General features: G+C 42.8%; 2 protein-coding genes and 1 long non-coding RNA gene across 10 annotated transcripts in view; 2 read left to right on the top strand and 1 right to left on the bottom strand.

The window, feature by feature from the left end:
• The first annotated feature begins 51,036 nt into the window (after window positions 1-51,036).
• COL8A1 (collagen type VIII alpha 1 chain) lies at window positions 51,037-55,102 on the top strand. Of its 2 annotated transcripts, none has more exons than XM_009487733.2 (2): window positions 51,037-51,349; window positions 53,196-55,102. In XM_009487733.2, exons 1-2 carry the CDS (start codon window positions 51,037-51,039, stop codon window positions 55,100-55,102), a joined length of 2,220 nt encoding a protein of 739 aa, XP_009486008.2. The 2 variants fall into 2 exon arrangements, with proteins under 2 accessions (XP_009486008.2, XP_075577430.1); XM_075721315.1 differs by having other exon boundaries at window positions 51,037-51,358.
• A 5,907-nt stretch (window positions 55,103-61,009) lies between these two features.
• On the bottom strand, window positions 61,010-111,442 carry ST3GAL6 (ST3 beta-galactoside alpha-2,3-sialyltransferase 6). 6 transcript variants are annotated; one of them, XM_075714538.1, is made up of 12 exons: window positions 111,358-111,442; window positions 110,824-111,234; window positions 86,537-86,636; window positions 85,673-85,741; window positions 83,332-83,409; window positions 80,648-80,751; window positions 79,367-79,430; window positions 72,560-72,655; window positions 70,167-70,353; window positions 68,931-69,068; window positions 64,494-64,646; window positions 61,010-62,794 (listed from the first exon to the last, which is right to left on the bottom strand). In XM_075714538.1, exons 3-12 carry the CDS (start codon window positions 86,623-86,625, stop codon window positions 62,714-62,716), a joined length of 1,059 nt encoding a protein of 352 aa, XP_075570653.1. In that variant the 5' UTR covers window positions 86,626-86,636; window positions 110,824-111,234; window positions 111,358-111,442; the 3' UTR covers window positions 61,010-62,713. The 6 variants fall into 6 exon arrangements, with proteins under 6 accessions (XP_075570653.1, XP_075570648.1, XP_075570666.1 ...); XM_075714533.1 differs by having other exon boundaries at window positions 111,070-111,234; XM_075714551.1 differs by lacking the exon at window positions 85,673-85,741 and having other exon boundaries at window positions 111,070-111,234.
• A 10,839-nt stretch (window positions 111,443-122,281) lies between these two features.
• Window positions 122,282-144,179, top strand: part of LOC142594496 (uncharacterized) — a 25,068-nt gene continuing 3,170 nt past the window's right edge. Inside the window, exons 1-3 of one of the 2 annotated variants that reach the window (XR_012831449.1) lie at window positions 122,282-122,313; window positions 132,953-133,408; window positions 136,109-136,243. This is a non-coding gene — a long non-coding RNA (uncharacterized LOC142594496). Of the gene's footprint in view, window positions 122,314-128,802; window positions 129,341-132,952; window positions 133,409-136,108; window positions 136,244-144,179 lie in introns of those variants that run through there. The other variant, XR_012831450.1, reaches the window with a different exon arrangement.

The following is a 144,179-nucleotide window of genomic DNA, read 5'->3' as shown; positions in this document are numbered from 1 at the left end:
TTTCTGCAGTACACATACTAGCACCTGGTCCTTCCACTGCTCACTCATCTTCAGCAATGAGATTAAGCTCGTTTTTCATTCACAAAGTCCTTTGAATATTGTCCCCATCCTCACCATAGCAGATCAGGGACACATGTTGCCTGGGTACAGGTCCAATGTTAAGACAAAAACAGAAATTGTGGAAGGAGGACAGCCTGATATTTTGCCTTTTTAAAAGCAGAATGAGTCCTTTCCACTGCTCATTTGGGTTTCTTCCTGCACAACCTTCAGTTTAGTAACACATTGTAATCTGCAAGACAACTTAAAGCACTTTGGATTTGGAATGAACCAGATGACAGAAAACCAACCATCATTCTGGGCTACACATATCCCACTGAAAGGAAAATAGATGCCAGTATCATGCTATTGTCCAGCAAGATGACTGTGTACTAAATTTACTTGAAAGAACAGGTGAAGGAATCACCGCTCTGTTGCCAAGGAAAGACTTGCCAGAAAAGTGCTGTACAGGTAGTAGAAACCTGAAAGTTTATCATACAATCTACTACATTTACTACTATTAAAATACCAGATTCTACGACTTTTTTATTATTATTCAGTTCCACTCATACATATTAGGGATTATGCAAAATGAGTTAGTAACACCTTATAAAACAGTAAAACATTCTTTAAAATGTTAAAGTCCACAAATTTGGAAATAAACAAATAATTGCCAGAGAGTTTAACCAGACTGCAGGAAAAAGATGAAGTGGCCTTCAAACTGTCATAAGCAGTATTGCCTCTTACAGCAATTTGTACCTTTTAACACAATGTCAGAGTCCCTTCTATCTTACCTTTGTGGCTTAGAATTTAAACTACAGCCACTTGCAGACATATTTCAGGCTTCTAATTTTCAAGCATTTGTATTAAGTCCTTACGCTTTTACTAAAATATGAAAACTATCCACATAGGGCCCAGTTTACCACATTGCCTTCAGATAACACTCCTACTTACTTAAAAAAGGAGCTTTGCTTAAAATCAACAGTCAGATACAGACACCTTTCACAGTATCCACAAGTGCTTTCCCACCTGAGGTTATTTTCAAGAACATGATCTCAGCCTATACAACAATATTAAGAGGATGAAAAACAGAAACAGGGAACTGTGCTCTTTAAACTAACTCTTCAAAAACAGAGACATCATAATTACGAATGTTTTATTCCTCATCACAGTGTATGTTGTTATTAAACCCAAATGGTAAAAGGAAGCGGGTAGGTAGCATCAAATCAGGGCATTTCAAGAGTCTTTGGTGCAATGTGGCTCTTCATGTTTTGTAAATCCACCTCTACAGCCCAGAAAAACACGGGGAACATCAGGTTCAGACCTTGCCCATAGGTCGGCAAAAGAGATCCCCTGGTGTAGGAACATAAGCTACTTTTCTTCCCAGCCCTGGGAGGAGACAGACATAGCAAGTAAGCACAATAGGTTTAGCTCCCTGTGCTCCATCTTCTACAGTCAGCTGCCGAGGTGACACTAGTGATGTTTGTGAAGTTGATATGTCATCAAAATTTATAAAGCTGTTGATCATTTTCAAAGCTATTGTTTTAACCTCTTAAAAAACTATTGCATTTGGGTTACATTTAGTTCATATTTTTCGGGTTTATTTCAAGCCTTCCTGAAATATGAGGGTCATAAGCAGATTTACTAAATAAGATCATGTAAAATTCTAATGTAATCCTCCAATTCCAGGAGATGGGGAGCTAAGTAATACCTTTGTAACATCTCTGCCTTCATTTTATTAACAGATACAGGGTGGGGAAGAAGTGTATGTATGTATGCATGCATGTATGCCTGCATGGTATAGTGAACAGGAAAGTTGGCAAATGAATTAAGAAACGGTTAAATGCTCTCCCTGCCCCCCCCTCCAAAAAAAATCCACCCAAACCCAAAACCCAGAACTTTTTAGGGACCTAAAGGTACAGAAAAAGCAGTGAGTTTTACCTATCAACACTTTTAAAAGCAAAAAATAATTTCAGATAACTCTGAAGACATTTTTAAACTAAAGCAAATAAATTTGATTTTTCATTCCCTTTTATTCATACACATCTAAGTCCCTAGTAACTAAAGAAGTACATTTCATAGGCACAGAGATACAGTATATATCTCTAAGTATTAAAAGAAAATCTTTTCTCAGTTAGTGTTTTTTTCCAAACCGTGGCAAGGCAGAAAATGTTGTCAACATAAATCTTTAAACCCTTTTTTTATATATATATATGCACTCATTATTAATTTCCCCCCAGAAGAATTGCACTTAAACAACAAATACAAACCCACTTCAAAAGCCTGAGCATTTCTTCTGGTTCAGAAATTCATATTTCCATTCTCACTGTCTCCTTGAAAGTGGCAGAGGAAAAAAAAAGGTATAAAAAAATATAGCAGGGATCAAGAGCACTTACCACTTGGAAGAAGGAGGTGTAGCAAGATGCAGCCAGTTCCAAAATGGCCCCTCTAGGGCTGTAGCTGCTTGGCTTTGCCAATAATGAAAAGAAAGCCACAAAAAAAAGCATAGCAAGGGAGAAAAAAAAGTTCTTGTTACAGTCTTGCCAATTTTTAGATATGGTATTTTTCATTAAGAGCTAGATATCCTCAAGAGACTATATGATTTTTGAATTTAGAAACAGAAAAGAAGCAAAAACAAACAAAAAGAGCCCACATCTTTTAGATTAAAACACATTTACATAGAAATGCAAGCACAAAGTATCAGACAATCCTCCTGCATCAGGCTTCTGAATCCCTTTAACAACAGGGAGATGGCAATAACCTACCATAAAAAATCAGCTGTGGGAAGGGTTGAGACCAGGTGTACCTCATTACAAAGGCTTAGGCTTGCACTGAAAGAGTTAGCAAGTGTTTTTTGTCACCACAATACTATGTTTCTTCCTGTATCTTTGTTTTTCATGGGCTGTTTTTGTTATTACACTCAGTATCAAGAACAACTTCTTAGTGTTTTTCAAATGCTGTACAAGTTCCAAATCATTAAATACTTTTAAAGCTAGTTAATAACTAAACAAGCTTCTATAAACTCTTGGAAAATGGCTGAAAATTATCTGTTAAGACAAAACTGAGTGAAGTTAGGCCTAATTCCATGCAGGAGTCAGGGCACTTGCACATAGAAGAGTGACTGGCAGGTCAGCTAGAAAATGAACTTCCAGTGCTTTGGCTAGTTTGTGGTATCTGCCCATACACAAACACTGTAGTAAACATAAGATGCTTTCTCTCTCAGCAAAAATAAGGAATAATTACCTGTGATTTTATTTTTGGAAGATAGGAGTATATAAATGTATTTGCATGGGCATTGTGAATAAAAGTCTCAGGTTCTCTTACAAAAAGTTGTTCATTTGCCTGTCAGAGAATAAAATAAGGCTTAGCTGCAACATGCACACTTTTGACTGAAACGGCAATCCTGAAAACCACCACTGAGCTGCTACCTAAGCATGGGAGGACCTAAACTTCATAGATGTCTTACTTCTAGAACTTTTTCCTGTGATGGGACCACTTGACTGGTAGAACTTGAAAGACAAATTTATTAGGAGACCAGTGACGCTTGAAGTTTGAAGTTGAATGAAAATAAGAACCTATGAAAGTAAGAACCTGTGTCTCTAGAAAGGCTGTTCCAAGGTGCTTATTCCTACTTTGTGCCTTTGAGAGGATGTTCCTTTTAGGTAATACAAGTAAGACAAATTTGCAGGAAAATAGCAAAAAATAAATCAAAACCTGTCCAAGAAGAGAGGCAAACTTTGAAATCTGAATGAAATAAAATTTTGTAATGGACATTTTCCCATCCTTATACTCCTATGCTAAAAATGTGCTTGAATCCTGGAAGTTAGTCACACTTATATGAACTCTACATTTCTCACATTGAAAAATCCTGACCTCTGATGGCTTCTGACATGAAATCTGAAGTCCAGCCTTCCCTTCCACTTAGCATCACTTCTTCCATAATGACTCAACAGCGAAGGTTGTTGCTTAATGTTGTTCCATAAAACAGTTAATCCAGAACTGACCTTATAAAAACTGACCCCTCTACATCCTACTTCTGGCACAGTTTGATTGGTGAAGAGCTGATCCCACGCACATATGAGTATTAATGATTTGCTTTGCGTTTCCATGGCATCACTGCAGACTGGGATTTTTTTTTTTTTCATTAGCCAGCCAAGGGAGAGTAAGGTGAAAAAATCAAATAACTCTCATGCTGATCCCTGCCCCAATGTCATTCACACAATAGCTGTGGTCCTAAAACAAGAACTCTTCCAAGTCAGTGGGCTAGGGCAGGGGCACTGCCAGTGACTCCTTCTGCCACCATGAATGAACTCATGTATGGAGGACTCATGTCCTTATGCATGAACTCATTCCATTCCATGGGTCAAATATCCAAAGTCCTTTATAACATACCTCAGGGCTCAAATAATGCATTTTCCAACATGATAGGCAGCACTGTGAATAATGGAAGAAGTTTTAGAAGAATTGTTAGAAAAGCAAAAGGCCCAGACACCCTAACTGTACCCTGTTTACTTCAGATTTGACCCTTCTCTTTTTCTTTTGCAGCAAATGGTCCTTTCCTTCTAAAATTTTTTAGGCATCATTCTGGCAAAAGCAGAGATATCCCTTTACCCATCATAGCTTTCACTAGTTTTTTAACTCAAGACAGTATTTTTCTATTGGCTAATCTCCATAATTCATGACCATTTGCCACAATCTTGGTAACAGTGATAATAAAACTGATTGCATTTGTTAAACACAGAAGTATGTTTACAGAATTCCTTAACAATCTTTTCTTTAGGTTGGTTTCAGATCTCAGATTGCAACTTATTTTTCATTTGAACAATCAGTGATAATTTATAGAACTGATTTCCATTTTTGTTCTTGCAATCAGTCATTCATACTTTGTGGGCACATATTTGGCTGCTTCAAATTCCACACATATCAGATGACTGGAATACACATTCAAAGGAGAGAGTGATTTTGGATATTTGGCTTTCCAAGTGCCCAACTAGAGACAGCACAGCAAGGCCAAACTTCACCAATGGCTGACCACCCATTTCTGAGAACAGGATTGCCTTAAAGTGTCTCAAATTGAGGATTAGACACTTTTCAAAACTTAGGCATGTTGTCATCATTTGTATCAGGTGTAATACTAGACTTAGTGTTAAGAAAACAGTAAGGAAGGTTAGACATAAATGTTCATGCTTTTAAAACCAGGTTGCAATTTTCTGTTTGTGACAGCATCATTGATTGCTCTGGAAGTTACAGTACTCTAGAGCCACTAACAAAATAAAAGACTGAAATCTTAATCAGACAAAACACTTTTTTGCCTGCTGATTTAAGCTGGAGAAAGAGGAATATAACATGAGCAAAATTATCTCTAAATAGAGTGTTTAAAAATGTTTCCATCAGGCACCAGCAGATGGGTCTTTAAATGAAAGCCAAGTATTAAAATGGCATCTATTTTAAGTCTTGCATTCCAAGAGATAAAATATGAGCCAGATAAGTTAGTCTGTGTTGACATGTAAAGTACATCACTCCCATTAGAAGGGCTGATGTGGATCTAAATGACCCGGAAGATGCTGTGTGGCTCAACTGAATACCAGAGAATGGAAGCATAAATGAATTTGAACATTGGTAATTCAACTGTAGTCATTACACCTCTATATTAGCCTGTATGTAAACTTCCACTAGACAGAAAACACCTGGAAAGGCTCTGCTAAGAGGGCTTTATTCTTTGACAGCGTTGGATGACAGCCTACATAAACAGAGAGGCAAGAGAGAGAGACATTGTCTTTTTTTTTTCACTACAGCATTGTTTTTATGATCACTTCCAAAAGCCAAAATGTACAATTACAGCGTCCTTTCTACAAGCACAGCATATAATTACATGCTTGGTGTTTTCAATATATGCTTGATATTTTCAGCACTCTTCACTCCAACTCATGCTGGTTTTCTTTCCGTGTCTATACCTCATTCTACCCTAAAAGCTCTAAAATTAAAAATTTTTGTACACACAAAAACTTCACTCCTCAGCTATTAATCTCATGTATGATATCACTTCCTTTTGTTGTTTATAAGCAAGAAGATTGTTCAGAAATATCCTGGATTTGTGTAATCTAAGTGAATTTAAAAAAATAATTTAATCTTTATTTAGACAAAATAATTAGAAAATCAACATGATGTCAAGCTGAGACTGATTTCAGTAGTAATGACAATAACTGATTAACTTCAGTCTGCTTAACAACACTCTTTACATTCTTCCTGCCTCTCCTTAAAGTCGATTATTTCAAAACTCAAGGGATTTCTCTTATGCACATCTGCAAAATCAATGTCAGTTCCAGATTCACATTTTGGTGGTGAATCAAGCTGGCCTCAGTTCACCTAATGAGAGGCCAGTTTTTACCAGACAAACAAATTGAGGTGACTTAATACTTATGGGGTTTAACTGACATATTTACTTGCTTTCACCATCCTTTTTTTGACTTCTAATGAATCAAACTTATTACTACACACTGTTGACAAATTGAAGATGATAGGAGAGAGCAGATGAGATAGACATTAACAACTTTAAGCCAAGGATGCCCGGCTTAACTCCCTAATATCTGACACCACCAGCTCTTCAAAGGAAGGCTTTCATTTTTTTGAAAGGATTGGGAAAGAGAACTAAGGTTTAAGGATTTTCTTTTAATTTAAACTAAATTCATGGGAAATTAGGTATAGTATAAATATTCCAAATTACTGCACCTTCAAAATTATATGTCTCAGTAGCATACATATCATTACTTAATGATACAGGTTATCTATAGGTATTCTCTTTATATGAACATTGGCAATGAAAGACTGATCAGCATATCAGCAAATAAGGAATTTACTCAAATTCTTGGAAAATGAAAAAGCTGAGACCTTTTTGCATGTATGCTAATCTGATACATATACGCAGTTGTTTACCCACACTTTATATTAAACATAAAGTTGGAGTCAGCTTTTTAGTACAAAATTGAACGATACCAGAAAAAAGATAATTTATGACCTAGTGTCTAGTTGTGACCTAAGCCAAGTTACGAAATCAAATATGAATTGACATGAACTGGACTTTTTCCACTGAGTGGGAATGAGATTGGGCTGCTAGCATCTCTGTGCAAAGAAATACTTGCCTCTACACATAGCTGAGCAACAAGTCATGAGACCTAAAGCTTGGCGCTGCCAGTGACTTGCTGGGAGCCTTCAGGCAAACGAGTCTTTCCATTTTCCTTTGTTTTCCTAACTCTCAAATGGTAGTAACAAAATTTATTCATACTTACCCTAGAAGGTCTTGTGGCTGTAAGCTAATGGTTCCTCAGCTCTAAACATCATTAGTACAAAACTGGCTGTGATAGGCACTTCATTTTGCTGAGAATAGAGACATCATTTCATTTTCTCCAGCTGTGGTACCTCAGCATGCTCCCAAATGAAGCAATACCTACCTCCAACTGTTTTTAAACCCTGAGTGGAAAACAGCAGTCTTACCTGCTAATGCTCCTTTCAAATGGGCTACTTCCACCTTTACATACATTTGTTGTTATACTATCGGTTCACAGGCTTTTCCACCAACTGAGAAGGAATGAGATTGGGCTGCTAATATCTCTGAGCAAAGAGATACTTGTTTCCACACAGAGCTGAGCAATAACAACTCATGAGACCTAAAGACTGATCTTGTGCCTCTTGCTCGCACTGGGTTGTACTGATCACTCCTCAAGTTCTTTCAAGAGAGGCACTGAGATTAATTAATAATCAAAGAATTGCTCAGGCTGAGAGAAGCGACAGCATCCACGTGTAGGATACAGAAATGCAAAACACTAAGCAGATCACTTAGGCCAAACAGGGATAATCTCCCCGTGTCACTTTCTAATACTTTTTGCAGAAATGGCTCTTGTTACCTTCAGGGATGAGGCTTCCAATTTTTTCCTTGAGAGATTCCAAATTCTGTCTTCTTGCCCCATCACTCTATCCCTTTCTTTTCTTTTTGTTTTAGGCTGGTGCAGATGTTTTTTGCAGCATTCTTCTCTACATTGCTTCTTAGCCAACTGTGTCCTTTAGCTTCTATGATAATCTTTTGGCTTGGTAAGTGTCCTTCTTGTTCATCTTTGACTGCCTGTGGACCTACCTTCACTTCCATTGCATAGGCCACAGAATCCTAGATATGTTCTTACCTTTACTACCTTTACAAAGACCATATTGCCCTTTTCCTTCGTGATCTGACACCTTGTTGTTGCAACGTAACAAGATGCTGGAGAGAGATGGGAGAAAAGACCGTGTCAAATTACCCTACAGGACAGTTGTCTTGCATGCTGTGAAATACACTGCACACCCTTTGAGTCTCCCAACCAAATGTCTTGAAGGTGTGTTTTTGTAAAATTGCATTGTCACTGGTACCAAGAGTGAATGCCATGGCATGTCAGTTCAAAGAAATATCTCAGAAGATTAGAAATAGATGCTGGGAGCTCTAATCCCAAGAATTATCATAGCATGGGAAAATCAATAGATTTTTTCAATAGCTTCCTAAAAGATGGCTGAAATGAGATGGCTGGTTTGTCTCTTCTAAAAGCCCTCTTTACCAAAGATTTTCAACTTAGTAGGCTACACTTCAGTGTAAGTCCCAGTATCTGCCATAAAAATACAGTGTAAGCAATACTGACAGCTTTCCGCTGTAAAGAGAGACTTACTTAAAATATTGTAGAATGCTTTCTTGGTCATGTAGAGCACAGAGTTTTCTGCTGATATTTTATACAGTGAAAAAAGTCAGAGGCCTAGTTCAAACTGAATCACAAGTATTTCTGCTGAGAAAGCAACAACTGCCTCAGAGCCATTGAACAATGAGGTCTGCTTTGAAGAGCTAATGCAAGTTTATTTGCTCTGCAACAGAGCAAACCTTCAGTTCTGATTTTTTTTAAACATTCTTTCAATAGTTTAGCCTGGGTTTTGCACAACCTTTTCAGAATTAAGCACCCTACCAGACTGCTGCCAACAAAGGTTGCTTAATTCCTCAGTAAAGGGGGAGTCTTGTTATTTAAATAAAGTAGCTACTGTAGTAGATTTGCAGATATGTTAAGAGTATTACAGGATCTAGAGGTAGATTTAGGAAGAAAATACTATAAAGCAGGAAAAAATTAAACAGTGTACTTATTAAAACTTAAAAGACATTATGACATGTGATGTGATTGCATCAAATAAGAGCAGGTGGAACTGTGTTACCTGTACATGCAATGTAATGCGTGTTGCAAAATGACACTTGATTATATTTACACTTTCCTTTAAAACACAGTCACCTTTTGAAACCTGACTGTCCACCACCACCAATTACATTAAGGGAAGAAAACAGAAGCCACAGGGTTCTTCTGTCCCTTTTTATGGACTGCAAAACACCATACTATGTTTTCCTAAGCACCAGTAGATCACCCACAACCTTTTCTCTGAAACTGGACTGGTGAATTCATCTGCCATACATTCACTGTGATGGAACAGCAGCTGCTGCATTTCCTGAGGAATCACAGCAACACAGATTATCTAGTCTAGTGCCTTCGTTGTGGTGATGGGATCACTTTACAACAGTCATTCTGGAAGAGATTTTCAGTCAACTCAGTTTCCATTCCTCATGTGAATACAAGCTTTCATTCTGCTTTAGTCACCAAAATGGAAGCACCTTGTAAGTGCTATGGTATTGCCTGGTCACTGTGGGTTCCTCTAAAACCAATTTTAGTAGAAGTAGAGCAGATACTGTAGTTTCTCTAGCATCTCTCCATCTTCAACCAGAAAGGAAGAGAAAACCTAAAGGCCATAGTCATGCACAGAAGGTATTGACAGTTTGAACTTAGTCCTGAAGCACGAGGAAGGGGGATCCTTGCTGCTGACCCTTCTGCAGGAAGGGAGTTGCATGACTCTTCCACCTGAACCCTTCAGGCTTGTATTCTCAAGGGCAGACAATTATATTTTGCCAGGGTGTAAGTTACAGCACACCAAAGCAACCAGACACGCTTCTGCAAGGAGCATAAGTAGGAAGAGCTCCAATAGTGCTTTCTCGTTGGTTTTCTTGTCTGTGGTCCACAGTATTTTATAGCGGATTGGCTGCCTCTTGCTGCAGGTTAACAGCTGACTGTGCATGGTCTGAAACATGGTGTCAGGCTCTTGTCCAGGCTTTGCATAAAAGCCTCACGCGTGTCTGTGCGTTGAGCTAGCGATATATACACTGGAAGCACACAACCAGTCTAAACTTTTTCAGCTTGTGAAAGTTCATCTGTCAGACCAGCCTTTTGAACGTGCATTCTGGGATCTTACTGGAAAAAATTACTTTAACAGAAACATTCTCTCGGCATACTCAAAAACCTGCATGCAAATTTGTTCCCTTTAGAGAATAAGCAGGGGTGTTTTAGCAGACTCAGCTGCAGAGGTTTTATTGGCAGATTATTAAAAGCTTCACATTTTTTTATATAATTTCAAGAAAAAAATGTAGACACTTACAGGAGACTGATGATACTAAAATACAGAGGAAGAAAGAGACACTGGGCAAAATACGCAGGCAAAAACCAGAGCTGGTTCTCCTCACAGCTTGCTTTGGATAAATTATTTCTGATCTCCATCAAAGGCTATGGATATGCATAAATTTAAAGAGTCAGGCAATTTATTTACTGCATAAAGTGAATGCACAGGAATTCTTTCTACTCCACAGATTCTTGGACAGTGTCCTGCCACTAGAGGTTACAAACCATCTAAGCATTGAAAAGTGCTTTTCACCAACCACCAATGCTACTGAATGGTCTGGTTTATGACCTGTGTGTGGGATGATATCAAACTCTGGAATCAATCAATTTTTAAAGCAAGGTGTGATCTATCTTTTTTTTTCCGCTAGGTATTTAATATGCTAATTATATTCCTTTGGTATCTCAGCATCCCCATTATTTGACATGGACATCTGGCTGTGTAGAAAAGTTTCATAAACTACCCATAACCTTGTAGATACACATATAAATCACTAATCATTGTAAGAGAAATTCTGGCATGTTTGAAGTCAATGGCAAAACTTCCCTTGACTTCAACAAGATCAGATTTCACCTCTCCCCCCGCAATGTGTCTAGGAGGTGCCATTGTCTTTAATGCCAGCTGTCAGCAGGTGTCTTTGCTAGTAGTTCCAAATAACAGCATTTGCCTTATTATCCAGCATATTAAAAATTTATTTTCTGCTGGCTCACACTGAGCTTTCAGTCCAAGGTGGAGGTTGTGACATCTGCCCAAATGAGATTGCATGCTGCTGGAATGAGTTCCCGGCTCCATTCCAGACTCTAGCTCTCTGTTCCTTAGTGGCTTTGGAGCTAATAGAATCATAAATCGAAGCTGATTTGTATTATGTATGGCCAAAGAGTTGTAATAAAGCCTTCATATGGGTGGATCTTCCAAAGCACCCTGCCAATTAGAACTATTGTTTATGCCGTTGAGCATCTCATTTGGTGAACTGTCCAATACTGTGTTGCATCCAGTACGTTTCTATGCTGGCGTGTTGCAAACATGTGAGCAAATCATCTGGGTATAGAAATAATAATATTAACAAATATTTTGGACCTCTAGTGCAGCTTTCAACCCAAGAGCTTTAAATAACTACACATGTTAATTAAGCTCTTCTAGCTCCCACTATGAGGTAGGTAAATGTTAATATAATCGCTTTGCAGATGGAGAGACATTAGCACAGAGCTGTTAAAAGACTTGCCTGCTAGCTGATATGACTTCTGTGGAAGGTGGATCCTTTATCTAACACAAATGTTTTCCATGTGCTCTTAAGCTGCCGAAGATAATCTGACTACATATTCTTTACATGTTCTGCCCAATTTACCCCTATCTTTTTTTTTCAGTCTCAGAATAGGATCTACCATGTAGGTGATACGAGGATTCTTAAAACCATCACATTTCACATCCTATGCTAGAGACATTTATGTTCACTAAACTGGTGACCTCTGCAAGAATTCATACATCTAATTAACGAAGATTCCATCTTCGGGAAAAGCAAGCCACAAGGATATATTTCTATCTTTCTTCAAATAAGTGCTCATTTTAGAAGAATGAAAGATTCATTTTGTCCTTGTTGGGAGCCAAAGCATATCTAATTTTGCCCATCCTTTGTCAGAGTCATCCCATTATACACAGAAATTTTATGCTTCTTTCCCCAATAAAAATTCACCTGGAAATAGTGGTATAAAAATAGGATGTTAATAGCTGTGGAATTCTAGTTGCTAGTTTTGATCTCTAACACAGTTATATCTATCTAATGTTTAAGTCCCTAGGAATTCCCCATTTCCCTATGACTTGGACACCAGTGAAGGTATTTAAGTCTGTTAAATTCTTGACGGTTTAAGCCATGGAAACAGAGGACAGATTTGTTTTCTACCACACGTAACATCTAAATTATCTACAGGTAATGGCAGATCCATCTTGGAAGTTACAACTCTATAGAACACTTTGACTGTGGTGTCACTCTGATGTCATCTGGAAGAAAGGTGGAACTTACCTAGAAAATGGTTTTATAACTGACATAGCATATGATTTCAAATTAATTCAGATTAAAATACCAGGGATAAAAGAAAGAGGGGTTAACTCCTGGAGTTGTTCTCCCATATGCAAGCAAATTTGATTTTAGTACTAACTGCAGTGTGAACTCCAGAACAGAGAAGTTCTATTGCCACGTTCAGATAGCTGCACTATGGAGAAGAGTTTGGGTGTTGCCAATCCATCTGACTCTATCAAAATCCTTCTTGCCACCTCCAGAAAAGGCTGACATTAGACTCAAGTCTACATTTATGAAAATGTAAAATGAAATCAATGAACTAACATCATTATGAACTTGTTCTTAATTAATCTAAAGTGATACATCTGATTTATACTTGAGAAGATTATTTCCAATCTACTGGCCAGAACGTTGCCATTGTCTTTCTACACACCTTCATAATTTCAGAAGTTTTAGGGTTATGATTAGAAATATTCTTATCACCAAAATCTTTCTGTCCAAATCAGAACAGGTATCTTTCCTTAGAATTAGCATTAGTACATCTTTTTATTCTTTATAGAATGGTCTCATTAATTCATCAAAGCCTGAACTCCTGTGTATTTTTATAGCTGAATTATTTCCAAAATCTCCTCTTAGTTATATTTCCATCCAAATAATCTTTCTGTTTCTAGACTATCTGTAGGACTTCAACTAAGTCAAAGTACTTACTGTATTTTGCAGTGCTTGTCCTGTCTCTTACTGTGTAAATTTGAGATCTTTAAATACTTCTTTTAAAGTCATTAGTAAATGTTCTCATTTTTACCAGCCCATTTTATTAATTAAATATATTCAATGGTATTTGAAATGCTTATTTCATTACTTATACGTGATATCTGAGCATCATTTCTGACTTATCACACACCTCACCTTATAACTGCTCTCTCTTTAAAGCCTTTAATTTGTATAGCAGTACAGCTGGGAGTCTAGTACAGTCACATGTATAAATACCACCTATATAATCACATCAAGTGATGAAGTTTTGGAACAGAAATTCCAAGCATGGTAGAAACACAATGTTTACTGTAAGTTTTAATTAGCTAATGAGATTCATAAGATAAAAATAATTCAGTGCTTGGAAAAGTGCAGGTTATGCTTTTTGGGGTTAGGGAGGCAAGGAGCAGGGGAACACGAGATCTGGCTGAGATCACAGGACATATCCTAAGTGAAACACAATTTAAGAGGTGGGATGTGTGATAATTTCTTCAAACACACAAGCAATGTTTGTACTGCTGGTCCTGGATAAGGCTTCATATTCCTGTAGAAAGGAAGGCTGACCCACTGACTAAGGCACTACCCTGAGGCAGGCAATACCTCCTTCCTGTGCCCCTCATCTCTTGCACACCTCCTGACGAACCTTGGGGAGAGGATTTAGCCTCGTTCCAGCCACAGAATGGGAGCAGTACCTCTTCCCTACCTCACAAGGTGCTGTGAAGATAAATATGTGAATATTTAGGTACTACTGTAATGATGACCAAATAAGCCACTGGCATAAGCTTATCGGGTACTATATTAGCATGGAGAGGAATTCTCCCACTTGCCTGTAATGGGAAACTCCTAAAATCTTGCCTTAAAAGGAATGGACAACAAACAGCATGAATCCCTGAGGGGGATGAAGGGGAGGTCATACTTTACAGTCCACAGAGGCATTTTACTTCCAAGGGTGGCATTTTGAACATATTCTCAGTACTTTGCCCTCTGTAAACCTGAAAGCATTTTACTTTATGATGACATATACAAATATGACAGTTCTACTTTTTGATTAATAATAGTAGACCATGTTCCTTTTCATTTCCTCATCCCAACCGGAGTTGTTTTCTGTAATTGATATTTTGCTGTCTGCTAAGTGTGGGGGCATTTCCACCGGTTTAATTTAAGCCCCTGATTCAGCAAAGAAACTAATCATGTACATAACTCAATGTGTAACACTTAATTACTCTCAAAAATAAATGAGATATATATTTAATTACTTTATCAACTCAGTACTCTAGAGACATGAACAGAAACGTTTTGTCTTTATGATGTGAGATTCTATAACGCTAACATAGAAACTGTTTGGCAATTTCATCTCCTTTCAGCTTTTTCCATTTGTGAAAGATCAAAGATGTAGAGTGCCCAATATTCAGTTATCTGGGTATCAGCAATGGAGGACAGAATTTACTTTTGTTTGTTTGTTTGTTTGTGCTCATGCAGAATATGCAGATGACAGTCAAGGTTGTTCTCTGCTTTGATATTTCATCATGATTATATCTATGGTGTTTAGAACAGTTCTTTCAAATATATTATCCAGAAGTTAGCATAGTCCTTACGGCTATCACTTAGCTTTTTAAGGTAAATTACATAAAAGGATGTGGTGTGGTGCAGGGAGTTTAGCCAAACAAATAAACAAAGCAGCAAAAATTGGCTGGTACCAATCAGGTTAAGGAACACTACCTATACTTGTGGTAAATAGAGCACATTGGTCACTGCACACTATATTAGCAAGTTATGTGTTCTGCCTTTTTATTAGATTATATAAAAAATGTGCATTTCACTTCATTTTTCCTTATAACATGAGACTAAGCTGATAAAAATTCCAGGATGGATAAAGAATTGGTTTGTTGAGATTGGCAGCAGTAAGGAACTGGAAAGTTTACTTTTCTATTTTTTTGGGGGGGGGGGGTTAAGAGGCATGCATAAATAACCGGACTAAAATTACACCATGCCCTTTATACCTACTGCTTCCTTTTACAAGTGCCTCTCCCAGAAATAGCTAGTCTTGGCTGGCATTAGCAAATCTTTGTATGTATTAGTTAGAATCAGGAAAAATTTCAGGACAGAAATTCAGTAGTCTTAACAGAGCTTAGATTTCATCACAAATTTGAAATTCTGTCCAAGTTCATGGTGTAGAAACATACCACAGAGAAACATGCAGTGATACATAATTCTGTCCTGAAGGCCTGGCAAAATTTCTGTCTGGACCAATAATACCTCCCTATAATCTTCTTGGCACTCAGAGGCCTACTCTTTAATTGCAGTTCAGTGTGCTCCTATGAACCTTTTCTGGGGAGGTGGTTTTGTAGGAATTGCTTTGGCTGAAAAGCCTGAGAAGGTTATCACAGTTATAAGCCACTATTAACAAGAAACACATCTTGTGATAGTTCCAGTATCACTAAAGAAATGGCTTGCTGTCACCCAGTGTCTACGTTTACCTCAAGGCAAGTATCTCACACATTGCCTGGGAAACAAGAACTAAATCACTAATTTTCATGGACTAAACAAAGTGCAACAGCTACACCTATTTGCAAACAAGTTGCAGTCACACCCCAATAGTCTCCAATAGCCTAATCATAAAGAATCAAGTTATTGACATTCAGTGAATGATAGGGAATGTGTTTTATGCCTATAGAACAAGTCCAAAGATTGCACAAATTAGGAAGGTAGAAAAATTCCTCAAGCTTGATGAGGCAAATTAAAAATGGAGAAAAAGGAGAACTTGGTTTTATTGGCTTAAAGGAACACCTTTACAGCTAGATATTCAAAGCATTGTGCTGGTTCCTAATTATTTAGAGATGTATTTCTCTGAATAAAGTCCACAGGAATTGTCTGGTTAAGACCACCTATTTAGTTCTTAAATTTTCATCCTTAATCTTTCATGTTGATTTTCCATAAATTGTCTGTTCACTTTCCATGTTCAAACTCTCCTACACAGCATGAAAAAGTGGCATAAAACCAGCCCAGCACGGTACGCACTGTGAACAGCTACTTTTGTTATCGTATGAGGAAATGACAGATTTCGATGGGGAGTGGGTAGGAGCAGGGCCCCTGCTAGTAGCTGGAAGAACAAACAAGTGGCGTTAAGCAGAACTAATACTTACCTACCTAATTCACTCTCATGATGAGAAACACAGCTCAATTCCAATCCTATAGAGTAATTGTACAGAGTTTACAGCAAACATACAGTTACGCTGAAGTTACAGTCGTGGAAATACATGTCTCCATGTGCGTGCTTAAATCCCTCCCCACTTAGGTATTTTGCTGAATTGGGGCCTGGCAGGCTACAGTGTCTGTAAGGTCCATATTGAAGCACCCATTGTGCAGCCAGGGAAGAACTCCCATAGTGCGTTTTGACAGAGGTCCCTGCCTGCCTCCATCGGGTACCAAAAGGAGCCCAACCTTTCCCAAGGCTTGAGGGTGCTGATGAGCTTGTGTAAGATGCTCACCACCTTGCTGACTTGAGCTCTCCATTGGATACTAGGTCAAGAAGAGAAAAAAGAGAATACTTAGGTCTTAGGAAACAAAAGACCTAGCTCACCCAACAGTGACCCAAATGACAGACAATATTACCTGATCACATCAGAGGGAGTGATTAATGTTTCTTCTTGAGTCTAATAGTGAGTAGTAACCTACTGAGAACTTAACCAATCCTATTTAGTGTCCTTTACATAGGAAGCAAGACAATGCTTCATATCCAGACTAAGTTAGCTACATGCACTGAAATAGTAAAATACCTGTAAAAGGCAATCAGAATAATTATTTTCAAAGACAGAATATACAAGATTTTTTTTAGCAGCACAGAAATCTGATAAAGCTAACAGGAGTACTATCTGAATGATTCTGAATTGACTATGCCGGAAAAAAGAAAAAAGGTGAGAGGATGTCATGACATCCCTCCCTTCTGCTTTTATTACCAGTCACTGGTAGAAACTTGGCACACCATTTCTGAAGCAACTGTGATAAACTCTTTTTTTTTTCTTTTTTTTTTTCCCCTTTGAAGGAATATAAAAATGCTTTTACCTCAGCCTTGCTTAGTTTTGGTTATGATTCAAGCATCTCAAAATATTGAGAATAATTGCAACATTGTGTGCTGCCAGCATTTGCAGTACAAAACTCTTTGTGTTTTTCTCACACTTTATTTGAAAAAAGAACATTTTGCACCTCAACAGATAGTTGTGGTTTTGGATCATAAAGCACTAAGGGTTTTGATCTGTTCTGATTCCTACCCCTTGTGTCTCATTTTTCTCATGGCTTAGAACAAAATATTAATGTGACTCATCTGTCATAAGTAATTTTCATATCCTCTACCCTCTATTTTGGTGTCTGACTAGAGGAAAGCTGTAGTTACGTAAAAGTATTTGTGTATTTTGTATAAGGGAGGGTGGGAATCATAGGTACTTTAAGCAAAAAAAGAACAATGTCAGGAGAAGAGTGAATTTTAAATGAAAGCAACTTATATATATTGTAATTAAATGTAATAAATACTTTAAAACATGCTATTTCAATTTACTATTTCTTAGCTTTAAATATCACAGCTGTCATCCCTGGAACATTGGAAAAGGAAATAATAAATGGGAAAAAAAAAACTTAGAGTTTATGGACTGGCTTGTCCAAAATGAGTCCCAAATTTGATACTGAAACATTTACAAGGACACTAATTATGCTTGGAAAGCTGGTATTTGAAATTGCAAATGTCAAATGTCCAGGATGTCAATGTTTTCTGGTACAGTTTAGGAAATGCTATGTAGCGTGCTATTTTCAAAAGATGTAATTATGTGTACACATTCCTGTGACTTTTCTCCAGACCAGCCTTCTATTCCACAGTAGTTCTCTCTCACAAAAATTTTAAAAACTCCCTAGAAACTAGCACAAACAATGAGTACGGCAGCGATTTTGCTACAGAGGCATTTGCAGCAATTGACCAGATTCCTCTTTTCTCCCTCAAGCACCAGATTGGAATATTCTACTAAGTAGCTCCAGTTCAATGCAAACCTCATTCCACAACAGTAATTTGCATTTGGGCTGAATATTGAATCAGCAGGACTTAAGTATATGCTTAAAATAGAAGTTATATTTATGTGACTACTTAAATTAACCAGGGGTCATGCTGTTTCTATGTTGAGAGAGAATACAGTGATTTTCTGCCTTTCTGATTTTGCCTTTCTGCCCTTGAATTTCAAACACAAAATGTTGTTTTCCCCGCCCAGTTAATACCTGCAGGCAGCAGAGTGGGAGGGAGAGGAGACTGCATGCCACCTGACTATATTTGAAGATTTAGTACACAGAAAATAAGATCTCCCCTCTCAGCTACAGCTTTGCACTAAGTAATTCTTAAAAGCAGAGCAATGAAATGAAACTCTACCAATCAGGAAATCTAATGCTTAAGTTTCCTCTTAGGAATGATTTCTCTCATTCTCCTCTCTCTTTCATATTCACTTCCTCCCTTGCTTCTCCAGGAAGCCTTCTTGGGACTTATTTTCTCCATAACAAAGACGACTGCCTTGTGTTGCCTCATGTTCCCCAACATTATGGATTTAGACTTGGAACTTCTCCAAATGGTCCTAATATATATCTATCGGATCTCCATGTAATTAAATAACACAGGGGAGACGGGGATTGCATCACTAGGAAATCTTTCATGAGATTATTTTTCAGATTAAAAAAAAAATATTGCACCATTGTAGGTTTTCAGTTCTGAAAGTAAAGTGGAAGAATGCACATGAAGTGGTCGGTCTCAGGACATGAAGAGCTGGATAATAATAGTAATAGTAGTAGTAGTAGTAGTAATAATAGTAATAATAGTAATAATAATAATAATAATAATAATAATAATAATACATGAGTTTTAAAGAGAACAACTTCTCAAAGTGGACAGGAGTTCCTCTCAGAAAAATCAGTGGGAGCCTGTTGAGTGATTTACTGGAGCCAGAATTTGGCTTTTTATTGGTTACACTGTGTAGCAAAACCAAACCCTCAGCACTGGCCAAGGGCATCCTTGGAACCAGGCAAGGCAGGCAAGGGTAGTGGTGGTGTTGTGGGATGGGAAAGGCACGTGACAGGGAAAGGTGGGGACTGTGTCAGTGATGTTGTGGGGGCTTTTTGAGGACTGAGGGGACTGTGTGTGGGGAGGTTGCGAGGGGAAAGGGCACTTCTGCTCCTACAGTTGTCTCTTCTCCTTGGGACCACTTCTTTTCCTTCCTTCCCTTTCTCCCCAGAGGCAAGACCCCAAAGACCTTCCCTTCACTTCCACTGTCTCCACCATCACCATCTACACATTTTTCTATACCTTTTTGACTGTCAAGGAGGGGCCGGTCCTGGTTTGGAGGGACAGGAACTAGGACAGGACCAGGGCAGAAAGCCAGAGAAATCCTGCTGCTGCTGGAGGTAGAAGGGCAGATGGGATTGCTGCTGCTGCTGCTGTACTGGGGCCCTCTGGTACATGCTGGCACTCCTTTACCCTCTCTAATCCCACAAAGGCAGTAACAGCAGCATGGATGGTACAAACAGGAGGCAGGAATGAGCTGCTTGGCTGAAAGGCCTAATCCCGCTCTCCTCAGGCACAGGCAAAGTAGCTTGCCATCCCCTTCAGTCTGGCAGCTCTCCATTTTGCTAGCTATTCAAAGCTACCTCTGACTTTGTGACTTTCCTTCATCCCCACAAGAAGCTGAGCCAAAGCTCCAAACCTAAACACCTGCAAGCTGCAGAGAAGTTTGTATCCAGAGTTGAACTGTGGAGCCCAGAGCTGTCTCTGAAAGTGCTGAACGGGTATAGATGTGTTCTGAATTATTGACTCATTGTTTGAAGGAGAAGGCCTGTTTGGCAGGATAAACAATAAAAAGCTACTCTTCACAAAACTAGGAAGCAAATGGCAACAAGGTTGTGCATAACGCATTGGCAATTTCTGCTCTCCAGGCTTTAGAGTCCTCTCAGAAAGGTGCCAAATGCACATTGCTTTGTACAGCTGTCGTGGTTTAACCCCAGCCAGCAACTCAGCACCACGCAGCCACTTGCTCGCTCCCCCTACCCCAAGGGGATGGGGGAGAGAATCGGAAGAGTAAGAGTGAGAAACACTCCTGGGCTGAGATAGGAACAGTTTAATAATTGAAATAAAATAAAGTAAAATAATAGTAGTAATAATAACAATATAATAATAGTAATAATAATATACAAAGCAAGTGATGCACACTGCAATTGCTCACCACCCGCCGACCGATACCCTGCCAGTTCCCAAGCAGCGATCACTGCCCCCCGGCCACCTCCCTGCAGTTTATATACTGGGCATGACATCATATGGTATGGAATAGCCCTTGGGTCAGTTTGGGTCAGCTGTCCTGGCTGTGCCCCCTCCCAGTTTTCTTGTGCACCCGGCAGAGCATGGGATGCTGCAAAGTCCTTGACTAGCATAAGCAGTCCTTAGCAACAACTAAACCATCAGTGTGTTATCAACATTCTTCTCATCCTAAATCCAAAACACAGCACTATGCCAGCTACTAGGAAGAAAATTAACTCTCTCCCAGCCAAAACAAGGACAACAGCTCAGATGAATTGGATTAAACCAGTTGCAAATAATCCCCAGTACTTGGGCACTATCTCCTATCAGTTCCCCAGCTGGCAGCGCATCTGCTAAACAGCACCACAAACGGAGCAGGCGTCCGCTTGCGAGAGGCAGAGGGAGTCAAGAGAAAATCACCATGGATTATCTACCAAAGCAGGGGCGGATCGGGGGCCAGTGCTAGATCTGGTACTGCCAGAGAACTGAGCTGGCAATCATTACAGAGATTTTTTTTAAATAAATTTGACACCAGAGGCCAGAAAGCTTTGTCCTGACTAATCTAATCCCTAATCTAAACCAAAGGGCCTGGAAAGCAGGCAGTTACTTCCTGTAAGGGCTCTGGGCTTCGTGAGGAAGGCACCCACCTGGCTGCCATCACGCAGCAGCTCTCAGAGCCCGTGCTGGGGCTGGGTTTCAGCCAGCAGATTCCAGCCAGCGACCAGAAACTCAAGGGCTGGTTGGCAACAAGGTACTCTGGATGTACCTGGGCTGATGTTTTGAGATCTCCTTTCTGGCAGAAAATGCTCCTCTGTCTATAAGATTCAAGCTTCTTTTGTGAAAATGTACTGTTTTGAGCAAAATTTAATTAATTCTTTTGTCAGATTTGAAAGAGAGAGACCTTACAATAGCCCAGGTGTGGCATTCAGATGAAACAGGGGGTAGCAGGCAGGTTTCAAATGGGCTGGAATAAATCTGAGGTAGAACAGTCAAGCTACCCGCAGGTTTCCCTTGTGAAATCAGTAGTCCTTTTTGGCTCTCCTCCCTCTCCAAATGCTTCCTCCCTCTAAGGTTAGCATAGTCTGGTGGCTGCTGGGCCACCCAGGCCACAGCTCCCCGGTGCCCACTGGGTCCTGGGGTACACGGCACTGCTGAAGCTCAGCTGTGCAGAAGTTAGGAGCCACTAATCTTGAGTTTTCATTTTGCCCTGGCCAATAAAATGCTTAAACTAAATGGCGAGATACCTTCAGGTGTGTTTGGCTCTCTTGAGTTACTCTGACTGCTGGGAAACCAGTGGCTCAGGAGAGAAAAAACACAGGCAAGGAAGATCTTCAGCCAAATATCTCAATTGTCAACCACAAAGCCAATCAGCCCATGAAGAGCATCAACCTGCTTATCAAAGAGTGGTTTTTCTAGTAGACCGTGGGTTCATGCAGGATGGACACTGAGCAGCAAAAGGAGCATGTTGTCAGCAGCTGAGGGCAAGGGCTATGCAGAGAGGTGCTGGGTCCTCCCTAGGTCTAATCCAGCAAAGCACTCAAGTATGTGCTCACACTCCAGCTGGAGCACAGGTCTCCAGAATTCACCATCCAGGACTTTATCACACTTGAACCCTAAATACCTTGATGGCAGCTGAGCCCACCATATCACAGAGACTCTTCCCAGTCACTGCAGTGGGCTTTGGGTGAGGCAAAGCACATATGACTTGGTAGCAGCTGCATGAGAGTGATTAGCCTGTAAAATAGATAAGCATATTTTATATTCATATAGGACATTAGCATTGCCTGTGGCTCCCCTTGTTAGCATCCTCACATTGTGAGTGCAGTCACGCTTGGGATGTTGTATGGTGGTTCCAAGCACATTGTATCAATCCAAGCCTCTTGGGAACTAATGTTGCACATTGCACAAAATGGTTTGCATGTACATTTTAATGGGGGCAACACACATGGAGAAAGATAAGATTAAGTAAAATTTTTTCAGCTGTCTTTCAAACTGATAATTTTATGCCTAGTAATCTGAAAAAGCCAGTGTCTCTGCAGAAGGGTGGGGACAAGGCTCAAGGCACTTTTCTTGAAATCCAAGCCCATGTTTTGATTTACAGCATAATTATTACAGGATTGCCAAGAAAAATACCAAACATTAGGATTTTTAGTCCATATTCAAACTGCTACATTAGTTTTCACAAGCACTGAGTAACTAAAAAGGCTGCTCAGAGTGAATGAGTTGCCAGGTTTTCAGACTTCTGAACAGTAGACCTTGAATAAGGAGCCTGAATATGGAGTTAAAAGACTATGTTAAGCCACTATGTTTGAAAATCTTGGACAATATTTCTTAATATTTCTGCAGAATAGTGTGCTCATACATTTCTTATAAGCTTTCTTTTCCCCCTAGGGGCCAACTTAAAATCAACAAAGTAACAACGGGGCTAACACAATCAGGAAATCTAAGTCTCTTAAAGTGAAAAGCAAGCAACGTGTCCTTCTGCCCTTTCCCGAAATCTAAATGTAAGTATATCCAGCTTTGAAATCCTACATGAGTTATACAAAGTGCAAAGGCTTAAAACTGAAGTTGTCTTAAAGCTACCACCTAGACTGGATTTGATAAGTTATTCAAGTGTTTGCTATATACCAAAGCTTTTGAATTTTGAGTAGAAAAATGCATGGTACATAAATTTTGGTGCAGCATCCACAGCAGCATTTTTTTTCCTGGATAATTAAAGAAATCTACCCTTTCAGTCATTCTCCATTGTTTAATAGGAGAGAACATGTAATTTTGGCATTTCATGCTTGTTTAAAGAATCTTGGTTTATATCTATTTTTATGGTCAGGAAAGAGTAAGGACAGGTTTCATCAAAAAAGAAATGTCAAAAAACATTCAATCCTGGGCATAGAGGGAACCATGCTATTGATGTGCTTTTGATATCCAAAATGCATATGTACACGTGTCTGCTTCCATATGTATGCACATGTAAAAATAAACAGCAGTAACATTCATTGGGAAATCCATGTTTAATACAATGTTTAGTTTAGCTCAATAATGGGAAGAATATGTTAAACATCAGTTCAAGCCTTAATGGAAAAGTTTCTGACAACTAGACATTAGCTCATAGTATCCACAGTCATCTTATGCTTATGACTATTGTTTGTTATCAAGTGTGACTTTTGGAAGAAAAAATGCATTATTGCTTAACAAGCTGCATTGCAATAGTGTCCTGCACTCTGTTTTGGTTTCTAGGTAGCTAATTAAAAGAATCCACATGTTAAGAATTAATCATGTAAATTCCTCAGCCTTTCTGAACATCTTTTAAGGAGGATGAGCACCACATTCGATCGTGTTTCTCTCTTGTGGAGAAATCCTACACAATTTGTCGGAAACGAAACCAGTAGAGTCACATAAACATGACTCTACAGACACGCGGCTCTAGAGCGTCAGCCCTGGCAAAGACCCTGCTCTGTGAACCCACTGAAATTCTCCAGGCACCAGGGTGGACTGGCGCAGCGCCAGGGTATTAGGATCTCTGGCAGTGTCCGCCGTCGGAGCTGTCCCTGGTAACCGTTTCACCCGGCATCAGCTGCTGTGACCCGCCCTACGTCGGGTGCTATAAAAGTCTAACAAGAGAGAAAAAAAAAAAAAAAAAGAAACAAAGGGGGGGAAAAAAAAAAAGAAATTGTATAGCCCAAGGCTCCAGCCCACAAAATATTAATAGAGAATAAAACACTTCCCAGCTAGTATTTACATTCTCCCAGAGCATCCATAAGAAAGTTTTAGAGCCCAATCCACCTCGCAATAAAACATCCATCCAAGAACGGCAATGGACTCTGATAACTCAGCTGCAAAGTTTCTATAGCAGTTGATGAAAAGGCTGTATAAGAACATTGCTTTTTCTATTAGTAATTTCTTCAAATCTTTTGATAAAGATCTTCTGGCGTTACATAATAATATAGATCACTTTTTAGTGATAGATCACATGTTCAGTATTTTAGGGTCCTTTACCTACAGCAGGTGAAACAGTAATACGAGCTGTTGAATATACTTACTAGACAGAAAAAAACAATGGTTAGGCAAGCATGACAAATTAGCACCTGCTACTTTCCATGCATGGCAAAATTGCTTTGAGAAAAACAAATACTGTCCTCAACAATTCACAGATATCAAGGAACAGACAATTAAGGGGGAAAAAGCCTTAAGAAAGGGTTGAAAGTTCTGGAAAATGTTATTACTTCTTTTTTTTTTTAATCTATTCCAGTGAATAGAGAAGAATTTCAGCAAAACATTCAGATCTGGATAGAAATATCCCTCAAATTAAAAGGAAACAAAGCCCTTTATCTGTAGCAAGAATACAGAAAATTTTCAGACTTGAGCATCAACTGGCAGATCGACTTGAAAGGCATTTGGGTCCAATAGAAGTCCTGAGCTGCTACCAAAATCAACAGTCTAATTGTCTCAGCTGAAACTGGGGCTTAGCTTTTGGGTTTCCTGTAACTAAATCTTGCCGCAAACAGCTCTGCTAAGTTTTTCCTCTAACAAAATAAAATACAGCAAAATTAAGATAAATACAAGAGACAATGAAGATGTGTATATAGTTCCCACCATAAGGCGGGGAGCAGATGTTAGAGAAAACTCGTGAAGACAGTTCTAAGTGGTTGATATGACAGTTCTTTAAAAATAAACAATCAAACATCTGAAAGTAATTGCTAGACTAAGGGATTTAAGTTTATTTTATTTCAGCAATAAGGTATTTTAAAAATGTACTCAGAATGTCTAGCTTGTTTCAAATTGCTTTGGTTTTCCACACAGTGTCATGGTAGTCACTACCCACCCAAATGTGTATTTTAGTAATATTTTTAAACTGAAAAACGACAACTGAAATGAAGAAAGCGAAACTATTCAGAAAGGTTACCAGAATGCACAGTTTAACTTCAGACACCTTCTAAACTGATCAGGAAGCAGAATGAAAAAAATTTATTGTGCTGAATTCAGAGGCACTGAGTCAGGTGATAAAGGTATACAATTTTATGTGGGTTTACTGAGGTCATACCTCAAAATCAAAAGAAAACCTAAGCGACTGAAAGTAATGTTTCAGTTCATATAGTTAGATATTCTGTCTATCCTTTTTCCTGTTGAACTGCCTTTTACACCTCTCAGTGTATAAACTTCTTGAACATAGTTGTCGTTGTCCTCAGTTTCCTCCTCATTTTCTCATGCTTTATGTTCTTCCATTCAATCCTTGCTTATCTGATAATAAGGATTAGTTTACCGGTCTGCCTTTTCCCTGTCTGACCTGGGGAGCTGGAAGCACTGGATGATTTTTTAGTGGAACTTAAACCTCAAATTACTCATGTGTTTATGGAAAAGTTACCTTACATTTCCAGGACCATTCATTTTAAACAGGAGTCAGTTGCTGGATTCCTTTAGTCACTCATGAAAACCTAGCTTCAGATTCCTCTCAGCAGCTCTGGATGGGAGGAAATTAAAGAGGAATTACAAAAGAAAAATCTTTTCCAAACATAGCAGTTATTCAATAGCTTAGAAATTTACTTCTCTTTTCCTGTTGGTGAATGTGGTTTCTTTAACTAATCCAAGCATTATTGTGAATAAACCCAATGGTTGCTTTTGTCTGTGTTTTGAAGAAGAGGGGCTTGTTTAGGGCTTTAGTAGCGATAATTGACATATAAAGCTCTAGTACAGAAGAACACGCAAAAATAACGAGATGAACTTGCCTCCACAAATCATTAGGATTGGGATATTCCACCGATACCTCCTGCTTGCTGTTAGTAACCATGATGACAAGTTTACAATCCCAGGCTGTGCAAAGCAGAGACCTGAAGGACCTACTGCTCGTTAAATTCCCTGCTTCTCTAGTCCCCTGCTCCCCAGACAACCTCACATGCGCACACATGTACACGCTTACTTCTGGTCTTTGGCCACAAGTTCATTGGTAGTACCTTGGTGATACACAGCGACTGCCCCTTTGCAAAGTGAGGAGAAGCAGCTAACTCACCGGTGCTCAGGCTGAAAAGGGACTTCAAGCCAGTAGGCAGCAAATTTTTATACTGGTAACAGGAAGTTCATGGAAGGCTACAGCAATGTGCCTGTCTGATTTGGGAAACAGTTGTACCAAACCGTAAGTCTTTTTATGGGTTCTGTGTTGAGCATAAATCCTCCTGGTTATGTGCCGAAGCATCTGGTTTGCTAACAGATAGCTCATGAACAGCAACACATAGAGCATACAGCTGCAGTCATCACTTTGCAAATGTTTTCCACACATTCAGGGAAAAGTAGCACTAAGTGAACAGTCTTCTTTCAAAAGCCACATTGACATAATTTATCAATGTAATGATTCCTTGTGAACTCACTGAGTTTCCTTAGGAAACACCAATGTATTTTCTATGTAGGAGTCTCTGGAAATGTCGCCTTTTAAGACAGTTTTCTAGACCCCAGAGAGCTCAGACACAGAACTCTATTAATACCTTTGTCTTGTAAAGTTCAGGGAATGCTACCACAGAATGAAATTAAATTTGAAATACAGTCAGAAGAATTACCCAGCTAATAATGATAGTTCAGCTAAAATTTTTGTTATATAATTCAACCTTCTATTTAGTTTCAAAGGAGTTCAATGTAGTTGTTCGGTTTATTTAAGTAACAGGTTAAGGATATCCTTTTTCAATTGCAAAAGTTATGCAAATACTGTCAAATATTACAGTTCATAGTAGTCTTGCATAGGAATAATCTCACAGAACGGTTGAGGTTGGCAGGCACCTCTGGAGGTCATCTTGTCCAACCCCTCTGTTGAAGCAGAGACACCTAGACCAGTTGCCCAGGACCATGTCCATATGGCTTTTAAATTATCTCCAAGGATAGAGACTCCATAACCTCCCTGGGCAACCCAGGCCAGTGCTCAGTCACCCTCACTCTTCTACTCACTCCACTCACGCTCTCAATTTCTGCTTTATACATCTGAAATTTCCCCTGTAGTTGTTCACTGCAGCAGTCTAGATCAGGATTTACAAGGGGTGGATGAATGTTGGAGCATGGTGCTGAAATCAGGGATATTTTAGTTGAGAAGCTGACACAGTAGTTTACTGAATGCATTTTTGGACCATTTACTTTGTAGTTGCCTGTGTATTCCTGGTGTTAAGGGGAGATGGTGTAAATGGGGTCAGCTATGCAGCAGCATGGCGTCGATGCACAATGTGGGAATGTGAGCCATGCCAGCTGATGGCAAAGCTACAGTTTTCTGTAGAATACTTGCTTTGTGTGCAAACAGCATATTTCATGCTACTTTGCTTGCATTACAGCAATTTTTAAGCAATCCACAACATGGAGACTTAGTATTTTGAACCTGCAAAAGGTCTGGAATGTGCTCAGGTCCCCCCTCCTGTGCAGTGTTTGTGAAGCTGTCCCTCGATACATGACAAACTGGAAGACAAAGAAAAGGCAACAGCAGGGAGCCAGGGCTGACAGTGTAAATAGAAATTTGAGTTTAGCAGACAAAGTTCACAGTTTGCAGTGAAAGGTCATAAGGATTTCAGGCATTTTTGGTATTTTGTCTCTGCTGTCTGCACAGTATCAAGCAACTGAAAAAACCCTGACAGACAGCTTCCAATTCTGTATACTTGGCATCCCTGCTCAGCCTGAAGGAACACGGGAAGCTCTGTGTTTGGCATTCTGCAATTATTTGAGGACACGCCAGCCTAACAAAGCTTTAACACTTACTCAGCCCCAACTTGCCTGGTATTTTTTCATGTGACATTTGATAATCTAAAAGTCTTATCCAGCTTCAGTTAAGCCAAGTGGCCTGCAGTTTTCTTGCTGAAAATGCAGTATCAAATTTAGCACGATGGCGAACAGTCCTAAAATGTTAACAGGTCATGTTCCTCTTTTCCCAACCAATGTACAGTCACATTAAAATATCAAATGATTTTATGAGAAATCTCCTACAGTCTGTAGTTAAACCAAAGGAAACTTGGAGGAGTCTGATTTTTTATTATTATTTCTATTATAATTTTTGCCTGCAGTGAGTTCATTCCCTCCTCTGGATATTATTATAACATCGCCTTTAGGAAAGGTTTAGCTCTGGCCTGTGAAACACTGATAATGACATTTTTATTTCCTGGACTCAACTACATTTAAACCAAGTGGAGACTGTTTTCCTGGAGGTATATAACCTCAGAAATCCAAAGAAGAGTTTTATTACCTGTGTACCTAAGAAGTGAGTGCAACCACTGCTTTTTGTGAAATCACTACTTCCAATATTCAGGCCTGTACTGCTGAAGCAACAAACAAGAAAAACACCTTCTGTATTAATCTTGTCTTTGGGTGCGTCTCTCCCAGGCTTGGAATAATCAGAGCTATCTTAGGAGTGTGAATGGGATTAAATAGTAAAAATAGGACAAGCCAGGTGAGCCAGGTATTGGCTAAATTTTTTTGCAAAGTGTATTATTTTAATCTTCCAAATGAGCTTTTTCTTTGTAGTTTCTTTGTGTTCCTAGCTTTGTAACCACTGGTGTATCTCAGCATGATCATACATTAGGAATTTATTGTGCACAGTACAAGTGCCAAACACTCAAGCCCATGTTGTGCCTATAGGTGCTGAGAGGTTCTTGGTGGGGTTTTCCCTGTAACTCCCACTGGCCTACCTGACATGTCATGAGGGATCTATTTTCGATCTTAGATGCTTGGATACTTTGCACACCTTGTCCTTCAAGGTCAGACAGAATACCTGTTCCAGCTGCTGTGCAACATATTCCTTCATACCCTTCTTGAGACAGATATTTTTGTGTCTTGAAATACAAAACATATATTGTTGTTAGCTCCTGTCCTTAAATTTTCTTTACTGCACCTGAAACCTGATGTCCATTCTACCTGGCTTAAAAGTATAGTAGTTACCTGCAGAAGCATTCACTCGTTGTGAAGAAGGAAGGTCTCTCCAGACAATCCTCCTTCGACTTCCTTCGCCTTTTAATTTCCTCTCCCCCCTCACTTTTTACCTAGATATCGACAATTTTGCTCTGAGGTTTAGTAGTGCTGAAGGGAGCAGAATAGATACCTGAATGTACATGTTACCTCCTCCTACCATGGTCAGGTGCAGAATACAAACACCATTTGACATGCAATTAAACCTAGCCAGGAATTAATATGATCCCTAAATGGGAGGTATAACTGCATAGGAACTGCAGACACACTCAGAATTCATTCCCTTTCTTCCCTAAATATAGAAAGATTAAGATCAAAGGGCTGGTGCTCACCATTTTCTACCTGCCAGCAGAAAAATCTGCAGGTTTTGATGTGCTCAGAGCAAAGCACATTCCAACATGATACACTCCTAGGATAGCTAGAAAACAAAGTCCCTTGCCTTTTGACAAATGAGATAGTGTTTGAGATACTGAACACGGGCTAAAAGACAGGAAGCCAGAAAGGAGTAAAAGTAAAGGTATTTGTTAATGCTTAGCTTGTATCACATTTGCCCTGGCCAATACCAGGAATATGGGTATTGCAATGCTGTTTGTAGTGAGCTCTCTGTAGGTGGAGTAACTGGGAGAAGAGAGGACCCTCTTTATTCAAAGACACAGGTGAACACTGTGTCGTAAGTTAAGATTTTACCTTTACCAGAGAGAAGTATATAATTTATCATTACATGATAGTTCTGACTTGAAGGCAGTGTAACACAGCTGTGCCCCAGCCAACACAGGCAGTAGCACCTATATAAAGGACAATTATGTGAACGTGGTTTTGTTATTTTGCCTTTTTTTAAAAAATGTAAGCAGAGCACTAGGCCTGTGTCTGTGCTTGAGTGGATGGCTCACGCCACCTATGGGGCAGCTTCAGTAGCGAGACATAGCCACTCTCAAGGACTTCCTGTGAAAACCCAATACAGTTTCCATACTGATCAAAAATTTCTCCAACAGGCATTTGAATTGGCTGTGGTACGTGTCAGTATTTAAATATATATACATCGATAAGAAACATTTGATGTTCAGATGCACTGCTACAACATTTGACATTCAGTGTGCTTGATTTTATAAATGTATTTGCTAACGATTTTTTATCCCGGTTACCAATAAAGATACATAAACATCTAATTCTCTTTCGATTATTGACACAAATTAGTTACGGTGACTGTATCTGGAATTAGAAAAATTATACAAGATGGGTTTTAAATGTCACACCCATTTTGTCTCCTGAAGACTGCAGTAGGGAATCTAATAAAACTCCTATGGTTTCATATTAACTGCAACTACAGTTCTAATTTGCATGGATTAAGTAGAATAACTGATGTGAATTATTGCTTTAGACACTATGATATATACAAAAGCAAGGCAGGAAAAAAAGAGCAGGCAAAATATGGCACCTAGCATGAAAAGAAAGCAGCTCCAGTCCTGGGACATGAAAAAAAAAAAGCAGCTCCAGTCCTGGGGCATGAAAAAAAAAAACCAGCTCCAGTCCTGGGGTCCCCAGATACAAATCCATCTGATTTTGCTTAAGCAAACAAGGCGGGGGGGATGTCCTGGTTTAATTTTTTTTTTGGTCTCCACTGTATCATTTATCTCAAGTGCTCATCTTCTTGACAAATATATTTTCAGGAAACTATTCTTTCAGGTCTTACAGCCCTGAAAAGAACCTGAATGCGTCTGCTCATCAAGACTGACTTGTGGTCTCTGTGTGGCTTTATTTAAAGTTCGAGATTCACAGAGACCTGTAAGCAGTCACCTGCAGGGACTGGAGACTGTGAGAAACAATGTAGTACATGAAAGAGCTTACTGCCACCAAAAGTTTCTTCTCTCTGTAAATAAGTGTGTTACACATTTGTGAGCATGAGAAAGATAAGACTGATGACTGAGTATAGCTCAAGGTACTTCTTGCAGCGTCAGAGCTAAGTAAGGAGTTTCAGACCCATTTTGCAAATGAGGAACTGAAGGAGATTGGCAAAGCATGGCAATACCTATACAGCAGTCCCAGAAGCATCTGCAGTGTTTTGCAGAGATATTAAAGATTTAACCAGGTAGCATGGGTACCACTAGCCAGTCAGGCTGCACCATCCTGATGCTCACCACAGGCTGGTTTGCCAAGTTACTTCTATTCCTACACTGTAGACCCCATCTGGAGTCCTGAACTCCGGATGTGTCCTAAATGAGATGTGTGAGCTGAGGGACCTTAAGATGCTGCAAGAAACTCCACTGCCTGTTGGTTTGCTTCTCTTCATAGCTCCTTTCCTTCTCCAGTACAAACTGTAATGCTCAAGGTGGAACAAACTTGTGAGCAGGGGTTAGAACACGCCAAAAAGTAGGAGCTGGGGAGTGATAGCAGGCAATACATACACATGCAGAGAGGGAGTAGGGGCTGGTGGGTTAATTAGGCCTGCCTCTTCCATAGGAACAACAAAAAAATGGTGCTGTAAGTAACTTGCCCAAGGTCATAGAGGTAGTTTTGAACAACTTTACACACATGCTTAAAAATCTCTAGTTCTTTTAAAACTTGAGCCTGCTGCTTGAGTGACGGTGCCCGGATGTACCGGATCAGGACTCACAACCAGAATTCTGCCACCCCCTAATCGTAGCCCCATGATGTGAGTAAGCAGGCAGGATTCAAGTCCAACACAGGAGTTTTTCTCAGAGGCAGGGGCCAATCCATTATTTAACTCAGCAATACTAGCCAGTTTATAATCCACCTTTGGTCTTTTTCAGAGATGTTAGCATGTCTAAGTCTATCCTTAGGAATTCATTGGGAAAAAGTATAAGCCAGATATTTTCTTAGTTCTCTAGGGGCAGCATGTCCTCACAGGAGGCAGGATCAGTATTTCACCATTATCATTTTCTAACCCCCTCCCCTCCAGCACTGTAGGAAAGAAATAATATCTTATGAGAACAGTAAACATTCAGCATGTGCCTGTTTCACCATTCTGATTCAGAGTGTCAGCCCCACATTCAGAGATAGCAACTGAAGGAGTCTGTGTTATATCTGCAGTAAAAAATGTTGGCTTTTCTGGATCTGGACACTGCCACCTCAGCTCATTTCTAGTGCGCGTGCTTTGGCAGCACACAGCTGAGCAAGGCCACAGATGTGCATTTTAAAATGTGGTAACCTTCAAACTGTGTTTTTCTTGAGAATCATCTATATTATAACTACAAGGAAAAAAGATGGCACCACTGTTTCTTTACAAAACAATTCAGTTTCGGATTATTACTTTTAGTCAGTGAGGCATCATCACCAAGAGCGAACAAGACTGAACGATGAGTAAGTTTAAAGTGTCTTTGTAATGAGTTTAACACATTTGTAAGCCCTGGGTCCTCCCATCCTTTTTTTTGCACCAATTTTCTGTGTTGGACAAAGATCAAACATAACAGGGTGTGTAGCCAGTACACAATATAAGTGATCACTTTGGTTAAATTATAAAAAGGTTAACATCTAACTTGTCCATGTCATGTTATTTGGCAAAACTAATTATGTAATTAAATGGGTTCAAATATCAAAAACATATGTATCTGCTTACATTTATACTTTTTTTCCATTTACAAAATAATGCTTTTGTTAGAGAATAAAATTCAATCAGCTTCATATGTACTGGTGGAGTTCTGCAACTCAATTATTTCTTCATCGCAATGGCAAGAGAAACTCCAGCACACAAATAATCTAGAAGATTTATAGACCTGATTGCAGCACTGACACTTGGCCTACAGAGCTCCCTAGCAGGCCAAAGAGAAGTAGTCTTTTCTGCAGGTATGAAGCGGGTTGCCTGATAGCATCAGCTAAGCCATGGTGAAGGATACGAGCAGCACATTTACAGCCCTACTTTGAGCTAAACTAAGAAATCTTTGAAGTATGATATGTTGATTTCAAGAAGCAAACTTCTGCAGGAAATGGGATCCACGTGCATGTTTTCTTGGGAGTTCCTTGTAGAACAATAGTCAAGTCTGAACATAAGTATGTATTTTTAATGTAACAGATAGGTTTACTTTACAGGTTCTTCCCTCGTTCTCCTACTGCCTGTAGGACTGTACATCAACAGGGACATCCAAAGTCTGCTTTCATTTAATTAAATGGGATCTTTGTCGCCAGTGTAAAAAAAAAGAAAAAAAATCAGATATATGAAATAATGTCTGTTCTCATGACATCTCCAGCCCAATTTCCAGGAAGAATTTGGGATAGTTTTGAATAGATGAAAAGCATGATAAGAAAAACATTTCCTTCAGAAAAAAAAAAAAGGAAAGCAACACTCCCACTTATCTTCCAACTCTTTGGACATTTTCCTTTTAGCTCAGAGGGGCTAGGCAAGTAAAGCTGTTCATCTGTGACATCCCATTAAACGTCATCATTAGCAAGACAAGACACAGTAAAATGGACTCAATACCAACCACTGCTGTCCACTTCAAACCAGATACATTTAACCACTGTGATCATTTCTACAGCAGAGGAACACCAATTGAGCACATCAAAAACCTAGGACTCAGTGATATCGGTTATTCTGTTTAGGAATAATAAATAGGAATTACCTCCACTGCAGTCAAAATGCTACTATAACTGAGGACAGAATCTGGGCCAGTAGTGGATACCTCTTTACTTAGCTACGTAATAGTAGGCCAGGGTTTGGGTATTCTTAAGCTAATACAAACCAGAGCGATTCTAATTTTACTGCCTGAAAATGGGAATTTCATAGATCTAAACTGGCATTTGTTCCTTGTCAAAATATTTTGCACTGGCACTTACTGTTGGAAAGACCAGTTTTTCCTACTGCCAAGAACTGAATAAAACTCAGCCAAATTCTTCAGTTCTTAATTGAGCAAAATTCTTATTGTAGTTTTGCTTGATTAAGAAAAACAGGCCATAGTCTACTGCATGGATGACTGTCTGGGTATATATATATATGAGATCCATTTAAAAATATTTCACAACTAGCAAACTTTATACAGGTTATAGTGCTCATTAAAAATTAATGGGGTTATCTACAGATGTCAAATTGCCTGTCTGCACAAGTGACCAGTTCCCCGACTATTGAATTTCACAAGCTTCTAATGTTGCTAATTGTCACATGGAAGTAATTAATTGAGTCACTTGAGAAAAATCTGTTCCAGATCATGTAGGGTTTTTCTTTACAGTTGTGGAGGCCTGAATTACTGAACTCTAGGAAATACTCATTTTTTTAACTTTAAAAACCAGATATTTACCAGTGTAATTGATGCACAGGAACTGATGGAACACAAGTTTCTCAAAGTTACAGTCACTACTGCGTATAGTTTTCCATCATGTCTGTTCAGACTTCTGCATTTTATCTGTGTCACAGATCCTCCCAAGGAGAATAACTAGACCTTCATAGTCAGGAGGTTTCATAAAATATTAAACTTCAGCAGTCACTTTTAGCCTGAGGCAGCCAAGGGAAAACTAGCCAGGAAAATTCTTCAGCAATATTGTGTTAATAATTTTGCATTTCTAAATGAAAAATAAGCAGGCTTGTCTTCTCTTCCGTAACAGTTATCACTACATTATGAATGCCATATCAGTGTTGCATGGTCACAATATACTGATGACTGCAAGTGGAGGAAAACAGAGATCTCTCCCCCTCCTCTGGGTGATTTTTCATGGCTTAGTCCTTTGAAGACAAGTTCATGTCAGGTGTCACATTTAATCAAGATGAGGACTTCCTTCCAAATCAAAGACATAACAGCATGTAATCATTATTACAATATCAAAAAAGTAAGTCATTTTCAACTCACTGCTCTTAAGAGACTGCATCATTTGGGGAATAAATATAAGTACAAGAAAGGATAAAACAATGTATAGCTATTAGTCATAAAGAGAAGAGAGGTAAAATAAGAAGGAATTCAGGAAGAGGAGAGGCATGGGTAGAATTTAACAGCAGTTCTCAAGGGTGATTTATGAGATTTTAGGACATTAGGAGATAATCCAGTCTAGAGCCTAAATAGGCAAAAGAAACAAAACTGCCAAAAAATGATACTGAGGTGTTTTGGGTTTTTTTTAATTTCTTATTGATTTTGATTACTGGTGCTGCCTTTTAGGTTGAAAAGAAGAAAAAGAGGTGATAATTTTTTTCTATAGATACTATTTGAAACTAATCCATCCAAATCTGCATTTAAAAGCAATGGCATTGTCATGTGGCAGTAGTTTGTACATTTTGCCCACTATGTCTTAAAAGAAGAGATGAAAACTCTCCATAACTTTGCCTTACTTTCCCTCTCTGAAATGTTACTTTCAACAACCTGCAATGAAAATAGTATCTAATGAACAAGCAAACATGGATGCCAGACAATCCCACAGAATACAAAACCTCTTAGATTTTTGTCCAGTACAGTCACTGCTGATTTATTGTTAAAGCTTAAATCAGTGAAGATGGAAGAAAGTGGACTAGCCCTCCATTCCAAGCAGAGAGCTGCTAATCTCTGGTATCTCAGTTAATTCCCTCACACGTTCCCCTCTGTTCATAACCCAGCTTTCCTCTAGGCGCTTCTGCCTTTGCCTGCCGCGAAGCTGCTGTGCTCTGGGGTACCGTCAGCCAGCAGTGTGAAACAGTTCTGCCACCACAAGCTACTCATATAGATGCAGTAACACCAGCAAAGCTGACTTGGGAGGTTTTTATTTCTTTATTTTAATTCTTACTGATTGTTTCATTTGTGTGCATGTGCTTATGTTTGCATCTATGGGCAGGCCTTACTATCCCAGCACATTGCGCAGAGTTGCTGGTATGGCTGCTTCTCAGCTAGCAGCACTTTGCCATTTAGTGTTCCTTCTCTAAAAGTGCTCCTACTCTAAACATAGCCTAAATTGCACCCTGCGTCCAGTACTGGCACTTGCCAAAGTATCCCTCAAAGGTTTTTGGAGCTCGCAAAGCTACAACACCTCTTTTGGAAACATTAGTCCCTGGATGACTTTACCAGCACAACAGGCAAGTACAGTCCTTTAAGAAGCTCATTCCTGAAGGATCTCATCAGCCTTGTTATTTAATTTATTGAGAATTTTGCAACAATTTTCAGGGAACACAGCTCAGACCTGAAAAAAAAAAAAACCCTCTCAAACTCGGAGCGTGTGGGCTACAATTACGTGCTCCAGATTACCTCTTTCCTTACCATGGTTATACAAACCTTCCACAAAGCACTTTAGAAGTATTTCTATTAAGAATACATGATTTCCGCTAACATCTTAAAATCTGAGCAGGTTTCTTGACCTAACACAAAATTAACTCAGAATTAATGTAGGTGCCCCATCTCACAGTCAAACAAACAAATAAACAAAAGCAAAACATTGTAAGCATTGCTGATAGCCATTCTGCTGTTTGGAGAAACAAGACTCTTCTTTCCTTGCTAGAGAAATATCTGCCTAGTGGATTTATTTTTTATTTCGTTAAGCCATGGCCTGTGGGTAGCCGTGAACCTTTGGTTCTGATGTTCAGCAGTAAGAATTTGGTGGACAAAGTTTGTGGGGAAGAATATGACTTCATTTAAGTGCATTGATTTTTCTAATGCCAGATTTTGTGAAGTTAATCGTTGTTGTCTTAACTGCATCATCCTGGGAATAGCTAGCACATGCCTTAACTACTCCTTTGCGTACATACAAGAAGAATTTTTAAAAATACATAGCTGCTTAAAAAAAAAATCCAGATTTTGAAACAAAAAAAGGAGGACTGGGCAGGGAAAACAGAGGCCTTAGTTGATTGACAATACAGGATATAGAACCTTTCAGATCCTAATCCATGACGGGATGTTTGCATCTGGCCCCATAATGGAGTCCACATGCCTGAATTAGATGCCTGGACTCCATGCGTGTAAGGGGAGTTAAGTGCCTCGGAGGGGGATTCACAAAAGCCACTGTTTGGGGAGCTGCCTAAGCCAGCCAGATAGGGAAAGTTGAAGATTGCAGTTCATCCTAAATCCTAGCTCTATCCTGGGTTTAAGTGCCTTCTGGTGAATGAAGTACACAGGCGCAAGTCCCTCCACTCTCAGCTCGTAGCCCACAACCCTCTTTTGAAGGCAGGTGCCAAATTTGTCTTTCAAACTCTGAGCAGCCGTCAGCAGCTCAAGCACAGTCTTACTCAGGCTCCAGAAGAGGGGTCTAATTCCTTCCTTTAGCAAAGGGCGTCGAAGTGCGCATTTTCTACCTCCTAGGCGTGCCCCAGCCAGCAGGCTACGGGCATCAGCTCCCAGGAGGTGGGTGGGAGCTGGCACAGGTCACGCAGACCCTAGGAGGCCTGGGGAGGAGGAAAGCCACGAGAGGCTTTGTCTGAAAGCTTGGGAGGCATCAGCAGGCAAAGGGAGCCTCAGGTCCACCCCCTGCACTACGGAAGGTTTGTGCGCTGGGACCAAGCAGCCCTTGGGGAAGGACATCGGTGGCCTGCCAGCTCAGGCAACAGGTAATCAGTCCTTGATCGGGTACTTGGATTTCGATTATGGACTGAAGTACTTGAATTTCCCTCTCCAATCCTATTTCCTCGTGTGCTTCAAGCCCTACCCTCCTAGTGCTGCAGGCAGCTGAGGGGAGGCCGGTGTCCCCCGTTGATCCAGTTTAGCAGCTGGGTAGCAACAGGTTTGTCAGCCTGTCACCGCTGGCATAGTCCTTCATCCTGGCTGCAGTACTGATGACATGCAAGTGCCAGCTCCCGCTGCAGACATTTTATAACAGTTAGACAGGAGTGCTGAACACTGACCAGCTTTATAGCCTGTGTATTTGCTAGTCTCGCAGTTACCAGTGATCATGGGTCCAAACGGCTGCACTGAACATTTCATGCTGTTTCTCTTGGAGTAGAGTTGAGAGACTTGAGTGAACGATAGTATTTGCTCTTCAGTACTTGGCTTTGCTTTCCTTTGGCCTTGGTTGGGTTATTCTAAGGTGACAGATATGGTAATTTCAAGTCTTTTAAATCATAGCACATTGGATTGCATACAGGAAATTAATTCTGCCTCATGGCATCTTTGGAGTTTAAATGACTATGTATTTTCATGGATCCAGGATAAGTGTGTGTCAGCGGGGGGTGGGGGTGGGGGTCTTTTGTGTGTGTGTGTGTGTATTTAAGAATTATTCTTTTTCTTTACTGTGCTTTTGACAGATGTGGCAAACATTTACTTTAAGTATTCACTGAATCAAACCTAACGGGGAGTATTTCACAACTCAAGTTGAAAGATTTTTTGGTGGTGTCGTGCTACCCTTATTTCTGCACTTGTAGAGTGGGAAGAGAGTGGCATCTGTGTAGGCCTGTACATGTTATACTTGTTAACAAGTAACAATGATTTCATTGTCTCTCTGCCCATTGACTAATCAAGTGGTTATGTGTTGAAGTAGACTTGAATAAGAAGCATTTCTTACCTGCTGCATGGGAGGAAAAGACAGAAGGTCTTTATGGGCAGATCTGTCTGGCATGGCACAGGGATGTATGTGTGCAGTTCATCCATGGTGGCAGCGTAGAGGAGTACGCTAGACTTTTTGGTGGTGATTGCACCCAACTGCCAGGTTATGAAGAGGTGTACATTGGTAGATCCACTATCAACCATTTGGCAACTTCCAGCTTCATGTCCGCCCATAGATATGACCAAGAGAACAAAGGGCCTTTTATAAAAATTAAAAGCCCAGTTTTGAAACCATGTTAACCAAATGAGTGTTTAGCTGTGGTTATTGTCAACTTAGTCTTCATCAAGAAAAGTAGCATAAAAAAAAAATTTACCTATTTAGGAAATATTATTGTGAGGTAATATCTGCTTGATTTTTGTGAATGGAACAGTGTCAGGTCATGACTAAGATCAACACATCCTAACAAATATGATGATATCTGCAATATTTTATAATAAAATAGGAAAATAACTGTTGCTAAATAATTTTAAAACACCCTCCTGATTTCTGTCTGGGTGGAGTAGTCTAGTACCTTTAACCTTCTAAGGCAAGACCATTTCTTCCACTGTTTGAGCAAAGGTAGGAACAGTATGCAAAGGGCAGGAATCTTTTTAATGGCAAATAACCTTCCAATAAAAATTGTCTGAGACACAGGAGGTTTTTTTCAAGAAAAATATTTTACAGACATTTGTTATTGTTTTCATATCTCCTTGGACTAGGACTTTGGGGTTCCGAGGAGCGGCAAAGTTAGAACACAGCAAATAAAAATAAGGGGGAGAGAAGCTGCTCCTTCTCTCGACAGGCTCATCAAAGCACAGTGAACGGAAATACTGTAAGTGGTAACAATTAATCTCCAAAATAGATCCTCCAGAGCCTTTTGCTTGTATTTAAAAAAAAAAAAGTCATGAAGCAGCATGAGGGCGAGAGCCATCAGAGTGAGAAAAGGAACAGAAATGCTATGCCATGCCAGTTTCAGAAAGAGGCAATCAAGCAAATTTTATGGCAAGAAGGCAACGCGTAAGGCCACAGGATTGCAACAGGAGTCACAGAGAACAATAAATTGTTTCAAATTAAGATCAGGCCAAGTACTTCAGAGTCCCACACAGATTTCTTGCTTTATAGTTCAAGAACTCCCAGGACTGTTAAAGTAAACACTGTCCAGGTTGCAAAGGCTAGAGTATGATCACTATGAAGGAGCAGATGAAATGAAGTTTCTCTATAACCAAAAGACTTCAATCAAAGAAGCAGTGCACCCAGAATTAGACTCTTTTTCTTAATGAGATTTCATGATCTTTATGCCTTGTTTTGGGTTAGTGGGTCCCATCTAGATCACTGTAAAGCACATAAATTTAATTGCTATGTGTGCAGTGCTAAAAAGAGGAAGAGGAGGGAAAATACAGTTCTAAACCTCAGAGAAGTCCCTGTTTCATCACTGGTAATAAAGAAGCTAAAACTTACCCCTTTCCAAAGAACCAGCCCTCCTGCCTGCCTCAGGCACCTGAGAGGTGCCAGAAGCCCTCGCCTCCCAAAATGGCCCATGGCAGAGCACCGGCCAGAGCTCGGTGGTAATGGAGACAGACACCTGCCTTTCCCAAAGCTGCAGCTGGGCTCAATCCACCCAGCACACAGTGCAGCCTTTTTACCCCCAAAATGAAGATAAGGTGACAGTGGCCATGAAGCGGCAGGACGTCACACCATGGCAGGGTGCCTGCAGGTGGCCCACAGGCCACATGAGGCAAGTCAGACCTCAAGCAGCACCAGTGACCGAAACGGCACTTGCTACAGCCTCAGGATCAAGAGAAGCGCAAGAGCAGTTTCTGGCCACTCTTCCCTTGTCTACTCCGGTTTGGCACCAAGCATAGCTTAGCTAGTCAAAAAGTCAAGCCAACACGAATATTACATCTGCAGACACCTGTACTGCTTTACATAATGTGTAATCTAATAAAAAGACAGATTATCTTCCCTGCGACATCTGTAGCAATCAGTCACTGTCATTACCAAGAGCACTTTTATAATCAGTATTTTCCTTTCTGTTGCCTCTTCTTGGGAAATGTTTAAGAAAAATACATACTCTAGCACCTAGTTGTGTCTTACAGATGTTAATGAATGGGATTTTTGCATCCACATCTAAGCTTTCCTAAAGGTATCAAGATCTACTAATTCACACACTGCTGCCCCTCTATGCAGTCTTCCCAGACACATGAAAGAAAACCCTAAGACAGGCTCTATTAGAATAAAATATATATAGCCTGAGTTGATCTTTTGTGTCTCTTTAGGACTCAACGCACCTTCACAAAGAATATATTTTATTTTTCCTGCTTTCAGTACAATACTTTGATTAATCAAGTGAGGAACTAAGAGTTCTCTGAGCAGTAAAACTGGTAGATACCCTTCAGAATAAGACTCTGCCACTTGTGAGTATTTGGGTGAAGATTCAGGACACATTTCATTTTATTAATTATCACAGAAAGAGATAGTCTTCTTCCCTCACTTTTGTCTACTCCCATACATCTCCCATCGATCTCCTATACGTCTTGTCATTTAGAGCCAATTGCTAGCATGTGGCTTGCTCACAAAGCTGTAGCTGGCTGATCCTAGAGGTAGCAAAATGGAAACTTTTTACACTTTTACCAGTGAACATAATTCACAGTAGCACTGCTAGAGGCACTGCTTTGGATTAAAATAGTAAAATGCTGTGATACACTTTGCAAACCATTGTACCATAATAACATGCAAATAATTGTACCATGAAAATCTGGGAGGCTTCTACTACATGTAGCCAGCACAACCTATCTCAGGGCAGAGTAAGGCCAAGAGTGGTGAGAAGGGAGGTTTCCAAAGAAAGCCTGTAGTTCCCTGACCACACTGTTTTGCAACCAGTAATCACCATAGTTCATTATCAACACCTTGAGGTTCAGCCTACTGGATCAAGCACTTCAGTCTGAAGCGCATCTCCAGTTGTTTGTCTTTGCATTTATTTTGAGGTAGGGGACTGGCAGTAGACGTGAAGCGTTTTCGCCAAAACAATCTCCAAACTAACAATGGCCCCAGGAGACAGACGGTTGACTATAAAAGCCCTTCCATGAAAACCAGCCTCGTTGCCAGTGTGGGCTGCGCACAGCAAACCTGTTACATCTGATAAGACAAATTCCTTGGACGGTGTCAGTGCCTGTGCCCCACGGGGAGCTCCTTCTGCACCGCCCGGTAGCACCACTGCTTCAGACAAGGAGCCCTCAGTTCAGTTCCCACGTTGAACAAACAGTCTGTGCTCGGACACATCGGCTGCCAGTCCCGGGCTCCGCGCCAGGAGAGCGATTACGTGCCGATAAGCGGGGAGGCAGCTCTACGCTTTGATCACTTTGTGTGTTCCACATTATCGAGTCCGGGTTTACATGCCTCGCGCAGCCGATCGCTGAACAGGGAGCTAGCGGCAGTCACTTAAATGTCTCCATCAAAGCCGCCTGCCACCAAAACTGTAGGCAAACTGCCCAGAAGAGAGCATTAGACAAGAGGATTCAAGCGCATGCTGTACAGCAGAGAACAGGAAAATGTATTCAAAAGGCAGGTATTTGCTAAATCCTACGTATAATTAATTCTAATCCCATAATGAAAGTCGCATGCTTTTCTGCAAACATTCCCCCCCGTTGGTCCTTCCTCCCCACGCTGAGGTCAGACACCGATTCGTGCAAACAAGTACACGCCACCACACAAGAGAGCTGCATCCCCAGGGACTGTGGTCACCCAGCCAGCGATGCCCAGCTTGCTGATCCTTGTCACGGCTCCCTGCTGTCTGACTGCACGTAGCTTTCAGGCATTTTCCAGCAAACAGCTTCTGGGCCGGATCCTCAAAGGCATGCAAGAGACTAACTCCCCTGGAAATCAATTACTAGCGCCAGGCATCTGAATACCATCATAAATCATGAACTTCGTGTTTGTGTTGAGTCGGCAGAGCCCTGTGCCTGGGAGTTAGGGGCTGTGGAGATGCCAATCTAATCATGCCCAGATTTGCAGGGAGAAATGGAGATGTCTACCCAGGCCCACATAGGTAGGCTCGCAGCAGACTGGGCATGGGGAGAAGACTAAAGGCAACATAATTATGTCTGTATGGCCTAATTTCTCCTTCGCATCGTGGCTGCTTCCAGTCCCAGGATGTGTGTTTTCACATATATGCACACATAAATACCAGCACACAGACAACTATTTTCATATATATGTAGATACAGACACACATGAAAGATAGGCACTGTTTGGAAGTAAGAAACAGGGGAAGTCCAAGGGTGCCATTTTCATACAAGAAGGCTGGGTGACTGTCCAGACTGAGCACACGCATTAATATATTTGCAAAAAGATTGGAGCAGAGGCAGTTGCTTTTTCTTTGGAAATGGTTTTACAAATGGATAAACAGAGATCTTCCCAGGCATTGCAAGAAAAGATCATATAATTACCACTGAAGCCAAAGATAGCTTATCGATGATTATCAGTTTTTAAGATGAAGCCATTTATTTAGATGCTTTCACACTTCTGTAAGAAAGCAACTGTAAGGCACCATTTTGAATTTAAAAAAAACCAGAAATAGGCATCCGCTGTATGTGAATATTCCCCATTAGCAGCAGGTTTATGCATGTGTGCATTTTAAAATGTTTATTATGACAATGCTTGTTATGACTGTCTTAGATTTAGTAAATACCACATGATAATCAGACACAGTTGTTAGACCTTGAGCAAAATATGATTTAATTTATTTTTAACATACCGAACAATAGCTGTTTCTTGGTAATCTGAACTGAACACAGACACTCAACACTACTTTGTTTCCTTGGAGGGGACAGTGAAAAGGGGGGGGGTGGGGAACAGACCCACAAACCTGATCTCTGTGGCAGAGTTTCACAAAAGGCAAGAAGGCAGCATAACATTTACCGTAAGTCCTACTTTCCTCTCTACGGAATGCACAGGCCCTTATAGACCCTTTAGCAAGGTAAATTCTTCACCTACTCAAGAAACAGGCGTCGCCTTCAATGAAGCTGTAGGCACCGTTAAAAGTAAAATGATGCAGGACCCCAAACCTGCTTGGGCTGAAGTCAGGCACGGAGCAACCATCTCCTGCCAACATCATGGCTGAGCCCTTGCACAGGGCCTGTGCTCTCCCTTACCATCCTCCTGCTCTTTATTGCTGAAAATAAGACCAAATCAGCATAGCTAGTCTTAATTTCTGTTATGAAACTGATTAGCTTTCAGTGGAAATTTGTGCCAAGTTGCATTTGGTTGCCTTCACCTCCCTGTTTTTATGTGGGGTATGACTGAACTTTCAAAAAGAAACCCCTCAAACTGAGTTTAGTTAGTTTGATTGCAAGTTCAAGAACATCTATCCAAATGACATAAAACCTTGTTTGGCACAGAAAGGCAGAAAAGTGCTTTATATTCAAGTGGTAATGTGTGTATTAAATGGCACCCTAAGCTCTGAGCAAGTACAAAATTATTTGGCAAGCAGAACGTTGTTGGTTTTTCCTGCCCCTGAAAATACAAGTTCCCACTAAAATTCAGTCTCCATATAGTACAGGGTATCCTCAGATCCCTTCAGAAAGTACTCACTGACTGACAAGTTAGTCCTGAAAGGAGTTTAATGATGCAGAGATTAATTTTAGCTGAGATTAATTTTTGAAATAGCGTCTTTGAAAGAAGATCTGTCAGTGATCTTTGGGAAGGTCACTGCTCAACTCATCTACACATCATGGCACTGCTGCTGAGAACCACCAACATCCGCTTGACTTTTCACATCTAAAGACATCCCCCACTTGAAGTCACCTCAGCTATTCACTGGTGCTGAGCGACTACAGGAACTAAGGCCTTGATAGCTGCTCTTCTAATTTTGTGCTAAAATTTCTTAGAAGGAAGGTAGTTGGCTAACAGAGTTAGTTTACAAATGCCAAAAAATATTATATGCCCAGTGATTAACGCTTTTCAGGTGGTAGGGACTGTAACAAAAATAGGTATGGGGTGGGAGTGTGCACACGCTTGCACGTGTAACCCAGCTGTTTAAGGGAACCATACTGTACAAAACAAGAACAATATAGGATATTTGTTACCAAAGTAACACTAAAAATGAAAACAGAAAAAAAAATGTTTATTGCCTTGTGAAGACTTTGTAGCTTTCTCTTACAAGCCCCTCTCTGACTCTGCATGAGCTACCACATACCTCTGCCTGCGAGCTGGGGGACAGCCAGGGAACTCCCCATGGAGGGCTCCCATGCATCTAAGCCCCCAGCTCTCTGCAACACAGTGGTGTTACTCCTTACGCACAGTAACACCTTATTTGCCATTTGCATTGCATTATGCTGTCCCTGCATGTCTCTGTATGACAAAGAGAGACTTCAGTGAGGTTTATAAAGTTCCCATGGGATTGGACCCCCCCGGTCCCCAAGAGCAGAACCATCCCTGGATACACCATTGCAGATACTTGGTAATACGATTGGTTATCAAGGTTACTCCAAAAGTAGCTGTGTTCCTAACCACTTTTGATCTCGAGTCAAAAACATCCTAGAGAATTTAGGTTTTTAACATCAAATAGTTTTAGTAGCCCTCTTCTGGGCACAAAATCTCCAGAGTCACTAGGATTTTTATTTTTCGAGTTTTGCAGCAGTCATTTTCCATGTGGAAGCCCAAGCGCTAGCAAATCCGTCCCCTCAGTGCAGTGGGGAACAGGTCCCTGCAGCTTTAGGCAGCCCCCATGGAAGGGACCCCAGTTCAGGTTCACTACTCATGCCTTATGCCTCTTTGGGAAATACAGCAGTTCAAAAGCAATGTGCGGTACATTAAGCCCATAGGGCTAGTCTCTGGGCAAGTATCTTAGAGGTTCTGAGACATGGGTAAATTTCAATTAACCCCAAAACTGGTTGCAGAGCAATCACTTCCCTGTAAGAACCGATAAATCAAGGTCTGGCTTCCACCCTTTGCAAGACCACCTATGATTTCAAGTCCCACGTGGACGGGCATCACTCTTTCCATACATTCTTTACCCAATCAGGCTAAACCAGCCATTACTTCTTCACACCAATTTAAGAATTACAACTGCTGGTACGTTTTGTTTTGTCTTCAGTTTCTACTGACAAACGCAAATAGCCAGAGGAAGGTCCTTTGTAGTTTTCTCAGGAGAACAGCTCTACCAAAGAGATTATTGAGAAATGTTCTCACTTGAGCTTTTCCTGTAAAAATGTGTTGTTTCAGGGACTCTCTCTCACCCACAGAGCCAACCACACGTGTTCACACACAAGCAGCTGAACACTGTGGTTTAGGGTAACGTTCCTTCACCGTCAAGTGGCTTGCCCCACCCTAGGTAAAGCAAAACGTGTATTGTGTCTTAATCTGAACAACTGGTGCAAAATGATGTGTCACACGCTATGAAGGCACAGTTGTTTCTCCTGCTTCTCCTCCATCTTTCTTCAGACATTCAAACAGTTAAGGTAAAACTTTGCTTTCTCCAAGCCTTTGGCTTCTCTAAAGGTGCACGCATGCACCGATTTACCTGCCATAAATATGTAGACACATTCCCATTGCTTTCTGACAGAAACCAGGGAAAATCCCATTCCAAAACCAGCTTAGTGCTCTGCTGACAGACACCTTTGAAAGCATGTCAGATCACATTACATGAATGTGTTTGGAGATGATCTTTAAATTGCTGGGATTTGGGTAAAGGGTGTGGGAAGTCTTACACTTTGGCTGCATCTTCAGCACAGACTTTTCTCCTCCTCAATCTGGTATTTTCCTTAAGTCCTGTCACTGCCGGAAAAATCTCCTTTTGCTGTTCATAAGCTCTGGAGGACCTGTCCAACGTTTAGGATCTATACACGTCTTTCACAAACCAAGAGCAAGATTTTCAGTAGCTTTTAGGTGTTTAAAGATGCTGGTGGTTTCCTAGCGAGTGCTTCAAATGACAAGAGCTGCACACCCAGACATTCAGAAACAAACTGCAGGGCAGAAAAAAAGGACCTTCAACTTCTCTCTCTCAGCACATAAATAACTTTTTAGAGAAGCTGAGTAGGATGAGACAGGCAGTGAGCTGCAACACTGAAGGACTATCGCAGGCATCCCTCATGCTTCAGGGCAGGCTTGCCTAATAGTGACGGTATCCGACAGCAATAATCCAGCTGGACCCTCCGCCAGGAGGCAGCAAGCAGTAGCAGTCGCACGCACGACTACCACATTTCTCATCAAGACTAATTTTGTCTGATCCCTCCTTCCTTTGGGAGCAGAGGATGAGAGGAACCTACATCTGATGCTGAACACAGGCCGCTTCCCAGGTACCTGCAGCAGACCCCAAGACCCAGACAGCTCATGTGAGGCCACTGGGGAGGCTCTGACCTCCTCCAAAAAGACATCAGCCAAGTCCTATCCATCCTGAGGTTGTTCAGTAAATAAACCCCCACCTTCCACCTCAGCTAGTCACAGGCAGCAGCACCAGCCAAAATCAATAGATGAGAAGCAATTTGTCATTTCCAGGCCACGCTGTTTGGTTATGATGAGTCAAAAAAACACTAAAGGAAACGCAGACGCAGTGAGATCACCTCATTTTCTGGAGCCTTCCTATCTCTAGAAGTCTTGCCCGATCTCCCTCAAAATTTCCACATGCACACACAAAAAGTCTTGTGTGCAGCATGGTCATGCCTGTTAAACCACAGGTGTGTTGTGTGACGCTTGCCAGGGCCGAGGGAGCTCGGCACAAGCAGCAGTAGACTGAGTTCACCCTGGGCTGCGGGCAGGCTGGTGTCTCCCTGTAGGACATTTTTTTCAATTATTTCAAATAGCTCCCACTTGCACACAAAGCCCATGTTTTGTAATAAAAACAAGGGGAAAAAATCACATCCAAAGGAATTTTACCTATTTCCCTCTCCACTTATTCCACTGAAGTTCTTTTTAAAAAAAACAAACCCCAAAAACCTGGCCACCCAAACAACAAAGTAGCCAAGAAGCTAATTTAATAACCTCATTCGTCAAAATCCACCCTGCCCTTCATACTTGTAGGTTTCAACAACAGTCCTAAATCATACAATATATTCTTACATTTTTTTAAATGGTTTAACTGCATTTCTCTCTTCATGCAGGCAATGCTTTTCATTTGGGAGAGATGCACAGGTTGCTGCAAATTTTCCAGCAGCTGGGATTTTCCCTGCAGACTGAGGCAGGCGTTACCCTACTCAGCTCCAGAGAGCCAAAGCTGCAGCCAGTTACTCGTTATGGTACAGAAAGGCCAACAGAGACAAGAGTGGGGACAAACACCACCACCACCCCCACCAAAAAAAAAAAAAGGTCTCTCAGGATCCACGTGCCCAGATGAAGCTGCAGCAGGTTAATAAGTTACCCCATACCAGCTGCGCCCCAGTAACCAATCACGCATGGGCTGTCCTCGCAGTCCGGTGCCATTGAGCTTTAAGCAGAAATGCCGCATCCTAAGGCCCTAATCCTTTAGCTCACAGCAAAGCAGCCAGCCATGGGCTAAAAGCCACATTAAACTCGCTGGAGATGAAGTATTTGCTGAAATGCTTCGCTGAACAAGGATGAGCGCCTGTGCTTGGGCTTCAGCTACACTTACTAACTCCTGTACATCTTGGCTCTGGTTTTCTTTGCCACATGGCAGCTGGATACATCCAAGACCTTAAATTCCTGGGAAAGAAAGTGACCGTAGAAACTCAGCTGTGCAACATATGCTCCATCTAGTGTTTATTCACTAATATTTCATTGTCTTAAATGGTTTGTTTTGCTGTTAGCACATAGTTCCATCTTTTCTGTAGTTTGTTTGTCTATTTAGGAACATTGTTGAAAATATTAACCTTCTGCTGGTTGTTTTAACTACACAATTTTGATTTAGCCTCCACTTACAACCTTCAGTAATGATGGTACACTAATTTCCATGGAGAGATTAGATCTCATAGAGCAAAATGAAGGAGAAATGTTTTAAAAGAGCCATGAGCATTTCTCCAGGTGCTTTGCTAACCCAAAGTGAATGGAGAACTTCGAGCGGGAGTCAAAGGTAAAAACCAAATGACACCCAATGTTACCACCGGATCAATGACCTTCACCACAGCACAGAGCACCAAGAGAAGCAGTTTCCCAGCCCTCCCGGTGCTCAAGCCAAGCTGTACAGCAGCAAGTGGGGAAAAAGCAACTCACGACTCTGGGGCTCAACGCCTGTGGTGCCACTGACCCACCCCCTAAGCTTGGCAAGTCTTGCAGGTGCCCTGCAGCCCGCTCGCACCCTCTGCCCACCGGGCACGAGTCCCTCATGGATGCATTGCAAAGTCCCACCCTCCACAGTTACTCTGAGGCCCTTTTTAGAGGTCCGCTGTACGCAGCACAGTGTTAGGGGAGGCAAGCAGAGCGGCTTACCGCCCCCTCCTCTGTAAATACATATCCTCTCCCTAGCCCCACCTACCTCTCACACTTTCCCCCGGCTCTCCACAGCAGCAGCCCTACCTGCCCAAAGCCACATCTTACAGCCCCTGCGAGGACACGTCCTGGCTCAGGTCAGGTCTCGCTGCCCCTCAAGCGAGGGGGGGTCCTCCCACATGCTGTGGCATCGCCCTGCGCAGGGGTGCCAGGGCCGCAACCCCACAAGCAGCTGGATTTGAGTGGGGACCAGCCCTAGCCCCAGCCGGAAAGGGGAAAAGCTTCACCCTGCGAAAGATACCTCCCAAGGCACGAGGAGCCAGGTGAAGAGGGCTCAATGCTGAGCCACTTTGCCACAGATGGAGGGGCTTTTTTGTCCTTTGTAAAGGCGGGCTGTGGGAGAAGGATGAGAAAACAAGCAAGCAGCACAAAGCTCCTGCTGCCTGCTCCGGCCACCCTCATCACACCTGGGCTCAGTGGAGCCCAGCAGCTGCTGCGAGCAAGTTCAACGAGCAGTTTGGCAAAGCTCTGCTGGTGTGCCTGTGTGGCGGGGGCTTTTCCAGCAGCTCCGGTTGGGTGCAAGGAGTCTTTGCACTGTGGAAAAGCAGGGAGTCAAGGACAGCATCAAGCCTGGCAATTGCCATGTGCATTTCCAAAGAGCGGGACATGCCTCCCGGGCTCGGTGGTGGGACAAACTGCAAAATACTCAAACTGTAACACATGGAGAGTCTCCTCATTACCTCAGGCTGCCCCCAAAATTTGCAGTTGTTTAGGGAGTTCCTGGTTGCTGATTTGCTGCTCACCAGCTATTAACACTGCTACTGCAGAAAAGAAAGCCACCAGCAGATGGGACAAGAGGTTCCAAGCTTATATTTTGATAAGGAAGAAAAAGAAAGAAAAACCAATCCTGTTCTGTTGTGGTAGCAGGGCTGGTGAAGTGCTGGGGTGGGCTGCCTGGGCAAGGGACAGGGGCCACAGCGGGGGAGACTTTCAGAAAATAGTTGAACGTCCCCAGAGAAAGACTTGGGGTGGCTGACCCTGCCCGGAGGCAGTGATGGCCCAGCGAGCTCCTAGATGGCCCTGTTCTTCGGGGTGAAGGCTGAGAGGAGGGGAGCCCGGCTCAGGAGGAGAGCTGGCAAGGAGCTGTGATAGAAACGGAGAGCCCCTGGACTCTGCAGCCACAGGGCACAATCCTAGGCACAGATTTAAGCCTGCAGAAACTGATCTTTCATTGCTATGGAAAGCATAGCAGAAGGGGCATTGATAATTTAGTTTCCTTGGGCAGAAAGCGTTGAAGGGATCCCCACATGCTCCTGCCTGCTCTCCCCCTGTGCCAGAGCTTGCAGCAGAGCTCCCCTAACCTGGTGTGGTGGCACTGACACAAGCAAAAAATCAGCAAATTGCACTTTGGGCATGGGAGGGAGAGGGTCCTCATATGGAGAAATGTCAGAAGGCACCACCCAGGGTGTGTGGGGTAGTATAAAACTAAATGCATATAAGGACATTTGCTGTAATAGCACTATTTGAGTAAGAGCCTCCAATAAACCAGATACAGGCCTGCTGCAGGATGTCCTCCAGGGCAACACACAAACCAGAGCCAGTCTGCAGAGGATTAGGTCCGGTTTGCTGCAGAAAACGAGAGCAGGTTGGCCCTAATGGGAAACGCATGACACAAAAAAACATTTTCTGCCAACTGTGGGTTTTGTTGTGTTTTTCGCAGGTGATGGCCATGCTGCTCTTCCCTGTGCAGCTGCTGGCAGTGGCTGTCACCATTTACCTAGAGCTGGTGAGGTCTGCTCAAGGCGGCGTCTACTATGGGATCAAGCAGCTGCCGCCGCAGGTGCCCCAATACCCACCCCTCGGACAACAAGTACCTCACATGCCGCTGGGCAAAGAAGGCATCCCGATGCAGCACATGGGCAAGGAGGTGCCCCACATGCAGTATGGGAAGGAGTACCCCCACCTGCCTCAGTACCGGAAGGAGGTCCCCCAGATACCTCTGCTCGGCAAGGACATGGCTCCCAAGAAAGAGAAAGGTAGGCTTGGCACATCCCTCACCGCCCCATCTGCCTGGGGATAACTGAGGACGGGGAGCAGGCTGCTGCAGGCTGGGCACGGCACCCAGGTGCTCTGAGGGCTGGCCAGGTTGGTACCTGGCCACAGGTCAACAAAATGGGCTCCCGTGAGCTGTGGGGCAGCTCCAGGCCAGCAGAACAAGGTCACAGTCATCCTCTGGGCTGTAGCACGGCCCCTGAGCAGCCCGACCTGTGATGAGCCTCCAGCACCCGGGGCTGGCCCCAGGTTTGTTTGGGTGCTTGCATGAGGCTAGGAGAAGCCTCGTAATCCCACTCGCCTGCAGAAAAACCTCTGATGGGGTTTCAAATCATGGCCGGGGTGGACAGGACAGGGTCCTGCCTGGAGGTGTTCCCACTCTCACTGCAGCGACTGGACATGAAATAAGAGCTAAGAGCCCCAATGTTCAAATTTACGGGAATATCACAGTTTTTTCTGGATTTGACCAGACCCTGTGATTTAGAGGTTTGCAGATAAAAACATACAATTGCTCTTCTGACTCTGCAGTCCTCTTTCTGTGAGTTATTTATGGGAGTAACGGAGGCACTGAAGGTACAGAGCATTACTGCACGAGTCTGCGCGTACAAGTACTTTCAGTATTCAGTACAGCAAGTTTGGACAATACTAAGATATTTAAGAAAACAACAAAAAGTGTTCAAAATACAAAGGGCAACCAGGAACACCCAGTGGCATAAAATCCTTGTGGGGACATCTGTGCAACCTCAGACAAGCTGGTTAACTCTTTGTCTTATTGAGGGTTCAGTGTAACCACAGCCTGCGCTGGCTCCACAGGGAAATGGAAGATTTCAGGGCCTATTTTTGGAGTGTCTGCACAAGCACGACTGGCTGTAGTAAAACCAACACATCTTGTGAGCAAAGGAGGTTTTCTACATACATAAAACACAACATGTGCAGAGAGGGAGGGTTTCTGCCTCCCATATTTAATTCTCTTGCCCTGAAACCTCATCTGTCCCCTTCCCCCAAACCTCTCACTTCTTTATCCATTTCAGAGCTGGAGAAAAGCAGACTTTCCACTTAACACAAAAAGCCTGCAGTTTGAAAAGCAACCAACCCCAGCACAACCATTCCCACGCGGCAAATCCCTCACCCTGACCTGCAATGCTAAGTGGTCACATACACAAAAATGTGGGTTTGGACAATAAAAACATTTTGTGAAGTGTTTAGGAGACCTCTAACTAGATGTGGCTACGCCAAAAACCTGTGGGAGCTTAGCAATGGTGGGTAAGGCTATAGGTTTCCAGTAATATCTTAATGGGAACCAAAGCCTTGGTGAAAATGCGGTCATACCTACGTACAAACTTCTTATTGACACAGTCTTTTTTAATTGATCTTGCTAGTGTAAGCCCCTCCAGCAAAAGCACTTTTATGCCAGAACTACTTCTACAGCACCAGAGCACTGAGCCGCTTGTTTGTCCTGTGAAAACTCTTTAAAGTAGATTAGTCTACAGCAATATGGGACAAAAAGCAGATTTCACTGCTTAAGACTGTTGTATAGGTAGTTGCATGGCAGAAAATAAGCAGGTATGATGCAAAATAATTATTTTATGGAAACAGAAACATGCATGCAAGTTTAGGGTACACGAAACGGTCGGAACATCCTCTTCATTCCAAACACCAACCTGTAACTCGCCGGCCAGCTCTGCCTCCCCGCCTACCACAAAACCAAGAGGCATCATAACAAGCACATTCAATTGAAACCTGCCTTTGTGTTTCTCAGAGGACGCAACTGCAATCACCTTTTGTCTCTCCCCCCTCCCTTTTTCTTTTTTTCTTTTCTCCCCGACCCAGAGATACCCATACGCAGTCTGAGGGGTGAGCAAGGTCCCCCCGGTGAGCCGGGACCGAGAGGGCCGCCAGGGCCACCAGGATTACCGGGTCTCGGTGTGCCAGGAGCCAAAGGAAAGCCAGGCCCGCAAGGATATCCAGGAATTGGGAAGCCGGGTTTGCCGGGGATGCCGGGGAAACCGGGGGTCATGGGGCCCCCAGGGCCAAGAGGGGAGATGGGGCCAAAGGGGGAGATCGGACCCATGGGGATACCTGGGCCGCAGGGACCGCCGGGGCCTCACGGGCTTCCCGGCATAGGGAAAGCGGGTGCTCCGGGGCTGCAGGGACAGCCGGGGCCAAAGGGTGAGCCTGGGATGAAGGGACCCCCGGGAGTCCCCGGGATCCCAGGGCCAAAAGGGGAGAAGGGCGTCGGGATCCCAGGTTTGCCAGGCCTGAAGGGTCCACCTGGCCCCCCCGGCCCTCCTGGCCCCGTGGGGCTGCCAGGGGTTGGCAAGCCAGGCATGGTCGGCTTCCCCGGCCCGCAGGGACCCCTGGGCAAACCCGGACCCCCGGGAGAGCTGGGGCTGCAGGGGCCCCCAGGCGTCCCCGGGATCCAAGGCCCTCCCGGCCTGCCCGGCGTTGGCAAACCCGGCCAGGATGGCGTCCCCGGCCAGCCGGGCTTCCCGGGCGGCAAAGGGGAGCAAGGCCTGCCAGGCCTGCCAGGGCCCCCCGGCCTCCCGGGCGTTGGGAAGCCAGGCTTCCCCGGGCCCAAAGGGGAGCGCGGTGTGGCGGGTCTGCCCGGCCCCCTGGGGCCGAAGGGGGAGAAGGGGCACGCGGGCCCGCCCGGCATGGTGGGGCCGCCGGGGGAGCCAGGCCAGCCGGGACTGCCGGGCATCATGGGCCCCCCGGGGGCTGCCGGCTTCCCGGGACCCAAAGGAGAAGGGGGTGCCGTGGGGCCACCGGGACCAGTCGGCCCCAAGGGTGAACCCGGCCTGCAGGGGTTTCCGGGAAAACCAGGCTTTCCCGGGGAAGTGGGGGCTCCCGGGCTGCGGGGGCTGCCGGGCCCCACAGGGCCCAAGGGGGAAGCTGGACAGAAAGGCTTGCCGGGGCTGCCGGGCGTCCCAGGGCTCGTGGGGCCGAAGGGCGAGCCGGGGCTCCCCGGCGCCCAGGGCCTTCAGGGCCCCTCGGGCATCCCAGGCATCGCAGGACCCAGCGGTCCCATCGGCCCCCCGGGGCTGCCGGGGGCGAAAGGGGAGCCCGGCCTGCCCGGACCCCCCGGCTTCCCTGGCGTGGGCAAACCTGGTGCTGTGGGGCTGCAGGGACCCCCAGGGAAGCCCGGGGCGCTGGGTCCCCCTGGCCAGCCAGGACTCCAGGGGCCGCCTGGCCCCCCCGGGCCCCCAGGTCCCCCGGTCATCATCCCACCCACTCCGCCAGCTGTGGGAGAGTACCTGCCCGAGGTGGGGCCCAGGATAGACGGCGTCAAGCCCCCCTACGGCTACATGGGCAAGAAGGGCAAGGCTGGTGGCGTCGTCTACGAGATGCCCGCATTCACGGCGGAGCTCCTCACCCCCTTCCCCCGGGTCGGGGTGCCCGTGAAGTTCGACAAGCTCCTCTACAACGGCCGGCAGAACTACAACCCCCAGACGGGGATCTTTACCTGCGAGATCCCCGGCGTCTACTACTTCGCCTACCACGTCCACTGTAAAGGGGCCAGCGTCTGGGTGGCGTTGTTCAAGAACAACGAGCCGCTGATGTACACCTACGACGAGTACAAGAAGGGCTTCCTGGACCAGGCTTCGGGCAGCGCTGTCGTCCAGCTGATGCACGGAGACAAGGTTTACGTTCAAATGCCATCCGAGCAGGCGGCAGGACTCTATGCCGGGCAGTATGTCCATTCGTCTTTTTCAGGATATTTATTGTATCCCATGTAAAACAAAAGCCAGACACACACACACACACACACACACAAAATCAAAACCTTTCTTCTCTGCTTCAAACTTTTATACCATGAAAGATGCATTTTATGACCGTTTCAGACCATCTTGTACAAAAAAAAAAAAAAAGAAGTTTAACATTATGCACAGCTAGTTATAAAAAAAAAAAAAAAAAAGGCGTGGTGAACATATCTAAAGATGTGTATCAGGTTCATAAACAGTTGTTTTGCACCCAAGGGGGACATATTAGCTGTACATTATATATTTCTGTGATGCCATGCTTACTTCATTTCATTCACATTAATTCAGTTACTAAGGTTCAAATCAGTGTACGTCACTCACTCCTGTTGCATATTTGACTGCTGCATTGATCATTGTTACAAGATGAAAACCAGTGAGTTAAACCAGAGTAGGTCTGTCTCAAGTGATACGGAGAAATTTGAGTGGCTTTTTATTTGTTTGGGTGGGGGTTTTTATGGTTTTTTGACAGCAGGTCTGCCTGAAGAGCAAAGGTTCTCTTAGCCGGAGACCTCTATTTCCCTTCCCCCCATATAAAATATTCCTGCAGGTGTGCTTTTTCCCTGACCAATTTATTTGTGATAGAAAAGGAGTATTGATGGTGTAACTGTTCCCCACGAGCCTTCTCCAGCAGTCATTGGACCCAGAATGCCACCTCTGAGTCCAGCAGGCGCTGGGTTCACCTGCAATTGCCACAGCACTCAAAAAGTCTCCATCTGCATTTGCACAGATGAAGCAGATGAGGTAGATCAGAGACAAAAATGAAGGGTTCCCCCTTTGCTTTGCGCTACACGATTGAGACATTTTGGCCAACGTGTGGCAATACAGCAGGGCGGTATAAATTCGCTGGGATTTCTGTGCTCGTGGTGAGAACCTGCATCTGTTTGGCTTGTCAGAAGAGACGCCTATTCTGCCACTCAGCGAAAATTAAATCAGTTTGCTCTTCAATGACTAGGCAAAGCAGAGGTAGCTCTGTTTGCTAATTAACTAATTTGTTGTTTGAGACTAACCGATAACTTGACCAGCAATACTGATCACGCAAATTTATCCGAGAACTTCATTTTATATAAAAGCCAATTTCCAGTCCTTATTTATATGTTCCCAATTGTCAAGGAGAACCTGCAGGCCTCGATCTTTTCTGTACATGAGGAAATCAACTTCTCTGCGAGAGCTGTCTGTTCATCAGTGGTGCTAATCTCACCTCCAAAGTACTCGTTTCCAAAGGGCAGCGTACTTTGCTGTGGTTCCCTGTACATTGCTGCACATCACACACTGTTAATGCTAGTTGAAAGAGCTAAATACTCATCACTTCTTCAATGTCTTTAGCTAATGCTACCGCTTTTGATTCAAAAATGAACTAGATTTTTCATGCAGAACTAAGATTGGATTTAACTGGCATTACCATTATTTAAATGCAGAGTTTAATGCAGTCTAACATTGACTAAGGACTCCAGTGATATAATGTGGTGCTTTATCTCAGAAATTTTATGGAACGGTGGCAGGAACGGATGGACAGTTTACCAGGCATTGGTGACTTCAGTGTGTTCCCAGAATATATGAGATATGTCAAAAGCAAATAATTTTGTATTTAAAATTTTTGTACTGATTTGAAAAAAATATCTTATTAAATATCTAAAAAAAAAAAAATTCCTGTCTTCATTCAGCAGAACTGTTAGAAGGAACATTCAACCCGCTGAATTCATGTATCAGACCACAAGGACTCTCTGAAACCACCGACAGCCTGATATTTAAAAAAAAAAAATTATATCCCCTTTTCTTTCGTTCCGCTTGACTGGCAAAACCTGCCCTAAGCCGCTGGGGAGAAGGCGCTGCCCCGGCATCGCATTTAGTGGGGGGGAGCGGCTGGGGCTGGGGGGAACGTGCAGAGCAAGGGGCTGCACAGGTGGCCTGCGGGGACGGGCGCCCGCTCAGCGTGAGCCCAGCTTAAAAAGGCACAGGGGCAGCATCGGGAAGCCAAGAAATGAGACGCCGCAGAGGCGCGCTGTTAAGGGTTTGTGCTCGCCTAAAAAGCCAGAGCTGGCTGCCCAGGCTGGGAGATGCATGCCACATCCCTGGCTCTCCCTCTGATTTGGAAACAGCTTTTCCCATTCCTCCTCCTCCCCACTTATTTCACCTGCAGCAAAAACCTAGCGTGAAAGCGGCAACGTATTCGTCACCGATCTACATCACTATTCGACTGTGGCTCTGTTGCGGGGAGTAAATTATAACCCACAGCGTAGCTCCCCTGATCTCACCTCAAAGACAGGCGTTTCCTCTAAACTGTCAGTACTGAAATGAATGCACTGAATACCTACTTGTGTCAGGTAATCGTTTTCTAAATCTCCCTTAGACTCCCTGAAGCCGCTGGCTAGCTAAGCAGCTTCCCGCTCCCCAGCATCTCATTTTTACTGCACAAAGAGAATGTGAAAGCAAAACATGAGTGAAGAATTGCCATCAGTGTCTCTTACTTTCTATCTAAAGTCTTTCATCACAGTCCATCTTCTTAAACATTTTTCATTTTAGCGTTCCCCTGAAAGTCTGCAATAAGACAGGCGAGATTAAAAAAAACCATGAAAAATTAAAATCAGGAGGATGCTGCTCTTGATCTTACCCACAAAACTATGTCCTAGTTTTGGTTTTACTCAGCCTGGAGTGAGACCTCCACTTGCAATACAGCTCAGCCTACGTAGGTTCAAAAATTTTCAGCTGTTTGCTCTACTAAGCACCAAAGTTTGTTCTGAAACTCGATACTGTATCTGACAACACTGTATGTACTTTACACAGCATTAATAATGGGGCTGGGCACACGTGCGTGTCCGCGCACACACACAGCAATGACCTTGCAAAAATAAGCCTGAGGGCACCATCTTTAACACAGTTTATTCATGGGAGAATAATCTCTTTCCATTTGTAGCATTCAAAATGTGACTTGAAACAACTGTAAGAACATCTTTAAAATACAGCTGGCACTTTAAAGGCATATTTAACTTAAGACAAATGGCAAGTAAGTGTTTACCAATACCAAAAACAGACATTGAACTTCCTATGTTCTTAAAAATCAGACTCCACTTAAAAGTTAAGGTATCTATACTACCTGCCAGGGCACTGTTAAAAAGGAAAGCGTGGCATAGGAAACAAGCGGTACCACACATTAATTATTAAGCACCAAAGTTGTCTGTATCATTATCACCAATACAGTCGCTGGAAATGTCACTCAGTAATATCTTTTAGGCACTCTCAGATTTGTATTTAGTGCAACAGTTTGTGACCTTCCTTCTTAAGTCATAACGCTGTACTTCCCTCAATTATTACAGCAGAGGGAAAAAATACTTTCCCGACAGAAAACGAACAATCAAACAAACAAAAACCCCCAAAAGTCTGAGCCAAACAGAGCTTTCAGCTGATGCATGTCATCCTGCTGGTTTTAGGCGTACTTTGGTACCTTAGAGCTGGGCCTTTCTGATGGTGCAGCATTTTGAGGGGGGTGGCAGATAAAATGCAGGAGCACCTTTGCTGTAAGATGCCGCTGTCTTGAAATTCAGCAGGCTGCTGGAGAACGGGACAGAGGAGAATAAAGGATGAGAGCATCTGACTTTGCAACTGATACAGGAAGAAAACTGATGGGAGATACAGGGTACCTATATAGTTACACCATTACCAGGCACAGAAATAAACCCGGCAGTACCCTGGGATTCAAAGTTGGCAGCTTTGCTGCTGCTTGATGCGATAAAAAAACTGGGTAGCTTTTAAAGTGAAGTTTCAAAAGGGAAGTTTCAGTGCAGAGATTTCACTTTCAGGAATGGCAAAAATGGAAAAAGAAAATCTTAATAGCAGCTCACTCTCAGACTAAGATGTACATATTTGGAGATAGCATTATTGCTTTTTTCAAAAAGTCCCAAGGCAGGTCTTTGGTACTGCAAAACGCCTGTGAAATTGCGTGCCTGGATAGAATAGACACTGTGGTCTGTGGGCATTACTGAGAAACACGCTACGTCTGGGTATTCTGGCCTGCATGAAGTTAGCATAAAAGCCATACCTGACCTCAAGGCAGAGTAGCAGAAATGACTGTGTGAAGTAGGTGATGAAGCAGGGCTGGTGTACACAGAATCCTACCAAAACGTCTTAGCAGGGGGGGAAATGAATCACTTGGGTCACTGCTTATTATTGAAGAGAAAATCTACCGGCCTGCAAGCTGCGCTTTCAAAAAAAAGTAGTACCCTGTGGTTTACCAACAGTATCAGCTCTTGGCTCGGTCCTGAGTGAACAGGTCTGGCTCTAAATGTTCCTCAGTCACCCTGGGACAATAACCGTGGCATAAGTGGACTCGACGTCCCTGCAGGAGCACAGAAGTGGGGGAAAAGTATCCCTGGGAGTACTGCTTAATTTCAAAAACAAGTCAGTCATATGAATGGGGAGGCTTATTAAGACGAAATAAAAAGGAGCAGCTGATAAGGCTAAATGCTTGTAGACAGCATATTAAATGCATTGGAAAATATCAAACTTTATTAAAAAAAAAAATCTTAGTGAGACAAAAGCTGATGTAGTAAAAAAAAAAAAAAAAAAGGAGTCTGCCTTAAGTAAAAGAGTTTCGGGAGGACACCATTTGCTTGCCATGAAGCCTTTTTTCCTATTATTTTTAGGTGATTCTAACTATAGCAGAACAAAACCAAAAAAAGCAGAAAACCTCCTAGGAAAATTAGGAGAAGGAATCAGTTTAGATTAGTGGGAAGAGTATCTCCGGAGAGGAAATAAAACAGAGAAAATAACCACATCCTCAGAACCACAGCTCCCTCCTGACCTGGGTGGAGAAGCAGAGGGCAGCAGCCTGCACCATCACAAGAAGCAGGCACTGCGAGGAGAGGGCGAATTCAACAGCTCTCCTGGAAAAAATTCTCCCAGTCAGCATACCGCACGACGTTACCTGGATGCGGCTGGATCTGTGGCGGCAGCCCGTGGGAGAGCTGGGGGGGCCCGGCCCTGGGAGCAACCGCAGGTTTCGAGGGGGAAGAGGCAGCCCTCCGCTCCTGCCCGGCTCTGCTCTCAGCAGAGTCCAAGGTCTACCAAGGACTTGTAAGCAAAAAGAGCTCAGACAACACCACAACCTTTGCAAAAAGCCTTACCTCGGCATTTTTTTCAGGTGGAGTTGCTATTGTCAGTAGTCTAAATCACTGCAGGTCTGGGGCTGCAGAGTCACATGCAAACCTTTTTAATTAACTGAAATAATGATGAGAAATAAATGCCGGTAGAGACAAAGACAGTAGTGTCACTGTTTTCTGATGCGAAACCCCACCTGTTTGTATTCAGATTTTTAAGCAAAGATCTCCTCAAAGCCTCAGAAATGTGTATGTTTTAAAAAAAGAAAGAAAAAAAGAAAAAAGAAAAAAAAAAAAGGAAATTCAAATAACTGAGTAAGAGCCCTTCTGGCACCCGATGAAGAAATTCTGGTTTCTTCCATTTCCACCACCACAGTCACCGGCTCTGGTGCCCCAGGACCTCTCGCGCTCCCGCTCTCCTCCGGGCTCTCGCCTGCTGCCCTGCGCATGGCTGGACAAGGGGCCACCCCTGCAGCATCACCTGCAGCAGCTGGGCCCAAGGGACACACATCCAGCTGGCAGGACACCTTGGCACAGCCTGTCCCTTGCTGGGGACACATCTGGGCCCCTCCCCGCCCCCTGCCACAGGTTTTTATGACATCTGGAGTAATTTCAGGTACATCCAATTTGCTTGAAACAGACCAAAGCTCAGGAGCCATTACGTGAAACCACAAGCCTCCTCCCCTTCGGCTGTGGCTCCCCTCTAAATCACACTGCCCTCACTAATTCCCAAACATCAGAGCCAAGGAGCTAAAGAGGGAGGTGAGAACTATGGGAAAGTGTGGGGTTTGTTTTTTTTTTAATACCTATTGCACTCTGCAAGAGAAATAGGAAAAAAGAAAGATGACTCTTTGGTCATTTCAGTGCTTATTCCTCTACGTTGCTGCAGCAAAGAAATTGCATTCAGTGCTCTTGTAATCCTCAGCTTCTGAAAACACAAATACCGTGCTCTTGACCTGCTAGAGGTTTGCAATTACTTGCACTGCTCCTAAGCATACTCTCTCTGTAATTTCATTAAAAAGCAGCAAAAGTTTTTCCACCAACTTTAAAGACTTTTTTTTTTTGAGGTGGACTTCTTGGTGCTTTCTTTAGGTGTGATTGATCAAGATAACCGTAACATCTTCAAGCAAATCTGCCACAACTGAAAAACCTGACATACATATACACTCTATGAGACAACTGGGACAGCACATTACTTGTTCTTCTTTGACAGTTGTCAAGGGTGTTCCCAGGCAGATTTAATTTATTCAGCAGGCATGTCCAAGACAAACCAATACAGGAAACATAAACGTCCCATTAAATGTTTCAATTAAAATCCCAAGTAAGTTCCCACCGCTAAATTATTTAGTTAAGCCACATCCTTTAAACCTAAATGTCAAGACAGGAGAGGTAAACAGAAGGCAAATGATAATTCAGCTGAGGTACATCTTGGATATCCCCTAGCACACTCTGCTGCCAAAAATGGGAACATGCATTGCTCATATTGATGCATTTCAAAGGTGGAAACGCATTGCAGCATCTGAGAAAGGAGACTGTGTTGGTTTGGAAAAACACACCTTGATTCTTGGGAAACAAACAGAAAGGTACACGAGAGCCTGTCCTGGAGATCTAGGAATCCAACAAGCATGGGCTCTAAGTTTAAACTCAGGCGTGAACATCTCTGTCCCAGCTCACATTTCTGTTGTGGTCTGGGGGAAGCGGCTGACACGCAGGTAGTTAGGACAACTCTTCAGTCTTCATGCTCCCTCTTATTCTAAGTCAAGCCACCAACTGTAAAATTTATTGGACGCGCAGCACAGAGAGTATGGTTTTCCATAAACCAGGTACAACACGAGCATTGTCAATACCAACATCTCCACAAATCAGATCAGAGAGTCTTCACCTTCAGCAAAGGCAGACAGCAGTTCAGAGACGACGGCCAGTGCAGAAGCTGTGGCTTCTTTGCTGAAGAGGGACATCCCCTCCTCAGGAGTAGGGCAGACCAAAACCTGTACACTCTCTCTGTTCCCCCTTCTCCCAAACACAGAGTAATGATTTATAGGCATCATTTTAAAGCCATTTTCATACTACAAGACAAACATTCAAGACTTTACTTCCATCTACTAATTAAACACTGGTCATCTCAGTCTCTTGGCAGTGTAAGTCTTTTGGAGGACAACACCAGAAACGAAAGTATTCCAGAGAAGTAATCATTTGGAAAGAGTTCTTGCTGATAAATAAGTGATGTGCATCACATTTTATTATATCCCTGATACTTTCAGCTGAAAGTTTCATGGTTTTCCCGTTATTAAATAGCTTCACAGAAATTCAGTTAACTCCGTTTGCAACAGTCCATTACCCTCAGGCTTAGAAGCTTCTGCCTTGGTGAGGTTTCTGTGCTCCTTTTAAACGGTAAACAGTTATGCTGCACTTAAAAAATAAAAAAATGTCATACAAAAAATAAAAAATTTTCAAATCTTGAAAATAGCGATTGTTCTTTGTACCTTCCATTCAGCTTTCACGTCAAATTGACGACAAAGTTCTTGTCTATAAGCTTCTTCAAAAATCTCTGCTCAGCGGTGATGTTGTGGTATTCATTCTAAAGAGATGTGAGGGAATAATAAAAAAAATTAAATTCAAATTATTACCAGAAGCATCACTTCGTTGTTCTTTCCTTTTAATGACCTGCAATGCTCAGAAGATGCTAAGAGTAGGAAAGCTCTGGGGAAAAGACTGTAGCACAGTGTCCCAGGAAAACAAGTGAGTGACTCTATTGCTCAAAACTAGATTAGCTTTCCCATTAGGACAGAAACCAAAAGGGATGATCCTTCCGTGGACAGAAGTCCTTCCTTTACTAACTCTCCCAACTCCTCTCCGTGCTTGGAGGGAACAGCTGCATAACCACATTTGCAGCACAAGCAGTCAGAAAATGACTAATTCTCAAAGCTCAATGCAGGTTCTTGAAAAGGACACATCAGGCAGTTGTAAATCGGATGCATCCTGCCAATCAGTTTCAACAAGCCAAAACCAGCCCATCTTCTGTGCTGTATCCAGATCCTGGATACAGAAGAGACCGCTGAGGTTAGTGGAGGACAGCACAAGGGAAGCTTGCTTACTTACTTAACTGACAATCTCAGACACGGAATCCAGTAAATTAAAATTAATATAATACAAGCACTGCATACAAGATTATACATATATAGATAATATTTACAACTTAATGCCACTACAAAATTAATGATAAGGATTTTGTTTAGTTGTTTGGTTTTTAAAGTTTCAAGATTTTAGGAAACGTATGGATGTTTATTCAACTAGCGATCAACCTTACCCTAGCTTGGTATACATTGCAAAAAAGCACCTGCAGAGAGAAGCCTCAAAATGAAGGCGAGTTCAGCGTCAGAGGAAAATTATCTCAGAGCAGCAGGCACCTAGGAGTCCTCAGAGAGACATGAGAGGCTCCTATGGGCACTGCCCCTATCCTTCCTCTTCAGGAAAGGAAGGAGAGAAAACGGTCCCCGCATGCACTGGGCATGTACATGGAAGAGAAAACTGTTCACATTGAGGTAAAGGGCTGAGAGGGAGTTGCTTGGAGTACAGAGCTGAAGACAGGAGCAGAGACATAAAAGAAAACAGAGGCATGACTGTAGCAAAGCAGGAGGGAGGAGAAGGCATCCCTGATGTTTGCCAGCCTCCTGCTGTTCCCTCTCCTGGTGAGTTGTGGCTTCCCCCTCCGGGAAGCAGTTCTTTCTCTTTCTACCCGCCTCCAAGAGCTGCTTTTCTTTTCTGCTTTCAATTTCTGAAATGCAGTTCTTTTCCTAACTGCAAGTTTGTAGGTCTTAACTCCTTCCATTCCCCTTCATTTTTCTTTTTTTTTTTTTTTTTTTAAGAGGTTTGGCAACTATGAAAAATTGTGCAAGTAGGTGCCAAGGAAAAAGAGAATGCAAACAGAAACAATGCTATTCATGTTCTGACAGTGCTAGCAAATACACCTCTATGAACAAGAGCTATGTAGCTTAAGGATAACGCCAACAAAGCAAAACAGAATGTACAAATGGACGTATCTCATGCAGGCATTGCAGAATATGGTGTAACACAAGGGACACAAATATCATTATTCACATTTTTCAGAAACAAAAGCAGAGATGAAGAGATTCAAGCAATGTTAACCCATGAGCAGCTGAACCAGACAGGAGAAGACAGGAGGCCTTTCTGGCCTGCAGTCCACAGTTCTATCTATATTGAACTGTCTTCCCCCGTTACCAGCTATATTTCTCTCAGCATAAACAAGTGTTTGTTACCTGCATCATCTGAGACATTGTGTCATTGCCATAGTAGTGCAAAGAACTGTTTCTGTCAGCAAAGTCGTACTTGAAGCCTGCCAGGTGAACTTCATGGCATATGTGAAATGCTAGTGTAATGGCAATTAGCCCCGTTGTTGGATGCTTGGGTTTCTAAAACGAAACACAAAGAGCACACAGACATAAATAACTGGCAGCATGACGGGAACAGCAAACCTAAGAACGAAGACAGCAGAAATCAGGCAGCCTGGCTCTTCTACAGACGTTTGGTTTTGTAGTTTGATCCCCTCGTGTCTCATAAGGAGTAAGGTACTGCCCGCAGGTTTTCCATGACCAGGGTGCCTGCCATGTTGGCCTTCCCTGGATTCTCCAGTTTCTAGTGAGGGCTGAGCCCATACTGTAGCCTCTCGCTCCACACAGACATCAGGAAGGTCTCCCCATCCCTCGGCTCAGCAACCTACTTTCCTGAAACTGGTCAGGGCTTCAATATATTGGAGACCATTTCACCCCATCGAATTTGACTGAATCAGCAGATGTGTTCAGAAGCTTCTAGATGATGGAGATCCAGACAAATAGAAAATGACATGCCTCAAATCTTCATAACACCAAACCAATAAAGCATGAATGCTACTGCTACATAGATTTGGCTGCATTTAAACTTTTTCAAAACAGGTAAATTCCAGAAAAACACGGCTTTAGACCCTTCCCCACTACTTCCGTTAGAAGAAACAAAACTGCAGATAAAATTGCTTATTTCTCCCTACAGGGAGATAGCTCAGAAGTAAATGCAATGTAAAATATCAAGAGCAGGTCATAAACAGGTTTTAACTGTGCAAAACAAAGAACACCTAACTGAAAATCAGCATTTCTTACAGAAGCATAGAACAACTCATTGCAACCATCTGTCCTATCTCGTGATGAAGTACATGACTGTTTTAGCAGCAGCATGGCTAAAATGATCTGGGGAAGTAAATGAGGCAAGGTTTGTAGAGAGAGGTGAACTCTTTCATTAGACCAACAGATGAAGCTGAGGGGAAAAAGTGCCCCTAGAAATGGGGCAAAACTTTCAGGCACTCATACCCTTCTCAGCTAAAGTAACAATTTTCTCAGAGACCAAATGAGTTACACACTTTTGGTAGCTGCAATCAAACCAAAAACTGAGCACAAAATCACGTGCTTTTTTGAACTCTTACCCAAGGCTTAGTTCATTTCCCTCTGAAATCGAAGCAGGCAAACTAGTACTGGACAACTCTGTGCAGAGAGAAGGCAGATGCACTCGATGATGCAGAAAAAGCTTTCTTTGTATCGTATGATAAAAGAACAAATCCCCAGAAAAAAGTTACTAACATAGTAACAGGTGGCCAAGAAGGCCAACAGCATCCTGGCTTGTATCAGGAATAGCGTGGCCAGCAGGAGCAGGGAGGTGATTGTTCCCCTGTACTCGGCGCTGGTGAGGCCGCACCTGGAATACTGTGTCCAGTTTTGGGCCCCTCAATACAAGAAAGACATTGAGGTGCTGGAGCGTGTTCAGAGACAGGCAACCAGGCTGGTGAAGGGTCTGGAGCACAGGCCTTATGAGGAGCGGCTGGGGGAACTGGGGCTGTTTAGTCGGGAGAAGAGGAGGCTGAGAGGAGACCTTATCGCTCTCTACAACTCCCTGAAAGGAGGTTGTAGTGAGGTGGGTGTTGGTCTCTTCTCCCAAGTAGTTAGCAATAGGACGAGAGGTAATGGGCTGAAGCTGCGCCAGGGGAGGTTTAGATTGGATATTAGGAAAAACTTCTTCACGGAAAGGGTAGTCAAGCATTGGAAGAGGCTGCCCAGAGAGGTGGTGGAGTCACCATCCCTGGAAGTGTTCAAAAAACGGGTAGATGTGGCACTTCAGGACATGGTTTAGTCTAGTCTACCCTTGACTGGTTTAGTGTGGACTTGGTAGTGTAGGTTAATGGTTGGACTGGATGATCTTAAAGGTCTTTTCCAACCTAAACGATTCTATGATTCTATAGCTCTGTAAGCCTAATTAAAGTCACAGAATTGAACTATCACCTTTTATGTAGAAGTTTTTTGTACCTTTATACAACTCTTGGAGTACTCCAGAAATAACATCAACTTAAAATGCACACTATTGCCCAGGACTCCTGCCAGTTAGCAAATTAACTTTCTGCCCTGAGGGCCCCGTATCATAAACTTAGTGGTGACTCTGTTGCAATGTCCATACTAAACAGGACCCCAAAATTATGGCAGGAATGCTACATGTCAGGATCAGTGCTATTTGGAAATACCAGGAATATCACACGTTGCAACTAGCTTTGTTTACCTTTGGCTATCATAAAGTTTACCTCAAAAGAATATACTAAAAAAACCCAACACTACTTTTAAAATGTATTATCACACTAGCACCCTAGAAATATCCAGATATCCTTGGCCTGTAATGAAATTTGTTCAGCCAGTCACATTTAATGGGAACAGACACAGCCCTGGAATGACTCTGCAACACTTTCTGACTTCAGTGCTGCTGAGACAGCACATCCGATTTTACAGTCGTTCTTCCCAGCTCTGCTACCACCATCACCGTTGCTAACAAAGAAACAGAAATGCTTGCTGGACTATGCACAAATGCGCCCACAAGGAACATGGGATTGGCTTCATGGAAAAGGCAGAGACAGCAGGGAAAGCAACAGCGGTCTTCGGCGTCTCCTGCAGGCAGAGGGGGTTGAAGCACAGGACAGCGAAGGCAGCACCAGCCCTCCCCAGGGACGGGCTGCGGGACAGAGGGCTCCAAAGTGGGTCCTGCAAAAGGCCGCCCTGCCAGCGGAAACCCCTGAGGCACGACCTGCAGCTCATCCGAGCTGTGCCAGAGCGACTGCAGACGTGCAGGCTCCCAGCCATGGCCCACCCCTGAGATGGGAGGAAAAGTGAGGAAAAGCACGCCTGAGCTCGACCATTGGTGCTGCCGGGGACGAGGGGCTGCAAAACCCCTGGGATGGAGCAAGGGGGATTTGGAGGTGGCAGAAAGGGGTTCCAAGTGCAGCCGCGCTCTGCCCCAGCTCTGGGCAGGCATACCTGGCGAGCAGGAGAGGAGCAGAGGGCATGCACGCTACCCAAAGTGACTGGTGGGTCTCTGCCTCCGTACCAGCTCCAGGACACCACGCACATCTCTTTGGCCCACTGACAGTGCTGGCCCTACTTTTACTCACGCTCAGAGGGGAGCACAGGAAGAGACAGGAGGGATTTCTGGAGCCACAGATGTTCTGTGGCCCTTTAGGAGATAGTTAGGCGCCCGACTACTTACTACGCTGCTTTCTTCCCACCCTCGGCTGAAGAACTGAAACGCCACGAAGCCCCAGCAAGCACGCAGCCAAACTGGGTATTCCAGTTTGAGAGTTAGTAAGGGAGGAAGAAGCCACTAGTAGGCTCAAAAAAAAAGAAATAAATTTTAAAAAGAGAAAAGGAACAAAAAAAGGCATAAAAACTCCCCAAAGCAAAAAACCCTCAACTCCCTCAAATATTAGAAAGATTAAACCAGAAAAAAGTTGTGGTAGATACTCCACAGTGACAGCCCATCAAACATTTCCACACGTGTCAGTTGGCTGATCCCAATGAAGCAGCTCAGCGCAACGACGTGACCCCAGGGAACCGTATTTGTGCTGAACAGCACGTGGTCAGTCCTGACTGTGCAAGGGAGGTCTCCAGCTTGAAGCCTTACCTTTCATCAGAAACATTCTTCAGTCATAAACTGACAGTTAAAATGTATTTTTATGTCCAAATTGTCGGTTAACTCATTACAATGCTTGGCATCACATCAGTAAGCACAAGAATGCTGCTAGACATATGTCATTAGCGTGGGGCTGGAATATCCTGTATGCTCCCTAGTCCCTACCCGCCCCCAGCAGCGTGAAATTGCAGCAGTGTTAGAATTACTAAGTTGTTGGGTTTTTGGGGGGTTTTGTTTGATTGGTGTGGGGGTTTTTTGGTGTTTCCTTCTTGGTGAGGAGTTTTGTTGGGGTTTTTTCGGTTTGTGGTTTTGTGGTTTGGTGGGGTTTTGGGGGGTTTTGGTTTGTTTTTTTTTTTAAGAAAAACTATAAAACACCCTTCATTTAATAATTCAAGACTCCTTAATATTTCTAGAGGCTCTTTGGATCTGCTATGTTCCAATGCCTGTCTGCTTTTCCCAATTTTGTAGGAGGCGTTACGTCTGTCTGCAAAAGTGGTCTCATTTAATACTAATTATAGAACCCATAAAAAGAGATTGTTGGCATACAAGGCTACCCACTTTCTGGATTCCATTTTCCCATCTTTTTTGAGGACCATCTAAATGCAAACTAATGCAATATGAACCTAAAAAATGTTCTAACATAGTCCACTATAATAAACAGATAATTACCTCTGAGTACACATTTGGTTGCACAAAACTAAAAGGCACAGAAGAAAAAAGCCTACCTCCTTTTTGGGAAACCTTGTTGGGAAACGAAGCCATTCATAAGCCGTTTTTCTGGTGATGCTGGGATCAAGAATCCTGATTTGACTAGATTTGTATATCATGTTCAGAGCTGGTTTCTTCCAAAAGCCTTTAGCACTCTGTAACAGGCAAGCAAATACACATTTTTAACGACTATAAACAGTTCATTTTGGTTTTGTAGCAGCTCTAACCAAAGTAAAATCCAAGGGCAGGAGGTTGAGGAAGAAGAAGAGGAGCGCTGACCCTCCCAAAGCTCAACAAAACCATGTGCCAAATCGTGCTCCTGCAACAGGATAACCCACTGCAGCAGCAGAGGCTGGGGCCGGCTGGCTGGAAAACAGCTTTGCAGAAAGGTCCCTGATGGACAACGCACACCAGCAGCGTGCCCTGGAGGCAGTAAATACTCAGTGTGTGCTTGGCCACATTAATAAGAGCAGAGAGAACAGGCAGACAGAAGTTATCATTCTTAAGGACTTTGTACTGTGCCCTTCTGCGGTCTCACAAATGCTGTTTTGGGCTCCCCCCTGTGCAAGAGAGAGTGTCAAACTGGGGCAAGCTCAGCAGAAGGCCACTAAAATGGCCAAGGGGCCGGAGTGCACAGCAAACAAGAAGGTTCTGAGGAGGCTGGGTTTCTTCAGCCCGTGTTCAACTATCTGGTAGGGATTTACAAAAAGAGACAGGATCAGACTGTTCTCGGAGGTGCACAGTGAAAGGATGAAGAGAAATTCTTTCCTGTGAGGGTGGTGCAGTACTGAAACAGACATTGTAGAAATATCCCTGGAAATACTCAAAACTTACCTGGATGATGCCCCAAGAACCTGGTATGGCTTTGAACCTGGCCCTGCTCTCTTTCAACAGGGTTTTGGACTAAAGACCTCCAGAGAGAGGTCCCTTCCAACATTATTCTGCAATTCCACCAAGTGCACAGGATAAAATAATCTGGGAAATGGCTGGAGCATGCATGTCAGAATACAGAACAGTGCTAGGAAGAGGATAAAAAGGTATTTCCAAGAGGAAAACTGCTTTGGGGTGAGGAACTGATCAAATATGTGGGCAAGAAAGAGGACAGAAGCATTTATGGGGAAGGGATATTGAGCAGACTGGCTGGGAGAACCAGTGCTCCCCCCAGCTAGTAGGACTAAGGTTAAAAGCAAGACAGATATTTCACGGGAGGAGTGTAGCAAGCTGAGCCAAAGTGCATGAATAATTAAACTCACTATTTTCTGACCACCTAGTATCTCCCACAGCCACTTCAAGTCACGTGGTTTGAAAACGATGAGAACAACAGTCGTATTAGGGTCATAGTGGATCGGATCTGAGAAGATGGATTCTGGGTAAGAAAGGCGGAAAGTCGTCCTCCTCCCAACATCCTCTTCGTACCCTATAACAGGGCCATTATTCATTCTGCAGAGGACAGAGACACAGAGATGGCAATGACTACCCCACCCATGTCCTTACCGTGCAGTGGCTGGCACACACATTAGTCTGCAGGACAGACAGCGTGTCCAGGTACAGGAGCGTTTAGTGGCCCAGCATTTACTTATCACATTACATGGTAGATGAGCAATTACCAGGTGCACTCATCCTCTAACTCAGAGGGATCAAGCACATACGGGAACTGGGCCAAGGTGGTTTAGAATACAATCACACAATTGCTTGTCGCGTGTCACTCGAGCAGAAGGCTGCCTGATTTGGCTCAAACACAGAAACTGGAGAAGGCCAAAGAGAATATCTGGCTTGGAGAATTACCCATTGCTCCATTCACGCTACTAGATGATCCGAGTCATACAGGAGGCAATTCAAGAATGTTTTAATACTCTTCACTGTCTACAGCATACAGGAACAGGGATTATGACTGTGTACCTGATGCTGATACGTCTTTATGTTTGCCTTTGTTTGGGTTTTTTTTGGGTGTTAGGGGTTTTTTCCTTTTTTTTTTTCTTTTTTTAAAATATTACTTGCACAGCTGCCACTGTTTTGGGATATAACAGTTTAATAAGCAGTGAGCAGGTGGGTCAGGTCTCTGCTCTGAGGTGTTAGAGGGGCTGTGTTTAAGTCTCCATCTTGCAGGTTTTGCTTGGTGGGCATGTTGCATATTCTTCGGATAATTCAGGCAGTCTCTATATGCCCCATTCCTGCCAATGTGACTGACTGCTCAGAATAGGAGGCACGCTGCTTAGGAGCAAATGTTTGCACAACAAGGTATGCAGACAAGGGAATATTTCAAAGCTTTATCAGAAGTCGTCATTAAATACAGAATGCAAACACCATCTCTTTGTTCATTCACAGTAAACAAATGTGTACTATATTTCTGAAACAGTTTTTAATTTAGAGCTGTTTTTAAATGTGACACAAGTCTACACAAAGGTTTCCATTTTAAGAAGAGTAGACAGACCTACAAGGCACCCAAATACTTGAAATAGCTTAAAAATAATCCATGGAGCTTCCTTGCATCATTATACTACAGCAAAAATGAGTGCAAGGTGGGGTTTTTTTGTAAAACACAAAGTTGTCAGGCAAGTAAAGTTTCCTAAGAATGGGGATATTATCTGGATCACTTTCTATAATTTCAAGTTTCTAAGAGGAGCTACAACTGAAGAATTGCATTTCTACCTTATCAGTATGTTTTCAAATGCATGTCAAACTCCAGGCTTTGTATACAACTTTTTACAGCAGTGCTTGAAGACTGAAACACTATTACTAAAACGAGCATTAGGATTGATGGCAAACTAACAAAAACGAGATTTTGTTCAATGTTCAACACAATGTTGAAGCAGACAAACTGAAATGGCAGCTCAGAGGTTTTAGTGAAAGAGGGTTCAGGCACACTATCTGACAGGGCACCTACAGGCAGAAGGGCTGTTTAATCAGTTACCATCTCAGTTCCTGCAAAGGAGAAACTGATTTATCTTTTTCTTCAGGTGGAGAAAATTCTGTTATAATGAGCCAAATAGTCCATTTTCAGTTTACTTGGCATTTGAGCTTCCTCCAGCCCTTGTCTGTTTGTCTCTGAGCCCGTCCCCAGTTTCTCTAGTCCAGATGCCTCTTCTTCAGACCCCAGCATCCTCTGGTAGGTCGAGGCATCTCATAAACTTCCAATCTGAACTAACATGCTTGAGAAAAAAGGGCAGACATCAACATCATCCTCCAGCTGACGCATGCCTTGAGATGGACTTCCCAGCAGAAGCATGACGCTGAACCCACTCTGAGCAATGCACATAGCAGCACAGGGGTAAGACAGGCGTGGTGTGGAAGGTAAGAGGGCTGCCGGGGATGCTGGCTCACAGTGTGCGAGGGGCACATGCGGGGCTCCAGGCTGTCACATGCTTGGACCCATCCCTGATGGCAGCATCTTGCACGCGTGTGTCTGTACACGAGGCAGACTGACCACCCAGTGATCCTTCCTCCCCTGTATCAATCAGTCTGTGTAATAAAACACTGATCCATTTTTTCCTAAAATTTTTTAAATGAAGGCTGTGGCAGAATAAGTAAAACAGGAAGTTTTATACATTTTCATTTGCATAACAACTGAACTCCAAAGCGACTGACTGACAGCAAAAGTTTGTTAATTCTTTGCAGGTACACAAAATGAAAAGGAGATACGTTTTACCTTATTATCACGTCATATGAGTCAATTTTCTCCCCTAATGTCTTGTTTCGAAGTACTCCTCCATTACCAACCACAACACACCGTCGACAGGCAACACTGTGGAAGAAACAGAACTTTTAACATGCACGACTTCCCATGCTCCATATTGTTATTAATTATATATTTGCATTTAGCTGGCTTATTTACTAACTGAGGTCCTGTATCTTTTACGCTCCTTGGCCCCTACAGAGCAGTCTCAATCCTGTATCACACTCTAAAGCTGCTTTCAAAAAATGCAGCTGCATTATTTCAGGAACTGCCAAAGTCAGGAAATGGCTTCTCTCATGCAAAAGTGTTTTTATACATGTCCTTTTTCTAGTGGTTTGCTGCTTAAGATCATCTAACCAGTTGGTGATATGGGTGCCATTAGAAAAATTATATTCCGCAATGCTTCAAACTTGTCCCAGTCTGGGGGTATACCAACCAGGATAGAGTATGTCCAGAAAAACTAATTCAAATTAAGGTGCTTCTGCAATATTGTACAACTCCACAACTCTAGAGATCTTCAACGTAAGCTGAAGCAGCAAGATTTATGGTCACAATTTACTTTACAGGCCTCTGAATTCTACATGTGAAAAACCTTAGCCCAGTGACACATGTGATAGCTCTTCAAATGAATATAATCATGTTGCTTTTTCTCCCTCTCTTAGAAAGTGCTGTCTAAACAAACGTGATGAAGCACATGCTGTCATGACTTAACAAGAAGGATACTCTTGATTAAAAGTTGCATTCTCGTATGACTAGATTCAAATTAGACAGCATTACTAAGTATATAAAACAGTGAGCTACAAATTAGCTCTTATACTACATCCAATCAAAATAGTAATTCCTTTTGAATTTAGAATATATTCAGAGTTAAAAAGCACCCAAAAAAGGTGTTATGCAAATGCTAAACTTATGAAAGTAAATTCTAATGATAAGATTTTCCAAGTTATCCCAGGTTTTCTAAGTGTATCTTTTGCTCTCTACTGTCCTATTTCAATGCTAGTAAAATGTGTGCTTTGCTAAAGAAAAAAAAAAAAAAAAAAGAAGCAAAAAAAAAAAGCACACAGACAGGCTTTGCTGGTTTTCTACTCAAGAAATTTTGCCTCTTTAGGGAAGGTTTACATCCAATGCATAAGACTGCAAACGCCTCCTTACAGAACAAGCATATCCTTTTTTGTGTAAAAATGCCTCTTTATTTATAGCAAAAGCTGTTCAACCGGGCTGCAGCAGGAACAATAGCAAAATAAAAATGTTGGTATTTTCTTCAGACACCAACAGGCTCACAGCTTACTGAGGATGAGCCACCTCCCAACACCCCACTCCCACGGTTCTTCAAATACGAAAAAGGCTCTATACCATTTCTTACTGTAGGAGACCCCAGGACTGTGTCCCAAAGAATACTATAATCTGTATTAAATGCTCAGTGTGGCACTTTATGCAGACATTAACATCTTTCTCCTCAGATAGTCCAACCTGTTTTTTCAGCTGAGTATTACTCAACATCAATGAAAACAGCCTGTTCCAGCCGAGACTGACTGACATCTCAATGTACAAAGCAGTTCCCTGTATTTCCTAAAGAACTGTTAACACATTTATGCTGTACTGCATGTGGGCTAGGGAAAAGAAACTGGGCCTCAAAGCTGAAAACTTGAAGCTTACAGAAAAGGTGAAATGAGAATAAACGCCAGCTGTAAAAAGCACTGTATTTCAAAGGAAATGCTAGGATGGCACCTTCTCACCTGCTGCTCTAGGGCCACATCTGCAGAGAAAGTTGCCTTTTAAAATGTTTTTTTAGAGATATATGTATAAATAATTTTTTTAAAAAAAGTGCTGCTAAACACAGCTCTCAGGGTGGGGTGACACGGGAAAATCTGGCACACCTCCCTCTAGTGTTTCCTGCACAGCTTAGTAGAAACCAAGCATTCATAAAAAGATTTCCAGCTAATGCCACAAGTCCATGTGACTCAGTACCTCAGAAATCAGAGGGGTGAAAACCTGTTACACCATCCTGTCCTCAGTATGCCCATTCCCTCTACACCCACAAAACCCTTCCCCCTTTACTCCAGGACAGCTTCAGCCCATTCATTTTCAAATTTGTTTTTCAATCTAGTTTGAAGATATCCTGAGAAAGCAGGCTGATGAACATATGCCTCTTGCAAAGTTTACAATGGGAGGAAGGGAGCAGAAGTTACCCTTTTCCTGAATTACACTTTGTTACTTGCAAAGTGTATGATACCATAGAGCTCAAAGCAAGATCCTGGGCTACAGAGAAGCAGTAGCGAGGAGAAACAGGAAGGAAAAAGGGAAACTGGCCAAAAAACATGATCAGAAAGTGATGAAGGTAGAATGACGGAGAGGGAGAAAAAGCGCAGAATTAGCATATGGCTGTATGACATTTTCCTGTCATTTACAGCATGCCTCTGTAAATCACTGAAAGTCTCAATAATCTCAAACCTCTGAATTCAGTGTCACCAAAAGTTACATGGCTGCAGCTTGGTAACTGAGGTACAAACCTCATCACCACAATGCAAATCCTAAACTGCTGCTCATCCTCAGTCTCCTGGTGGTACCTCCTGGCTAGAGCATCCAACCCTGATGCTTGGTGGACACCCTGTTTTGGCAGTGACTGACACACCATGCATGAACTCATCTTCAGGTCTCAATAAAAAGCCAGAAAAATTGCTCCTAATCTTGCTGAATATTTTCTTTTATACTCTCTGACTATTTGCTGTGAATTCACAAAACTGATGTCAGCTCCATTACAAGTGATTTGTATTATTCTGACCATGATAAGCAGCCAAAAAGTTACTTTGAGGAGGCACTGCTTGTTCTGCCCCTTGTAGATGAACTTTAAGTGATTCCTTATTACATACCTTCCAATTTTTGGCAGAGGCTATCATTTAAGAAGCTTCTTCGCTATGTCAATCCCTAGCTATTGAAATAATGCCTTCCACCCTGGTATAAAACTGAAGGGCTCTTTGATTTCTCCTCTCACCACTGTGCAGTTGTCATATAGCAGGACACACTCAGGGCAGGGAGGGTAAAATAAAACATGATTTTTAGAGTTGGACAACTGAGGTTCACCCAGCTACAGAAGGTGGGTACCTGCTCTCAAGTCAAATCCGAACTCTCCTCTTACTGACGGATGCAGACCAGATCTTGTTCATGGCTAAGAGCTGACTGATACTACTTGGATGGAAAATGGAGTGAAATTTGAGATTTGATTAAGCTTTCAAACTCCAGTGTCCTTAATAACACGCATACTCAAAAATAAAGTTATCAGCTGCCTTCAAATGACCAATAAAGCATCTAACCTTGGTATGTGAACTTTTGAAATGGATGAAATCAGCAAGCTGATCAAATACACCTGATGAATTGTACATGAATACATTCATAAACACAGTCAAACAAATTAGAAAGACCAGCTTTTAATCTCTGTCAAGCTCAGGAAGTCGAAGCAGGCCAACTCAAACAGGAAGTCTGGCACAAATGAGCTATTTCTGAATTGTCTCCTCCCCTTACCCTTGCCCACCCCAGTATTCAAGTGTCTCTGGTCACCACCATATGTTTAAGTCCAGAGCAGCACAGATTACACTGATAACGATAAGCAAGGAGGGAAATGGTTTATGCTAGAGTAAAAAACCAGAACACAGTATCATACGAAACTGACATATGAAATGGAGATAAAAAATATGTAGCAAGGCTGGGCTGTATTCAGAGATATTTAAGTTCAATAAACTGACCTGTACTTAATGTAGATCACAGAAATCAACACATTGATTTTCAGCACTGTTACTCCCAGGTATTTTACCAACCCCACTTCTTAAAGTTTCCTTCTTCATAATGTTTTCATATATTAAAAAAACCCCAAACACTCACCCCAAGGGTTGTTACTCACCCTTTCTCCAAGTCAATAAATTGGCAAGAAGAGAAATAAATTCAGATGTCCTTAAACAATATCAGGTGTGCTACAAGTGAAATATAACAGACTGAAATGTCTGGAGGTCCAGCTTACAACCACCAGCACAATATTGATGAAAGTGAAAAATATTAAGACCTCAGCTATAACAATTGCTATAGCCATGGTTTGAGCAACTAAGGGATTGCATTTAGGTGTCAGAGATCTGCTTAAGAGTATAAACGGATCCTGATGCAAATCGCATGGTACCTGATCTCCAGCATCTAAATGCAATCAAACCATTTAGTCACTCAAACCATTGCCCTATTCACGTGGTGTACAAGAGCCTCTTAATCTCAAGGCCAGGCAATAGTTTACTTATTTTGTTTATATGGTGAAATGCTAAAACAAACATTTTCCTAGTCTATAAAAGAAAAATACTGTTAAATGGAAATGTAGCCTTCAAAGGTCAAAAGGTTTGCATCCTCCACATTCCACTGAAATACTGTTTCTCTGGAAAAGGAAAAAGAAGATCTCAACTTCAACTCCTTTAACACACCCCCCTGTAGTCAGTTGAGGCATGCAAATTATTTCCTTTGAGGTTATTTGATAAAAGACAGATGCAGAGGTCACATTTCATTGACTCAGGAATCAGTAAATGCATTTTTTAAGAATTTCCTTCTGTTGAGCTTAAAGTCCTAGGAATGCCCAGAGAGTAATTACAAGGAGATGGGTGTTCAGAGCTTACCCTGTGGATATACCCCTAGCCTGGAAAACCCCTCTCCTATGGGCTATTCCACTGAAGTCAGTAATACTGTTCACTTCCAAACAGTTTTGGAGAACTAGACCTTTACACAGTGAGAATTCTACCTAAGTTTGGAAAATTGCCAATTGTTCGGAAAAAAATCCTTTGTAGCTCACTATGTACAGTTTTACCTAGGTCGCACACAAATACAGCTATATAAGCACCATAGATTTGGTGCTCTTATAGCCTAATATTTGTTAAAATACTTTATAGCAGGTTCCCCCATTCTGCCCCAAGAAAAGTTTACAGGGAAATTTGGATTGTATTCTGCAAAGAAGGCTGTATTAGGCAGCAGCATTACAGAGCTGCCTAATAATTCTTTACTACCGGAGAATACTGTCAGGATTAATTCCCAAAGTGTTTCACATTTAAAAGCCACTGTATCTCAGTTAAAGATATGTATAAAAGCTCTTCCTTACTACAGTGATTCATGCCCTAACAGTGCTATACAGAAAACCGGATGGATCTAGAAATACATTGTATGAAGTGACTGTACATTTGATTTGTTTATACTACTGCCTATTAAATAGCAATAGTTCTCATTTTGCTTCAGTACTACTGAAGTATATTACTTTTATTAAAATGAAGTATACTTCCCAGAACCACTAAGCCTATCTATATCTCAGAGAACCTACATTCAAAGGATAAACACCAATTACCTTACTTTTGATCTATAGGACAGACACTTCCATTTAAAAGGTACTATGCTGTACCGCAAGCGTCTCTACAGCCAAAACGATTCATAGTACTGAACTTGTGATTTCAGGAAATTTCTGATTTCTAATACAACATTGGGCATTCTCCTTCGAAATCCAGACAAAAGACTAGCCTTTGACAGCCAGTTCTGTATAAATTTCCCCAATTATCACACTCCTGATAGAAAACAGGTTTTTTCCTTTTTTTTCCCCCTTTCCTTAACTTAAGAGTAAACCTGAACATCCTAGAAATAGATACTAAACACAGGGAAAGGAAGGAGTACAGTAGGTAAAGAAAAGCAAAACTGGATATTAAAACCAAGATAATTCTTAGGTTTGAACACTAATTATTTTGTTCATATTCCACCCAAGTTTAATGAAAATGTGATCCTGGCATTTGGCTTGAAGCAGCAATCTTCCGTTTGATCTCCTTGATTAAAAAACAAAACCAAGTACAGCCAACCTCAGCATTATTTGCATTCAACTCTATTAAGAAGTCTGCATATTAACATGATATATGGCAGGTTGTCAGCCTGTTTGCTATACTCCAAATCTAAGAAGTATTTTGCATCACTTGGTAAACACAGGATTTTAGTGTACTTGCCAGCCCTACTACACTACCTCCAAAAAACCCTCCAAAAAACAAACCAAAACAAACCCCAACAACAAGAAACACACACACACACAAGGACCCTCCAAAACCAAGCAAAAATCCTGGCAGAAGTGGCTTCTAAGAGATTTAAACCGGACAACCTAAAGCATGAGAAGAGAGTTATCTAAGGCATGCTCTCCACTCCATGCCACACCCTGGTTACTCCTGAAATGCCAGGAACAGCCTTTCCTGGCTGCCTACCTCTCCCTCATTCACCGGAAAAGGAAGCTGCGCATACACAGGAACAAGGACGTGTAGCAGGCCAGCAGAGGCACTGGCACAGGGATATGCACAAGATGTCTTTTGTGTAGAAAGCCATTGATTTGCATATGCTTACCTCAAACATTTTCCAGCTTACACCAATAATGACTTTGAAGGAGGCGATCCCATTCAATTTTTAAGGAGTGGTTTCACTTTCCTCAAATATAAAAAGATACTACGGGAAGACGGAACTGCATTCAGCTAGCAAATTCCTAACGCACTTATAAAAAGAAATCTGTAAGTTTAAGCTCCCTCACAGAAAAATTATTCTTGAATGCTGGTGCTACATAGGTTCAAAACCAAACTTATTTAAATCTTGGAAAGAGTTACATATTGCTTGGACACTGTCGGTCAGATCTGCACCTTGGCTAACTTGAGCAATTTCAGGATAAAGCCACTGCCATTCCTTTTCAGATAAATGTTAAATATTAAAAATGCAATAACAGAAACAGTAGCAAATAAACCATCTCACCTGTCATCTTCATTGGGAAGTCCACAGTTCTGCAGTCTTGAAAGCGCTAAACGAAAAAATTGTTCTAGAAAGCAAATATAAAGAAGATTAATGAAAATGGTCGGTGCTTTCCAATATAAAAATAAGCATGCCACCCTGACTACAGCGTTTTCAGACACAGTAATTTTTTTTATCAGAGCTCCTCTCTGGAAAGCTTTTCCTGCCCTAATACTCCCCTGTTGGAAAACAGCAGGGGATTTGTGTAAAAAAAAAAATCTTAGTTACAGTAAATAAGCATCGGAAGAGTTTCCAAGACCTGCATCCTGCATCCTTTAGAAGAACAAGCTTTGTTTTTTCTTCTACCCACCTTCAGCTGAAACAGAAGCAACCTTGACCCAAGAGGAGGGGCCACACAGCCAGGGACAGCAACAGCATTCTTCCCAGCCCTCCCTCGGTGGGCAGGCACCTGCTGGACATTCAGCGTGCCTCAAACTGAGAGGGGGCCTCAACTCATTCCTAAACCTACTTTTCCTCACCACAATCCCAGAGGTGCGGGAAAATGCACCATCCTTGTTACACTGATGGAGGGAAAATCGAGGGTCTAAAGCCCAGATCTGCAAGGTGCTAGGAAGGTGCACTGTTCGGTGTTAAAAACTCTGAGACTTGAGACTTTACGACCTTTTCCAAAAGGGTGACTAAGACCCTTAGGGTCTCTGGCCCTGTTTACTCTGCCCTCACCAACATGGGCAGCAGGCATGAGCGGGAAAACACTTTGCACAGGTACAGCAGCCATGCAACGGCAGGAATACGCCCTGCAGCCCCAGTGACACCTTCCCTGCTGGGAGAAGCTAGCCCAGTAAAATGAAAATTTTGCTGATGTAACTGCCCCAACCTGGCGAATTCTGCCTCAGTAGGACTCCGGATCCCGATCAGCTTAGGTGTGTTGATCAAACCCCATCACACTGACCCAGCTAATATTTCACCTAGCAAAGCACTACCTAAATACCTTTAGCACTCCAGCCCACATACGAAGGAAAGCAAGCTGAACAAGCTCCACTCTTCCTCACTCCCACCTTTTTGGAGCTTCTCTGCTAAGAGGGGCAACCCCAACACCGTGTTGTATTTGTTAAAAACAGGAAGGTGCCAGGTCAGAGGGTCTAAATGAAACCATTAAGTCACTGCTAGATACCCCCAAAAAGATTGGCATCGGTGAACAGGAAAGACTAGGGCCAGAGATTCGGGTGGCTTTACACGCCATTTAGGTATTTCTGTTTAAAAACAAGGTACACAGGGAACACAAACCTGCTCTCTTTATTCCATAAGGTAGTTCAAACTTGTCATTCCCGTGGAACTCTGCCACTCTCATAAAATCATTAGCGCACAGGAACGGGTATATTTTCTCAACACTGATGAAGGGAAAAAGTAAGAACTTTCAAAAATCCACATGCTTTACTTGAATAAGCCAATAATTCATGCAATTGCTTTTTAAAAAAGCTTTCTTTATCCTACTTCAAGTATTATCAATTTTTTAAAAGAAGAAAACTCAAACACAGAGAAAGAAAGCAGGTGACAGAAAAGGGGAAGATTTTATAATGGAAAATACAGGTAGAGAGTGAGATAAAATTATTTCTCTGCTAGTATAAGTTACATAGTCATTAAAATCACATGACTGAAAGCTTACACCATGAGATGGCACCTTTAAGAGAATACATAACCCAGGAAGACAATGAATAACTTCAGGTTTGAAAAGTACTTCACAGAGGCAGCAAGGAAAATTAAGAGTTATTATTATATATGGCAATTTAATAAACAAGAATGGGATTTGAAACAAGGCACGTGTGCCAGGGCCACCCTGCGATGAGAAGCATGGCGCATGGGAATCACAAGGAGGTTTGCCTCAAAAGCGCACTCCTCCTGCAAACTAGAACATGACGGTGTCGTACCTTACAAGCATCAAGATAGAAAGAATGGGTCACTTCTTTTCTTCAAAAGACAGTAACCACAGACAAGGGTTATCTCATAGCAGGGAAGGGAGTCATTACCATAACTGCCAAGTCAAGCCAAATGACTGAACAGTAGACCCAATCCTGTCACATGCTACCATGCCCTTGGCTTCACCTTGGAGTTAAGTGGACACGCACTCACTGAACTGGTTGACTTCGTAGCGATCGTGAATACTAGGTCTTGTATTAAAATGTTAACACAGAAGTATACAGTCACAGTAAGAAAACCTAGTCTTGATCATAAATACTCACAGCCAGCACGACTTGTTTCTCCATTAAGAATAATAGCTGGTAAAAAAGCCCCTTCCTCTCAGTTTCACAAATCAAGTATCTCAGTTTTTAAGCAATATGTATTCAGAAGATACTAACAGTAAAAAGGGAAAAAAAAACCTCCAAACCCCAAAAAACAACAAAACACCACAGCCCACACACCAAGAACTAGGCCATAGGTTAACTAAGCAAGACCAGCTAACTTTTGAGACATCATGCACTAAACACGCATATTAAATTTAATAACTTGCCTTGCTGTTCAGAAGCAGCTGGTAAGCATAGACATAATAAATCATTTACCTACTGCAAAGAGATTCTGATTCTAGCTCTTCTAGCTCTGGTTCCTTTCCAGTAAATAATTCTGCCAGGTTAGAAATCCTTTCAATCTCCCCAGGCTATTACCAAAGCGCACAGACCAGATCTTCAGCTCCTGCAAACTATCTCTGTAAAGGAGCTATGGAAATATGCAAGAGACTCTCTTCCAGCTCTGCACCTACCTTCTTCTTGCTGCCCATCTCCAAGTCCATTCCTGCCCCCTTGCTCTGCATGAGAGCTATCCTGCTGTGCCTGACGCAGAGACAGCCTGGGCACACTCCGTGGGTCAGGGACCTAGGACCACCTCTCTGGGCCAGGCAGCTAACCAGAACTCAAGGACTACAGGACTGCTTTGGGGAGGACAAACTTGAGATCCTTCCATGTTCTTGTACACAAAAAGGACCAAAAAAAAGAAGCAATGGTGTCTTTGCTCAGAGCTTTAAGACTCCTTCAGCCAGGACTTGGTCTAAATATCTTCCCAAGCTTTCTCAGGGCCGTACTCAATGTTTGCTCAGGTAAAAGACAAAGCCAACAATATAGCCTGTCTGCTTCTGGTCCTGTAGCACTTCCTTGATCTCTCATTTAAGACTTGTGCTTCTAATAACAAAAACTCCCAGTATTTCCTCACAAACCTCTTGGATGCACTTTTGTGACCAGACACCTCCTTTGTTTTGGGTTGAAGCTCTTCCTTTTTCCCTCTGACTGCTTCTTTACAAAAGCAGCTTCCTAGGAGTATCTTAAAGTGGAGGACACCTACACACAATTCAACAATACTATCAGAGGAACAAAACCATGTATAATCCCAAATTTCATTAAAATTAAATTCCATTAAAATTCAAATTTCATTGAAGGAGAACAATCTTATATCATTAAAGATTGGATCAATTTTTGCACATTTCATACTGCTCTTTCCAAATAAAATGAAGAGATTTTCAAAACTTCTTTGGTCCCTGGCTGCTACAGAAATACTTAGCTACCAGAAAATCTTAATCTTTTAAGTCCAGGTTCTTAACAGCAGAATGAATGAGTTTCAGTCTTGGACATGAAGGCTTCTTTTACAGGAAAAGCACGTGGGAAAAAAAAATTAATGCTTCTATTTCAATCATTGAAATAGTTTCACTGTTACTAGCTACAATATCTGAACAGGAAGCATTTATTTATTCAGTACATACACCAGCATGTTGAGCTAGTTGTGTGGTATTGCTCAGATGCTGGTAAGTGGCAAGCTAAACAATTTGTGTTGCCACAACCAGGAAAAGCAGCAGTGAACCCAAGCCCAAAAGCTGTACTTCCAGAGATTAATCAAAATGTGAAATAGTCCAGAATATGTAAATAGCTCATTTCTACCTCAATCAGCACAGCCTTTCCTTTCCCCCTCACTTTCCACAGAAGACTCACCCCAGTAAAGATTCAAATGGTGGTTTCACGAGACAAGTGTCCAGCGTGTTCCTTCTCTCCCCAGCCATAGGTGGCAGCCTGCAAAAGAAGAAAAGAATTTCAAAGAAACAGAAAGAACAGGAATTGGTAGCAGCAACAAGGCAGGGAAACTTGGACAAGCCAAACTAGTAAAAGCTGATTACTGAGTTAACACCACACCAAATTTTCATGATTGCCTCTGTCTGTATTGTAAAGATGGATTTTTCTTGTTGCGGTACGATTACTTTTACTGGTAAAGGCTTTTATCTCACGGTGCTGCTCCAAGGGGTCTGCAACCTCCCTTGCTCAGCAGCCATCAAAGCAGCCGTAACCAGAGGTGAGATCTCAGGCCCACCTGCAGAGAAGCAGGACCTCTGGGCTGAAGCACCCCTGCAGCCGCTACTGAGATAGCACCACCGGCGCTCCTCAGAGAGGAGAGGGGAGTCTTGTTTGGAGAGGGGAATAGACAGCACCGCACAGGGTACTTCAAGGAAAATGACATTCTTTGGGGATAAGTCATTCCTCTCATAATAAGGCTCAGACTTACACTTCTAAACACATTCCCGCCTTGGCGATTTAGCCCAATTAATAACAAATATGAAGCCCAGAAGGGAGGGTAAAGTTCAGTGTGAGCAATGCGTGCATCTGGGCTGCATGAAGAACATGAAACCACCACATTAGAACCACAAGCCAAAGAGACCATTTAAGGTTAATTGCTTTTGGTAACCTCAAGTTGTCATGTGAATACTGACACTGAGAAAGCACCCTGTGAAATGTATCAGCTGGCCAGCTCGTAGCTTTCCAGCAGCAGCCTCACAGATGGCATTTTGCAGGATGGCTTCAGAGAGAGCAGAGGCCTGCTTTTAAGTTTAAGCGTAGGCGCTCATTAGTTCCACAAACCTAATTGTGGGACCTTACTAGCACAAGATCTGCTTATACACACACTTGCACATCACAAGTGAACCACACCTCTGATTTATTAAATTTTAAGCACAACAGGTGCTCTCATAGCTCTGCTAATTTTATTCAGCTATAACTCAGAATTGCAGAAATTTGGAAGTTGTAAACAAATGTCCTTCCACCAATTCATTGCTTGGTACAGACAGTCACTGTAAGTGGCCATAAATATTAACCAAACACTGGAAACATGACATGGTAGTGTGGTTTAACCCGGCAGGCAGCTAAACACCGCACAGCCATCACTCACTCTCCCCTTCCCCAGTGGGATGGGGGAGAGAATTGGGAAAAAAAAAAAAAAAAAAAAAAAAGTAAAATTTGTGGGTTGAGATAAAGACAGTTTAATAGGACAGAAGGAAGGGAAAATAATAAGATAGGACAAGAGGAAATGGCCTCAAGTTGCATCAGGGGAGGTTTAGATTGGATATTAGGAAAAATTTCTTTACTGAAAGAGTGGTCAAGCATTGGAACAGGCTGCCAAGAGAGGTGGTGGAGTCACCATCCCTGGAGGTGTTAAAAAATAGATGTGGCACTTTGGGACATGGTTTAGTGGGCATGGTGGTGTTGGGTTGATGGTTGGACCAATGATCTTAGAGGTCCTTTCCAGCCTTAATGATTCTATTCTAGTTTTACTTTCATTAAAAAAATAATCCAGCCACCAAGCCAGGAAACACAAAATTATTACTTTACCCGTAACTGGTTTAGTGGTAGACTTCGTAGTGTTAATGGTTGGACTTGATGATTTTAAAGGTCTTTTCCAACCTAAACGATTCTATGATTTTATGATAATAATAACGTACAACATAAGTGATGCACAATGCCATTGCTCACCACCCAACGACTGATACCCTGCCAGTTCCTGAGCAGCGATCACAGCCTCCTGGCCCACTCCCCCCAGTTTATATACTGAGCATGATGTTATATGGTATGGAATAGCCCCTTGGTCAGTTTGGATCAACTGTCTTGGCTGTGCCCCCTCCCAGTTTTCTTGTGCATGTGGCAGAGCATGGGAAGCTGAAAAAGTCCTTGACTAGAGTAAGCACTACTTAGTAACAACTAAAAACATCAGCATGTTATCAACATTATTCTCATACGAAATCCAAAACACAGCACTGTGCCAGCTACTAGGAAGAAAATTAACTGTATCCCAGCCGAAACCAGGACACATGGACAAATGCCTTTCTGCCAGACATGTTACAATTGTGTTCATAACAGAAACAGCTAATGGACACAGCTGTACAATAACCAATTGGACAGGGAGCCTACAGACAAAGGCTACGGATTTTAGTCTGAATCCCTCCCACTTGCCCAAAAAACAACCAACCAACCAAACCCCGCCACAAAAATACTCAACTGCTGAACTTACTGGGTAACTCCACTAGCCTCATAGGAAGGAGGAGCCCTCACAGAGGAAGTCTGTCCATAAAAGCTAATCCTGCAAAAAGGGAAATGTCACAACATTGTGGTTTGCTATAAACAGAAACCACAACAAAAAGCCATTGGTATCAATTGTATGCTATAAACAAGACAAAGAGGGGCACATCAATCACTGCTTTTAAAAGCTGTCACTATTATCTTCATAACACAAACACGCTGGTCAGTCCTGGTTACAGCTATGCAAAGGTCAATGGAAACTGACTTCTTCAATAAGCGCCCTGAATTCTAGGTCCCAAACCACCCATCCCATGCAGCCTGGAGACAGTGAAGGCTCACTTCCCACGGCATTGCCACTGACACTTGACAAATTTCAGTTTTTCAAAAGGTGCCCACTACACCTGCAGTTATTCCCATGTGTGGAGCAGGTCTCTCCCACATCATTTATCAGACATCTAAAGGAACAAGCTAACACTAAACACATGTGGGGTGGGAGGAGATATGGACACATGACATACACAAATAAGATATCTCTCCTCACCTGAACACCTATTTTCATGACACTCAGAGGGGCTCCCTATCTCTGAGGTCCTGACCTCTTCATACAACTAGGTTCAAATTGACTAGTAGGTTTAAAAGTGACATGAGAGAAGGGGCAACAGGACAGAATGATCACATTCGTTCCCTCATGGTACCAAAAAAAAAAAAAAAAACCAACCACAAAACACATGCAGAGCAGTAATCACTTCTGTTGCTTACTAGTAAACAGCTGTTCAGCAACACAGCAACTCACAGCCAAATCTCTCATACAGCCATGAGGGCATTTGCACTACAAGTGAACAAAGCATCACCATACCAGTAGAGGTTATTTCTCCACAGATTTCCATGCAGTATACCATACATAACAGCAGCAGCCAGGATAAAAAACAGAAGAATTCGTTTCATGACTGGTAGACCTGAAACGTAAGAAAAAACAAACAAGAAATTAAAATCCAAGTTATCCTATTAACATGAACTTTTATCTTGAAACCTACAAAAGTAAATCATCATTATTACAGCCATTCTCCACCACCACAACATTGAAGGGGCATCACTGCCATTTGATTTCTCACACAAAGTCCCAGCGACGGGAGCTGAACGCTGCTTTGGACCTACCACACGTGCATACTCTGCACAGAATCACTGAGAGGCTCACTCTAGGTTCTCTTTGAAGACACAGGAGCAAGATGGGCTCTTCCAGAAGCATATCAAAGTAGGAGCTCCCTTCTGTCCACTGTTCTTCCAAAGAAACCAGCCTCTTGGGTCAGAAGTTGGCCTTTACAGGTACCTGCACTTCTGCTCTTTCTTGCACCACCCACTATCAGTTTCCAAAATTACACAGCTAAACAAGCATTGGCACTTTGCAGGAGGCAGATAGGCTGATGCTGATGAAGCAGAACAGGGTATGAGCTGCCACAAATTGCTACTGGCTTTTTTAGGATCACTGAATATTCTTAAAGTCTGGTTTTGGACATGTAAAGCTGCACTGAAGCTGTCTGCTTATGCCCTCGTGTCCTGCAGAGTCTCCAGCTCCTGACACAGGCCAGACTTTATTGCTCAAGTGGCAGAAAAATGCTATTTTCACACACCGCAAAGCGAGGAAGAGAAGTTAGGACCCAATCCGTGGAACTTACTAAGTTATGGAGAAATAGCAGAGAAAGTGTCTGTTTTTCAAATAGAGTTTGCACAGTCTAGTAAAGGAAAACCAGAGAAATATCAGAAGCTCATGTATCTGGCAGAAAAGCTGGGGAAAAACCAAGTTCTGCATTGCTCACATCTAACACACTGAGCTGCCCTTTCAGTAGCTATGAATGAACTGTTGTTGCTTAATCTTCTGAAAGTCCAAAATAGCCATTCTGGCCACAAGTTACTGTGGAAATTTACTCGAGACCTATATCCTTCCATTATTTTCACTTCTCCCCCCCATCAGGTAAGCAGGTTCAATGTACGCAATGTATAATAACCTACTTGCATGTCTGTATTTTAAAGTGAAGGCAACAAACAGCTGTCCAGCAAAACCAAGCCATATTCAAACATACTGCTGCATCTTCCAAGAGCAGAGCCTTTGGCTTTATGGTTTGTTTTTTCCTTTTTTTAATTTTTTTTTTTAATTCCATGTTGCTTTTTAGAATATTGAGAGTTGCTGTTATTTTAAACCTGTGTTAAACAGCCCTAAGGCAGTAAAACTCAAGGTAGATATAGTCTAAGTGATTTACAGCAATATGTTTTATGCTAGTAACATCCTAACATCATACCTTGTATTAAAGTCCAAGAAACTACTAGAGAGCTGCATTTTGTTATTAGAAATTGAGAAGCAAACTACTGCCACTCACATAGGTTCACCCCTGAAGAAATACCTAAGAGTGAATTATTTGTTACAATGACTTGAGTACAAGAAGTCACCACTTCCTTATTTCCCCGCCCCATATCCTTCACAGGGTTTAATTGTAGGGTCAGAGATGGGGTTTTAGAACAGCATCTACCTACCAGTAACAAAGCCATGCAATGAACAAGCTATAATCTATCAACAGTAAGTGTATCCTCCAGGCTGTCCTGCTCTGTTCTGGAAGAAATACTCATAGGCTGCAGCTGTTGCAATTTCAACCTTTCACCCCTTGTTGGGAAGTAACATTGCCTCCCTTGCAGCTCCAACTCCCTTGACTCTTCTTGAAGAGTCAGTGCAAATTTTTTTTGACAGTCACTCTCAACTTCTAGAGCAAACCCTGAGTTTTTGCTATAATTTTGTAAGAGTCTTTCCTTAAAACTTCAAGAACACTACAAGAAAACTCACCTACTGGGTTTAGCCAAGTGTCATTAACAGCAGTTGGCTCACTTACTTGAAAAAGATACTGTGCTCTTTGGGTTTTTTTTCCTTACGCTGGCAGTATTTTTACCCCGTTCTGCTTTGCAAAGGTTTGCTAAAATATCCCACTGAAGTGGAAATCAACTGTTTACTTTCTACTCCCTAATTCAATCAATGCAAACTTCAGTTAAACAACAGAACATGATGAACCAGCTCTTCAGATAAAGTTGCCAAATTAACAACTGATTAAATTGCTGATTTTGCTGACCTTGCTGAAGAGTCAGACCAAGCTACAGAACAGGGAAAAGACAAGGCAAAGCTGCCCATGAAGGGCAGCTTCTTTTAAAAAGAAAAATATTATTCATAACAGTATTATTCATACAGAAAAAAAATTGTCCAGTTTGTAAAGTATTTACAAAGATATTTGTACAGCCTCCAAAAAAATCATTAAAACAAGAGAATACCCGTCAACATTCTTCTTCAAACAGGATCACAAGGAATCTGTAACAACTTTCAGTATCTTATGTAGGACATTCAGCCTGGCACACACATGAGAATGTAGCATCATTAAGGGTGTACCTAACTCAACTCTTAGGAACATAAAATGGTCTTTAATTATACAAGTGTCTTCTCACCATCCCATCCCCCAGTGCCTGGCTTCATTCAGTGCTTTGAAGAGAAAGTTCTGTAGTCAAGACAGACGGTCTTTTTAGTGAAGACTTTCTTAACTTGCTTTAGTAAACAGAACCATTGCCTTGTTTACATAAGAAATTATTCTGGGTGTATTTTTAATGGTGACAGCATTTTCCAGTCTTACCTTCCCTTTTTAAAATAGCTGAGTGTCATAGAAAGTTAATCAAAGGAAAACAAACTCCTACGATGCAAATATTGCACTAGAAAATTCCCATAGTCAGAGATGCAAGAAAATAGGCAATTGAGAACACACAGTTCAGATGTAAAATGACAGTCACATTCCAGCTTATTTATCACAACACAAGACATGGCATCTTGATTTAAGCGCATCAACCTGACTGACAAAGGTCATGGGCCCTTAGGTCAAGGTCAGTCAGGGTTAAGCAAAACAAAGAGGACAAAGCTGGAATTCAACTATTCAATTCCCTCCTCTTTTGAAAAACCCTCCAGTAATCCACACAATGAAAGCGGCGAGGAACCCAGTATGCCAACGCCGGACGGTCACAGTCTTAGCTGGTCAATTTTCTGCAAGTAAGCAAGCAACAGGATGCATAAGTGTTGTAAAAAGATTGATGGGCATTTTTTAATGGGAATCTAAGCTAACTTCCGCTGTTCAACTTCCCAACCCTGCCAAGGCAGAGCTACAATTACAGAATTAGACAAGACAGACTCTGGTACAGTATTAAGAGATCTCAGAGATCAGCCTGCATCTCCTATGGACAGATGGGTCCACCCCAGCTCCCACCAACCCACCACAGAGATGCATTTGGGTATATGACAAATTAGCTATATAAGCCCAGAGGCTATGTTTTTCTTCCCTTGGAGGAAGTGGGGAACCAACATCCTTGTCAGAGCTGCATCTTTACCTACAACTAGTCTGTTTTCTGCTACTTTAGTAAGTGTCATATCTGAGATGAGCCACTATCTCATAGCCTTTATCTTTCAACTTACATATGCAGCTGATGCAGCCATGCCACAGAATAAAATAATCACGAAGGAAACGACAGCTGTTGGGACTAGGCAATCACATGTCCACACTAAAATCGCCTTTTCATAACACTTGTAAGCCTTCCTTTTGCTTTCTTCTGTAAAATTAGGTTGTTAATAGTACAATGCAGGAGGCTCTCTGTCGGTCCTACTTGTTTTGTAAAGCACCTTTGACTATTACTGAAGTAAATAATAAGTATTTCACTAAAAAGTGGTTACTACTAAATTAAATATTAGTTATCTTAAACCAATCTTATCTCCATACCTAGTCTTGTGACAGTTTAACTTCTTGCTGCAGCAAGTAACTCACAGCATGAAAATTTCAGCTCACTCAGACCTCAAATTCCTAGCCCTTGTAGTTGTGGGGGAGGAACGGAAGTGAGCTTGAAAATGTGCTTTGAGTGGACCTTGAAATTTAAAGGGACAGAGGAAAAAGCACATAAATACCTACTAAAAATTTAAAAACGAAACATCAGGATTTGTAAGATGTAGTCAGTGTTTTGTGGGCTTGCTTGTGATCACCAGTCCTGCAGCACTGCGTCCTTTTGGTCAGGATGTAGTGGATGCCCAGTGGAACAACTACGCCACAAAAGGACAACCAAGAAGGGAGTTTTCTCATGTCGTCACTTGTCTCAAGTCAAGCTGCCAAAACGTGAGCGCATTATGGCACATATCTATATATTTCTTCTGCCAAGTCTATACACTATTCAGCATTAACTCCTCCAGTTCTTGGTCGAAGTATGCGCACTGTTTGTTAATTCTCCCCCTCTTCAGGAAGGAAACGCTGTGGCGGACAATACAGTAGCACTGCAGCATAGTCTTAAAGGTACTAAAGTGGCTGAGTCAGTCTAGTGCCTTCCCTCCTTAAATTTTTTCATCATTTCCAATGTTCCTTTCAATTTTAGTTTACTAAGAAACAGAAGTCCTCAGAAATAGTAAGTTTAAATGAGGAAGGTAGATATATTGGATTATTGTAGCAAAGTGGCCCTGAATTAAAACTACATTTCTAACTCTCTGACAACAGTGACTTGAAGTGGTAAGTTTAACAGCATCTTAATTGGAAAAGATTCTTGCTAACCTGCTCTGCCCCACACAAAACCAAAGCAGTTATTCCTGTTGCTGAAGGCCTGCACAAACATGACAACAAAAACCTAAGGTTTTACTGTGTCAAAATGTCATTGGGGACTTCCACCATCACACCACACATATGATCTTTACCAGCAGTTAAAGATTTTTGCTGCACCAGAAGATAACACGTTTGCAGGCTCTTTCTGCCCTAATCTCTTTCAACGATGAGGGGATAAGCAGTAGAGGAAGAGTTTGCCAGCTATGAAAACTGGAGCCTTCTTCCCTTCCAACAGCATAACGAACTAGCCATTTACTTCAACAGCATCCTGATAACTGAAAAAGATGGTTTTCCTCCAGAGATAGCTCCTCTTTGTTAAAAAGTTTCCCCTTTCTCCAACTACTACAGAAGACCTGAAAAGAAATAGCAAGACAGTCTTTTCTCCAAGTACTCAACAGCAAGCAATGATGTCCAGATTTAGTGTGAGAGCAGTGGTGATATTTAGTAGATTTAGTCAACCCTTGTTCTTTATCAGCTACTACAACCAGAAGTGTAGCCTCTGCTGACATTAATCTACCGGGGAGAGATGTAGAATAGAGCTGTGTACACCTTTGACCTTTTGCGTGGCTGCACACTAATTCAGGACAGGCTGCAAGAGTTAATAGATTGAGTTTAGGGCCTAAGTGCTTGCCTCCCTCCCTTTCATCATCCTGCTAATGGTGAAACCTATTCTGTACCACAAGAGACAGTGATACATTTATCATTTTGTGGACGATTCATGATTATTTTATTCCATTTTTGTCTTTCAAGTATAGACACCAGTATTTTGCTCACCAGAATATGCCCACCAGCTAGGTAAAGCAAGGAGGAAAAGCAACTTAATCAGTGTTCTTCATTGACAATCACCACTTCAGTTTACTTCTATCCAAAATCTTCAAGGAGATCTCTGTATCACTATCCCTCTCATGTGACTCTCCAGTCCTACATATAAGCTCAGAAGCTCTTCCGATGCAGGCATATGCTTCGGCTAAAAGGTATTGATAAAGAATCTGAGTCCAGTCAAATCTATGGTATTTTCATCCCCTGCAATCCTAATTTACCTAGACAGGACGGCTGGTGGAAGAGGGAAGTTAGCTCCCTTCCAGAAGGCTGAAGGCAGGCCCGGGAAAAAGCAGAGTTTATCTTTGTGTCTTGGGCATAACAGGCACGCAGCACCTACACCCCTCCAAACCTTCATCTCCAGCCCCACGCTCTCACCTCATTCCCATTACCACCTTTAGTTGCAAGAAATCAGGTATGGTGGCTTGTTCTAGGCAAACCTAAGCCCTTCAACATTTCAGACAAGATCTGAAAAACACGAGTTTGTAGTCTTCCAGGAAAACATGCCTCCAGTAGGGAGAGTTTGGCAAAAGCTGCAAAAGGCCTGCAGGTCCTGACTTACAGTCCTATCACCACGCTCAGACTCTCTTGTTCTTACCTCCTTTTTATCTAGTGCAGTATCATCTGTTCAGTGGTATAACTCCTTTTGCACTCCTCTTCCCTCCCTCTGCCTGAGCACGCAGGAGATTTTACATGTGCCCCACAGTGGGGGGGCAGGAACAGAAAAAAATGAAAAGGCCAGAGAAAAAGAGAGGTTGCATGCACAAATCGGACTGTTTCTTGGATAGCAAGAAGACATGCGTACAAGCCTAAGTCAACTTACTACAAGCTTTTTAAAGCCTACTGAAACAGGCCCCCTTTTGCTGCAAAAAGCTGCTGTCATCTTGTTCTCAGAGCTACCGTAATCAATGATGTGCGTTGTTTCAGAGATACCACTTTTGGGCCTACCAATGCAAAATTTAATGCCACTTATACTGACACCAAATACTAGCTCCACGGACGAAAACCAGGAGTACAAAGCATCAGCCAGTGCATCCTGCCAGAAAACCCTGAGGAGCAAAACGCAATGGAGCACAGGCATTAGGTATCACTAAAATGGCCGTCAAATAGGAGCAGTATTCAGTGCAACTGTCTGATGCCAAGTTAATTAGTCCTGCTGAGAGGCAGAACATGTTACCTCCAGCTTGGGGCTATCACAGCGTTGCCATGCCACCCTTGAGATCCGAGCTAATATTTTGGCTCAGATTATCACAGTGCAATGTGAATCCCTGGCGCCAGCTCAAGGTGACAGCATGCTCCATTGCATGACGTAGACACACAATTAAAACTGCAAGCATAAAAGAGATAGCTGGTTTGATATTTCTCAGCTGCTGAATGTTGTTTTTAATTATTTCTCCCCTCCAAGATAGAAAACAATATTCCCTAATGTTCCAAAATGGCTTGGGGCTTATTCCAACAATGGACACACTTTTTGTAGCACAGTTAAACATTGCTGACTTGAGTTTAAAAGTCAGCCCTGGGTAGATCCAAAGCCAGCTTGTGGCTTTGAGGGGAAGAGGAACAACAGTAACTACTGGATTCTCGTCTAACTGCTGCTTTCTAAGTATCACAGATTTCCAGAAACCTTGCCTATAATTACGATCAAGAATAAGATCAAGTCTACAGCCTCAGCTTCTTGCCTGCTTTTGTGCCTTGAGATGAGGACTAGAAGGAAGTGGCCAATTTATGCAAAGGTGCACAGAAGTTAGGAACAGACATTTCTATATGCTTGCCCTGTCCTGCCCCTCCACAGGCCTTCCCCAGCACACTTCCCTGGTTTTTTGGGTTTTTTTCTTCGTCCAGTTTACTTGAGCACAGACCAGCAGTTACTGCCATGCCCAGCTGCCACAGAGATGCAGTGTGGTACAAAAACAACTACTTTGGGTTAGGTCAAGAGCTAACGTGTGCATGCAAAGTCCAAAGCAGGTATGAGCTGAGCACAGACAGCTCTGCTTCCTCAACTCCCAAAGCTTTAATCAAAGCCAACACCACAAATCCAGCTCTAACTACACCTTTAAAAAAGAGTTATTAAAAAAAAACCAAAAAAAAAATCACAGATTCAGTAACACAGCCTTAGCTGAAAGATTTCTTCCAGCCCTGTTGTACTCTCCCAGATTAACCTTTAAAGCTTTAACCAGACTAAGCTAGGCTGCTATTTATATATTACACATCACAGGTGTCGGTATAATACATGATAGAACAAAATAACAGAGAGTGGGGGCTATAAATCCACACAGTTCCTCCTGCATACTGTGGTGACAACACAGTTCCTTCTCAGCCTACGTTTCCCGTCTCCCTTCAGCTCTTCTTCCAGAAAGACTGGAATATAAAAAAGCCATGCAACATGTTCTGGGCTCAGAGTTCAAGTAATTTTCTCCTCCTACCTTGACTTGCATAACTGAAAACGTTTCTGTCAACCTGGGACAGCTGCTCTTCCTGAAGGAATAGAGCAACATGGTTTTGAGTTGTTTTGCTTCTTCACCTCTTTTTAAACAACAAAGATGACAGACATACTATACAATGCTTGAGAAAACGGAAAATGATTAATGGAAAGATATACAACCCACTACAACATCAGTTACTCATTCACACCCACTGTTCTTTGCCCACAAGTGCTTGCAGAGTCAGAAGCTAGAGGTCAAACAAACAATCCTGCTTAGGTTTCCCAGAGACAAAAGATGGAAAAAGGCAGAAGGAGAAGAAGCTGGAAACAGCCAAATTAGTCAGGTTTCAAAACACTTCAGTTACAAAGCATATCAGCCCACAAGGTTTTCCCCCCAGAAACCATGATCAATCTAAATAAATAAAGGTCCAACCAGAGAATTTTATCTGTACTGCATGTACACATTCACTACAGCATTAAGTTCACCTTAAAACAAGGCACACTATGTCTTCTAATAATGCCTAGGGTATCCAAAACATCCAGCTCTGGCTGATTTGGAGCTAGTGATTTAACCTCAGCTCTCACAAAAATGGCTGGGAATTATGAAACTGAATCTACCAGTCAGCTTGGGGAAAATAAATAACAATCTCAACCCTAGGCTAAAATAAATCACCAAAAAACCCCACCCCATTCATAAGCAAAACTGGGACTCTCAAGGGCAGTGGCAGAGGGAATAATGTTTGTTTTTAACAACAACAACAAAAAAACAAAAAAAACCCTGAGAGGGCTAATTTACTTGCTTCACTACCAGCACCTGGAGAATGAAATGCTCCCCATCTACATCAAAAGTAAGTCCCAAGTAAATCACACTAATTTCTCACTTAGTCATAACAGTATAAATCCTGATCTCTACTGGTGTCAGAATCTGTCCCTAGAAAGACACAGGTGCTTTTTGTATGACTAGTTTTCACAGTAGCATTTGCAAGCCCCAGTCACGATTAAGTCCAAATATGCACGGACTGCCATCACCTGATGCCACGGCTCCTTTTACCAGAATTTTTAGTCCCCACATTTAAAAAGCAACAAGTTACATTATGCAGGTTTGTGTGGATTAAGAGGCCCAGCAAATAGGTGTGATCGTGCTCCTACCAGCATACAAAACTGAACATGAAAAACTGTATTCCCTGTATTTAATTTAAATAACATGCAAAGCATGTCTGTAGTCAGAGCCCCAAATATATTGTTGACTAATTTTGCTGTGTTGCTCCTTATCTTGCCTTAACTGCTTAAAAAAAAAAAAAAGCAAAACACACACAAAACAAAAAAGCAAAACACCAAAAAAAAAAAAACAAAAAAACAAAACCAAATCCCCCCAGCTGTTTGCAATGGAATTTACCCCAACAGCAGATTCTGCAAGTCAATCTGCTGCAATGCATGTATGCCAACAGAGAGCTCTGCGATTCTCAGGAATGCAGCAAAACAAGTCAGTAAAAAGTGTAAAGCTAAATTAATTCAGGGAGGGAGGAAAATGGAGATAAGTGGTAGCACTTACCCCACACTACTCCTGAGTCTTGGAAGTTTCCCAGGGCAGCGATCCTGCCAGCTCAGGAGAAAGTTGCAGGACACCAACAGTTTGAGCAGCTTCTCTGCTAATGTTAATGCCTTACATTTCCAGTGCTCTCAATTCAGCATTGCAGTGAATACATTCACATTGCCTCTGGATCTTGAAAATGAATCAGAATACACACCTTAACTGCTAACTACTATGAGAAAGCTAACCCCAAACTGACAGTGCCAAACTGGAAAAGTTCAAATATTGTAAATATTAAGGCTGTTTTCAAAAGCCTTCTTTATATGTAGCTTTCTTAGCACTAAAGCTCAAAAAATACTATTTACAACAACAAAAAAATACAAGAAAAGTTCTAATGAACAACTTCATAACTATGAGAATGCTTTGTGGGCATAAAGTGGTTTTGAGCTAACAAAGAACTGTTGTACAGGTTGCAGCAGAGCCTGTATCTGATCCCCTAAAGGCTTTTAGTGCTTTGTTTCATTTCTTAAATATGACTACAGGAAAAACTACCACATACAATAGCGAAACAGTACTTAACCTGAGGATTTTGAGAGCTATGAGATAAATAGCATAGTTGAAAAACGTAGTCCTGAAGAGCATTTAACATAATGTTCTAACTGACATCTTTTCTGAATGGGGAAAGGTTGCCAGTAAATCTACACGTCTTAAAAAAAAAAAAAAAAAAAAAAAGGATTTATTTGTAAGGTAGTGAGCTTTCCAAGGGGAACAAAGATGTAGGCGTATCCGACTTCAGCATTCAGAGTATCATTAATTGTTTTTCCCTAGACAAAGCTGAAATCAAATTCACAATAAAAACCCAGGACAAAGCAGCAGGCTAAAAGACATAATACTAGAACTGAAATTATTCACAGAGCAACTGTTAGTTGTTGTACGTGAACTCAGCTCCTTATGGAAGAGTTTCCATAAGTTCATTTACATATTTCTGTGTATAGAGAGCTATAAAATGACACTAAACAGCCTGTATGGCACTGCTAACTTTTAGGGGCTATTCATCCTATAGCAGAGTTCATAGCCCTAAATTATGCACCTTAGTTTCCTTACCTATACCCAAGGAAAGCTAATTATCTCTGATAGTAATCTTCAATTGCCATCTGTCTGGGAGGAAAGCTGCCTAAATTAGTCAGTAGGGAATGCTGGGAAAGCTTACATGCTTTTCTTGGGGCTACACAGAGACACCCATTTAGGACTTTCAGACCTCAATCCTCACTGAAGGTTAAACACAACCCATTTCCTCCCCCAAACTGAAAACTGATGTATCACTGTTTGGGGGTGGGTGTGTGCATGTTTGGTTTTTTGGAAAGGACAGTGTTGTGGTTTAGCCCCAGCCAGCAACTAAGCACCACGCAGCCGCTCGCTCACTCCCCCTACCCCGATGGGATGGGGGAGAGAATCGGAGGACTAAGAGTGAGAAACACTCCTGGGTTGACATAAGAACAGTTTAATAACTGAAATAAAGTAAAATAGTAATGATAATAATAACAATATAATAAGGATAATAATAATAATATACAAAGCAAGTGATGCACAATGCAATTGCTCACCACCCGCTGACTGATGCCCAGACAGTTCCCGAGCAGTGATTGCTGCTCCCCAGCCAACCCCCCCCAGTTTCTATACTGAGCATGACGTCATATGGTATGGAATAGCCCTTTGGCCAGTTTGGATCAACTATTCTGGCTGTGCCCCCTCCCAGTTTCTTGTGCACCTGGCAGAGCATGGGAAGCTGCAAAGTCCTTGACTAGCACAAGCACTACTTAGCAACAACTAAAACATCAGTGTGTTATCAAATTATTCTCATCCTAAATCCAAAGCACAGCACTGTGCCTGGTACTAGGAAGAAAATTAACTCTATCCCAGCCGAAACCAGGACAGACAGTCACCCCTAAAACTGAGAGGAGTAAAAAGTGCGTTTCACCCCACCCACACATCCTCTTTCACAGTCTCCTGTTTCAGTTTCCCAGTTTCACCTGCTACTGGGGTTGCCCTGCGGCGGCTAAAATGCCCAGGAGCCCAGCTGAGAGGCAGGAGGCGCGCGGGCAGCCGGGCAGCCTTCCTGCCGGGGGGAGACTGCAGGCGCGCAGCCCCAGGTCCCTGCTGCAGCGATGGCTTCACACAGTGCCTTCTGCTGCACATCGCCAGCTCCCTCCATCAGTTTGGTTTGTTACTTTCTGAGCCAAGTCTGGTTTGCTGTAGGTGAAACAGAGTGTCTGTGTTTGCTGTTCGATTCTCAGTTTCAACCATCCTTAAGTGCTACAGCAACATGAACAGGAGTGTCTTCAGGACTGTAGTATTTTTGAAGAGATCAGCTGTCCTCCCCTACCTGATCTTTGCTGAGTGTCATATTTGCCCAGGGCGGTACGTGCGAATATCTCCTCTGAAGATAAAGAGAGTTAAGAGGTAGGCCCTGGGACACCACCTCCCCGTGAGTCACAGCAGGGCCGATGGACTTCTTTTGTGGCACAAATCTGCTCTTCCATAACCAAACTGGCCCACGCTGTGGCAGGGATAAAACATGAAGTCTAATACTTGCTTCAGCATAAAGCTGGACGTCCTCCAGAGCACCATAAGCGGGACCCGCTGCCTTGCCTATTGACATTTTTTCCTTGCTACCCTGACCACACCAAATCCAGCTCAGCCTCCAGCATCACCATGTCCTGCCAGGCTGCTATTCATGCCGCAGATGACGCAAACTCCCGTTAGAGCACGAAATGCAGTACAGTAAAAGGCTTTTTGTTCTATCGCATGTGTTCTTAGCATGAAATGTGATTTATGCAATCATACCCTGTATGCATGCGTGCATGTCCTTTCTTTCCTTCCTTATAGAACTTTTGAACCCCTTTGGCTAACTTCAGTCAAATTTGACAGGAGATTAGGAACTTAATGCGTTTAAGACCTCCACAAGTTTTGCAAAAATAAGCAGGCAGCTGGGTAGAACAAAGAAACCGTATAAGCTCATCTTTCATTAAAGATCAGAAGGTCTACCATGCAGAAAGACATCAGAAACCTGGTTTCATTATATTTGCTTGTCACACAATTGTGTGGCAGAGTTATTATAAGAGCCTCTGGCCATTAAAAAACCACAGTGCTAAAATTTTGAAAAGCCTTGCACAAACATATAAGTATCCAAATTTCCAAAAAACAGTTGCCTGAAGTTAGACATTTTAAATATCCTTTTCAGTCACTTAATAGGTAGTGTTAGCTGACTTCAGTCACACAGCTTCGACAAAAGTCACTCTGGCACCAGCCAGTATTTATTATAGGAAATATTCTCTGTGAAATCTGTAGAATGAGATGCATATTCTATTTCACTTCACCATTCTTTCCAAAAAGCTCTGAACAACATTCTCAGTTTAGATGAGAAATCTTGAAACTGATACAAAACCTAAGGTTTGAGGCTAAGCCATCTAAGAACCGATGTCCCAAGTTGAAAACAAATTACAGTGTGCCATTAGCACAAAAGAAAGAAGGAATGAAAATAGCTACTCCATTCAAATTGCTTCAATGAAAATGAAGCAACAGTATTTCCTTAACATGTTTTGCAAGAAAAGGCAGTCAATCTTGAGAAACTGTACAAATGGTATTTACGCTGACCAGTATTTTAACCAGCTCGCTACTCAAAACCCAGTTTACACACCTGGCCTGTGCTTCAGCGCACAAGGTGAGCAACACAGGCACAAGAAACGCTCTGCTCTGTCAGACCGATGTCCATCTATGTCCATCTAGCTCAGTAGTCTGTCTCCAGCAGTGACAGAGCGAGATGCTATGTAGGGACAGCACAGTGTGGACATTTTGTGGTTCATTCCCCTTGTCCGCACATTCCCCTTGCAGCACCTACAATTGTTTAGTAGAGGAGCTGGAGGATAACATCCCTGCCTACTCCTTTTAGCGTCCTTTTATGGACCTGCCAATGTCTACACTTGGGAACCAGGGCAGAAAAAAAGGACAGGAAACCCACCAAAGGAGACTGAAGTGGTACTGCTACATGAGAGCTGCTGAACCACGGGGTGCTTCACTACAGACACAGTCCTGAGGCCCTCAACTTTTTGAGAATGGGGAATTAAAACTTCCAATGAAAATTGAAGGAGTAAGGATAGGCTTATATAGCCTTCCAGATTCTCAGCTGAGGCAAGTAACAGTCACCCTGTCTCATTAAATATTGCAAAACATTTGGGCAAACAGAGCTAGCTGTAGTTTTCCTTTAACTGTTTCCAGCAAAAACCCAGGTTTTTCCCAGCTAACTGAATGAGAAGGCAGTAACTTGTCTACACAAGGGGCATGATCAAGACTAGCTACCACATGCTAGGCAAGCCTTGTACGCATTCACCAATATGGACAAATCCGAACTTGCTCTGGCGCTTCATCAGATGGATTTAATATTATGGCTCCATTTAATCTTGTGCAAATGTTATGTTCAATCAAACCCTACAGGGTATCTCCCATCTACACCACTAACCCTCGTCCTGGCCTCAATCCCACACATTGACTTCAGACTACCTGAAGCACTGTGAAGATCGAGGGGATAATGTTTCCAGGATGCTCGGAGGTGACAGTGGTGGAGGATGTAGACAGGCAGGTTTGAGAACTTCAAAGAAACAGGAAATATCTATTTTGACTGCCAAAAGATGAGTAAGGTTGTGGTTTCATTCAGCAGCAACAGCTCTTCAGTAGCAAGCACCTTCCTCTCTCCTCATTGCAGGGGGGGAAACCCCCAAGTTCGTTCCCCCCACTGTCCTTTGTGTTATGCTAGGGTGCTTGTATGCTCCTTTCCCTAAACAGATCATTTTCCCCACACAGGTCATCGTGTAGCCAAAAAACTGTGTCAGCGCAACACACCTGCAAAAATCAGCTGCCCAGGCGGGAGCTACGTAAACCAACAATTACATTGGAAAAAAGAAAAAAGATAATGGCAAAAACACAACTTCAATTCCTTTCTTACCCTGCGAAGGGGACTACTCCTCCCCCATCCCACATGCAATATCATTTGTATTTTATTACATTTTATTACACAAAAAAATACATTTTGTATTTATTATTGAATGGCCACTACATAGGCGTACTTCCACTGCCCACCTCTGCTAAGGCTCCAGATAAGCTGACGACGTGCCCCTCACACTGTTTTCATTTCACTCCTGGCCACAGGACTCTGAAAAGCACCAGGGAAAGAAAGAAGCGGCCGGCTACCGCTGCGCTGCAGAAGTGTCAGCCTGCAGATCCAGTCCAACAAAAAGCTTTTCTGCACTCTGCAGCAGCTGATCCTTATTTTAGCATTTCTCACCAGCACTTACAATGGCTAGAAACTGTTGTTTTAAAACTGAGTTGAAGAGTCTGTGGAAAACTAAGACTACTAGTCACCCACATCACAAATAAAGTTACCTCCTGGCTAGCGGCCCAAAAGAAAGCAATATTCCTGCTAGGGGAATGGGAACTTGCACTGTAAATCAACAGATGTTAAGGACAGCTTCAATGATTAAGTCATTTATTTATTTACTTCATTTCATTCCTGTCTGCTCTTAAAACCAGTTCCATGATTACTCCATTCCTGCCCTCCTAACAGGAGGGAGGATGAGCTTTGTGGCTCCTCGGGTTTTCCAGCCTTCCCTTCCCAGCCAGGGTAAGTGGGGGCTATTCGAGTGTTTGCCTCCTGGCTCCCCATGGATGCTGGAATGTAAAGAACAGCCCTAGCACAATGTACTCCAGTTTTACTGCTGCTGCTGGGGCTGGGAGCAGAGGCAATGCAGAACAGTTACATGCAAACTTCGGGTATTTTCCAGGGGACACAAAATTTGCTCACGCTGTTGCAGTGCTGTAAAGGGTCTTCCTCTTAAGATATCAAGGTTTCACTTTTGCCTTCGAGACCAAAGAGTGACCGTCTTTAAACACTAAAGAGCCACTGCACCCTAACAAAATGAACTTTAAAAGGACGTGATATTTTACGATGATAGGTACGGAACATAGCAAGAAGCACTACTGCAAAGTATTTTACCACATTCTGCATTCAAAATGTAGTGATACCGCATCAAGCCACGTTCCCCATCTTTGCTTCATAGCTCACACTAGCTAATGCTGCCCATCACTTTCAGCTTTTCAAGCTTTCTGCACAAATGGCAGCTCCTGGTATCAGCGATTAATACACTGAACTGCAAAGTGAGAGCAGATTCATTTCCGCACACTACCGAAAGGTGACTCGTAAAGGCAACAAAAGCTTGCACACCACATTTTCCTCCCAACCACAATACACATCAAGAAAAGCTGAGGTTTTAGGTTCTCCTGTAGCAGGAGGATAAAAGATTTAACACTTCAAGAGGTTCACACGCCAAATAATAAAATAAATAAATAAAGAAGGATTTTTTTCCATTTCCTTTGAAGAGTATGAATAGGTACAGAAGAAGTCATATGTAACATAGCAAAAATGGAAATAGAAGAAATTGGATTAATGGGGAAGTTCAGGGGGTTTTTACTCTGCTACAAAACTCTTGGTCTTTTGAGTAAATAGATGGCGGAAAATAGAAACTCTGAAAAAGAATAAACCCCGTACACTCAGTTATCCCATAAATTAATTTCATAATATTATTTACTAGCTTCTCTAGGAGGCTAGAGAAATTGATGAACAAATTATTCAAATGAATGACAACTGAGTTGTCATAAGGTTGATAAATTAAACTTCTCTCAAACGCACATTGCACATTTCAACTGTGCAAGCAACTGTAAGGAAAGATGACTGTAAAGAGAAGGAGTTCAAGTAATCTTGAGCTCGTACCTAAAATGCACTTAAGTAGGGAGCCACAGTGGAGTATCTCACAGCGCACACATAGTAAAAACAACCTTTCATGCTTATAAGTAAAATAACCTTAATCTTAAGGTACAGCGACAAACCAACCAAGATCCTGTGCTACAGCTCAAGCTACATTGTGGAGGAAAAAAAAAGAGAGCTTTTCCTTACAAGCCTCCATGAGTCAATAATGTGAACTGCCTCATGGAGACTCATGGTGGTCTTCAAGTTATATCTTCAAATGACACATCTGATTGTGTCCTCTTCCAGGCCAAAATACTTGAACCAACCCCTCCAGCAGCATATGAAGCAACACGCAAGAAGCGGAAAGCCACAAATCAGCCAAAGCAGGTTTATGAGAACTTTCCCAAGCCTGTCTTGGGAAGATGGATCAAACCTTTACTGAAAGGCACTAATCATAGTGTGCCCAGAAACTAACAATGAAAACAAGCCCGGGATAAGCGTTAATGGCCCAAAGAAACTATCATAAGAAAGATTATTCCCACTCCCTGCCTTCTTCTATATAAAATGACAAAATGTGGTCTAAAAATGATCACACAAGGAAGAAAGCAATCATCCAAAATCCTCTAAAACTGTCTCTGCTTGTTAGCTTTCAAAGGTCTGGGAAGGTGGTGAAGAAGCACCTCAGGTGCTTGCCACTTGTGAATGAGACCCGCCACCACATCAGCTGCTGTATTTCCCCCCTCAGTGAGGCGACTCCCCTTGTGCTGGTTTTGGCTGGGATACAGTTAATTTTCTTCATAGTACCTAGTATGCCGCTATCTTCTGGATTTGTGCTGGAAACAGTGTTGATGATACAGGGATGTTTTAGTCACTGCTGAGCAGTAGTACAGAGTCAAAGCCTTTTCTGCTTCTCACCCCACCCCACCAGCGAGCAGGCTGGGTGTGAACAGGGAGTTGGGAGGGGACACAACCAGGACAGCTTACCCCAACTGACCAAAGGGATATCCCCTACCACATGACATCATGCTCAGCATATAAAGCTGGGGTAAGAAGGTGGGGGTGGGGGGGGATGTTCAGAGTTAGGGTGTTTGTTTTCCCAAGTAACTGTTATGCGTGATGGAGCCCTGCTTTCCTGGAGATGGCTGAACACCTGCCTGCCCATGGGAAGTAGTGAATGAATTCCTTGTTTGGTTTTGCTTTGCTTGTGTGTGCGGCTTTTGCTTTACCTATTAAACTGTCTTTATCTCAACCCACGAGTTTTCTGACTTTTACTTTTCTGATTCTCTCCCCCTTCTCACCGGGGGGAAGTGAGCGAGCGGCTGTGTGGTGCTTAGTCGCTGGCTGGGGTTAAAGCACAGCAGTCTTTTTTTGGCACCCAGCATGGGGCTTGAAGGTTCGAGAAAACAACAGATTTGACTGGAATGTCGCATTTATAGCTGTTACTGCTGTTTAGGTATTAATTGGCAGACCCCTGTGCTTGCCATGGGGCTTGTCTGCCTTATAGTATATTAGAGTCCAGTGCTTGTTAGTGGCTGCTCTTTGCTTTCACTGCTTGCTGTAGTGCTGATCATCTTACTGTGCTGTGCCTGGGACTGTGACCTGTGGGTGAGTCCACACAGGAGCAGGACACCCCAAAGTGTCTGTGGCTGTGGACAAGCCCACACCACAGCAGGTACGTCTCAAAGAGTCTGCAGCCATGGTTGTGGCTGTGTTGCAGCAGGTATACCTCTGAAGGGATCATGGCCCAAGGATAAGTCCACGCTGGAGAAGGTACACCTTGAAGTATCTGTGGCTGTGGATAGTTATGTCTGTGCTGCAGCAGGTACACCTTGAAGCATCAGTGGCTGTGCATGAGATCATGCTGGAGCACCTCAAAGCATGTGGCTGTGGATAAGTCCACGACAGAGCAGGTACGTCCCTGGAGGGACTGCAGCCATGGGTCAGGCCATGTTGCAGCAGGTTTACTTCTGAAGGGACTGTGGCTGCGGGTAAAGCCACGCTGGAGCAGGTCTGTCTCTGAAGGTGTTGTGTGTGACCCACGGAGAAGGCCACACTGGAGCAGGTGCACCTCAAAGCGACCGTGGCTGTGGATAAGTCTATGCTGCAGCAAGTATACCCCTGGAAGGACTGTGGCTTATAGCTAAGGCTCCACTTGGAGTAGATACACCCCTAAGGAACTGCAGTCTGTGGATAAATCCAAGCTGGAGCAGGGGCAAGGGGAAGAGTTCATTGCAATATTAAACCTGATGGTCTGGTCTAAAGGGACCAGGGGTAGAGATTGTAATGGAAATATTTTTAAATTGCTGTAACCCATGATTTGAGTTGCATGTTATGGGAATTACTATAGCAAGAACCCCTTGTTGCTATACAGGCTAGGAGCAAGGGGAGGAGTTCATTGCAATGTTAAACCCCATAACCTGGCCCAAAGGGACTAGGGGTGGAGATTGTAATGGAAATATCTTTAAATTGCTGTAACCCATGATTTGAGTTGCATGTTATGGGAATTACTATAGCAGGAACCACCTGAACCAATGGAGGATGAGCCTTACAAGAAGCAGAGCAAGTGCAGCAGTGACCCAACCTGAGCTGGCTTAGGTGCCCAATAACTCCATGCAACACATGAGCTCGCCTGTCCTGAGTGACCACCATAACAGACGGAGGCAAAGTCATGGACTAAATGAACTCAATGGACATTTTATGGGCATTTTACAAGGGTGGTCCATAGACTAGGGGAATGATATCTGTGTATTATATCAAAGGATGGGAAGGGAGGTGGTGGTTAATGAGGATGTATCGGAAAGCGTGGGACCTGAGTATGACATAAATGGTATGGAATAAGGGGTGGAGAATGTGCTGGTTTTGGCTAGGATAATTTTCTTCATAGTAGCTAGTATGGGGCTATCTTGTGGATTTGTGCTGGAAACAGTGTTGATGATACAGGGATGTTTTAGTCACTGCTGAGCAGTGCTTACACAGAGTCAGGGCCTTTTCTGCTCCTCACCCCACCCCACCAGCGAGCAGGCTGGGGGTGAACAGGGAGTTGGGAGGGGACACAGCCGGGACAGCTGACCCCAACTGACCAAAGGGATATCCCCTACCATATGATGTCCTGCCGAAGAAGGAGGAAGGGGGGTGTTCAGAGTTATGGCGTTTGTCTTCCCAAGTAACTGTTATGTGTGACGGAGCCCTGCTTTCCTGGAGATGGCTGAACACCTGCCTGCCATGGCAAGTAGCAAATGAATTCCTTGTTTGGCTTTGCTTGCGTGCGCAGCTTTTGCTTTGCCTATTAAACTGTCTTTATCTCAACCCGCAAGTTTTCTGACTTTTACTCTTCTGATTCTCTCCCCCTTCCCACCAGGGGGGAGTGAGCAAGCAGCTGTGTGGTGCTTAGTTGCCAGCTGGGGTTAAACTACCACATCTGCGTAACTGCTAAAGCCATTATTTAGCAGCGCACACAGTACATATCAAAATAACGTCTTGCCAATCACCCTGTCTAGCCAAAACACCATAAATCACCTATTTCCCCACATCTTTAGAACTTAGAACTTGGGCACTTGTGATCTTCTTGCCAGCTTTTAGGTTTTGCTGTCCTGCCTACACACTCTGCAGCTGCTCCCATGGGCACTTCCCCATCAGGCAATTGCTTCCACAGAGAAACTTTCCTCCTGGTTTTGAACAGGGGGGTATTTGGACACTGGGAGTCTCATGAGTCTCAGGGGATGACTCACACATCCCACAAGCAGGAGAGGGCTCCTACAGCCAAGATGACCCTCAGGGAGACCATGGGACTTACCCACCATTAAGACTGCTGCTTTAATAAACAGCTGTAAGCTTAAAGAGTAACTTAATTGACTCTGCTTCAGTGCAGCAGAGATAGACAGGCTAAAGAAGCAGGTACTGCATGAAGCTGGAAAGATAGATCTGTAGATTTATTTCATGTAGGTGGGAAGAAAAACAAGGATACAGCTGGTGCAGTCTTACATATGGAAGGAAAGTTAGTTTTAGAAATATCACTTCTGTGACCTAATCAGACAGGAATATTTCCTATTCAGCAATGGATGGGTAGGAAGCTTCGCTCCATACACACTTCCTTTTTCCTTTAAGCCCTTCCTAAATTTAGTTTTTTAAGTTTAGGACTGACCAGTCTAGTACCACGGCATTCTCCACAATAGAAGTTATATATTTTTATGTTTATTTTTTATGCAGGGAGAAAATTAGAAGGGCCAAAGCCCAACTAGAACATAATGTGGCTACTGCCATAAAAGACAATAAAAAATGTTTATATAAATACATTAGCAACAAAAGGAGGGCTAAGGAGACTCTCCATCCTTTATTGGATGCAGGGAGAAACAAAGTGACAAAGGATGAGGAAAAGGCTGAGGTACTTAACACCTTCTTTGCCTCAGTCTTTAATAGCAAGACCAGTTGTTAGCCAGGTACTGAGCCCCCTGAGCTAGAAGACAGGGACAGGGAGCAGAATGAAGCCTCCATAATCCAAGGGGAAATGGTTAATGACCTGGTATACCACTTAGACACACACAAGTCTATGGGGCCAGATGGGATCCACCTGAGGGTACTGAGGGAGCTGGCAGAGGAGCTCACCAAGCCACTTCCATAGAATCATAGAATGCTTTGGGTTGGAAGGGACCTGTAGAGGTATATCTAGCCCAACCCCTCTATATATATAAAAATATAAAATATATGTTTATGTAGAAATATGAATATATTTAAATAAAAATATAATAAATATAAAACATAAATATACGAATATGTAAAGTCTTCCCCAGCAACCTGGGCTGAAGAATAAAAGAGCTGTATAATTCAGCAGATGTGATGTTTTCTCCAGGCAAAGTCAGCAGTTCCTTGGAGGGCAGGTGTAGGCAGCTTTCCCTCCCCTTTAGCACACAGTGTCATCAGGCTTGAAGGAATTCTTCATAGTACCTTGGGTCTGAGTCCATCATTTATCAGCTGTCTTGGCTAACCAGGGAGGTCCCAGTTGACTGGAAGTCAGCAAACATGACACCCATCTACAAGAAGGGCCAGAAGGAGGATCTGGGGAACTACAGGCCTGTCGGTCTGACCTCGGTGCCGGGGAAGGTTATGGAGCAGGTCATCTTGAATGCCATCATGCAGCATGTACAGGACAACCAGGTGATCAGGCCCAGTCAGTGGGGGTTTATGAAAGGCAGGTCCTGCTCAACTAACCTGATCTCCTTCTATGACAAGGTGACCTGCTTAGTGGACAAGGGAAAGGCTGTGGATGTTGCCTACCTAGACTTTACTAAAGCCTTTGACACTGTTTCCCACAGCATTCTCCTGGAGAAACTGGCTGCTCATGGCTTGGATGGGTGTATTCTTTACTGAGTGAAAAACTGGCTGGATGGCTGGGCCCAAAGAGTTGTGGTGAATGGAGTTAAAGCCAGTTGGCAGCTGGTCACAAGTGGTGTTCCCCAGGGCTCAGTACTGGGGCCAGTTCTGTTTAATCTCTTTATCAATGATCTGGGTGAGGGGATCAAGTGCACCCTCAGTAAGTTTGCAGATGACACAAAGTTGGGTGGGAGTGTCAATCTGCTGGAGGGTAGGAAGGCTCTACAGAGGGATCTGGACAGGCTGGATCGAGGGGCTGAGGCCAGCTGTATTGAGGTTGAACAAGGCCAAATGCCAGGTCCTGCACTTGGGTCACAACAACCCCATGCAACGCTACAGGCTTGGGGAAGAGTGGCTGGAAAGCTGCCTAGCCGAAAAGGACCTGGGGGTGTTGGTTGACAGCTGGCTGAACATGAGCCAGCAGTGTGCCCAGGTGGCCAAGAAGGCCAACAGCATCCTGGCTTGTATCAGGAATAGTGTGGCCAGCAGGAGCAGGGAGGCGATTGTTCCCCTGTACTCGGCACTGGTGAGGCCGCACCTGGAATACTGTGTCCAGTTTTGGGCCCCTCAATACAAGAAGGACACTGAGGTGCTGGAGCATGTCCAGAGCAGGGCAAGGAAGCTGGTGAAGGGTCTTGAGCACAGGCCTTCTGAGGAGCGGCTGAGGGAACTGGGGTTGTTTAGTTTGGAGAAGAGAAGGCTGACGGGTGACCTTATTGCTCTTTACAACTACCTGAAAGGAGGTTGTAGTGAGGTGGGTGTTGGCCTCTTCTCCCAAGTAGTTAGTGATAGGACAAGAGGAAATGGGCTCAAGCTGTGCCAGGGGAGGCTTAGATTGGATATTAGGAAAAATTTCTCCACCAAAAGGGTAGTCAAGTACCGGAACAGGCTGCCCAGGGAAGTGGTTGAGTCCCCATCCCTGGAGGTATTTAAAAGATGTGTAGTTGTGGTGCTCAGGGACATGGTTTAGTGGTGGACTTGGCAGTGCTAGGTTAACAGTTGGACTTAATGGTCTTAAAGGTCTTTTCCAACCTAAACGATTCCATGATTCTGTTCTATGATTTTATGTATAACCTTTTTTACACAGTTCAGCTGCATCAGAACTGCTAGATAAAATAAGTAATCTCATCCTGTCACTAAGTTTATCCTTTCCAAATAGTTTTGCAACCACATTGTGTATGTAAGAATAGCTCGGCATAAAGTGGGTGAAGAGAGAGAGAGAGAGACTGAAGAAACCTGGACAGAGTTTCAGTTGGGTAACAGGAGCACAACAGCCACAAATTCCAACAGATCAACTGTTCATCTCACTGGAAATTTTAATTTGAGAAAGGACAGCAGGACCCATCTCACAGCTTCCAATAACTAAAACAGAAACACCGCCCCCACTGCCAAATAATAATCCCAAGCCTTCAAAAAAAAAAAAAAAGGCAGAGAACATAAAACTTCCAGGGTTTGTTTCTTCCCTCAACTACAAGCAATGGATTTGCATAGCTTAAGGCAGAGTCTGCCCGCAGAGCCATTGTTCCTCCCCCGCGGCCTCCGGCATTTCCAAGGGGCAGTGCCTCCCGTCCCGCACCCCCGCTTCAGCGGCAATCCTTTACGGAAACCTGCCAGACGGGCAGCCATGGCAACACGGCGGGATTATCAGACCCAAGCAGCTTAGCAGAAGCCATCGATCTGCCCTCAAATTTTATTTACGGGCCGCCGCCAGCTCTGCCGGGAGGCTCCCCCTGCGCCGGGCTGTCCCGCTCCCGTGAGCCCGCTTTCCCCACCGCCTTGCCCGGCCCCGGAGCCCCCCGCCGCCCCCGCCTCGGCAGGGCTCGCCGCGACTCCTCACCGCTCGCCGGGGGCCCCGGGGCGGCTCTCGGCGGCGGGGGCGGCTGGGGCCGGCTCCGCCCGCCGCCCCGGCCCAGGAGCGGGGCTGCTCCGGGAGGCCGGGCTGAGGCCAGCGGCCCCCCCCCTCGCCTCGCAGGGGCCACCGGGGGGAAGCGGGGACGGCTCCCTCCTCCCTCGCCTCCCCCGGGCCGCCTACCAGGGTGGGCGGCGGCCGGCAGCCCGCCGGACCCCCGCTCCCCCCCTCCCCGGGGGGTCCTTCTCCGGCCGGGGGCGAGAGCCCGCCCCGCAGGCGGCCCCGGGCAGCCGCCTCAGCCCGGCCTCTCCCCCGGCGCAGGCCGGCCCCAGCACCGCCCGCCCCGTGTGCGGCAGCAAGGGCGTCCGAACGCGGGCGGCGGCGGCGCTTCGGCTGCTGTCAGGCTCATCCCCGCCGCTAACCGCGTGCCTGCCACGCCGGGGTGTTAAATTTTTTTTTAGCAGGAAGTTCCCAGGAACCTCTGGGAAAGGCGTGGGACATCTCATCTGGCCAGCTGTCAAGCCGATTAAAATGGTGTGCTCTTCGCAGGAGGCTTGCGGAGGCAGGCTCCATCCCTCTGGGAGTTCAATTAATTCCTCGAGCGCTTCCAGGAACACGCTGATGTATCGGAATAGCCAGCTCTGCCTCTGAATAGGCGGTAATTTACCTTGAACAGCCACGTTGTTGGCAGCTGCTGCCTTCGGTACTTACCCGAAGGAGGTTTTAAAATTGGAAGCAGGCGCAGACTCCACACGAGGTTAAGCTAGGAGCCTTCCCGGCCGAAATAACGCAAGAGCGCGGTGAGATGTCTCACGGCAGAAACGCCGGCAAACTCGGGAAGAAGCGCTTTGAGCGCACCCAGTCCTACGGGTCCGGGCACGATCCGCAAGATCCTCTCAGCCTATGCAACAGTTTACGGCGCTAGCTACGCTTCATACAGCTGGGGTATTCACTTACCAGTCGTCAACAGCGCAGGTGTTTTATCTTTAAATCATCGGAGAAGAAGAGAGATTGTCGCTTCTCACCAGGGCCGTCTCGGCAGCCTCTCGGTTGCTTCAAGCCTTATTTCCTTACGGTTAGCGTTTACGATAAGGACGGAGAGCTCGTTCAGCTGAGCCCCATCTACGAGAGAAAAGGGCAGAAGTAAGCACGCCGTGTGCTTAGGCGGAGATGTTCTTTGGCTCCAGCCTGCCGGAATTCCTCCTCCATTTATACCAAAGCCTCCCAGGGGGAGGAGAGACTCACGTGAAGAAAGCTAAAGCGCTACTCCGTCTCCCCGCCCGGGCCTCCGGTACTGAGTGGATCTTCTCCGACTGACTTCCAGCTACAGCTACAGCCACAGTGCCTCCGCCTCCTCTTCCTCCTCCCCTGGGCCGGCGGTTCGCCGGGGGCCGGGGCCTTCCCCCGCCGCGCCCGCCCCGGGAGGGGGAGAGCGGCAGAGCGGGGGGCAGCGAGCCGCCGGGGCAGCGAGCCGCCCCGCCAGCGCCGCCTCAGCCTCCGCCTCCAGGAATTAAGAGCTCATTAACAAGCTGACGGTCACCTGGGGGTGGGGGGGTGCTGGGGGGGGGGGGAAGCCCAGCAAGCTGCCGGCCACAGCATTTATTTCAGGTGCAGGATTCTCCCTTTCCGAGCACCCTGCCCCCTTCCAGCCAGCCCCAGCGAAAGCCATGAGGGGAGGAACTGCCCCCACCCCCAAGCTGCTGCCAGCGGCAAAATTAAGCCCTCTCCCTCCCCCCCCCCCCCCCAAAGCTGCTGCCAGCGGCAACATGAAGCCCCACCTCGTACGACCAACCCAGGAGAGAGTGACGGGGCTCCAGGAAAAATCTTCCCTCCGCACTACAGCACCCAACCGCGCGGGGACTGGGCATCGCTATCGGAAAAGAAAGTTAATCATTCTGCCAGTGATAAAGGGGATGTTAAAAAAAAAACCCAGTTTGTCCGGAATCGTGTGCTGCATCACTGTTGTATTTTGCCCAGAGCGGTGTATCATGCTGGAAGAAATCTGAGGGGTTCTCAATAACGTAACTGTCCTCTCCTGTTTCAAACGTTATGATCCTGACCGCTTCTAATCTGAAACTTTTCTATATGATGCCTCAGGGAGCTCGCAGTATGTTTTCAGCATTGTATCAGAACAACGTGCTTCCTTTCCTGGAAGAGCAGCTCTTGGCTTTTTTGGTGGCTATCACTGGGAATGACCAGAGGTGGAGTCTGTTCTCAGCAGCAGTTTTATACAGCCTATATGTACATGTAATAAAAATAGCAGATTAAAAACAGGGAAAACTTGTCTATTCTTAAGGGACTATCCCATTCTGTAGCCTGCTGAGATGGCTTTCAATGCATTCTGGGCTGGGAACCAAAGTTCAGTTGTCTGTAATTTGTCTTGCCTTGAGCTGAAAATACCTTTGTATTTTTGCCTCTTCTCCCTTGAGGTTCCTCAGGTCTTCACCCTTCACTTCCTGGCCTTACAAAACCAAGTTGCTTCAAAGTATATAGCTAAATTATCTGCCCTCTAAAATTACTTTATTTAACTCTGCTACATCTTTTTCCTGTTAGCTCTCATCTCTTCTGTCCTTACCCTTCAATTCACCTAAATTTTATAGGCACAAAACCAATTTAAAAAAAAAAAAACATCACTAACGTTGCACAATGAAGGAGTCCAAAGTACTTCCTAAAGTACCAGAAGATGGGTTATGTGACTGCACTTTGGTCCCCTTGCTCGTGCATTTCATGACAGTCTTAAATTATGTAGTCCAGTATTATTTTGTTCTGGCGTTGCTTTATTTTGCAAGGCCTGCCTTTGTTTAGATTACAGGATGGACTTACTCTCAGGATGTGCCAGATTTTTTCAGAACAAGATGCCGGGACCATTCACTGCAGAGGAGAGTAGGAAACCCTGAGAAAATGGGTTATTCCTGCCTCTGTTCCAGACAGGATGCGTGTGCTGCAGCTGCATCTTTTGTGCATGAGTTCATAGGCACTAGCTAACCTGGGTATTGGTAGAAGTCTAGCATGGATCTTTGGGCAGGCTGAAAAACATAGTGGTAAAGAATACAAATGTGCCGTTAGCAGGACTGAGCCGCTGGCTCAGAGAGGGCAACTCAAGTTACCGATGCACCTCTGAAGCTAGTTAGACATATGCAATGTTTCTGTGGCGATACTATGTGATGACTTAGAAGTCATCTGATTTCACAGCTGGCTCTAAGTTACGTGCTGGCCAATTTCCTGGGAGTCTTGCACAAGGCATCTAACTCCAGGAAGAGCTAAGCATTCATATTTGCAGCCAAAGTCCATAGGAGATGTCGTGCTGTGAACAGAGGACCTGTTGCTCACAGTTTTATTCCCTGGTATTAAAGGCAGTGTGCGTAATAAGCAAAAAGAGTTGTATCCAAGATACCCAAATACACCTCTATCTGGAATAAACTGCAAAATCCCAAATTCTAACTACATTAATATACATAATCTAATAATCTAACACATAATATAATAATATAATTTGTAATAATGTAATTTCACTTCAGTTTCTTCTGGCAACTGTAACTGTCCAAGACTGGCAACAGAATGAAAGCTGGTCAGCTGTTGTCGTTTGCTTTCATCTAAGTATGTTGAACTAAATTCAAGAATTAAAATGGCAATTTGAACAATTAATATAGTGCAAAAAAAGTTTAGTTCCTAGCTGTTTTCAAAATGATCTGTACAAGCAAGGAGTTAATAACTAATCTGCAACCCCAATGGATTTATTTGGCAGAAAGTATAAGGAATCACTTCTCTGGGATATATTCTATTGCACACAAATAGTATCAGCAATGACTTGACAATAACGAGTATCCTTCAAAATGTTTTGGGATGATTAGCAGGAAGTCAAATGAATGCTCCTGCAAGCAAAAACAATGCATATGACCAAAAAGTCAGCAGATTTTTTTTTTTCTATTTCAGTTCAAAATCAACTCCCCTGAGACACAAACCTCTCCCCAGGCCAAACACAAAAGCCACAGAAACCTTTAAAGGCAAAGCAATAACTAAAATAAATCCAAATAAAATGGAGTCTTATTTAAGTTCCCGGAGAAACTATATACCTCCTGAGTCACTACTAACCTAAGAAAATGTTGCAGCCAGACTCTATCCCACCTTGCAAAACGAGAGAAAAACAAAGATAAAAGTTACAGGAAACGGAAGGAAAAAAACTGTTGAACATGGGAAAAGCAAAACTATGGAGAATATGGAATAAATAGAATGGAAAGTTGCAGCATCATGAAAGTGATTTCCTCCCCGGAAATCCAATAAACAAGATGACTAATCAGGCTCTGTGTATGCAATGCACCATGCGGTCTTTCATACACCTCTGGTCCTAAAATTAGAATGCAATAGAACTGTCCCCCTTTATTAATTACTTTAGGAGATGAATGCATTTGTAGAAATACAGACTGTCACAACATCCCTTCTCCACTCATTTTCTAGCCTTACTACCTACCATCATAGTCTGATCTTCTTTATGTCACACCATGAGAACAGCCCCAAGTCCCATACATGCCCCAGTCTCTGCTACCGAGCTCCAAAACCTGTCTCAGCACAGCTCTGTTTCATAGAGTTTCTCTCAGTCCCCTTGACCCAGGTGCTAGGAGACTGCTCTCCACTGCACTGACTGCTTAAGCTGTAGCAAGCACCTGTCCTCACGTAGTTTGTTTAGTCACTGATTTGTGGTCGCATGATATTTCTTCCAGGGACTCTTTGCCAGTAGATAACTTGCTAAAGCCTGTCCTGGGAGCTTTAAAGAATCTGGTTGGTTGCTGTAGGATGTCTCATCAGAACCCACAGTATTCGTCATGAGTTCACAGCATGCAACCCCCACTTAGTTCGAGGTCACTTTTTCAAGACCTGGTCAACCAAAGAGATACATTAGGCTGTGACTGCTCTCGTGGTCCCTAGGGACTGCTTTTTCTGGGAAGTGCACAGAGCGCTTTCTCCTGCCCCAGGCTGTGCAGTGCTTCTGTACTCTGTCTGGTGGGGAGGATACAGGCAAACAAAACATATGACGACAAGAAATGTCATGGAAGTAACCCAGGCAGGCTGAGACAGCCTCGCTGCCAGCCAATCCAATGCAATCTGAAGTGGTGAGCACATTAGGAAGTGCCATTTGCCAACCAAAATTAAGCCCTCAAGGCATGTATCTATACATACGTATACATATGTAAACCCATAAAGAATACATTATCCAATAGGCATTAAACATCCTTGTGCTCACTAGGCATGTGCAGGGGAAAATATAGGTCAAGACACACTCACTCGAAGAACATTGTTAGCAAAGCAACAGGAAGGAGAAGGGGAAAGGTTTGCAAAATTATGGAAAAATGCATTCTGAGCATCTAGTGGTTTTCACCAGGTCAAGAACAACACTGAACTACAGATTCCTCCCCTCCACTTGTTGACTTATTTCCGTTAAACTATACTGTCATATGGAACTCAAGCTTCCCACTTGTCCCCTCCATCCTTCCTTGCTGCCAATATACTGGCATGACTCCACCTCTACATGCACCCAAGGGTAACCCAAACTGAAGCTTCACAGCACTGAAAGCAGCCCTTCCCTTGGGGAAAGGGGGCAAGAGCTGATGCTTCCTCCCCTGGCAGGAGACAAACATCTCAAGATCCATCTCTCCCACCCATCTGACAGGGACATGGCAGTCACCTTCCCACCCTGCAGCACGCAGGCACACAGTGGACTGCTGTTCACAGAGGACGCTGGCTGCGACATCTGGCACAGGGGAAGACTGGGAGAAGAAGAGAGGTGAAGTGGTGCACAGGAGGGAGTAACCAGCCAAGGAGTGGCGGGGTGGTGTGAGACCCTCATTTGCAGTCTGCTGCTAGGTCACAGCCCCGGTGCCAAATGCAGATGGGCTCTGAGCTCAGAGAGAACAAGTCCTTGAGCCTGTGGCTCCGGGTCCCTACCCACTCGGCCTCATGTGCTAGGCAGACTGACGTAAACTGCTTTTGGAAGATGAAATACTTGTCCTTTTACGATAGCTCTGTCATTCCCATAGTACCGTGCCAGGACTCACTGCTCCCTGTCTCCTTTCCATGGAGAGGCCAGCATGTGACATGCCTTTGCCATTTTAAGCACAGCTTAATGCCCAGTTTCTTTCTCTGTGCCTTTTGTAAAAAAGGGCCTCCCTTTTTTTCCCTCTGGCTTCCCACTGCACAGCCTATCGCTCTGGCCTCCAGATCCCCAAGTTTCTGTCCTGTGTCCTGCTGGCTTCACCTGTACAGCCCAGTCATTATTACAAGTGCTAAGGCAGCTACTGCAGCTCTCAGATTATAACCTTTCAACTTCAAACTTTTGGCCCACTTCTTTGGCCAGCGTTAACTGGCCTGGATTCCTTTACTGGTTTGCAGCAGCCAAAAATCTGGCAACAGGTGCACAGTTTTTCCTCCAGATATTCTTCAGATCGGGTCTGTGCTTGAAAATACGATGTAGCAAGACAGGACACAAAACAGGGCTATAAAAGTGATACAAATAGCTATGACTAGACTCCAAGAAGAAGGGTGAGAAGGCTAGGTGAGACACTATAAATCAGGAATGGTATGACAGAAGCTGCTAGAAGCCTTGTCATACATGAACAGCAGGCTAATTTAAATGAGAGACAGACATGGGCTGAGAAGAAGAGTGCTTTGCATGTGTCTTACATTCAAGAGTTCAAGCTGCACTCAAAGTCTTGGAAGTAGGTACAACAGCTGGGAAAATTTTAAATGTATTTCTTCCCATGACTGACTTATCCACTTACAACTTCTGCCAGGTAATGACCATTGCTACAGGTCAAATGGTCACTTGCAATAGGTCAGAAGAATCCAGTAGGTATCCACATGAAATAAGTCTGGCAGCATGGGAGAGGGAATCCTTCCTTCACGGCACTCCAGGCTAAACAGAGCAGCCCTATGGCAGAAAAGACTGGCTTGGTCTCCGTGGCGCAGGAGAGCAATAGTTAATGGAACAGACTTTTCTTTTTTACTGCTCCACTCCTGTTCCAAATGGGAGCCAGACCCAGCCCATATGAATATGATCAATAGGCCAATATCCAAGACATTTGCAATCTTAGTACAATATTCCTTCTATTTCAGTGTTTAGCCATTTCATCTAAACAAGTGGAAAACATCAAGTGATCTTTGCAATTTATTAAAAAATAAGCCATTTGTCATTTAACTCATCATCATTTAATTCATCATAAAATTCCCCATTGTATGTGAACAGGAAGCTCCACTTCCAGCAGCCCAGACCACCTGCTCACAGCCTTTGTTTTTTGGGGATTGGCTGTTTTTCATTTGGACACCTCATTGAAACCTGGCCTTTCTTGCCTGCAGCTAAAACACAATGGTGCAAGAAGACGTCTGTCACTGAAATGTTATCATAGAAACACTACTGGGAATTGTGCCATGGTCAGCTTTAACTTCCCAGATAGTATCTGGGAAACAAATGCTTCTAATAATAAACTTGGGCCCAGCTAGCCACGGTGTACGATAGCTGCCAGATTTCTTCTCAGTAGTCACTGAGACAAAAAGAGACAACCCCAAATCAGTAAGTAACGAAGACATGCAAAAAAAAAAACCTGGTCAGCATTGGGCTGAGTACTCAGCAACTGTTTCCATTTACATTGAACAGAATAACAAACAGAAGCAGGTTGGTAATTAAATTTTTCAACTTCAGAAGGGCAAACTATCAAATTAAGGAAACTCATTAGTGAATTTACCTGGAATGAAGAGCTGAAAGACTTGAATGTGGAGGGAGATTGGAATATATCTAGATCAAAGGTATAAAAACTATCCCATGTATATATTCCAAGCAAGAGAAAAATCTTCTTGGGAGGCTCTTTAGGTCTGAATAAGTGGAAAAAAAAAACCAAAAACAAAACACTAGAGAGGTTCTCAGGAGTCACAAATAGCAAACAATCCTGGTCAGCAAAGACAGCTATGGTGTAGAGATAGAGATTCATAGGATTAAGGCCAGATTTGTCAAAAGTGAAATGAGCTAGGACATGCAAAATATGATTGAAGTAAACAACAAATAAGTCTTCAGCCATTCACAGAAAAGGAGACCGTGTCTTAGGTAAGATAGTATTTCTCTACTAGAGGTAGGGAAGCACTGATGCAGGTGTACAAAACTCTGGTGTTTCCCCCAGAACACGGCATATGGTTTTGGTTCTCGCATTCGAGAAGAAAACAGTTCTGGAGAAGCTGCAAAGAAGGGTTACATGGAGAATGGACAGTCTGTCTTGGGAGAGCAGCTAAACAATGCTGGCACGAGAACAAAGGGGTACAAACTGGCTGCGAATTTGATGAATTCCTTCCCATAGCAGAAACCTGGAGACTTGTTGGTGCCCTTGCTCTGCTTTCTGCCCCTCTGTCTGTGGCACATTATCCTTTGGCTCTTTGGCCTTTTTCCTACAAGCCTCAAGTTTGTTGTAAAGCATTGGAAAGGACCCTTGGCACAACATAAATTGGTGGGGTATGAAGGAAACATTTTATGGACAAGAAACTTGCCATGCAAAGTTGCATGGCCATGCCTCAGACCTTTCAAGTCCTGAGTACTATGGCTCTTCTGGTGCAAAATTTCTCCTCCTACTGAAAGGGCTAAACTTCTGGCAATACCTGACTCGGATGGTTTTAGTTATCTGCTGAGACAGATATTTCGAAGAATGGGACTTCTTGCCCGGCATGATTAAAACCAGACCTTGACCAAGATCTTTAGGCTTTCTGTGGAAACACTGATAACATAGACTCAGGACCCCCTGTGCCGAGATAAGCACTCAAGGAACTGGTTTCTTAGCATTCCAAGGCCAAAGGAGTGATGAGCTAATTCATGACCATATATGGACAAAGGAGGCCCAACGTTCAACTGGCGGACAAGTGAAGAAGACTATTGGAGACCACCAGAGGACCCCCAAAGACCTCCAAAGAGGACGGCTATGCATGCGGATTGGACATTTGCGTATGTTAATGAGCCTCATGGTTATGTAGGTGAATTCTCGGAAATCCTATATAATCTTTAGAAGTTTGCCAAATCGTTGGAGCACTCGTGGTGGAACGATCGCCAGTGCTGCCCAGCGCTGCAATAAGGAATGCCTGCTTAATAGTAACGTTGTTGCTATTGGGTTTTATTTCGGGAACTTTCTGAATACTCCGTTTCCTCCTACGGAGAGGTTCGGACTTTGAAGAATAGTATCCGCGAATTTTTGTATCACTACTCTTCACAATCATTCCCATAAAGAACTCCACCCTCAGGTCTAGCAGCCATTGCCTTCGGTCTTGCTGGAGAAAACATCCCCTCTTTCTTGGGAATCCACTTGTACCCAGCTTTGTTTGGGAACTCCCTCTCCTAAAAGGCACAGGCGTATCTTTAGCCCTTTCCCATTTTGTGGAATAACGCCGACTGAAGCCTGCCACCCAGGAAACAGAGCCTGGGGCTCTTGCACCTATAAAAAACAAGACAGCTGCCCTTCTGGGTACTTAAATGCCCACATGCCTGTTACGTGTAGTTGCCTATAGTAGCAGGAGGACTGAATCAGACAATACCAGTAGTCTTTTCAGTCCTGGTGAGCACTTGTTAACAGTGAGACTGGAAATTACAGAAAATTGTAAGTGAAGTTCAGGCGATCCCCCTTGCAGCATAAAGCAGGGCAAGAAGCCCTGCTCATTTCCTGTTGATTGGCATAAATAAGTCTGAAGCAGGTACCTGCAGTCTTGCGGATGGGACTCAGTATGCCTCTCCTCCTGTCTTTGCCTCCATGGTATTTTTGTCCATGCTCTGGATCCGCATTATAAGCAGGAAAATGACGGTGATCCACTTGAAATTAATAAATATTTTACAGCGGTTCAGTATATAATAAAAAGGTGACGTCCCCAATCCAGACTCTCAGTGGCGCTTAGCCAAACTGCGCTCTACAAATAATTCAAAGGAGCCTTTAGCTCAGCAGAGGAGTCTTGCCTGTTCAGTCAGCTCTTACTGGGTAAAAGCTAAAAGCACTGGCAGCAGCTCTTAGGCGGCTCAGACAGTCCCTTCCCGCTGTGCTGACCTTGGCACAGGCTGGAACTACAGTCTACCAACTACACGTTACTGCGGGCATATTTAACCTCGATCCTTAACTGAACGCGGGCTCTTCCAGCAGCAGGGGTGAAAACGGAACACTTGGAACTGGATTCCATCTCCATGGAGCCACCAGTTTGGAAAGCACAACAAAAGGATCAGAACCGAGACCGCTGTTGTCCTTAGCATTCACCTCCTTCAACTAACAGAGGTGCAGCAAGCCGCTCTCCTCCCCTGCAGCTGTCTCTGCAGGGAGCACAGGGTCAAGTTACATCTTCGGTGCCTATTTTAGGAGCTGTCTCGGAAGCAGCCTCACCAGCATACATTTAGTGTGACTCCGGCACAACGGTGCCACTGAGGTTTCACAGACATGTTACAGAAATCATGATTTGCTACTCAGTTGGTTTTTTTGGGTTTTTGTTTTTTTTTTTTTTTTTTTTTTTTAGCTGGAAGTGAGATTTAGCAAGCAGATACATTTATCTGCCTCAACATACTATTTAAGTGTTACAGGTAAGTGGGTGAAAACTCATCAGTGTGAGATTCTCCCCACCTAACAGGCATCATTTGAAGCCCTATGGTCTTTCACCTTTCTCCTTCTTCCCCTAAAAGCATGGAAGGGCTAAGTCAGAATACCTACAAACGCAAACACAAAAGAGTTTTTTGTAACTGGCCAGTGTTCATAGTGGCCTAGCTGAGAAGAGGCTGCAAACTCACACCTTCTCTTACAGAAGTATGACCAGAATTAAGTGACTTTCAGTTACGTTACTGTCTCCCTGGTACAGCTGATGCTTTCATCATTACTCATGCTTTTGAGGTGGTCATTGAACTTGGTGTGACCATGTGGAATTGTCTGTTATCCCCAGAAAGCACAAGCAAAGCCCAGTTGTCACTGCAACACACGCAGTGAACCAGATGTTGCCCTTCGGTTATTCTTATATAAATCTAGATTTCATCTCACTGAAACAACATTTATCTAAATCAATACAGCTAAAAGCAGAACCCACCTTATTACCTATTTTAACAAACATTTTCTGGTTTTTTTTCCTCCCAGGGATTCTCTTTTTTTTTTTCTTCTTCTTCTTTTCTATTTTAGTAATTGGGAAGCTCAGTTTTCCAAAAGGCCTTTTCACTTTCTTGTGATATAACTGAACCAGAGCCAATTCTTGCCCTGCAGGCATATAGGAAGAAGGAAGAGCTAATTACAGAATTAAATTACCTGGGACAAATGGCCTTGCTTTGCCAGTTTGGCCAGCTATCCCACGAGCTAGAGCAAATTGGGTAACACAGTATCTGGGATGGTCAGAAGTCTCCATTCAAATTTCCTATTCAAATCAACTGTAATGTACATACATAATAGTTTTTTCAAAATAATTCTACTTAAATAAATAGCTCTCTTAAGGATTTCCCAGTACAGTGCTTAGTAGTAGCTGATAGGAAGTAGCCTTGTATCCCCACAACAAATGAAGACAATCTTGATGGACTGTTGCCTGTAAGTTTTGCTTAAACATATAGTTAGAGCTGAATTGAGAAACCAGAAGATGCCTTATAAAGTGAACAGTTACCTTTAGGTGACAGAAAGATTGATCTAATATCAACAGTAGAGTCCACATCCTGCACGTGGATATGTTCTTGTAGCTCCTCTGATGTCCTAGCATCATGAACATGTGGAACAAACATGACAATGACCCCAGTGCTACCGTGCCTCTGTTGCTGACAAGCAATCACAAACAATGATTTACAGTAGAGAACAACAGAGAAACAATGATAGAGAAATATGAGAGCAGAATCTGAAACACTGATACTGCAAGTCAAAAGGTCCATTTTATTGGAAACAATGATCCTGTGACCTTTCCACAAGAGGCAAATAGCATGGGACACTAGCAGTTGCAGTAGTTACATGCCCTTCATCTCTTGACAGAAGCAGAGGTGGTCTTTGCAGAAGTCACATCAAGGACTAAAGAAGTATTTTCAGAAAGAAGAGGACTCGTAAGACTTTACCTTTTCTAGCTAGAGCTTCTTTGCCTTTACTCTTTCCAGCGTTTCCAGTTTCCTACTCTAACCTGACACTATTCTTCCAAAAGGGATTCATCTGCTGCTGCATCTGCTTGTGAAGAGACAGTGTTTCAGCATGTGCGGTAGGTAACACAGCCTGCTTTCTGAACAGGTTTTCTTCCATCTAAAATGCCTGCAAAGTGGGTGATTACTAACACCTTCATACCAACTTAACTATCATTTGTCACTAGAGCTTACCTGATATTCTTAGAGTGCTCTCTTAAAATTTATCAGTGTCTTTCAGTGTTAAGAAGCTTCCGCCAAATAAATGCAACTGAATGCTGTAATATGCTGCTCTCCGAGTGCAAACTTTTTGCTTTCTTAAGAACAAAAAAGGTGATTTGTTTCCCCTCTTCAAAACACATGCCCAATTGTGTCTTGAACCAAGATACCAAACTGCTGCCACATAAACAATGACATATATCTTGATTTTTCAGGTCTTTCAGACCAGTAGGCAAACATACAGGAAGAAGACTAGGCTACACAAAGGGCAAGAAAAAGGGTGGTTTAAAAACAAACAAAATTGTTGAAAACATTTTCTCCACATTGCACGGGTTTAGTTAATTTCTTCAAGAAATATTTCCTGTTTTTTGACAATAACTTCTACCTATGTTCAAAGTGTCTGAAAAAAAGAGTTTGAGCCAACACTGCAGTTCAGTTCAGATGCATCATGGTCCAGATCTGTCTTCAATTGCTGGGATCTATAGGTCCTGTGGACAACTGTCAGATGACTCTGAAAGCATTTCAGAGCTTAGGAATAAGAAAATTAGGGCAAGCTGTAGCTGTAAAACTGAGGAAAGGGATCAGTTTTGGTTTCAGCCAGTGCAGATCTGATGTCACCATGAGACAAGGAGAGGCAGAAATTCTGTGACAAGATTTGTATCAGCTGTATCTGACTCTGCACCTGGTCACTGCTGGCGACATTCCCTGGGATGTTCAGCCATCGTTATGCAGACTGCTTACTTTTCCTTATATACAATTGCAGTTGTTAGTGAACTTTTAAGGAACACATTTTAAATCACACACAAGAGGCACTTTTCCCTTGGGATCCTGCTTGAACTCTTGCTGGTTTACTCACCAAGCTCCTCAATTTCAGCAGACAGACTTTGGGGAGTGCTTCTGGTGTCTTGGCCTGCAGACAGCCTACTAAGCAGATTTTTTTTTTTTTCCAAAGTCAAGAATATCAGGAGCCCTACAGATCCTGTCAGCCCTCTTGGAAAGGAGTGTTCAGGATTTTCAGATTCCTTGCCCCAATAGTCTAGAAATCAGAGAATCACAGTGGGATGGCAGGAGAGGGAGGGGAGCATCTATGTGGGCTGAAACAGAACAAACAAGCCCCAGCTTCTACGGCAAACCCAGGGGCTTTTGGAATCGGAAGCCTGCACTTCCTTAATCTTCCTCAGTCCTAATTTGTTGAAATTAGCAAGCCAACATTTTTCAGATTTCTGTTCCGTGGAGAGCTTAGCAATTATCTTTCATTGCAGTTTGGAATGAAAACAGAATTGTTGATTTTCAAAGTCATGGGCAATGTGAATTTACTGTTCTCTCTTCCTGCCTCTGGTTTGGGAAGTGTCAGAATTGTGTCTTTGGAAAGACAGACAGGCAAATACAAGTCTGAACAAGAGGTAATTAATAATTGTCTGCAGATATTTCAGTGGCTAGTTGGAGAGGAAAAGCCTCTGACAGATTAAAAAAAATATGCCTTTCCAAAAATGGCTCTAACCTTTGCCATGAGACTAAAAGAGATTTAAAGCAAAAAACAATATTAAAACTACAGTGAAAAAGTTGTATGTGGAGATTTGCAAAAGTATATCTAGTATGACCACCATTACAGCTGGTTTCACCTTACTACTTCAGCACTTTTTTAGGGATCAGTTTTACCGAAAATGTTGAAGGTGCAATGTTTGGCTGTTGAGCTGATTAAACTGAGCAAACACAGCTTTCCCTAAACAACAGAAGGAAAAAAAAAAAACCAACCCACCATACCTTTGATCAGGAAATAATTTCTTAAGCTCAAATAACTATAAACTGGAATTCAACAGAGAGTGTGAATCCGATTATTTTATCTACCAGCTGCTTTAGGATGAAGTGTATCCACAGCCCTTAGAGGCAATAAAGAAACAGCCAAGCTGATTTAAATACTGGGCAAACAAAGAGAATGCAGATCTGACCATCCTGATGTTTGTCTGTGGTCTAAAACAATTCTACTCCCATGCATGTGTTTAAATTCTATACTATGAACCTTAAACAGCCTTTTTTTCATCAAAGCAAAAAAATTAAGGATGAAAGATGCTCCACTTTGGAGTAAGTAAGCACTCATTTGATTAAGTATATTTGATAGTTATGCCTGCTGAAAAGGAACAAAATGCAACTGCCAGTGTAAAAAAGATAAATAAACAATGATTGGTATCCAGTTCATGGACCTTTCTTCCCCCCCTAGTTGATAAAGCAATCATGATTGTTATTAGTTCTTACTTTCAGCAAGCTACTTTTTGGACAAAATTGGTACAGGTTTCTTTGCAGGTTTCACCTATGCAGGATGGTCAGACTCATATTTACTAATAATTGGGCTGATGGGTGTGCTTTATCAACTGTGGGAAAAAAATGTGCATGATATACCAGTGTTAAAACAAAAATCAAACACCAAAAACTTATTCATACTTGCAATGCAAAATTTCTGCTGTTTGTTTATATGCCTGGAGGCTCAGCTGCGTCTAATGGTTTATCTTGCTATGCATTTTATCCCTGAACACAATAAGTTCACTTGTCAACATAAAATCTGCCAATAATTTATTTTGTAAAAAGCAAAAGACCCAAACCTAATTATTACAAATCATAGTGCATTTGTAGACTAATGAGGTATGTTTGATAAGTTTATATGTTTGTCTTGTTCTTCAGTCACCTACAAGCAAATCTTGATACTGTAACTTTGCTCATTTATAATTACTGCTGTAATTTTGTAGGAAAAGTTACAGGTGGATTTGCAGCATCTTGGTTCAAAATTCATTTTAGTTGGTTCATATGAATGTAATTGCTAAAAAACAAACAAACAACAAAAACCCCCAAAACCAAAGGAGGCAAGCCCAGTATTCTAGAGTTTTGTTCAAAAATGGACCTTGACTGTTTATAATACTGTAACAGTTGCGGGGATAGGTCACTTGGGATAACATGAGAAACATTTTGTGGTGTGCAAGCAGGCACAGGTTCATGTCAGGGTGGGGAGGTGACAAGTAGCAAGAGGGAACTCACCAGTGAAACTTTGAATCAGGAAAGGACACAATTCACATTTTTCAAGAACTGCCAAACAATTGTAGAAGTATGTTCCTAGGGTGGCCTAACAAGCATTTGTCACGCACAAAGTCCTGTTTATGCCGTGAGACAGAAATAACTGGAATACATTGTTAATGTAAGTAGCTACAAAAACAGACAAGTTTTCATTGCCTGAATTACTCAATGAGTGTAAAGTTGCACTAATGATCCCTACAAATGAAAATGCCTTCAGGAAACAAGAGTGGTCTGGGCTGTGCCGCTTGACCCAGCTGGCTTCTAATACCAATGGTAAGAGTCCATAAAGTTTTGAACACCATCTCCGTAACACTAGCGGCTTTTAGTATGCTTCTTGCCAGGTGCGCCCACACCCTTCCTCAGGAAAGGAGGAACTACAATGACCTAAAAAAAAAAAAGGGTTTGTCCCTCTAATGCAGCCTTGGTGCACTGGCTAGCCAGCACAGCTTCACAGCAGATGACCAACACTACAGAAAGGCCAAAGTTTAAAGGAATTAACTGCGGCAAAACTGACGTTAAATCTGAAATTCAAGTTAATAGTCCTGGATATTAACATTCTCTCTCTGCCTGTGGAGCAGAAGCTCTAAGGATTCTACACAGTAAGCGGCCACCTTTAGAAAAAACAGTTACAGCTACCCAGAAAAGCCTTAAGCTCTTCCTGATCTGTCTTATCTACTGGATCATGTTTATCTCTCTGTAATAAGACCACAAGACAATCACGGGATTGAGTCAGCTACACACACTTAAGGAACTACAGGCATACACCCACTATTCCCTCTCCTCTCTTCATTATGGCCATTTTGAGTTTTAAATCAGATCTCTTGATTAAGGTATAGCTGGTATGCCACAAATTTCTTAGCAGTTGAAGATAAAACCAACAGAGAAGTCTAGTAAGGCTATTCTAGGCCAGCATCTCCACAAATGAAAAGCTATACTCACTATGGCACCAATTTATGATGTCTGTATTTACTCATACATGAGCTGCAACCTACCTCTTATCTTGGGTGACTGTTTTCTACATGGATGCCCTTTCAGCAGTCCTGTTCTCTTTCATATTCCCTCACCAAGCTCCCTCCTTTCTGTTCTGCTCTAAAGCATGCCCATTCCCATACTTTAGTTTTTCTCCTCAGGCATCTTATCCTTCACTATCCATTGGAAATGAGTACGCAGTTTTTCATAAATAGCTCCAACATCTTCCTTGACCTCCGAGAACCCTTGATAATGACCCAACCTGTCATCACAGTTGGGAACAATGCTAGCAGACACTTTTATGCATGTAGCAATCTCTGAAAGTCAAATGAGAGCTATAAAAGAGGATACAAAAGAGAAAAATATCCTAAAGAATTCTGAAAATGCTTTTGTTGTATGGTATAGAACATACAAGCCTCACCTAAACCACTGAAAGCCTCTTGAAATTACAACTGGACTAATTGTTAGGCTTTACAAAGGGGAACAAAATAAGAACATACAAAGGTACAAAGTACAAAGCCTTTAATACATCTTTGAAGATTATTTCATCTGGGCTGAAAGATGGGAAAATAGATGACAACAAAGCCCTTGACATTAATCACAAAGAGCAATTTCACCCAATGCTCCTGTGATGACCTTGATAAGCATGCCTTGTAATAAAATGAAAGCATCAATATTGCATTAAGATTTTACTTCAGTGTAGCTGGCAGTTGAGGGAGCATGCCTACATTAGTATTCCTGTTAAAATCGGGAAGGTGCTTTTCAGACAGTGTCCCAATAGCTCCCACATTCAGCACTTGGGTTCATGTCACAGAACAGCCTCAGAGCACATGGACTGGATTTATTTTGGACAAAACAAAATTGGAAGATGTGCTTCATAAACTCAACTTGGGTGCTCCAGCTGCTAAAGGGCAGACAGTCCATGGGACCTGACTAGAGCCAGTCCAAATTAACTATCTTAAAAAAACATAGTGTAGACACTGGGTCTTCAGCACTGTTTGGCTCCGCAAACCAATTTCTATTGCACTGTGCTACTCACTAACATAGACATAGCCATAGTTACCTTGAGGTAAGATAGATCCATATATGCACATGTATGCAAGTACTGCCTCCACAACTTCCTTTTAGTGAAGACGACAAGGCCTCATTGCCAAAAAGTGTTTGGAGTTCTTCCAGTCTTTTATTAATTAATGCTTCGAGAATTGGCAATTCATTTAATTCCCTTTAACCTGGAAGGTGATTTTCACTGAAACAGTATTTGAAAATTTGCGACGAGCAAGGCTTGTACAGACTAGCACTTCTGCGAATCAGCAAGTAGAAAACTTGGGTTGTTGCGCCCCTCTGTAAACACTTCTTGTTGGAAGGAAAAAGAAGCATATTACTGTACCGTTCTCTTGTTTTTCTTACCAGATAAAATTTCCTATTGATTTCATCAGCATCTCTTTCCTCTGCTTTGTAGGCTTTGTTTTAAAACTGTATGGGCAAATGCCCTTTTTGGAGTTAATGTGTAGACAGAGGGCAGCATGAAAATAAGGCTTTCAGTGTTCAAATACAATTATCACATGCAAGTTTAATAAATATGGTTAAGTATCACATAAGAAAATCCTCTAGAGCTACATCTTTCTCAGTTGTTTTTTTTTTTTTAATTATTGTTATTATTTTGCTGTTATATTTCTCATTGTTGCTTACAAAGCTTCATTAAGGTTAGCAGTCATGGGAATTTTCCACAAGGTCCCTTCCAGCTACAGGCATTATTCCTACAGTGTCCTGTAATACCACTCAGAACATTTCTAGTCAATGAAACGTAAGTACCCATAAGTCATTTCGTCCACACAATATTCCCAAAGATACTTTGCCATTATGAAATATTTCATGATAACATTAGACATTCTACAGTAGACATTGAGCAAGTCAGGAAGATTCCCAGCTCCTGAATCAGTGACCCAAACACATCTCCTCTAACTGTAACATTTGAAGTCTTATAAAAAGTGCCAAACACAGCATTGCTCCTGCAAAAAAATGGAGAATTTACCTTTAGGCAGCAAGCTGGTCCCAAAGCCAATGACTGAGAAGGACATCTGTCTTTGCACGATTGTTCCAATCCATTACTGTTTTTTCTAGCATTCTTTCCATTTTGATCAATGTAACTCTCCTCATGGCCTGAATGGGAAAGGATGAATTCTTTATGACAGATGATCATTTCTTCACCTTCAGAATCTCAACAATGATCCTCACGCTCCATGGAAGAGGACAGCTGGCCAAGATTCAGGTCTAGCCACTCACTTGACTCTGACTTGGTTGCACTGATTTAGCTAAAGTAGCTACCTGTGTAGATTGACAATGTGAAATTGAATTAATAACAGATAGACTGAATCAGCTTTAGCTGTTTATGACTTAGGAAAGAGCCCACAAAAGGTACCTGCACTGATTAAAGTAAATTGATTGAGTCAAAGTGATGCAACTGTCTTGATCATCTTCCTCTCAGTTTTTCAATCCTGCATTATTTAAGAGAGACCCTGGCATAGGATTTTTCCTGGAAATTGCAGATAAAACAATTCTCTTACTCTACTCAGAAGACTTTTCTAATTAGAGTGCATGTGGTGATCATCTGGAAAAGATCATGACAAGGTGGAATGAACAGAGATAGAAGGCATAAACTGTTATACTTAAAGCTTAACACTGCTTGGGAAAGCCTGCTTTTGTGTGATTTCATTAATTGGGGTTATGCACTTGCTGCACTATGTCAGCCAGACTGCTGGTGAAAATATTTAATGATGTTTCCTTCAGATCTAGGCACTTTCCAGCCTGTCTGGGTCAATAAAAACTGAATAATGGCAGAGCTAGAAGGACCACTAGGTGAGTTCAACATGTCTGGGTTAAAGCAGTTTTCTACTTGAAACCTCACAGTATTATAATAAACATACGTGCAACAAAAATAAATGTACAGCTCTACACAGTTCCTCTATCACACCATATTGTTTCACATCTTGACTTATATTATGCTATGATCATATATATGCAGTACATACCAACATACTAGGGTTAGTGTACACTAGTGAAAAAACTGATCTGATAGGAGAGTAGAAAGAACAGCGTGAACTGAGGTGAGCTGGAGGAAAAAGACAGTGATAGGAAGAGATACAGGAAAGGAAGAAAAAGATGATAGAGTTGGAAAATGTGCCTGAACTGAAGATGTATGAGAAGAATAAAACTGCATAAGACTGAATCCCATGACTGGAGGAGGAGGGGCAGCAAAACTGTTACTATGGACTTCCGGAGGGCAGACTTTGGACTGTTCAGGACACTGGTTGGGAAAGTGCCTTGGGAGGCAGTCCTGAAGGGCGAAGGGGTCCAGGAAGGCTGGGCCTTCTTCAAGAAGGAAGTCTTAAGGGCACAGGAGCAGGCTGTCCCCGTGTGACAAAAGACCAACCAGCGGGGAAGACGACCGGCCTGGCTGAACAGGGAGCTTTTGCTGGGGCTCAGGGAAAAAAGGAGAGTCTACTGCCTTTGGAAGAAGGGGTGGACAACTCAGGAAGAGTACACGGATCTCGTTAGGCTATGCAGGGAGGAAATTAGAAAAGCAAAAGCCCAGCTAGAACTCAATCTGGCCACTGTTGTAAAAGATAATAAAAAATGTTTTTATAAGTACATCAACAATAAAAGGAGAGCCAAAGAGAATCTCCATCCTTTGCTGGATGTGGGGGGGAACATTGTCACCAAGGATAAGGAATAAGCTGAGGTACTTTAATGCCGCCTTTGCCTCAGTCTTTAATAGCCAGACCAGTCATCCCCAGGGTACTCAGCCCCCTGAACTGGAAGACAGGGATGGGGAGCAGAATGGAGCCCTCATAATCCAGGAGGAAGCAGTTAATGACCTGCCATGCCACCTGGATGCTCACAAGTCTATGGGACCTGATGGGATCCACCCGAGAGTACTGAGGGAGCTGGCAGAGGAGCTTGCCAAGCCACTTTCCATCATCTATCAGCAGTCCTGGTTAACAGGGGAGGTCCCTGATGACTGGAGGCTTGCCAAAGTGGTGCCCATCTACAAGAAGGGCCGGAAGGAAGACCCAGGGAACTACAGGCCTGTCAGCCTGACCTCGGTGCTGGGAAAGGTTATGGAGCGGTTCATCTTGAGTGAGCTCAACAGGCAAGTGCAGGTCAACCAGGGGATCAGGCCCAGCCAGCATGGGTTCATGAAAGGCAGGTCCTGCTTGACCAACCTGATCTCCTTTTATGACCTGGTGACCCACCTGGTGGATGAAGGAAAGGCTGTGGATGTCATTTACCTGGACTTTAGCAAAGCCTTTGACACCGTCTCCCATAGCATTCTCCTTGGAAAGCTGGTGGCTCATGGCTTGGATGGGCGTACTCTTTGCTAGGTAAAAAACTGTTTGGGTGGCCAAGCCCAGAGAGTTGTGGTGAATGGAGTTAAGTCCAGTTGGTGACCTGTCATGAGCAGTGTTCCCCCGGGCTCTGTTTTGGGGCCAGTCTTGTTCAATATCTTTATCAATGATCTAGATGAGGGGATTGAGTGTGCCCTCAGTAAGTTTGCAGATGACACCAAACTGGGTGGGAGTGTCGATCTGCTGGAGGGTAGGATGGCCCTGCAGAGGGACCTGGACAGGCTGGACTGATGGGCCGAGGCCAACTGTATGAGGTTTAACAAGGCCAAGTGCTGGGTCCTGCACTTGGGTCACAACAACCCCATGCAACGCTACAGGCTTGGGGAAGAGTGGCTGGAAAGCAGCCTGGCTGGAAAGGATCTGGGGGTGTTGGTCGACAGCCGGCTGAACATGAGCCAGCAGTGTGCCCAGGTGGCCAAGAAGGCCAACAGCATCCTGGCTTGTATCAGGAATAGTGTGGCCAGCAGGAGCAGGGAGGCGATTGTCCCCCTGTACTCGGTGCTGGTGAGGCCGCACCTGGAATACTGTGTCCAGTTTTGGGCCCCTCAGTACAAGACAGACATTGAGGTGCTGGAGCGTGTTCAGAGATGGGCAATGAAGTTGGTGAAGGGTCTAGAGAGCAAGTATTATGAGAAGCAGCTGAGGGAACTGGGGTTGTTTAGTCAGGAGAAGAGGAGGCTGAGGGGACACCTTATATCTCTCTACAACAACCTGAAAGGAGGTTGTAGTGAGGTGGGTGTTGGCCTCTTCTCCCAAGTAGTTAGTGATAGGACAAGAGGAAATGGCCTCAAGCTGCATCGGGGGAGGTTTAGATTGGATATTAGGAAAAATTTCTTCACAGAAAGGGTAGTCAAGCATTGGAAGAGGCTGCCCAGAGAGGTGGTGGAGTCACCATCCCTGGAAGAGTTTAAAAAATGGGTAGACATGGCACTTTGGGACATGGTTTAGTGGGCATGGTGGTGTTGGGTTTATGATTGGACTGATGATCTTAGAGGTCCTTTCCAATCTTAATGATTCCTAGTTTTTACTTTCATTATAAATGATCCAGCCACCAAGCCAGGAGGCATGGGGTTGCTACTCTACCCTTAATTGGTTTAGTGGTGGACTTGGTAATGTTAGGTTAATGGTTGGACTGGATGATCTTAAAGGTCTTTTCCAACGTAAACGATTCTATGATTAGATTAAAAAGAGAACAGTTACATGCTGTAGTTCTTTACAGTTCTCAGCAACATTCACTTCTATTCTTCCAGTGTCAAGAGAGTGCCTGAATCATGGCTGGTATTTTGCAAGTCCTGCTTTGACACACACATAACCCCTGAAAGAAATGTGGGCATTCCATTAAGGAAGCATTCATTCACACACAAGCATGCTGCTCTAAGAAGTGTTTTACCCCCGCATGCTGCAAAATGTGATCTCCCTATGGCTATAAAGAAGATTCACTATCATTCCTTGAGAATACAGCAACAAGAGGGTTTACCGATATTCTTAGGAGGAATTCCTACAAATACCATCTTTCTCTGGTACTGAAAAGCAATTCAAAAGGACAATAATGCTATTCCATGTTGCTAAATAATGTAATATCTCATGTTTCTTTCTGAAGGTTAACTTATGCAATCACATGACTACACATGACCTTCAACTCCCTTGATAAAAGTAGTCTTTCTTCAGCCTCGTTAGAGATCTAAAGCTGAAAAATCTGAACCTCTGGGCAAGACAGCAAATAGAGAAGAACCCCAATTTTTTATGTATTTTGAACAAATCTTGTGACTTTGAGTCATCTTGGAGCGGATGGCTTGGGCAACATTGCATCTCCTGATCTTTCCTTATGCTTTTCTGATCATCTCAGTGCCCTAGTAAAAATTCTACTGAACAGGCAATATCATTTTAAGGTAATTGTGTGGAAAGGTTGTACCTTCCAGCATGTTTGCACAGGGCATGGCAGTAGGACACCTTATTTTCAACTGAATGCTGCAGAGTTGTAAATGCTACTTAGGCAAATGAAACATCAGACACTGCATCAAGTATCTTTTTCCCATCTCATTGTTTTTATTTTACTTCGCAGGGAACCGCTGTGTATAGAAGACAATAACTACTGCAATGGATGGCCTGCTCCTCAAATACCAAAGGGTGAGGTCTAGAGATTCTGGATTTCTACATTCAGCTCTGCAAGATTTGAAACGTGGCTCTGATGAGATCAGAGGCAGCCAAATTATATCCCTTAGTTATGACTACTATTAATACCTAGTGCATTGCATAGCTTGTAAGACACTCAGATACAGACCCCTATAATATTATACACTGCATAAATGCAGAATGGGAAGACTGGCTAAGCCCCCAGAGTACTTACTACCTAATGACTCATGCAGTCACTTGGCTTGAAATACATTGCGCTCATTTTCAGGAGTCCCAAGGGGAAGTAGCTCTCAGCAGTAAGAACCAGGGCTACAGGTCCTCATCATTCTTCAAGACAAGGCTCAAGAAGTGAACAAGTTCTAAGACCCTGTGGCCAGCATTTCTGGTTGGTAATAGTTTTTTTTAAAGCTGTATGGTCTGCCAACAGGAAACTAAGCAGTTTTAATAGGGCCCAGCACATAGCAAATCTCCCAGATATTGAAGCTCACAGCACTAGCAAATGTTCTGAAAATGTTGGTATTTGTCCTTCTGTTCAAAAAGAATGTAATGTGAAGAGGGACTTACCTACATTCTCCAAAGGGTTCATTAATCATTGCTCAGTGTTTTACAGTTAGTATGATTTGACCAGCATGCCTCAAGAATGCTAATAAAAAAATATGAAGGACCAATTTCTTCTCAACTAAAGCACCCCATATACTATCCAGGCTGCTATAATAAAACAACAGTAAACACAAACAACAAAAAATACTAAAAAAAAAGCAAAGCAGTGTGAGTCCCAAACTACTGCTATTTAATTTCATGCCAGCACTAAGCAATGCAACAATATGCTAAAAGTTGGGGCTGAAGGCTTTTTACCAAATTTGCACAACATAATGTAAGAAGCAGAGAGTATCATCTCAGAGTCACCTCCTAAGTGGAAGATAGGCGATTACCACAATTTCCCAAGGGGCTATAAAGTCCATCAATGAACCTGAAATCCTGTTCAGTGCCTTATACAGTTCTATTTTGGCAAAACTCCAGTGAAGTCAACTAGAACTTCTGTTCAGTTGAAAGACAAGCTTAACACAAGCAAACCAGCTATGTTATCCATCTGCTTCCTTCAGTAAGACTCTCCCCTTATTTGCAAAAAGGTTTGGGCTCCACTCTCCCTGGATCCTCCCATGCTGAGTCTGGAACCAACTGGAGGCTTTCAGTTCAGTTATTGAATTTGTGTCCTTTTTCTTTCTTTCATTTAGGACTCCAAGCCTATCTGAGATTGTGCCCCAAGGCTTAATTTTGTTTCATTTTTCATCTTGTATATAGTACACAGAAGAGGCCAGCATTTCTTGTTTAAATGATAGGTATTTTGCTTCTGATTTCAGCAAAGCTAATTATTCAGTATGTTTAGTGGGTCTACTTTAGCCTCAGATATCCCATGTACTCAACTATTTATGCACTTTAATTGCTCACATTACAATGCCAACTGTTTGCAGTACAGGCACATGAAATGGCAGTCCTCTGCAGTTGATACTCCTTCACAGGTGCTCAAACATGGCAATTGAAAAATTGAAATTTACATGAGGGTCTAAACACCTTGCCAGAGTACGCTTTTTCAGCAAATGTGCATAACTTGCTTTCATACACTTTAAGTTAAGCACCCAAGGTTTTGAAAACAGAGGTTGCAAAGCAAAATAACTGCTGTGTGGTATTAGCAGACTAGGCTGTCACTCAGTCACATACATTTTTGACACTTACAAGTGGGAAGTCTTGATTTTCTTCTCTCTGCCAATGCTACTGCTTTGCCACTTCTTAACACTAACTAGTTACCCTGTGGTATTGTTTTAACAAAAGGTCAAGTTGACCTTCAACAGAAAAAAAAGAACAGATGTCATGAGGTATATGGTTAACAAGAAAAATGTATCTTACGGTTTCCTTTGATGAAAGTAACTAGTGATTTATAACTAAAAGGAAGAGGAGCTTATGTTTAGAAAGCAGTGCTGTTTTTTTAAGCAACTTCAGTGTTGCCAGCAACATTTCCCTGAATACATGTCCAGCTTCCTCTGAAACATGTGCAGTGGGCTTAACAAGCCTTGTGCCTTCAAAGCTTTCCAGAGTCTGTATCTACCTTTTTCACAAGAGAAGAGACAGAGTGTGCACTGTTCCTCCGTGTATTTGATCTGTCTGTCACCTTCCCTCTAGTTTTGGTGTTCTTTCAAACCCTTTCATCTGAACAGAACTGCAAAAAGAATCAAGATAAGATGTGCGGTCTCATGTTTAGATTTATCAAAACTTGATTAACAACTGGAAAATGCATCCTATTTCCTGTCTGCGGTTGCATTTGTTTATGTGATACAGGATGTGGCTTCTAACATAACTGGTGCAAATGCAACAGCATATACAGGTCTTTTAAGCACCCTAAAAAAAAAAAAAATCAATCAGATTTGCAAGGTAAGACATGGAGCTGCAGGTGAGTCCCAGCTGGCAGACATAAATATCCCCCAGACCAACAAAAGGCAAGATAGATAAACGTGAAAGAAGCCCTGTGGTCAACACTTCCTCTTCTCTACCCTCTCCTGCCACGGCAGAAAAGCACAACTGTCTGATACAAAGGAGAGGAAAGTGTTTTTTCAGCCACCCCAGTCGTGACAGAAAATAAGAGACTGATTCTGTGATGTTTGTACCTGAGTTAGGACACTTGTTGAGTGGGAGGCACCAGCAAAGTACAGCACCATCCGTGAAGACCTTTTGGCATTGGTGCTGAACGGTGTGGCAATAAAATACTGTTACCAGCTCTATGTAACTACATTATTTTGTTTGCATCATCATAGCATCAATGGACCCAAATGGGTAGGCACTGAAAAAAATCCAGAGACTGGATCTCAGACTCCTCTTATTTTAAAAAAATAGCCACTAAAGAGACATCTATGTACCCTTGGTATTCTGCAGGATGTGTATTTTGGGTAAGGTACAATTGGAATTTCTAAATTAAATTTCTAGCTGATCTTAAGGACAGCTCTTCAATAAAACATGAGGAAGAAAATACAAATAGAGTGACAAAATTCAAATGTATTACTAGATAAATCATTGGTGTTTCTATCTCTTGCAGAAGCAACCAGAGTATTGCCTAGAAAGGATGAGAATGTCAGGCACTCCTCTGCAGACCCTGGGAAAGCAGTCATGTGGGACAGAGATCAGGAAAAGAGAGAAAGAAGGAAGATGTTTCGAAGTCAACATGTCTGATGTAAGTGAAAATTTTCCAGTGTCAACTAAATAAACAAACAGTTTATAATTTGTCCTTTTCTCTAGTGGAGAGTTTACACCCATGCAAGTACCCTAGTATAACAATTTCAGCAGAAATGGCTAAAGATTCACTTTCTAAAGACAAATGGGACTTTCATCCTGACAAATAAAGCAAGTATTAAGTTGCATGTACCTCTCAAAGGAGACTTGACATACATACAAGACCTTACAGTTCTCCAACTCTCCCTCCTTGGAACTCTTTGTATAGTCAAGGACTTATTTTACAAAGGTGTAAGTACCTTCTTATGGTAAATTCAACAAAAACAGCAATCTTTGAACTCTGGCCTTGGTTGTATCAGAGTGAATCTGAAGCAACCCCACTGTGTCTGAAGGAACTTGCAGAACACACAGACAAAACAGAAGTCAGGCTCTGGAGCTCAGGTCCCAGCCTGAGCTGGAAGTGAGACAGATAAGTACTTTTAGCTCCATGAAAGAAAAGCTCGGTATACTGACAAGACAGTCACCTTCACTTACTCCCTTGAACTGTCATCAGGCATCAAACAGTGCATACTTTAGTACTGGGAACTAATTGGAAAGGATTGCTGTAAGACACTTATGAGAAGTTGCCCTTTGAATTTGTTTTTTCAAAATAATTGTCCATATTGACATGTCATTTTGCTCCTGCAGAAGCATAGAGCAGGGGCACTGCTTTTACTGTGAACCTTTTTTCTGTTTCTGGCAAGTATCCTAGATTTTGTAATTTAATATTTCTGCCAAAAGCACTGAAAACATTTGAGACCATGCTCATGCAATTAAAGACAAACTGTGAATTACATTCTTGGCATTGGACTACACTGGAAGTCTGCATTTTTCTTGCTGTTTCTGAATATTTGTGAGCCAACCAAATTAGACCACAGCAGAATTAAGAATAACTTGATGATGTTTTACTTTTTCTTCGCAAACCATCCCAGGATCTAATGCACTCCTGCTCTTAGTCTAGGGAATGTGTTTAGGTCAAACAGATGTGTTTATGCTCATTAACCTTGAATACTAACAAAGTGGGAACAGGTTGTGGTATGGTGAGGACATGACTTTTACTTTTTTTCCTGCACATTAGAAAATGTGTACTCAGCCATGAGTCCTGCTCCTGTTTCACTGATAGAGGGGGTCAGTAACATAAGGACAGCCACAGTGAATCAGACTAAATCTATAAAAAGCCTGGCTCCTTCCACTGACAGTGGCCAATAATGGGTACTTTGGGAAACAGTACAAAAAACAGGGCAAGATTGACTCTTCTTCTAATATACCCTAGTCAGATCTGGTAATTTGTTGTTCGGGGACAGCCAGAGCCAGACACTTCTTTTGCATCTGTGCATTTAAAAGCCTTTCTACGATTTTCTTCAATTCCTCTTTTGAGCCCATTTATACTCCTGGTCTCTGTAACACCCTGTGCCCATCAGTCTCATTTTACTTCTACTGTGCTATGTAAAAAAGAACTTGCCTTTGCTTGATTTAAGCCTGCTACCTGGTGATTTCAACAGGCATTCTGACTTCTTGTCCTGTGATAGAATAACCCCCTCCCTAACCACCCACAGACTGTATGTTGAATACCAGGTCATCCACCAGCAGTAGAGCCACTATCACCACTATCTGTCCCACCACTCTCTGATGGGGCAGGGGCTGGACTTAGAAGTACAGGAGATATAGAGACAAAACAAAGAATATAAGTTTTATCTTTTGTCATCACTATACCCACAAGTTACAGGGAAAACTTTTGGGAAAAAAAAAATACATTGAATGTCAACAGTTTCTGAACTTACAATAATAACCAAAGCCTTCAGAGATCTAGTAGGTCTCCCTTACAGAATAAGCCCAGGATTTTGTACTTTAAACAAAGAAACTGCTCAAGCTAATGAATGACAGCTGTTAGCATTCCCTTCCCAGTACTTCCAGGAAGGGCTAGAAGACATGCTAGCTCAGACATTTTTCAAGATCCAAAGACCTTAGCAGTGAAAAGTCAAATACATCAAACTGCTTGAATGCAAGCTGTAACTTGCTATCTGAGTTTATGGAGAACTTGTCAAAAAATTATACAAGAAAGCGTACAGCAAAACTTAAAACATATTAAAACACAAAACTGTTGAACAGTTTAAGTAATTTGTCTTTTGTAAAAGTGCAGTCTAAATAACTGAGCTACAGATAGCACATCCAAAACATTGACTTCAAATTAGCAAGAAATCAGTCAGTTTAAAAATTATAAGAACTTAAGAACCTTGCCTATTTCCAATATTATAAGATTATTCTTCAAAAAGGGTGAGTGTTCCCTAAAATGCTTATGCTTTCATGAAGCCCCTAAAGTCATCTGGCATATAGTATCACTGTAATCCTGTGACAAAACTGCCCTGAAAAATGTGACAGGAATGAGTCAATACATTTTTAGAGCAGTATCTTCCACAATTCCACGGACTAATAGAGAGTATTAACACTGATATATGTTTTTGAATTATCTAGAGAAATGATGCAGCAGTGTTAAAAATAATTCACTTTTCTGTTACATTGAGAGTTCAAATAATGCTCCACAAGTTTACCAGACGTGATGCATAGTTCTAGGATAGGTTAATATTGTATGTCTAGTATCCCTTGCTTCACTTCTTATAGCGAAACAAACTGAGAAAGAAAAGGATCACAATGATAGAGGAGGGTCACACGGATACCAGGGTGAGGCAGTGGAACAACTATTCAGCTGGTGCATCATGCCTGTATCCGCCACTTCCCCCAATGAACAGACGTAGCCCCTTATCTGTTTAAGATAGAGACTGTAAAAACACTAATGATGGACTAAAGCCCAGTTTTTAAATGCATTTTGATACTGTGCAACTCAACTTTATAACCTAAGAGACAGCCTATCTCAAGGATCAATAAAGGCAGGTAGGGCCCTGTGTCCCATGACTTTCACATGGCCCCATCTTTTAAAAAGAAAAGCCATCCTCTTATATCTTGCTTTGATAGGTGAAAACAAGAGAACTTCAAGGTCTCTTACTAAAAAATTTAGACAGAGAAATTCTGTTTCTCCAGGAAGCAGGTACAGTGCTGCTGTGACCAGTCAGTATCTCACACTAATGGAGAATGAGAAAGTCCAGAAGAGAGGAAAAGTTTGAAACTTTTTGGAGATGAAAATTTGCAGACATTTTCCACAAGTAAGAGCAGAAAACAGCTCTCTTGTGAAAAGTAGACTCGGACAACAGCCCTATGGACTTGTGTTTCCACAAGAAACAGGGCCCTTGGGGAAAACCAGTGACAAGCATGTGATAGTCTAGCCAGGGACTTTCAAGGTGGTTTTGAAGAATGGGGGAAGGCAGGCATTGGGGCAGGGCTCTGGGTTTTATTACACTGAAAAAGAATGAAACTGAAGTACCAAGAAGGGGAAGATAATGCAGTGCTGAGATCCAGTATTATTTGGGACACTGATTCATTTCAAAGCTGAAAAGACAATGAAATCCCACAGAACCCATGACACAGCATGCTCTGGCAAGAAGGCCAAGTTATATAAACAAACAAAAAGGGAAGTCTGATGCTGAGTTGTTGCAACTGCCCTACACCTTATCAGCATTTGAGATGTCTGGTAAGGAGTCATAAAGAGTAAGTTCTTGGCAGACACTAGTATCAGTAAGAAATTGATTCTATGACTTTCAGTATGCTGGCCTGCTCCTCAAATCCATTTTAGTCCTTGCAAGCCACACCGTGACCAACAGGGCTTCCCTGGAGTAGTTCAGCCCACTTGGCAAAACTAACTGTTAAAAAACCATTAGTTGTTTCCAAACTAACTGTCACAAACTGCCCCCAGAAACTTCTGTTCTCCACCCTTGCTGTCTGCTCTCCCTCAAAGTACACCACCTACATTCATCTGTACAGGGGCTCCTCCGTTTCTCCACTCCATGCCAGTCCCCAGAGTCTCTGCTCATATACTTGCCTCTGCAGTCCCCAGCCTCATCTCTAGCATGATTATTTCTGCTTTGGTGACACTACCCCGTCCACAGAGCTAGACCAATGTGAGATGAAAGATTAAGAAACTCAGGCAACAAAGGAAGTGAAAGTTGTGATTCAACAGATCTTAGATTCCTCTTAGGCAAGACTAAAATCAGAGTGCTGCCAAGACATTTATTGGCTGGTCTTTTAAGGTGCTCTTTTTCAAACCAGACACAAGAACAGGCAGTGACAAAGCACAGAATCATAGAATCGTTTAGGTTGGAAAAGACCTTTAAGATCATCCAGTCCAACTATTAACATTACCAAGTCCATTACTAAACCAATTAAGGGTAGAGTAGCAATTTCATGTTTCCTGGCTTGGTGGCTGGATTATTTATAATGAAAGTAAAAACTAGGAATCATTAAGATTGGACATTGTTCTTTGTTTCTCAGAGTTTTGGGAGAAGAAAAAATTGCTCCAGACAGCAGGTTAATTTAGAAATCCACTAATCTGTTGATGAAGATCTGCAGTGTTTCACTTAAACATGTGCATTTCACCGATAAGCAATATGTTCCTGACACAAACTTTGCACGTGGTGACAGTGGTCACCATACAAAGAGCTAGTGGGCTAGGATTCCCCACCCTGGTGAAGAGACACCTTTGGGAGGCCTGATGGCATGAATAGGAACAACTCTTCACTGTCTCTTCAGATATTCAAGAACCAGGAGCCATCAATGAAGCTAACAGGAGCTGGGGTCTAGACAAGCCCTACAGATCACAGAGCTCCTTGCTGGAGGATTTTCTAGCTGCAGAAAATTCTCAAGGGAGACTGAATAAGCATTTAGGAGAGAGATCTATTGATAGTCACTAGACAGACCACACCAGGTTCAGGAAATCCCTTAAGTGAAAACATACATAGGCTAGGATAGTATCCAGGAGAAGTATCATGCCTCATTCTTCTGCTTCCCTGGTGTCTGCTTTTGGATTTGGTTTGCTTTTAGTCAGCCAACTCAGTTTGTACTTGGTACAACACTACCGGTCTGTTCTTGTGCACATTACAAGGGCTGAGCCTGTCTCCTCAGCACCATTCCTGCCCTGGGGGACATGGCAAGTCTCACCAGACCACTCCTACCCATGTTTCTTGTGCACTAGAAGCACTCGTACAAGAACCAGATCCTCTTGCTGAGTTTCTTGCAATTCTGCTCTGAAAGGATCTCCCACCTGTTCTCCCTTCATCCCTTCTCACAGCCATGCCACTGTCCCCACAGAGCACACGTGCTTCCTAACCTGCTGGCCTGGGTAGGTGTGAGCTAGGCAGGGCTTCCCTGAGCTTGGACCAGCTGCTTCCCAGAAAGCACCCTTTCACATGCTAAGCTCCTGGCAAGCCATTAGACAGTGAGCTTGGGGCCATTGCTGGAGACAGGGAGCAGACAGATGCTTGGTCTGAACCAGTCTGATCATTTGTACATATGTTACTTTACAGGCACAGCCCTCACTGACACGCAGGGTCATGCATGTGGGGTGCTGATTGCACCAAGAAGTGCCTTTGGGTCATTGAGAATCATAAGTGTTTTGAAACAGAAGAAATACTGATGAATAACCTTACAATCCGACCAGGTTTCTATGCTGAGGTAACAGACCTCATTCTATTCTACCCTATTCTGCAATTCATACCCACCCTCCAGGAAAAGAATGACTACATCAGATTTAAACCAATGGAGAAAATCAGGTCTGATAGTTAGATCTGATCATTGAATAATGGCCATGACAAAACCTGTAGTTATAACTTCTATGAACTAAGAGCATGAGAAAATAGTATCTCTTACTTGACAGTAATTAGTGTAATAAGCAGGCCTTATCATTAGTTTTTTGGAGGCAATGCAGGAAAACCAGTTTATCTTCTTTTTCATAAAGCTTCTGCCTGACCTTATCCCTGTAGTATAGTGTAAGGGTAAGATTAAGATAGTGCATTAAGCCTACAGTTCCACCAGATGGGTAAGCCAGCCCCCCAGCGCCAGGTTAAAAGTGCCACAGCCAGGAACCATCATGAGTCCCAAAGTGCCAGCTTCTAAATGACCACAACACCCCTCTTGTGTACTGTCTCTTGATTCTTACACTGGTCATCTTCCTTGTCAGTGAGTGTGAGTAAAGCACCTTTTTCCATGGAATCTGCCTTCCTGTCCTAAAGCTCTCTGTTGATTCTCCACATATGCATCACAACCCTCCCTGCCATTAGGCTTCCTTGCTAATGCTGTCTTGGGCAGTGGCACTGATACTGCTGCTACTTCCTTAAGATTTTATTTTAATAACTGCAACTATAAAAAACACCTGCTGAATACTATATGATGTTCACTTACATGTGCCTTACAGAAGTCTGATCAGAAAGTGCAGATTGTAAGATTTGCCAATTCAAAAAAATCTTGAAAACCACAGCAAGCTGTACAAAACAAATATGAACAATTACAAAGTTACTGGTGTGAATATGGTTTAGTCCAGTTGATTAAAGATGAACTAGAACCTAATGACATAGCTTTCATGCTGCCACCATGCCTTACACCAGGAAAAGTTATGAAGACACAAGATACTAAGACAGCACTGCAGCTCTTAACTCAAATTGCTGCAGTTACCACAGCCACAGAGAAAAAAATTTAGCATCTCTTGCAAGAGGGGGAAAGATCTTATTTTACACCACAATAAAAATGTGTAGTGCTTTCTGACACCCTTAGAATCAAGGCTTCTTGATGGGCATTACTGAACTTAAGGGAGCATAAGCTCATGATTTTAGATCTACAAGTTCAAAGTTCAGTTCTGCAGTTATACAGGAGCATTTCAAACACTATAAGTCTCTGGAGCTCTGTAGAGCTGCCCAGAGAGTAGAGCAGTTTCAATCACTCTACCACAGTGTATGTCTGTTACTCAGAAATAGCTGCAGACACAAGTCTTGAGAGACTTGTGAGCTAACTCAGCTGGTCCTTTAGCTTAACCATAAACAACATATCGATTATTCCAAGGAAGATGGAAGGGTGTGTATTTTGGCTTCTGGATGGACTTTCATAACAGCAAGCATTACATTTAATCTGTATAAACAGCTACAGTGGCTGCAAGAAAAAAAAATTATTATGACACTAGGGCAGGGGAGTAGTGTGTTTGACCTGGATCTCAGTACAAGAAAAGAAATAGGGAATCCACTTCAACAGATTACTTCTGCTCATTCTTTCCTTCTCCTTGGAAGCCTGGGAAAGAGGTCATGCGTTGGCTTTTTAGCCTCGATGAAGTCACATACGCAATAACTATGGTTTTGGAAAACTGATGTTTTGTGAAGATGGTGTTATGTAAAAGCAAATCTGAAGGTAGAGGTGAGGGAAGGGCACAGAGGAAGCAGGAAAACAATGGACAGACCTCTCATTGCAGGGAAGATTGTAGTACCTGACCTAGAATACTAGTACATTTCCAGAGGAGGTAGCATGCAGCATATTTTGGGGCCTGATTATTAGTGCAAACCTCTCCAGGGGACTCGCTCTCTTTGAGCAATGCTACATTTCACTTTCTCTTCTATTAACTTGGTAAAAGTGATCAAGCATTAGAGGAAGAAAGACTTTCCTAAGGCATTTCATAGCTTCTCTTATCTTCCAGGAGGTAGCCAGAAGCAATTTCAGCACAGCAGCTTCTTGTTCCATAGTTACCCTTTCCTTCCTTCATATACCCAGGAGAATCAATCCTGCATTAAAAAAGAAAAAAAGAGGGATTCCTATGAACCTGCCATCCACAGATATAGAAGGAAAGGTTTTCATCTTTTTCTTACAACCTTCATATCACCTACTGTTTCAGCTCAGTCCCCAAAGCTTTTATGTCTCCCTTTGACACATACTGAAATACCAACTTAATTCAACTTATACTGTCATGCAAAACCTTTGAGCTGACCTCTGTTAAACAAGAGTACTTGTCCAACTTTGCAAGCCCTCAGCATCAC

Source organism: Pelecanus crispus, chromosome 1 (assembly GCF_030463565.1).
Source record: "Pelecanus crispus isolate bPelCri1 chromosome 1, bPelCri1.pri, whole genome shotgun sequence".
NCBI lineage: Eukaryota > Metazoa > Chordata > Aves > Pelecaniformes > Pelecanidae > Pelecanus > Pelecanus crispus.
Note: the sequence above shows the minus strand (reverse complement) of the source record. Positions and strands in the feature narration are given on the sequence as shown.

Bases quoted from the DNA above. Each gene is read 5' to 3' on its own strand.
- COL8A1 (XM_075721315.1), top strand. From the start codon at position 51,037: ATGGCCATGCTGCTCTTCCCTGTGCAGCTGCTGGCAGTGGCTGTCACC. The intron at 51,359-53,195 runs GCACATCCCTCA...TCCCCGACCCAG, and splicing joins GAAAGAGAAAGGTAGGCTTG to AGATACCCATACGCAGTCTG.
- ST3GAL6 (XM_075714538.1), bottom strand. From the start codon at position 86,625: ATGAAACGAATTCTTCTGTTTTTTATCCTGGCTGCTGCTGTTATGTAT. The intron at 85,742-86,536 runs GTATGGTGATGC...CCCTTTTTGCAG, and splicing joins TGGAGAAATAACCTCTACTG to GATTAGCTTTTATGGACAGA. The intron at 72,656-79,366 runs GTGAGATGGTTT...TTTCTTCCACAG, and splicing joins CTTCCCAATGAAGATGACAG to TGTTGCCTGTCGACGGTGTG.